This window comes from Elephas maximus, chromosome 4, assembly GCF_024166365.1.
Source record: "Elephas maximus indicus isolate mEleMax1 chromosome 4, mEleMax1 primary haplotype, whole genome shotgun sequence".
Lineage (NCBI taxonomy): Eukaryota > Metazoa > Chordata > Mammalia > Proboscidea > Elephantidae > Elephas > Elephas maximus.
The window spans coordinates 102,879,728-102,987,312 of NC_064822.1; the positions used below are offsets into that span (position 1 = coordinate 102,879,728).

Sequence of the window (107,585 nt, forward strand, 5' to 3'; positions counted from 1 at the left end):
CCACTTAATTGGTGTGCAACCAGATGTGTTTACATGTTACCTGACATGTAAAACCGGCAGAACACCAGTTGTTGTCATTGTTGTTAGGTGCCATTAAGTTGCCTCCAACTCATGGCGGCCTTGTGTATAACAGAACAAAATGTTGTCTTGTCCTGTGTCATCTTCATGACCATTGATATGTTAAAGTCCACTGCTATGGTTATTGTGTCAGTCCGTAGCATTGAGGGTTTCCCTCATTTTCGCTGATCCCTTACTTTACCAACCATGATGTCCTATTCTAGCGACTGGTCTTTCCTGATGACGTGCCCAAACTAAGCAAGCCAAAGTCCCGAAGTTTTCACTTCTAAGGAACATTCTGGTTGTATTTCTTCTAAGACTGATTTGTTCACTCTTCTGGCAGTCCACAGTATATTCAATACTCTTTGTCAACACCACAGTTCGAATGCATCAGTTCTTCTTCTGCCTTCCTTTTTCACTGTCCAGCTTTTGCGTGTATAACACTAGTACTACTTCATAAAGTTATTGTGAGGATTAAATAAGACAACATGTAGCAAGAGCTTACTTCACAGTCAGCACTCTGGAAATGGAAGCTGTTCCCATCACAGCATATCAAAAAGAAAGGGCAAGGAGGACAAAAGCGGGTGGGGAAAGGAGTCGCACCCTTAGGAAGAGGTTCAGAAGTCTGGACCTGCAGACAGACAGCAGTGCTCACCCAGCCCCATCTCTAGGTGCCTTGGACAATACACCTCCCAGCCCAGACAGTGTGCTCAAATGTTTATTAAGAAACTATCCATAAAATGTGCTGGAAATGTTACATGCACGGCATGGCCTCACACTCTGCCTGGCTGCTGTGGCTCCCAACAAGGCCTCATTCATTTCCCCAGGTGGCTCCCTCACTGCCCCCAGCCTCTCGCCTCACGCCTACCAGTCGTGCTCGCTGGGCCTTGTTTACAGAGGCCCCAGTGCCTTGCCTAATTCCCTCCTTGGTACTGAGTGATTTTCTGACATGCTTTTTCCAAATGTGAACTCTTTGAATGAGGTCACTTTGACTTGGGGAGCAAGTGGGAGTCACCCAGTAACATTTCTTGAGTGCAGTGGTCTCTGGAGTGAGATTAGGTGGAACATGGATGAACTTTTTTTAAAATTACTATGTGTTTATTTTTTTAAGATGTACTTATTTTAGTGTGTGTTGGAGGAAATCTATATCAGTCCTATGATAGAGTTTTCATTTTAATTAAATTTGAGTAAAATAAAAAGAGAGAGTTGATTTAAGGAAACTATTAAATCAATGGAGTTCCTGGTTGGTGCAAAGGGTTAACACACTTGGCTGCTAACCCAAAAGGTGGTTTAAATCTACCCAGGCGTGCCTCAGAAGAAAGGCCTGGTGATTTACTTCTGAAAAATCAGCCATTAAAAACTCTGTGGAGCATAGTTCTACTCTGACACACATGGGGTCATGATGAGTCAGCGTCAACTCAATGGCAACTTTTTTTTTTTTAATTAAATCAATAATAGTATTGGTTGTCCTTAGGCCTAACAAATAGACTCGGAACCCTGCACATTTGAACTCAATCCTCACCTAATGCTGCCTGAGACTCAATCTGACAGACATAGTTTTACTCTAAACAGGAAAGCCCTTCCTAGGCTGGCTGGAGAGAGGGTTTGCTCCACTCACAGAGAGCTCTTGTGACCTATCACAACCTCCTCAGGCTCCGCTGGCCTGTCCCTTGCCGGTCTGCACCTGGCCAGACTTGCTGTCCTAAAATACTTCTCTCATCCTGCCTCAGAAGACAGTCCTGATGATCTGCTTGAAAACCCCATGGAGCAGTTCTACTCTGCGCACGTGGGGTTGCTATGAATCCAACTCGACAGCAACTTTTATATTTTAGGTATTTGATACATATTTGTGAATTGGTTGTAGATGTCCTAGAGTGTATTTCTATTCATATTCTCACAGGCTCCATGGAGCATGAGAACAAAGGAACAAACATTCCCTTTCCTGGATCTAATACCCTTAGGAACTTTGAAGAGCATCTCTTCCTGGGCCACATCTAGCCTTCTCTTCTCTGGGCCAAGATAACTTTGGTCTTCAGTCTCTTGGTGGAGCTGCCTCTTCTTGCTTCATGTTTGGATTGACAGCTAGAGACTTGCAGGGGCAGACAGGGTTGGTGGACGCAGCACAAGAGACCTGCCCAGCTCAGACAGGTGAAAAAAGGGAAGACGGTGCCTCAGGACACCCAGACTGGAGAGTAGCTGTCAGCACACACTTGCCCAGCTTCTCACTGTGCCAGGCGCAGTGCTTGGCACTCTCTACAAGGCCCAGCCCTGCACCTTGGTCCCAGTTCCTTCAGCCCTTGCTCAGGTGGCTACAAAGACAACTCCAGAGCCTGGGGATTAGGGCGAATTCTCCAGCGACCAGCCTGTGGTCACCCTGGAGCAGGCCCAGAGTGAGCAAGCCTAGACCGCATTGCCTCCCCGTCCGGCCCTCAGCCTTTTCTGAAAGCAAATTGTGTTGCCTCGCCCTGCCCCTTGCCAACATTCCCCTTCCTCCTTCACAGCCCCTGGGTCCTCGGGCTGCTGTCCAGCAGCACCTCTGGGAGCAGACACATGGCTTTGTTAGAAATCTCGTTAGCAGAGACAGAAAGATGAGAGGCAGCTTAGAGAGGCATCCCACATGTCCGCCAGGAGGGGCTGCAGGAGAAAAAGGCCATTAAACCATAACTAAGGTCAGCTCAAGTAGAATGGAAACTAGTACATTGGGACCTGCGGGAAGAGTGGGAAGTGAACCAGGAGCTAAGAGGGTGCCCTGTACTCCGACTGTTCAAGGGAAGGCCCGGGGTCCTGGAGGGGCCTCTAGCTTCTCCTGCTTGATTCTTTCCCACATTCCTCCCCTAATTATCAGAGACTAGGTCTCACCAGCCTCCATTAGGTAAACTCGGGGCCTCCTGAGGCTTTGACCCCCCAGTGTCCGGCATAGACTCAGCAAATGGAAGGCCCTCACCAGCCATTTGCTGACAGAATATTTAGCCTGTTCCTCAGGGAGGAGGGCTTAAACAGCTCAAACTCCCTGAGTGATCTCTATGCATCAGGCGCTGCCTAAGCACTGCCTATCTACAAGCTCTCAGTAACTCAACAAGACAAGTATTATTAGCTCCGTTTTGAAGATAAGAAGTAGATACCACAATGTGTTATTTTGGGGCTGCTCTGAGTCTACACCACCACCCGCCTGTCAGCTTGTTGTGTTTTGGTATCTTGTGTGTTGCTGTGATGCTGGAAACTTTGCCACCGCTATTTCCAATATCAGCAGGGTCACCCACAGTGGACAGGTTTCAGTGGAGCTTCCAGACTAGGACAGACTAGGAAGAAAAGCCTAGTGATGTACTTCCAAAAATTAACCAGTGAAAACCTTATGTATCATAACGGAATATTGCCCAATATAGTGCTGGAAGATGAGCCCCCTAGGTTGGAAGGCATTCAAAGTGCACAGTGGCTGCAACAATGGACTGGAGCACACCAACAATTGTGAAGATGGCACAGCACTGGGCAAAGTTTTGTTCTGTTGTACATGGGTCACCATGAGTTGGAGCCAACTTGACGGCAGCTAACAACAACAACTGGCTCTCCAAGAACTGACTAGAACTCTACCTACTAATGGAACTTCTGGGCCAGGACACATGCCTTCATTCCACAATTAGTCACGGAAAGGCTGAATCACAAGTGAGTGTTGGGGTGTGGGTCATTGGTGTGAAGGTCTGGTATCTGGAGTCCCCTGTCCTGCAGGGAAGAGGGGCTGCCCCAAAGTGGGGACCATCTTCAAGTGGGAGGCTGAGGACAGCAGGCAGCTGTGTGGATCCCAGCTTTCCTTCAGGGAGCCCTGTTTGCCCTCGCTAGGCTGGGACCGGCAGAGGCCGCATATTTTTGTCATGCCCAACAGGGAATGCACACGATTTATGAAGTTTTTTTTAACCCAAGGCTTCCTCATAAAGGAGCTTTGAGGAGCCTACAGGGAAACTGGCTATGAAAGGCCTTCCTTTCTGGGATCTGTTAGACAAGGCATTGCTGACAGCCTGCCCTCAAGGAATAGGAACTGTGTGTGTGTGTGTGTGTGTGTGTGTGTGCGTGCCCCACCCCAGGCCCAGAGTGGAGGGGAAGCCCAGACCCGGGGAAAACTGCACTTGGACCGGTGCCTTGCTCTTCCGCCCCTCTCAGGCTTTTTGCCCTTCATACCCTCTTTGCTGAAATTTCCGCTTCCAAGAAATCTACCCCAAGAGATCCGGAAGTCCCTGGTGCCTTTGACGGCAAAGTCCCCAGCTTTCGGGGACAAGTCTCTTGACCTCATCGAGTCTGTTTTCTCATCTGCAATATAAGCGTAGAAATTCCTACGTGGAGACCTTGTACCAATCACCGGCCTTCTCCACCAGTTGGAAGGTTCTCTGAAGGACTGTCTTCCGGGGGTCTTGTTCATTCTTGTATGTCCAGCACCTAGCACTGTGCCTGGCACACTAAGTGGCAATTTGAGGAACTGAACTGAATGATAAAGAATCAATGCAAAGTATTTGTAAGCTTCAGGCCCAGTGCCTGACACTTGGAGGCATTTAGAAAATCTGGGTTAGATCTGAATTTGAATCCACCTCTCTCTCTCTCTCTAGGTACAGAACCGAAGACCCTGGCCCAGATTTCAGGTTGGGCCCAGGCTTCCAACCCGCGCCTCCCTGGTCTGCTTGGAGCCCGGATGATCACGCTCTGTCTGTCTCCCTCCTGGGTGCTCCCTCCCCCAACTTGGACCTCCTAGGGGGCCTCTTCCCAGTCGGCAACAGCCCCTGCGGCCCCTCTGGGGTCGTGGGCGTCCCTGTGTCGGCTGGCCAGGCTAGGTCCCTCTCCAGGGAGGGGCTGAGGGGTGTGAAGGACTAGTGTGTGTGACTTTGTTTATTTTCTCTGAAGGATCCTGCCTGGGCACTGCTATAAAAATAACCTGCCTGGAAACCTCATCTCCAAGGGGGAGAAAGAGGCTTTTGTATCCAGGGAAGTGGCTTTAACTGCTTCCCAGTACCTTCGCCTCAGCCCCACACATAAGGAGGAGCCAGCTAAGGTGATGAAGGGCCAGGGCCCCAGCAGGAGAGGCGGGGTGCAGACTGCAGTGGGAGAGGGGAGAAACAGGCAGTTTGCTGGCCCCCTCTTCACCTGCCTCTGAGCATGGCTGAAACTTCCCACCTGCCGACCTGGCTCTTGGGAAGATCTGACAGAGGAACTGAGAAAGAGAAATCAGCAAGAGATAAAACTGAGATACACTGGCTATCCAGAGGGAGAGAAAGAGGCCAGGGGACAGAGGAGAACCAAGCCCGGCAGAAAGAAGGGGGCAGGGGAGGAGACTGAAGTCAAAGGAGCAAGGCAACACCGAGGTGTTTACCCAGACAGGCGGAGAGAACAAGAGGTCAGAAAAGAGGCTGCGGACACTTTTACAGATGTAGCTTAGGATTTGGTCCCATTTCTGGGATCCCCACTGTGTCCCTCACAGAACGGAAGGCAGGGAGGTGAGGCTAGCCTAGCCCCCAGAGAGTGCTGGGATCCATCCCTGCTCAGAAGACAAAGGTCCCCAAGTACCCACCCTGGCCAGGCCCTAGGCTAGACACAAGCACAGAGCTAACTTGGGTTTCTCAAGGTCTTCCTCCCCAAGAACCAAAGGCAAGAAGGGAATCTGCAGGAGTGAACAAGCCCCAGAGCTGGATTCCAAAGGCCAAGATCCAAGTCCCACTTCTCTCACTTTTTAGCTGGGTGATCTTGTGTAGAATGCCTCCAGCCTGGCTCCCTTATCTATCAACTGGAAATTATAAAACCCTCCCGCTAATCTCACAGGAGCACTGAGCAGGTCCACGGGAGGGTATCTGAATGGGCTCTCTAAGCTGTACTGTGCCAGTGAGACAGCAAGAGGGAATGGGTCATTCGGACACAGTTCACTAGGCGCTGGCAGTGGGCTAGGGCTGAGCTAGAAGTCTTAATAGCCACCTGCAAGCTGCAAGACAGGTTCTCTCCACTGTAGCAAGAAGAGCAAAGAGAAGCCCACAGCATGGACCATTTGGAGAAGAGCAGTTTTCACTGTTGAGGGCAGTGGTGGTTCAGAGGTAGAATTCTCACCTTCGATGCAGGCCCCAGGTTCGATTCCTGGCCAATGCACCTCATGTGCAGCCACCACTCGTCTGTCAGTGGAGGCTTGTGTGTTGCCATGATGCTGAACGGGTTTCAGCAGAACTTCCAGGTTAAGGCAGATTAGGAAGAAATGCCAAGGGAGCTACTTCTGAAAATCAACCAAAGAAAACGCTACGGGTCACAAGGGTCCAGTCTCCACTGATCATGGGGATGGTGCATTACCAGGCGGCGTTTTGGTCTATTGTGCATTGCGTCCCTGTAAGTTGAGGCCTGTCCCCATGGTATCTAACAACAACAATAACAGGTTCCACCATTAGCCACGTAGATGAGGTTCTTGGCTTAGAGAAATCCCCCGTCGTTTTTCACCACCAAAATTTGGGGGTGATCCATGTAGAACTGAGGTTGGTAGGACATAGGCCTTTGAGGACAACCCTGGAATTTTTGTCTAGGAAGGAAAGTTCATCTTCCCTGGGATCCTGGGGCCAGCAGAGGGCAACTTGTTGTCTGTCCTGGGACTCTGCAACTGATGTTGTTTGAGTGGGACGGATCAAAAGGGAGAGTAGAACTGGGGTCCACAATGACCTAAAGCAACTTCTGGGGGGGCAGAAATGGAAATGCTGAGAGATTATAGATGAAACCTGCTTTGGGGTTGAAAAGCCAGGCAGCACAGCTTCCTACTGAAGTTGGGAGAGGGCTGGGGTGCCGCAGAAGCTGTGATCAAAAGCAGGTCGATGGCCCATCAGGACGCAAAGTGTTCTCAATCAATGCCTGAGTCTGTGCAGAGGCCCAGGAAAGGAAGAAATAGGGGGTTGGGCTGCAGCACGGTGGCTGCTGTGAAACAGAAACTAGTAGGCTTGGTGACGCTGCTGGAATTATACCCCAAACTGGCCCTCAGCCACACATTTGAAAATGGATTCACAGCATGTGCTCAGGACAATAGTAACAATAATCCTTAATAAACATGGTTAGCACTTACTCTGCACCAGGTCCAGCTCTAAACTCTTTGTGCTCATTATTTCATTTACTGGTTGCCATTAAATTGATTCCAACTTATGGCAACCCCATGTGTGTCAGAGTAGAACTCCACAGGGTTTTCAATGGCTAATTTTTCAGAAGTAGATTTCCAGGGCTTTCTTCCGAGGTGCCTCTGGGTGAACTCGAACCTCCAACCTCTCAGTTAGCAGCCGTTAAACCTTTGCACTACCCTCTCATTTAGTCCTTCCAAATGTCCCGTGCACATGAGTGCATTGTGGTTGCCTCTCCTACTGAGCAGCAAAATTGCAGTTTGGGTGGGGTCTACCCTGTCAGCCCCAGCTCCAAAGGTAGGCCCGGTTGATCTGGGTAATCAAGGTAATCCCATCATGCATGCCAGAGAAACCCCTTAGAGTTGGTCCAAACAAAATATAAGGCAGAACTTGGTTTAATGATGAGGGAGAATAAAAGACTCCTTTTTCTTTTTTGTGCTGGACAGGGAGATGCACAGGTGTGAAGCCTGGAAATTCTGGCAGCCATCTTAGATCACAGGTGAGTCATACTGAGGAGGAACCAACATATCAGGAAAGCAAAGCCAAGAGAATCACAGAGAATAAATTGAAGCCCTGATCAAACTCTTCCTGAAACCTCCATAACCATAGAATTTCCAGTTATGCAAATAAATAAAGCCCATTATGGTTTAAGCTAGGTGAGTTGGATTTTTTTTTTTCACAATTTTTATTGTCCTTTAAGTGAAAGTTTACAAATCAAGTCAGTCTCTCACATAAAAACTTATATACACCTTGCTAAATACTCCCAATTACTCTCCCTCTAATGAAACAGCCTGCTCTCTCCCTCCACTCTCTCTTTTCTAGTCTATTTCGCCAGGTTCTAACCCCCTTTACCCTCTCATCTCCCCTCCAGGCAGGAGATGCCAACATAGCCTCAAGTGTCCACCTGATCTAAGAAGCTCACTCCTCACCACATCCCTCTCCAACCCATCGTCCAGTCCAATCCCTGTCTGAAGAGTTCGCTTTGGGAATGGTTCCTGTCCTGGGCCAGCAGAAGGTCTGGGGGCCATGACCACTGGGGTCCTTCCAGTCTCAGTCAGACCATTAAGTCTGGTCTCTTTATGAGAATTTGGGGTCTGCATCCCACTGCTCTCCTGCTCCCTCAGGGTTCTGTTGTGTTCCCTGTCAGGGCAGTCATCGGTTGTAGCCGGGCACCATCTAGTTCTTCTGGTCTCAGGATGATGTAGTCTCTGGCTCATGTGGCCCTTTCTGTCTCTTGGGCTCGTAACTACCTTGTGTCCTTGGTGTTCTTCATTCTCCTTTGATCCAGGTGGGTTGAGACCAATTGATGCATCTTAGATGGCTGCTTGCTAGCGTTTTAAGACCCCAGATGCCACTGTTCAAGGTGGGATGCAGAATGTTTTCTCAATAGATTTTATTATGCCAATTGACTTAGATGTCCCCTGAAACCATGGTCCCCAAACCCCTGCCCCTGCTACACTGGCCTTCGAAGCATTCAGTTTACTCAGGAAACTTCTTTGCTTTTGATTTAGTCCAGTTGTGCTGACCTCCCCTGTATTGTGTGTTGACTTTCCCATCACCTAAAGTAGTTCTTATCTAACATCTAATTAGTGAATACCCCCTCCCACCCTCCCACCCTCCTCTCGTAACCACAAAAGAATGTTTTCTTCTAGTTTAAACTATTTCTCAAGTTCATATACTAGTGGTCTTATACAATATCTGTTCTTTTGTAACTAATTTCACTCAGCATAATGCCTTCCAGGTTCCTCCATGTTATGAAATGTTTCACAGATTCCTCACTGTTCTTTATCGATGCGTAGTATTCCATTGTGTGAATATACCATAATTTATTTATCCATTCATCCGTTGATGGGCACCTTGGTTGCTTCCATCTTTTTGCTATTGTAAACAGTGCTGCAATAAACACGGGTGTGCATGTATCTGTTCATGTAAAGGCTCTTATTTCTCTAGGATATATTCCAAGGAGTGGGATTTCTGGATTGTATGGTAGTTCTATTTCTAGCTTTTGAAGGAAGCGCCAAATCAATTTCCAAAGTGGTTGTACCATTTGACATTCCCACCAGCAATGTGTAAGTGTTCCAATCTTTCCACAGCCTCTCCAACATTTATTATTTTGTGCTTTTTGGGTGAGTCGGATTTTTAATAACCTGCAAATGAAAGTATCCAAACTGATGCAGAATGTAAGGTCCAAGATAGCTAAGTAATTTGTCCAAGGTCAAGTAAATTATATAAGTGATGGAGCTAGGATTTGAACTGTGACACTATGAACCCGGAGCAACCACATCAACAAACCACATCAACAAAACCAACATTGGCTAAATACTGACTATACACCAGCTCTGTGTTTAATCACTTTTCATATGTTATCTCACTGCATGCTTACAACAGCCTTGGGGTAGGGCCTACTAGTATCCTCATTTTAACAGATGAGGAAACTGAGGCTCAAACAGGTTAAGTAACATGCCCACCATCACATAGCTCTTAAAAATAGAGCCGTAATTTTAACCCAGGTCTCTGTGATCAGAGTCTGTGTAAGACCCAGTGCATTGGGTCCTGTCTCCATCTGGGGGGCAGAGGCTGCTGAAGGGTGACCTCAGACAGTCTGCTCCACTCCTTGAGGATGGATTAATTTCTAACTGTTCCACGCAGGTCAGGCATATCTCTCCAAGGAGACTACACAAATAAGTGAGCCTTAAAGGGAGGCAGGAGGCCAATTTCAGCACAGTGTTCTGAAGAATGTTATTATTCCGCCAGTGGAGTGGGCCGCCTGGGAGGGTCTGAGGCACAGGTTTGTGGAGATGATGGCTTACATGCTCAAGGCAGATGCCGGACTTAACAAAGGAAAGCCTCATATCCTGTACTCCTCAGAGCCTTCCCTGCTCTGGGCCTCAGTTTCCCCATCTGTAAGGCTGGTGGGGCAGGACTGAGTGAGGGTTGAGGTCTCTTCCAGCTCTAACCTTCTAGAATTCTGGAATCCCTGGAGGCAGGACTCCAGCCCTGGGGTCTGGCCGAGAGAACAGAGAGCAGCTGTTCAGCCAGCTTGGTAGAACAGTGGAGCTTATTGAGCTCATACTTCCCTGAAACAGAAACTGCCGAATGGCGCATGCCCAGAAGGTAAATTCATCTGGGGGTCTGGTGAGAGGAGCTGAAAAAAATGCAGCACTTGAGGGTCAGGCAAGGAGAGCCAATTTTCAACTGTGTAGGCTGTGACAATGTTCTCAAACAATAGCAACAACAAACGCTGCATTCTGCCCCGGCCAGAGGGAAGACAGTGATCCTATGGATGGCAGTCACCATCAACACCACTGTGACCAAGCAGCCCTATGCGGGGGGGCTCTACGGAGATTCCATTCCCCTGGAGGCTGGGTTGTGTTGTGTTTGTAATTAGCAAATTTGCCTTGAATTCAACTTAAGCCACTGTTATTCATGTTACCAAAAAGTGTTCACTTCAGCAACATAAAGACCACCATTATAATGTTGTGAGACCAGAATTAGACTGAGGAAGCCTGGGATCTTCTTCCCTGGGTATCATTGGGTTGAACTGGAGGCCAGGAGGTGGACAAGAGGCCATCATAACACTTCCGGTGGTCATTCCAGGGCTTTCCTTCCACTTTGCACTATAATGATGACTAATATTGATGCAGTTAGTGTTTGGTGGTGCAGTGGTTAGGCACTCAGCTGGTAATTGAAAGGTTCAAACCCATGAGACACCCCACGGCAGAAATGACTTGACGATCTGCTCCCATAAAAATTACAGCCTAGGCTGTGTAAAGATTACAACCTAGGAAACCCCATGGGGCAGCTCTACTCTTGTCACGTGGGGTTGCTATGAGTCGGAATCAGCTCGAAGGCACACAACAATATTGAGGCAGTGACTATTTTCAGTGGGCTTTGACATCTGCAATCCCATTTGACCCTCCCAACAATCTCTGAAATAAGTAATCATAATATTACCCTTGTTGTACAGAGGAGAAAATGGAGGTTCCGAGTGGGTAAGACTAAGGGCCCTCAGTTAGCAAATCTAACAACTTTGGTCCCAAATTCTGTGTCCTTTTGCTAAGTACACTGCCATCCCTCCACCCCCACCTTTTGGGGCCATGGAGGGCTGACGTTTTCAGACTGCTTTTCCTCTCGCTTGGGGACAAGGCCAGATTAAGGCATGTGAGGGCCCTAATCCATGATGTAACTTCTTTTTAAATGTGGCTGTAATATCAGCAATTGAATGCAAAAGTAGCATATGTCATTTTAGCCGAATGAGATGAACTGGGTTATAAAATTTTTAGTGGATGTGGGATACTAAGATTTTTACTATGTACCACATTTTCTACAAAAAAAATATTCCACATATTCTACAACAAAGGAAGTGAGTCAGTGAACTTAGTTGATTCAACAATCAATGCGAAATTCTGTTGCTCTCCCACGATGCAAAATTGACTTTCAACAATTTTGCTTTAAATGGCTCATACTTCAATTTTGATGCTTGTTTTGTAATAAATGCTATAATTATAAATGAACAAATGAAAAGATGTCATAAAAGAAAATTCAATGCTCAGAAAACAAATATTATGACAAATTACTATATTTTATTTTTAGATCTTCTCTAACATGTTATAATTTATTTTTTTCTATTCTTTGCTCTTACAAATTCTTCAGTGATTTCATCACAATTAAACTGCCAAACAATATCTTCCTCCATACATGACAGGGATAATGAATTGAGTCTTTCTTGAATCACTGCTGTACACTGAGGGTTTCTGAGCCTCTTCGAGGTCGAAAATTAGCGATCTGTTGTACAGTCTGTGATCTTTAAAGTTAGGAATATGTGTAAAGCAATTTCAACATCGGGAAATGTACATTGTACTTTATCTTCTATTATGTAATCATACATGCCGATGTGAGTAAAATCTGTCTTTCCTGAATCTGTAAACTTAGTTCTCATGTGAGAATGAAATTGTCATACTTCTCCATAAAGGTTTGTATTTAAGTCATCAGGACAAGCCTGTACTAATTTCTGGGATGCCTGCATGCACTCTTCATCAGGTATATCCACACCCTTTTTTGCTTTCTTGGGCGACCAATTTAAAAACACATTTCATTGCTGCAAAACAGAAACATGTTCTGCACAATAAACAAATATTGAATTTTGCATCCTCTCAATGTGCTTACTACCTCATTTATTAGCATACATAGAGTAACACCAAGCACTACGTCCCGCACAACAGACAATAAAAAATGAAACTCACCTGAAACATAAATTTTAAAACTTTTCGTGTTAAAACCAAAAACCCAGTGCCGTCAAGTCGATTCTGACTCATAGCGACCCTATACAACAGAGTAGAACTGCCCAATAGAGTTTCCAAGGAGCGCCTGTTGGATTCAAACTGCCGACCCTTTGTTAGCAGCCTTAGCACTTAACCACTATGCCACCAGGGTTTCCCTTTTTGTGTTAGATAAATATAAATATTTCTGGTATTTTTGGGGCTTTTGCTACATTGGTATTATATTAGTACTCATGTTATTATATTAAGTGTATGCTAGATTGTGTCCACCTGTATGGCAAACATATTTTAAAGTTAAAGTTATAAATATTACTGTTTACAAAACTTAGGAAGGCTATACAGTTAGAAAAAGACGTGATTGAATTCATTGCAGTGGTCGACTTATTTGAGTTCCCTTGCTTTTGTGCATTATCTGGGACTGGAGTTCCCACTGGTAGCATACCCTCATGTTTGTATCATGGCAAAGAGTGTTACTAGTCCTCCTGCCTGGAGTTGTTGGATCAGCAGACGTGGATGTATAAGATGGTTCTCTCAAAACGGATCAGGGACCTGTTATCTATTAATATAACCCTTCCTTGCCCAGTAACCACTCATGCTGGATCCAACTGCATATTGGGTGAATATACCAAGAATTAGACTTGATAACCCATCCCCACTCTTGTTTATTAGAAAAAAATACATCTGCTCCTCACTTATGGACATGGTTAGGTTCCAAAGATCAGGTCATTATGCGAAAATTGACATTATGTGAAAACAGAGGATGACCACATCAGATCACAAAATAAAGGTAAAGTAAGTGTAAAAAAGTCCAGCGAAGTTGTGATTTTTACCATGATGATTGCATTGATGCTTTAAAGAAAAATAAAATATCAGAAATTAAATTATTAATTTTTTATTCAGAGGTAGAATTCTTGCCTTCCATGTGGGAGACCTGGGTTTGATTCCCTGCTGGTTTACCTCTTGTGTAGCCACCACCCCTCTGTTAGTGGAGGCTTAAGTGCTGCTGTGATGCTGAACAGGTTTTAATAGAGCTTCCAGACTAAAGCAGACTAGGAAGAGAGGCCTGGCAATCTACTTTCAAAAAGTCAGCCCATGAAAACCATATGGATCACAATGGTCCGATCTTGTGCATGGGATCACCATGAGTCAGGGCCTACTCTACGGTAGTTAACAATAACAAACACCACCCAGTCTTCCTATTAGCCCTGAGAACTTCCCACCATCACAGCCCCGTGAGCCATTAGGATACACTGATCTGCACAGCCAGGAAATCTCTGGAATTTCCCTATGAAATTGGGCAGGGCTGTCAAGGTAGGGAAATAGCCTATGCTGGGGCAGGAAGTGGCTGTTAAGTAGAGACCAGAGGCGCCTGAGAGAAGGATTCCATTGGTGAGAAACAGGCAAGAAGAAGGGCTCTCCCTGTCTGGCAAAAGCCTCTCGTGCTCTCCCTTGGACAAGGAAATGAGGTTCCTGCAGAACTGTAGTCCTTCCTGAGTTTGGGAAATGCAACAATGACCACCATCTCTGTGTTTAGGAAGGAGACAGACTCCAAATCCAGCAGGGCCAAGGCAAAAGTGTAAGACACTTGAGGTCTTAGAAGAGCTCAGCAAGAGAACTAGGAGGGGAGTTGGGGAAGAAGCTGGGCGAGAAAGGGTCCTGATTCCCAACTCCTTAGTAGAGCTGACCTCAACCTCCAGAACTCCTCAGGGCTAGGGTCTCCTTCCTGCTTACTCTGGTTCCTTCTAGACTCCAGACTGGGGGTGAAAGGGGCTGGAATTAAGTTTAGGGGCACCCATCAATATGAATAGCATATCTTCCAGTCTCTTCCACTGCTTCAGATACCACAGAGACTGGAGGGGGCCATGGGAGAGATAACAAGAGGAAGAGAACAGGAAAACAGCAACAGCAAGTGGTTGGGGGTATTCTAAGCCATTTAACAGCAAATTAACGAAAATTTGCAAAACGCTTTTAAGTAATATAAAAAGAAACAACTAGTTAGTCTTTGACTGTCTGCCTCCGAAAGAAGTAAAGCATATTTGCTTGTTGGGCAGCAGCCCACTTGCAGCCCTTCTGTTTTGATTCTCCCTGACACAGTCCCTCCTTCCCACCACACCTCCCTAGCAGTCCCGGCCATAGTCTGTGGCATGATGGGGGATGACGTTTCTTGGGTGAGGATAGAAGGAACTGGAGACCCTCATATGCTTGTGCAGCAGTCCAAGGTCTCTGAGGACCCAGGGGATGGAAAGCGTTCCTTGGAGAAGAAGTCAGACCAGTGAACAAAGAGGGCTTTGAGAGAGGTCTTTGGTGAAAGGTCTGAAGAGCCAGTGCCTTGGGCCCAGCCTCCTGGATGCCCTCACCCCCAGGCAGTGACTGGCTCAGGCGGACTGCTGGCTCTGGCCCCTTCTCCCCCAAAAGGGGTTCCTCATGCAGCTTTATGCTCTAAATGTTGCAGCGTGGTGCACAATTCATCTGAAGTGTCACAAGGAATGGGGCCATTCCCAGACTGGCCCCAATGTCCTGTCATCCCTTCTCTCTTAAAAGTAAAGACTTTGCACCAAGACATATTATAATCAAATTTGCCAAACCAAAGACAAAGAGAGAATTTTAAGACCGGCAGGGATAAACGAAAAGTCACCTACAAAGGAGAGTTAATAAGAATAAGCCCTGACTACTTGGCAGAAACCATGCAGGCAAGAAGACAATGGATGACATATATAAAGCCTTGAAGGAAAAAAAATTGCCAGCCAAGAACCATATAGCCAGCAAAACTGTCTCTCAAATATGAAGATGAAGTTAGGACTTTGCCAGATAAACAGAAGTTTAGGGAATTTGCAAAAACCAAATCAAAACTACAAGAAATACTAAAAGGGAGTCCTCCGGTTAGAAAATCAATAACATCAAATAACAACCCAAGGCTAGAACACAGGACAGAGCAATCGGATATCAACCCAGGTAGGGAAATCACGAAACTAAATCAAGATTAAAAAAGGATTTTGGAGTCAGACAGATCTGCTTTCAGTGGCAGGTTCTACCACTTGCTGGCCAAATGATTCTGAGCAAATGACATTCTCTCTGAGCCTCAGTCTCCTCATCTGTAAAATGGGAATATTGATATACTACCTTCATTGGTTGGTTACACAATGCCCAGCACATAGTAAGCACTCAATAGACATCACTATCATGGCTATTATTCCTAATATCCACCCTATCCTTAGTTCTTGCTGAGCTTGACCCTTGTCCAGTGTGGCCTCATCCCAGCAAATGGGCCTATAAGAGAGCTTTACTCTGAGGCTGAGCTGGGCTCTTCATGGAGGTGATTAGGGGATGTGTTTCCCCAACCTCGTGGTATAAGTGTAGGGAAAACCTCAGGCATTAGTTTAGGGTGAGGTCGACGCTGACTTTAAATGACTGAGTGCACTTACAGTGGCCACACATATGTCACTTACAAAACACTTGAGTCATATATGGTCCTGGAATTTTCAATAACTTCACTGGTTCCTAAGTTTCAAGGGGGTTCAATGAATCTATGAGAAGCTGTTATGGGTTAACTTGTGTCCTTCAAAATATCTGTGTAAATTCTAACCTCTATGCCTGTGGTTATAGTCCCACATGGGAATGAATTGTCTTTGCTGTGTTAATGAGGCAGGATTAGTGTAGGGTATGTCTTGAGTCAATCTCTTTGAAAGCATAAAAGAAGCAGATTAAGGAAGCAGAGATGGGGGAAGATAGATGCAAAGCCACAAGGAGATCTCCAAGGAACCGGGAAACAGAAGTCAAAGAGAAAAGGACCTTCCCTCAGAGCCAGCAGAGAAAGAAAGCCTTGCCCCAGAGCCCGCGCTCTGAATTTGGACTTCTAGGCTCCTAAACTACGAGAAAATAAATTCCTGTTTGTTAAAGCCACCCACTTATGGTATTTCTGTTATAGCAACATTAAGAAACTAAGACAAAAGCTGACTAAACTTATGAAACCTCTTACCAGCAAAATGTAGAACTCTACAGTAATTTTACAGATAATTTCAGTGGTTTGTCTGTGGACCCCAGGTTCATCCTTGCTCAAATTCTTCCCTCTCATCTCACAGCTCAGAGATTGAAGCCCAGAAGAGTTAAATAACTTGCATGAGGTCCCATAACTTGCTAGTGGCCTAGCTGTGACTTGAGCTCAGATCTTTGGTAGTCCTCTCTCTTCCTCCACTGGAAGGTAATAACTCCATGCTGTGCTTTGGTTGAGATTGTGTATTTCCCGACCTGGGCACTGGGAAGCTTTGCAACCTGGCTGCCTGGGATCCAGAGGAGGTTGTTTAAGTGTTAACTCAGGTGGGTCCAGGGTTGGGTAGACAGGATTGAAAAAGGCAAAGCCAGAGCCCAAGCTACGAGCCAAGAACCACCCTGCGCATGGTGGTGAGGGGTTAAAGGAGCTTGTGTGTAGCTTTTTGTGTGTGTGTTGAGAGTAACTTTGCATGTGCAAGGGCGCACGTTGCTTATTTGTGTGAGCTGGTGGTTCAGGACCAGGACTGCAGTCCAGCCCCGGAGAGGTGCCGCGGTGTTCCTGGGATGAATGGGCCTCTGTATTCAAGGCTGTGTGAGCCTCTGTGTGCGCAGGTTCCATTAACTCGCCATCGGCCACATGTGGAAAGGGGGCGGACGCCCAGAGAAGCCCAAACCACCAATAGTTCTTCTGATTTTAGAATGAAGTAGAAGATGCACAGGAAAGAAATTATATAGACCCAAACTCATACAGACGTGAGCACACCCTCGCATGCACACACACACACACACACACACACACACTCACCTATAATACCCAGTCATAACCTCCTCTTATCTCAACCCCATTGTTAAACCCCTGGTACTCAGCTGGGCACTTTTTGGGGAAAATCTTTAGCTAGTGTCCTGAAATAGATCCTAGAGAACTGACCATTTTTGTTTTTGTGACTGTCTCAGTTTTATAATGTGCATGTCTGTCTTTCTCCTGTGTCTGAGTCTGAGTGCAGTTTCTCTTTCCTCTGCCTCACCTGCAGCCCCTGATATGCACACTCCTACCTCTGTCCCAGACAGCCAACCTCACTTACACCATTGTGCCTGTGATAGACAGGCTTGGCTCCAGTCTTGTCCTGAGCCCAATGTGCTCATTCCTCCTCCTAGTCCTCCCAGGCCTAGGCCCCTATTGCCCTTGGCTGTGGTTTGTTTAATGGAGTGACTCCTGTCTGGGAGCAGCCCAGAGCTCGGGACACAGGGAAACACTTGTCCAAACTTGCTATTTTTTCATTAAAGAAGCCAAACCACGGTGATGGGCTCAGTGGCCTGGCTAGGCACCATCCTTGTCCTTCCAACCACTAGCCTGGCCTCCCCTCCCCTGGCTGGCCCTGATTAACAGAGGTCTCTGGCCCAGGACTGCTGGTCACCCACTGGGAGACCTCCTGGACTGCTGTCTGATCCCCTAAGTATGGGGATAGGGAGATCTGGGTTCTGAGGAAGTAGCTGAGGCTGAGAGAGCTAGCCTGGACCAAAGGAGAGGCCCACAAGAGACCAATGACCACACCATGTTCATCCCTCTATCCCCAGTGCCTGGCACAGAGTAGGTACTAAAAGAATAAGTGAATGAATGGTTGAGTGGATGGGAGGGTAGATAGGTAGATGAATGAATAAATCAATGAAGACCTTTAGATCCAATCAGACATTCTGATTTCCTGGTGTCTTAGTTTCTGTAACAGAAATACCACAAGTGGATGGTTAGAACAAACAGAAATGTATTCTCTCACAGTTTAGGAGGCTACAAGTCTGAATTCAGGGCACCAGTTCTAGGGGAAAGCTCTCTCTCTGCTCTGGGGGAAAACCCTTGTCTCACCTGCTCTAGCCAGCAATACTTGGAGTTCTGGGTTTGTAGTCTGGTCTGCCTCGGAATTGACTCCACAGCAAGGAGTTTGGTTTTTTTGGTTTATGTTCCTCTTCCCTCTGGTTGATGTCCCAAAATCCTTTTCCTGGGGGTGATAGGTTTCTACAGGATACTAGGGACCTTCCTCCATGGGTAGAATGAATCTGAATCAGCAGCCCTTCTTTTCTTGGGTAAGAGGGGATAACATGAGCACACCAGCTCACCCAAGCTCTCCCCAACACCACCACCACCCACCCTCCTCCTCCCCCACCCTCACTCCTACTTCCTCAACCTTATTACCTTTTACAGTGGTGCTGTTCCAGAGGCTGGGGCACCAGGAGGGAGGTTGCCCTGTGTGTGCATGTGGCTTGTCAGGGGGAGGAGGATATGTGAGATTGTGAGATTGCTATGGTTGCAAGCACTGGTTGGGGGTGGGGCACAGGTGAATGGGGTTTGGGGGCGGGTGTGGCAGTGGTCCTCTGGTGTGGAGGGAGGTGTCTGATGAGAGATGGGTAGCTCAATACAAGGCCAGAGTTGTGGGGCTCAGGGACTATATTCAGAGGTTCTGTCGGTGAATGCTTTTGTCTGTTAACTGAAAGGGAGGAAGTTCAAGTCTAACCAGAGGTGCCTTGAAAGAAAGCCCTAGCGATCTACTTACAAAATGTCAGCCATTGAAAACCCTTGGGAGCACATTGCTACTCGAACACACATGGGGTCGCCATGAGTCGGAGTTCACTCCACAGCAACTGGTCTTGGTTTTGGTCCCTCAGGCCAGACCCAGCGGAATTTTATCTAGTGTGAGCTGTTCAGAGAAGGAAGTGCTTGGAGCTCCGCAGGGGAACTTGCTGCTGGGAAGGGCTCCTGAAGTTTGACCTCTATTGTCCACTACAATTTGCCTTGGGAGAGTGCACTTAGAGGCCTTCCCTTAAAGCCCGTCTGTGGCAAAGCTGCCCTCTGAATGAGCTCTAGAAAGAACCAGGCCTTTGGGGCCCAGAGAAGCTTGCCATTGGTCTGAGCTGAGCCCATTTTCTGAGCAGACACAGGGGAACTGTTGGCTCAAGTCTTCCTGAGCCAAAGGAAAACAATTAGGAGTAATTACCATCAAGAGGCCCCCACTGAGGGGTGAGGGTGGGAAAGGCCATTTGTTTAAGAGGAAGCTGAAAGTGGCAGATTGATGTGGGGGGAGAAATAGGAGGGAGAGGGTAGGAGGAGGGGTTGAGAGAGAGTATGTGTGCTTTGTCCTTTTCTCAGGTATGAGGGGCAGGACCCCTCCCCCTAGCTTGAGCCAAGCCTGGCCTCTGTGAGGACTGAGGGGCTGTGGCGGGGGGGGGGGGGTATGCGGGGCGGGGGAGTAGTGGAGGAGAGCAGGAGGGCACAGGACTCTGCATTCCTGAGATTCTCAAACCAGTCGGAAGGGCAGAGGAAACTCCATACTGAGGAGACAGAGTATGAGTTGCAGACAGAGGTGGGAAGATAAAATGGAGTACTATGGAGGTCTAAGAGGAGCCCTCCTGGCTCAGGGGTCAAAGCGCTTAGCTGCTAACCGAAAGATCAGCAGTTTGAACGCACCAGCAGCTCTGTGGAAGAAAGATGTGGCAGTCTGCTTCCTTAAACATTTACAGCCTTGGAAACCCTATGGGGCAGTTCTACTCGGCCCTACAGGGTGGTTATCAGTCAGAATCAATTTGATGGCAACTGGTTTTAATGAACTCTGGGCTCCCTGGTGGTGCAAAGTTTAAGTACTTGGCTGCTAACAGGAAGGCTGGGGGGATCAAACCCACCCAGTGGCTCTGAGGGAAAAAGGCCTGATGATCTGCTTCTGTAAACGATTACAGACAAGATAAACCCTATGGGGCAGTTCTGCTCTGTTGCATAGGCTCACTATGAGTCGAGTATCTACTCAATGGCACCTAACCACAGCAGTGGAGCCCAAGGAATGCCTTGGCAGACACACACTTGGACACTTGATTCCTGAGCCCCTCCCTGGGGATCAGCTACATCTGCTTGGCATCGCCCCACCTTGCCATCCTCCAATCCTTAGCTTCCCCTTCTAGGTTAGGACAGAGGCCTGAAGGAAACAGTTTTGCTAATGTGGCTGTCCAGAGTTGGAGGTGAGGGTGAGAGGGTAAAAAACCAGTTGGGGAAAGTGCTGTCATGGGAGGGACGAAGGGAATTCCTCTACCTCCTACCTGGAGGAGCCTACTGTTCTGGAGAAACCCAGGGGTCCTGCCATTCCCCTTCCCCCTCCAAACTAAGGGTGAAGGGACAAATAAGGGACTTAAATACACTCATGAGAGAAAAGAGGTAGGACTGGGCTTTGTGTACGTAGTCAAAGGTTCTCTTCTTTGGCTTCACATAAGTCAGGTGTTTCCCCTGTTGACATTAAGTAGCACATTAAGTGATCTTGTGGAAACAGCTGATCACAGCACTTTTAAGGACTTTGGAGTCATACGCTGTTGGCTTGGAGTCCCTGTTTCCCATCACTGATAATCTGAGAGACTTAAGGTATTCAATCTCTATGTTCCTCGTTTTCTCATCCATAAAGTGGGGATAATAATAGCACCTCTGCCATAGGGTTGTAAGGATTAAATGAAGTGTTTGGCACATAAGGCTGGGACCAGGGCCTCAATAAATGTTTAGCATTATAACTAATATTTTCAGGAGAATAGAGCTCTAACTGCTAAATGGATGATGGATTTGAAGCCACTGTAAACCAGGCACGAGGAGGTAAGGGCTGAAATAGGGTGGAACCTGTCACAATGAAGGGATAAGCACAGTTCAGAGATGCTGAATAATAACAGTGGTTCATTCACTCCTTCAACATTCACCCCTTCAGCTGGGCACCTGGGACACGTTATAAAGTCCCTCATGGGGTACTGTCATGGGGTCTGTCATGGAGCTTACATTTTAGTGAGAGACAGACAAAACAAACAAGTGAATAATACAGTCAGATGTTGAGAGGTGTTCTGGAGAAGAAATGAAGGTAAGGAAGCTAAAAAAGGAAGCTAGGTAGTGATAATTGGGGTCTGGGAATGACATTTCACCAGAGCCCAGAGGAAGTAAGGGAGTGAGTCAGGAGGTTATCTAGGGGAAAAGCCCTCCAGTCATAGGAAACAGCAAGTAGGCCTGAGCTAAAAGCATGCTTCGTGTGTTAGACAAATACCAAGGAAGCCTGTGTGGCTGAGGCAGGAGGAGCCAGGGGAGGGTTAGTAGATGACGTTGGGGAGGTGGTGGGAAGACCATGCAGGGCCTTGTAGACTACTGTAGGCAATCAATAGGTAATTGACCAGTAACGGCCTGATGCGAAACGGGGCCTGATGCGAAACGGGGCACAGGTAGGCAACGAAGAAGAGGTTCAAGAAGTGTCTGGAGAGAGCTCCTTAAGGGAACAAACACCACCCTCCCCCACCTCCCCTTCTTTCTTTTGTAACTTTCCACAGGCCCAAGACCAGACAAGGCACTCAGGGGGGTATTTGGGAGCAGAGGCTGAGTTATGATTGGGTCCAGGTCACCACCCTGAGGGACCACCTTCTCCCCCATTTGGTGACAAGATGGGGGCAAACTCAGGTAATTGGCAGTTATCTTTGACCACATTCAGGAATCAGAAGGAAAGGCCTTCCTCCTCATTCCAACCTCAAATGGCTGAAAAATCCTAATGATGCCTAGAAAAAATATTAGAATTCAAGGATGTCCGAGAGACTACAGGGGGCTTTTCTAACCCAACACTGTAGTGTTTTACCAATACTGTGAAAGATTTTTGAGAAACTGGTGTTTTCTTGTGTTTTGTTTTATCGAGCAGGAGCTTTACGGGTAGAGCAATGGGAAGAGCTTCTTTGAGGTTGTATTTTCAGGAGAAGAGTGGTGGGGAGAGGGGCAAGAAGACAGGGGAGGCTGTTACCAGGGTGGGTTAGAAGTCCCGACTGGTGTGTTTGGCCTCAGGAGGGCTCTCTGGCAGGCTCCACAAACAGGTCTGGTTTTTAAAAGTGCCAGATAGCCACACATTTGCATGTTATTTGCGGTCCAGGCTTCAATTCCAGGTATGTGGAATGAAACGAATGAATGAACAGTATTCAGACTCTTGGTGAAGGGGTGGACTCAGGAATCCAGACCACACTGAGGAGCCAATCACTGGTCCAGCTCAGATCAGGAGACACAGACAGAAACAGAACAAACAGTCAGATCAGGAGACACAGAGACAGAACAAACAGTCAGAGAGACAGTCAGAGAGACAAACACCATCAGATCTTTTTATCAGGGTGTTTCCAGCCAAAGCGAGGAAGAAAAATTCACAGTATTTTTAATAAATTCACTTCAAAATCTAGGGAGAGTCACAGATCGATGGGCAGATATCTGACTGATCTCCACCTCTGCCCCTCCATCCTCCACATCTAGCTTCGAACTGAGCATGTCCCTAGCAATCTGCTTTCCTGATAATGCGCCTTGCTTGGTGTCTGCTTGACGGTTTCCAACTTAGACTGTAAGGTCCTTGAGGACAGGGTGACTTTTATTTCCTTGGTCAAACTATCTCTTCACCTTTCAAGACCCCCAAGGCCAGTGCCCAAACACATGCCTATTAAACATCTGGTAGAAGTGGCTCTTCTGGAAGTACAAGGCAAGACAAATGCCCTGAGGGAGCTTCTTATTGTAGCCCAGCCCTGCACCATCAGACTGTTGTGATCCATAGGGTTTCCATTGGCTGGTTTTGGTAAGTAGATTGCCAGGCTTTTCTTCCTGGTCTTAGTCTGGAAGCTCTGCTGAAACCTGTTGAGCATCACAGCAACATGCAAGCCTCCACTGACAGAAGGGCAGTGGCTGCACATGAGGTGCATTGGCTGGGAATAGAACCTAGGAGTCTTGCATGGAAGGCAAGAATTCTGAACCACCACTGCCCTCTCAGGGAGCTCAGTTCTGGTTAATAGGCAAGACCCAGAAAGCAGACAAAATAGACCATCTAAAGGACAAACCAGACAGCTAGGAACCCATAGTCTCAATCTATAAGAGAAGTAAAATATCACTGGAAAAAAATTTTTTTTTGATGGAGAAAACTGTTAACAGCCAGATGTGGTTAGAAAAAAATACTTTGAGAAGCCCCTTGGACTAGAGGGTGAGCTCCTTGGAGGACATGCTAAGGGCAGGGTAGCACATAAGATTTGGGGGCAGAAATGAACTGTTCAGGACCACAAAGGAGGCTGCAGGTTGCCATGGCAGTCCTTCTCTTTCCTCACTCTGCGATGCTTTCTAAAAAATCCTTAGAGTTACCCTTACATCAATTCTGACAGGCCAGAGGGAAGCAGCTTGCACTACTGGTGTGGAAAAAAAAAAAAAGCACCAAGTCATTGGCCTGCCTTCTGTGGCCGTGTCTCAGTCTATACTTGATGTGAAAGATGGATTACAGTACAAATACCATGTGGAGTTGTATTCTTTTCTGATTATAAGAGCTGTACTGCAGATGGCCAGATAAGAGATTATAAAATAATGTGGTCATGGAAGGTTTCAAGATGGGACATGGCTGTGTGTTCAGTAGCTTATTTGTGAAAGGAATAAAATTGTAACCTGAAAGAGAGACCTCCAGCAGACTGAAGATGCTGTGCTCCTTGGGTGCCTCTGCCCCATACTTGCCTTTCCCAGCACCTGTGTTCTGTGAAGCGTGGAAGGACAACTTCCAGAAGTTAAGTAGTTGACGGCTACTCCTCAGCTTAGAATGGAGGTCTGTACCTGTGATCTGTCCCATTAGAAAAGAGTAAAACCAAACCAGCTGTTAACACCGGCCTTAAACTATGAATCTCTACCTCAATTCCTATCCACAGCAGCATCGTGGGCTTCAACATCGTTTCAGAATCTTAGAGTTTGACAAGGCCTTACACATCTGATGCAACCACTCACACAACTGGAACTATCCCTACCTGGCAGGGTAGAGGGGCAGCTTACACTAACATTTCAAGGTTCATATTCCAGCTCAGTCTCCTCGCTTCTCCTCTCTCCCCCAGAGAATACACACGCCAGTTCTCCCTTATCTTAATGGTGACCAGCATGATCTCCTACCCCAGCGGTCCCTCCCTTCTCCACCTTCACAGCTGGGAATGAGAGCTATATGATCCGTGATAGAAAGATGTTAGGATTCAACACAGTGAAGTAAGACACTGGACTTACAAGGATGCAGGGCTGAGCCTTACTTGTCCCTCCCAAAATTACAGAATGAATTTGAAGCTGTGGCTTAGATTGCTCCTGAGCAGGGAAATACGGCATGTTTCCCAGTGACTGCACACACAGTCCAAGTCAACAACGGGGCCTGATAGCCTTGTCTCCTCGTCTCTCTTGGGCATTGTGAACCCTCAGAGAGAAAGCATCATATTCCACTTCACCTTGACCCATCCACGTGGAGGGAGGGAGAAGACAAACCCCAAGTGCTAGGCTCTATGATGAAAAGTCATCTCTCTTATTCCTGGAAAGACAGATTTAAGAGCTGGAGCAATTGCACAGGACTAGTGGTTGAAACATGAAAAACACAGGGGCTCTTAAGTCAATCCCCCTTCTCTCTACCCAGAAGAGCCTTTTATGGGCCATGTAAAACCAGGAGATGGAAAGACTATGTGATGGGATTGGTGGAAGTACTTTTCCAGGTTATCTGTTTTTCGGCTCCAGGAAAACTCTAACTTGAGGCTAACCTTGCTGGGAGCAGTGGGTAAAAGATGCTAGCATGATTACAGTGGCTAAAGAGGAGCTGAAGTAGGAAGCACCTCATGTAGAAGAGTCAATTTACCCAAAGTCTCCAGGAGGGATGAGGAAGTACTCTCACATTCAACCCTAGTCAGGATTCCTGGAAGCAACAGTGGGTCTCAGGCGACAAATGGGATGTAACTAGCCTCTGTTCCTAAGACCATGTGTTCTAAAATGGGCAGGAGCAGCCTGTCGGATTTTCTCTATACAGGACCCAGTATGAATGTGGCTTCTGTTGAAGGCTCTGTATCTGGCACTTAGTACTTACCATCTCTCAAGTGTATTCCTTTTTTAAGGAGAGGTAGGTGATTATGTTATGCCAGAGCACTGAGCACAGCGGGGAAGAGAAGATATAAGAACAGTGATGGACTTACTTAGTTTAAGGCAGGTCAAACAAGATATTGATAACATGCCCTTTTTGCCAGTGATGAAGGTCCACTCCTAAATGAAGAAGGTACATCTCCATATGCCAGTCCTGCTCTCGTTGGCCAGCTCTCTAGAAAGAATAGCCCACTATATAAGCCCACTGTATTTTGTCCCCACTGGGCCACTGTGGGCCACATCCTAGGTCTCAGCTTGGCTTACTCCTACTACGTAGTCTTAGGATCAGTAATTCCTATCTTGTGTAAAACTGCACTGGTCAGAAAGGGGACCGAGTTCAGAGAGGATCAATAATTTCTTATATATTTTTCAATATTTTGTTGCATTGTTTCATTTTCTGCTGTACATGGCAATAAATACTTGTTGCTTTGGTCTGTACAAAGTCTGTGAGAAAGGTATGACAGGTGTCATCTAAATGGATAAACAATAAAATAAATACACAAAACAATCTTGTTCTGAGTCCCCCAGACAATGGTGGGAGAGCCTGAAAAAAAAAAAAAAAAAGACTCAGGCCTTCTAACTCATAGTCCAAATCTATACCATATTACCACCTTTCAAGCTGTCACTTAAACAGTGAGTATCAAGCATCAGACAATGTCCAGGAGCCTACAATCAGTCTGCATGACTAGAGCTTTCTAAAGCAGAATGTGAAGGTCCCAGCAACTCATATATAGAAAGCTATTTATTTCCTATAGAAAACACACACACACTAAAAAAAAAAAAAAAAAAAAAGAGTGAGAAAGAAAATAAATAAAAAGATGGTCTTCCCCCCAAAAGGCAGACAGTTACGAAAAAAGGTAGGACATTTAGTTGCTGGAGTGGAAACATTAACATTCAGTTAACAATGGAATATTTAAAAAAAATAGTTTTCTTTTCAAACTGTAACCTGTGGTAAAACATAGAAAAATGTACTAAACGAGCTTGGTATAAAACAGAGTAAAATTTCCAAATAAGCCCAAGGAGAATGCACAATGCTGGGAACGATGGGGTACGAGGGAAGAGGAGAAAATATTTCATACAAAACTACCTATTACAATACAGAAAAAAGTATAAAACGTTCCTGTTCTGGAACTTAGGTACAAAATGACACTGGCATTGGATCATTTTCACTATCTAAGCCTGAGGAACTCTCAGAGGGTGGGAGCAGATGCTGGAAGGAACAAAAGAAATAGCAGTTTTTAATCTCAAGTTCATTAGTCCAAACTCCACCCATTTTCCAGTTGAAAATCTCGCGTCACTCTGTAACCTTACCCCTAAGCCACAGTTCATCCAGGCCTTCAAAGATTCTGTTAGGAAGTCCACAAACGCCCTCCACATAGGGGCTGGGATCTGTGTGTGCTGGAGCTAAATTTGGAAAATGGAAATAAGTCTACAGTCTAAAATGATGAACACACTCAGCCTTTAGGAAAAAAAAAATAGCATATCCTTGTAAAATATATATATTAAATTCTCTGTGGTTAGAAACATATTTAAACTAACTAGCCACAGACCAAACTAGACCTGCATTCATCCAATGTTGAATTTTATGCTAAAGACTGAGGTCCTTTTTCTTCTTGGTCAGAAGTAGGCAGCAGTCAAAGTGGTGCTTTGTTGCTCCACCAAACCACTCCCTGGGTGGGTCTTTCCCGTATCATGTGTTGCTAGCACATGCAAACCCCTGTTTTAAAGCAGAGGACTGCCTGAGACTTTGGGGCCCAACCAGGACCCAAGTGCTATGTCTCGGGATGGGAGAGGGCTAAGGATGATAAAACAGCCTTGTACAGAAGCGGATGGACTTCACATAGGGGCATATAAAAAGTCCTGGAGGAGGAGACTTAGGCATGTGCCCCAAAGTCCAGTTTACAGTCACATTCCTGACTACACATCTTGAAAATCACATGTGTATGTATGTGTGCGTGTATATGCTGGTGGTGGTTTTTATCCCTACCTTTCTGCCCATGCCCTTTCCTAGCTCTCAGTAAGGCCTAACAAGCGTTTATATGAAACCAAGATTCTTTCCAAGCTTCTCTCAGTCCCCTTATTAGGGAGGGACTGAGTGAGGTTGGAGCCCTTTGAAAACAAGATGGCAGAACTGAAGAAGTGAAAAACAGTCTTTCTCTTCAGCTTAGGGATGTCCCTCACCCCTTTCACAGCACCAAAGTTGCTTTGCAAAAATAGTATCTGAGATACAAAAGGAAAGGCAGATGTGCTTGTGAATGCGTCTCGCCAAGGCCTGGTCCAGCATCAAGGGCTTTACAAGAACAGAGGGTTGGGAGCAGCTGTTTCCAAGGTCTCTAGCTGTAGATAACAAAGAGCTGGTCCCCGTCGAGGTCAATGTCTGTGGCTGACACAGTCTTCACAAGAGCTTTCGGTGGAGGATCTCCCAGACCATTCGCTTCCGGAAGTACGGCATGTGTTGCTGTGGGGACACAAAGACTCCAATGATTTTTATTTCTTTTATCCAGACCAAGTCACAAAGAACAGACCCATCCCCATACTCTTTCCCTCTCAGAGGTTTTCAACTAAAATAGTCTCCATTGCATTTCTGGTCTTTCAAATGGTTCATTCTTGATTACATATGGCTTTTTTCTTTCCGCTGTTTTTTCCTACTCAACTCCTTAAAATACTGTTGCAGCCTTAGAAGTTTTATTGGGCATGGCCAGGAGTCCCCAGACTATAACCAGATGTCTCCAAGAATTTTGAGAATAGCATTTATCAAGAACTCCATGTTAACTTTTAAGGGGTTATCTAAGGCCCGAAATAAAAACTCACTTTTTATGAGAACTGCAAAATTCAACCCACCTGGTCTAGATAGATAACGGTTATGGTGGGAAAACTTGGTAAAGCCATTGATTCAAAGAGCAGAGTTAAGTGAAGAACACAGCAAAATAAGTCATGAGCTCTTAGTTTCACAACCTGCTTTGGTGTCTGAGGGACCACATGGATGGAAATGACCAATCACACACTAAGAGAAGACAGATCAGCTGTATCAAAAAATGGGGGAGGAAGGAGGAGGGTGTAACAAATTATACTGGGAGATCAAGAGGTGTCCTCTGTTCCAACCTGACTGCTAACCAAACAGGGAAACTAAAAAACATTTGTTTTGGTCTGTTTTCCGTTTTTTAGAGAATTTGAGGTAGGTTACAGATGGACAGTTCCTAGAAGAAGTTTCGGCTGTTGACCAGAATTCCTTGACTATAGGATTATGTGATATATGGTAATCCAAGATGTGGTCTATCACTATCCTTTTTTTTTCTTGTGATATGTCACAAGCAGTAACCACCAGTGTTATGATTTGTAGGCCGAATCACGCTAAAGGTCAGGGCAGAGCTCTCTAAGCAGAGCAAGTAGAAAGAAAACACCCACTGAGCGGCCTGGAGACAAGGCGGTCACCAAGTTCCTTGCTCAAGGCCCAGCTCACCTGTGTGAAGTTGATTGGTCTGTCTTTGGTAATGCAGTCAGCATATTTGCAAGCGAACATCCCACAGTCACTACCATTCATCTGCTGTGGAATTTCCTGAAAGACCAATAACAACAAAGAGGTCACATCTTTCCAAGTGCTTTCCTTCTTATTAGATTATAAATAAGAACTAAGGGATATAAACTTTACAAGTTTCCCTAAACTTTGAACAGATGGCCCTGGTGCCACTCAGGACAATGGAGTCTCAGAGAAAAAATACAGCATCTCAGTTAGGCCTGTGTACTTCATATTAATCACACAGGATAATATCTTAGGCTACCATGGCATCTAAGGGTGTAAAAACTTGTCCCTTGCTGAAAGGCCAATCAACAAACTTTTCTCACTGGAGTGAAATGCTTAGCAAAATACCTGGGCATTTGAAAACCAAGCTCTACGTAAGAAACATCACCAGCTTTCCCACAAATAGCTTAATATATCTTCCTCGAGGAACCAACAACCAAACTGAGGAGGGCTAGACACTAAGATAGAAGGTTCTTACCAAAAGAGTAAAAAGAGAACCTACAGACTGGGAAAAAAATCTTTGGCAATGACATACCTGACAAGGGTCCAATCTCTAAAGTATACAGAAAACTTCAACAACTCAACAACAAAAAGACAAACAATCCAATCAAAAGATGGGCAAAGGACATGAACAGACACTTCACCAAAGAGAACACTCAGGTGGCCAACAAATACATGAAAAGATGCTTGCCATTAGAGAGATGCAAATCAAAACTATAAATGAGATACCACCTCACTCCTACAAAAATGACACTGATCAGAAAAACAAAACAAATGCTGGTGAGGTTGTGTGTGGAGAGACTGGAACTTTTATACATTGCTGGTGGGACTGGAAAATGGTACAACCACTATGGAAAATGGTATGGTGCTTCCTCAAAAAGTTAGCAATAGAAATACCTTATGATCCAGCAATTTCACTCGTATGTATATATCCAAGAGATAAAGAATCAATGACACGAACAGACACATACACACCTATGTTCACTGAGGCATTACTCACAATAGCAAAAAGATGGAAACAACTTAAGTGGCCATCAACGGATGAATGGATAAACTGGTACACACATGCAATGGAATACTATGCAACATTAAAGAATAATGAGGAGTCCACAAAACATCTTATAACATGGATGAATCTGGAAGATATTATGCTGAGTAAAATAAGTCTGTCACAAAAGGAGAAATATCATTTGGTCCCATTATTACAAAAAGTCAAGAACAGATACACATATAGAAAGCAACATTCTTTGGAGGGAAAATCACTTTCTAGACAGTAGACACTTGTTATTTTTGGAGATGGGTAAGGCAATACCAAATATAGGTGAAGTCTACACAATCTGACCAAGGTAAATGAAGACACTAAGAAGTACACAAGAAAAAGGTATAATTTTGATAAACGTTACAACATACACAATTCTGTAGCAAAAGTAATAACAACCAAAACATATGTGTGGTTACACAGACAGATAGGCATGCACACATGTGTACAGGAAGGCACATGCAAGTACGTGCATGTGCATGTATAGATGTATCTGTAGGCGTATGTATACGCGTTTGTGTGTGCTGCATATATAGCCATATATGTAATAAAGCACATACAGGACACAGTTACAGAGATTTCTTAGACATATCCAAACAACTTTTGGGAGTGGTTTACTGAGTTCAAAAACTTAGGACCATAGTCTCCTGGGACAACTTAGTCACTTGGCATAACATAGTTCATAAAGATAATGTTCTACATCCTAGTTTGATGAGTAGTGTCTGAGATCTTAAAAGCCTGCAAGTGGCCATCTAAGATACAAATATGGGTCTCTAATCGTCTGGAGTAAAAGAGGATGAAAGAAACCAAAGGCTTAAAGAAGAAACTAGTCCACAGGTCTAACAGCCCACATGAACCACGGCCTCCTCTAACCTGAGACTAGAAAAACTAGATGGTGCCTGGCTACCACTACCTACTGTTCTAACCAGGGACACAACAAAGTCCCAGATGGAATAAGAGAAAAATGTAGAATAAAAATCAAATTCCTAAAGAAGGCCAGACCTACTAGATTGATAGAGATTAGAAGAAGACCCAAGAATAATGTCCTGAGATACCCTTTGAACTTGGAACTGAAGCTATTTCTGGAGGTCACCTTTTAACCAAATAATAGACTAGTTATAAAATAAACAGTATCACCCATGAATAATGTGCTCCCTCAAACAATCAGCTGTATGAAACCAAACAGTCAACATTTACCCAAAAGCAAAGATGAGAAGAAAAGGAGGGAATGGAAGGTAGATCAGAGGAAACAGAACAAACAGAATGGAAATGAGAATGCTGACACATCGTGAAAATTGTAACCAATGTCATGGAACAACTTGTATAAAAATTGTTAAATGGGAATCTAATTTGCCATGTAAAAACTTTCATCTAAAACACTAAAAAAAAAAAAAAAGTTCTGGGAATCAAGCAGTAAAACCCTTTACTTCTCAAATACCCGAATCTCAGGATTTCCACCTCATCAAGATGAAACGTACCTGGCTTTTCTTGCTGAAGAGCTGCCAGCCATTGGTGTCAAACACTTCCCTTTTCTTGTCAAAGCTTTCTTGCTTCAGGTACTGTCTAAAGGTATTGAGAGAGAACAAGATGAGCTATGGGGAAATTTGATGACAGCTGCCACCCTAAGAATGGGACTGACAATCCCCAATTAGGAAGAGTTTCATCTGCTCCTCTGAAGAAAACAGTCTATTACACTGGGTGGAGAATCCTGGGTCTGCTAAGCTCCCTCAGGAGCTGAGCTTGCTTTACTGCCCCTACAATTAATGCCCACTCTATTGACCTTTTTTTTCTATTGACCCAAGAGGAACAGGATAGCTGTGTCTGATACTCAGGCTCCCTCTACCTACTGTTCCTCCTCAGGAATAAGTTTTTAGTTTTTCCTTGGTTTATATGGTCCTTTAGAACTCAACCTAATGGAAGAATGTTTTTCCAGCAATATCAAGGTATTTATTTACCATTGTTGGGCATGATTCTCCCGTGTGAAAATTCAATCCAAATCAACAACTTATGGAGTGTACACCTCATCTTGGAGTCCTGATGGCGTAGTGGGTTAAGAGCTACAGCTGCTAATCAAAAGGTCGGCAGTTCAAATCCACTTGCTGCTCCTTGGAAACCCTATGGGGCAGTTCTACTCTGTCCTATAGGGTCACTGAGTAGGAATTGACTCAGTGGCCACAGGTTTGGTTTTTTGGCTTACACCTCATATTGGAGCTCTAGTGGCACAGTGGTTAAGAGCTCAGCTGCTAACCAAAAGGTCGGCAGTTCAAATTCACCAGCTGCTCCTTGGAAACCCTATAGGACAGTTCTACTCTGTCCTATAGGGTCGCTATGAGTCGCAATCAACTCAACACCAACGAGTTTGGTTTGGTTTTGGTTATACCTCATATAGAACACTCTTCGTAGGTGCAAACCGCTCACCATCCTGGAACCTACCTCCTCTTGGCTACCAGAGTGGTACAGTGAGGAACAGGTGTTTTGGAAAGAGAAAGATTGGGCACAAAGAGATTTGCATTCTGGCTCCCTGCTGAGCCACTAACTAGTAGGATCTGGGGAATAAAGTCACCTCTGTGGGCCTTGGTTTCTTCATCTGAAAAATTAGGAGGCTGAATTAGATGATGATTTATAGTTTCTTTTTTTTTTATATATATACTTTAGTGTACTATGATAGTAATTGCTCCCAAATGAACATATTTTTGGCATTATTATACTGTCAAATTTTATCTAAACCAAAAAACCAAACCTGTTGTCATTGAGTCGATTCTTACTCATAGTGGCCCTATAGGACAGAGCAGAACTGCCCCGTAAGGTTTCCAAGAAGTGGCTGGTGGACTCAAACTGCTGACCTTATGTTTAACAGCCAAGCTCTTAATCACTGGGCACCAGGGCTCCAGATTTTATTTACTTAGACTTAAAATATCCATTCTTTCTTAATATGAAGATTTCCTTCATTAATCACTTCACAGCAGCTGAGTTCAAAAGCTGGAAAAACACAACATATATCTGACATTAAACTCATCTGTCTCAGCTTCCTACTTACAAGAGGATCTTGCAGGCTTCATTGTTTATCCCACCCATTGAATCATAATAGGTAATATTCTTCTTTCTAAAGTCCACAACCTGGGAATAAGAAAAAAATCTGTGTGTTTATGAAGTGAAAAAAACTGGTTTCTCAGCTGGTCCCTTCCCTGGCACTGGATTATTCTGCCAGATTTCCTGGGAAATCATGCCAAGTTTGATTGCTACTTTGCATTATACCATTTTTTTTTTTTAAATCTGCAGAGAAAATAAGAACACAGGGATTATTTACATGGAACTAAGGATGAGGCTGACCAATCGGAGGCCTCAGTAATTGCCCTGAAACCTTTCCCGAGTGCGTTCTCCATCTGCAAGGTGGGCAACAGTGACAACATGCTCTGCAGAGAACCTAAGCTGAATGAGATCATCTCTATACAGTTCAGAAAGATAGGGAAAAGATTCCAGGTTTTGTTTCTTTACCTTGAGAATTCCCTTTTGGCTTTGTGCTTTTCAAATGTAATTCAAAACAGACTGTAAAATAACTTTTACACTTTTACAGCTGCATTAAGCTAAGGTATCATGTTCTCAGAGCCATAAAAAGTATTAAAACACTAAGTATACAACACAACTCATAATTAGGCAGAAAATAATAATCACAGAATCGGAGTTGACAACATCATTAAGAAGTCATTTTTTTCTCCCCATGCCTTGCCTTGACACTGCTTCGCCAACCTGTAACTCTCTTTCAAATTTTTTCCAGAAAAGAAAATTGCACAGCTTTCTTCAAAGTCTAAGTATCTCCCATTCTTGACAGAGGGTTCATTGATCTATCTGATTTTTATTCAACTTACCACAGCACACTATTACTTTCTCTCAATCCTCAAGTGAAAATGTAGAACTACTACTCACTACCCTCTGTGTATTCTGTAATTATACATTTCTTTTAACTTTTATCAGATATAAAAGAGGTACTCACAGCTAAACACCAGTGTACACCCAGGTGAATGGGCACCAAGAGAATGTCAACTGAAAATACATCCACTTTCTTGGTCCAGCGTTTCACTGCCTGATATCCAGCCGTTTTTAACTTAGTGAAGAAAAAGGTATTAAATGCATGCACACTTGGCAATCCCTTCTCTTTACTTCGCTCCATCAGCATGTTCATGTAGAAATTGATTATCTGTGGGAAGAGATTTTATGTATTAGAATACCCTGGCCTTTCTGTGTAGTTGTACTATACGGGGGGGGGGGGGGGGGGGGAAGCAACTGCTGTAGCGAATAGTGTATGTCATCGTTTCCTGTTCAACTCAAGACTTAAACATCCAACAGGTTCATGCCCTGTAACAAATTCTGATTAGAAGGGAGGAGGGTTGAGGTGGTTATAAACAGCAAAAAGAGGAAAAGCTGGTATGTATGTGTATATATACGTATATGTGTATCTAAAATGGGGTTTGGGATACAAATGGGCAGATGCTGGCCAGACGAGGGTTAGGTCAAAAGATGAGAGAATGGAGAGGAAGGGGTGTTAGAAGGTGAGGCTTAGGAAAAAGGAACCAAGGAATGCAAGGAGTTTAATAAGGCACATTAGCAGTCCCTTTAATCTGTTGGGACTGTGTGAGCAAATTAAATAGATCTTGAGCCCACTTTGTTAGAGCCTACTGTTAATGAAGCAAAGGTTGAGAGTTCAATCCTTGTATGTAGGTCACCTAGCTTTGTACAAAGAAAGAAAATCCTGCTCCATGACTAAAGACTGTCTTTTTAGCCTAAGAAGCCATCCTGCAGAGGCAAATTGTTTGGTCTCAAGCAGAATTAAGTGATAGTGCCTATGGCCTAGGATAAACCCATCAATGGTACTAGAAAAATACCTCTAAACTGACAGCAGCTCAGTAATGTTACCTCTATAGAGGCAGGCATGAATGCAGCATAAAAACCTACATTACATGAGACCTGAAAGTCAAGTCACAAACATGAAGAGTAAAGTTCTCCCCCAGAATCTACATGTTTAGCTTTCTCATCTTTGTGGATTCCATTTATGCCTTCAATATCAAGTATGAGTGAGAGACATGAAAATGTCTGACAGGCGAGATGTGTGATTCTTTCTGTTAATGAAACAACATCCCCTCTAATAGTAACTATGTTGTCCATGGTTCCTTTAGGTCCAGGACTCCTTGGTACTAAAGCTTGAAAGTTATTGTGCTGGAAGTTGCTGCATACTTACTTTATGTGGCCAGCTGAGGCCAGGCCAGTGTCTGTCAACTACAAGGAATGAATGGGCTAACTGATCCACAACTTGGAAATATGACTAAGAAAACAGGCACATTTTTCAGAATGCTTTTTGGGGAATGGGAAAACGCCCCTGTCCTTTGACAAATATTTACACACCAGGATGCCAGAGCAGTGAGCTACTGCTCAACAGTAGGCAACTACATACTGGGTAGGCAGCAGGGAACACTGCCACGAACACATCGGAACATGGTCTAGACCAGAGAAAGGGCCTATAGATGAGGATGCTTAGGCAGTGGCAGGGAAACCACACTCACCATGAGGCAGAACTCTGAGGTGGGGGTGGCAGAGGCTGAAGAAAGACACCGTTCTGCCTGTAGCTCTGTGGACTGAGCAACAGCAGGCCCAGCAAACCCAGAGGACTCAGGTTGTAGCTAATTCTCTGCCTAGTGTGATGCCCAGTACATTGCTAGAGCTCAGTAGCTTTAAACAATAACAAATCAAGGCACAATTAGAACTGTGTAGAGCCTAGGTGTCTCAAATCTAGGTTTCCAATCTAACTCTGCCCCTGAGGATAATGGTGATGTAGGATGCCTCTAGACTTGAGAAGGTAGCCACAGTGCACGCGGATCTACTCAGAAATACAAATTTCCAGATTGCAAACTACATTCTCCAGTGAGAGAAAATCAGCAAGGGGGGATTGATTCATCTAGCATTCTACCCACAATATCAGCCATGTTATGAGGACAAACCCTTCAATCCAAGGGATGAAGTGAATAGGCGGATGACCTACCAGTCACTGCAAGCCAGATCTTCCACAGGGACAATTTACACATTATAACAGGTAACATGGAATCAGGAAGGAGGTAAGAGGAATCAGAGAGCTAAAGACAGTCAAACACATAAAAGCCATGGAGATAGGTGCCCATCAGGAAGGTATCACCTCTGGGCTCATTAGCCTAAGATTAAAAAAAAAAAAAGACGACACAAACCAGCAACATGCTACACTACCATATTTTCAGGAGAAAAAAGTTCCAGAAACCAAAGAAGTTTAGCTGGACTTAAACAGCCTGAGTTTCCCACCCCCGCCCCCACTTTGAGAGGGAGGATTATAAAACTAAAGACTAACACAGCTGAACAGGAACAGAGACCCAGCAATCAGGACACCACATTATCTATTTCCTTTGAGAATCCTCTCTTCTATTGATTTAGTCCTGTCTCCTACCAAGGTTTCGTCACTAAGAGGGGAATTTAAAAAAACTCACCACCATCAAGTTGATTCTGACTCATAGCAACCCTACAGGACAGAGTAGAACTGCCCCATAGGTTTTCCAAGTCTGTAAATCTTCATAGAAGCAGACTGCCACATCTCTCTCCTGCAGAGCAGCTGGTGGGTTTGAACTGCAGACCTTCTGGTTTGCAGCTAAGCGCTTTAACCACTGTACTACCAGGGCTCCTGATTCAAAACGAAATCGGTCTCTTCCAAAGTCAGCTCTTTAATTAGCTCTATCTAGTGATCTGGATTTCCCCTATATCCAGGTAAGAGGGAGCTTGGTGGCCTCAATATTCCCTCCTATTAGCTAAGGATGACATCTGAGGCAGAATTTAGATCCAAGTTTCTCTACTCAGTTTTTCAGCTATTACTCTGACAAGATCTGGATTTCCCCTATATCCAGGTAAGAGGGAGCTTGGTGGCCTCAATATTCCCTCCTATTAGCTAAGGATGACATCTGAGGCAGAATTTAGATCCAAGTTTCTCTACTCAGTTTTTCAGCTATTACTCTGACAAATGAGGAAAATATACATAGTTCAGCCAAGATGTGATCATACCAAAAAAAAAAAAAAAAAAAACCAAGCTAAGAAATACAGTTAGAGAACAACAAGAATCCTACATGTCACCTCACAGAGGAGAGCTGAAGATGAAGGACAAAAGAAATGAGAGAAGAGATCACAGTGTTCAAGATCAAAGAGAAGCAGTGATGGTCTGAGCATCCGCTTATATTTTATAAAGAAAAGGGTCCTTCCCCGCACAGTGAGAGCCCTTTCTGCACACAAGGCTCTCTTAGCTCCAGCAGATTCTGAACTCCCTTTGAAATAGGGGCTAAAAGTAGTAGACCAGCCCTGTGCCTACTGTTTATCTTGCCAATGTACCAGCATTTGAGGGTTATTGCCAGTGCTGGTCTACTTGTCACCCTTCTCGGGGTCTACACTGCCTCCGTGGGCTTGCTGTGGCTCCTGGTGCCTATGGAGCTGCCCCTCCTGCTGCCTCACAGCCTTGGCCACGAGCGCCTGCTTGTCTATGCAGTCCTGTCTGGGGAAGGGGAGGTTTGTTTACAGTGTCATGTTTCTTTGTGATTTTATTTGAAGAGCTGCCAGGTTGAAGCTGAAAAAAGTCACTCTAAAAGAAAAGTCTACAATGCTTTCCAAGTAAGGACTTAATCATTTTCCTGTATGTTACCACAATGACACAAATGACCATTGCTATTTGTATCTTCCTTCTTGCCCAGTAAGCCGGCCACGCTATCATTCTGTCATGCGTTTAGAAGTAAAACATTTAACTAACAGCCAAGTCTTCCATGTTTATACTCAACCCTTTCAATTTGCTTAAAAAATATTCTAAAAGTCCCGGGCTTGACAGTGCTCCTGAGCAGAAACCAAGACAACTATTAAAAAGTAGTTTTTCCAGTTTTACCTTTCTAAATTTTTACCTTACCTCCCCATTCTGATTTTTAAATTAAATTTACCCTTGTCAACCACAAAGCCCCAAAGACTAACCAAACAGCAGCACTTGAGTATTACGGACCAGAAGGTCATTCACTCATAAGATCTGATCTAGTAATATTACAGAAACTAAGAAGACAGGCTTCAGGAAAGCTCTATGTATTGCGCCCATCACTCTGAACATATACATAGGCTTTTTCTCAAATACAAATTCAAGTAACAAATTATTAGAATCACTGCTACAGTTTTAGAGAAAGATAGGTAGGTAACATCTATTATTACGGAGTCATAAAATGACAACTGAAATTACTACTCTCCATGTTACCCTGCACAACTCCCAGGTTTTTCAGGGCTAAGAGGTAAGCTAAAATAATGTGGAAGCCAATGAGTCAGTAAGAAACACTACACCTTCCATTGTGATCATTTTAATCCACATGTAATAGTGCAGGGCATATGGTAAATTGTATTCATGTGACTAATTTATCTCACTTTTTATTATCTTTTGCAATCAGTTTTTATTCTCTAAGGAAAATCTATTTCCTGTTCTAGGTTTGTCTAGCTGTACTTAATGTCTTGCAGGCTGGGTCCTCCTTTTACCGAGCATCACTCAGTTTTAACTACTCCTCGAAAACAGAATTAACATATTAAGCTATGATCACTACATTCCCCCATTTTCATGGATGATTTATGTTCTAAAAGTTACAATGCCAGACAAAGAGTTATGTGCTCTGGTTCCAGACCCTGAATATGCAATGAAAACCACGTGACCTTGTTACATCCCTTATGAAGTTTTACTTTTTACTTCACCACTACCAATCAAGTAAGAATACTTTCTCTGTCTCTGTACACAAGGCTATTATGATGTTAAATAGCTGAAAGACATCTTTCCTTTCAGAGAAGAGGCTTACAAAATAGGTAATTAGTCTGCCTGGTTAGCTATGGTGTCAGTATTGTTATAGCCTGCTATGTAGGTTTTATGTCAATTCCATCCGCCACCACCCCCAATATTTGCAATGAGTCTTATCCTCATGGCCTTTCTCCAGCTGGTAAAGTTAGAAATGCAATATTCAAGCAGTCCAATGTTTTCCCATTTTGGAAACAACTGGGAATTATTAATATGGGCTTGCAAAGGAGCCAACAAGAAGACATGCCTGTTTGCTACCCTTCCAGTTCAACCATGTAAATTGATATTAAGGGATGATGAGAGAACAGAGCTCTGGAAAGAAAATAGAGACAGGAGATGCTGTAATTGTCCTGTTTCTCCATGTGGGACAGGGCATATAGGGCTGTGTGGAGAAGAAAGTGTTTCCTTTTCCTGGTCACAGACATTGGAGAAGATGGGATCCATCTACCAGTCCAAGCCTTCTATACCCTTACTGATTTTCTATTGACTTATTCTATCAATTGCAGTCCCTGGGGGGTGCAAAAGGTTAATGCACTCAGCTGCTAACCAAAAGGCTGGAGACTTCCGTCCACCCAGAGAGGCTCCTCAGAAGAAATGCCTGGCAACCTATTTCTGATAAGTTACTAAAAACCGTATGAGCACAGTTCTACTCTGACACACACTGGGTCACGATGAGTCAGAGTCAACTCAATGGCAACCGGTTTTTTAATATGAAAAAAATGTGATATATCTTATTTATAATATTTTAATATTGATTACATGCTGAAATGACATACTTTGGATATATTGGGTTAAATAAAATACATTATGAAAATTAATTTCAACATATATTTTAATTTCAGATACATTTTTCGCCTCTAGAAGTTCAAGTTGGATCTTTTTTTAAAAAAAATCTTCCATTTCTCTCTTAATAATCTCCATTTTTCCTTTACCATCTTGAATATATAAAGTATATTTATAATTGCTGTTTTAACATTCTTGTCTGCTAATTCTACCATCTTTATCATTTCTGGGTCCGTTTCTAGTGATTTAATTTTTTTCCCTCTGAGTTGTATTTTCCTTCCTGTTTGCATGTCTGTTCATTTTTGATTGGATGCTGGACATTGTGAATTTTACATTGTTGGGTGCTGGAATTTATCATATTCCTTTAAATATTGTTGAGCTTCATTCTGTGATACAGTTGTTACTTCGACCCAGTTTCAAGCTTTCTAGTCTTGTTTTTAAGCTTTGTTACAATGGGTTCAGAGCAGCCTTTATTACAGGGCCAAACTGGCCCTAGCTCGTGAGGCAACACCCTTCTGAGGGATCTATCAATGCCCTGTGACTTAAGGTCTCTCCACTCTGGCTGGTCGGAACATAAACTATTCTCAGTCCTGTGTAAGCTCTGAGGATTGTTGATTCCTTCTTTCTGGTGGTTCCTTCCCCAGCCTCTGGTAGTTTCTTCCCATACCTGCACAGATCAGTACACATCCAAAGACTGGACAGGATCCTCTGTAGAAATCTGGAGCTTTCTTTTTGTGCAGCAATCTCCCCTCCAGTACTTTGCCTCACAAACCTTAGTTGCTTTGGTCTCCCTGAATTCACTCTGAACTGTCTCCTCAACTCAGCAAGACTGCCAGGTGCTGCCAGTTCCCCTGCCCCCCCACCCTCAATATACACATTACCCCAGTATGTTGGGGAAATAGTTGGGCTCACCTTTTATATCTCTTCTCTCAGGGATCACTGTCCTGCACTGCTTGTTATCCAATGTCTGAAAACTGTTGATTCATATATTTTGTCTAGTTTTCTAGTTGTTTAAGTTGAAAAGGTATATCTGGCTCCTTTTACTTCACTCATGACCAGAAGTGGAACTCAAATCCATTTACTTATATGCCTAAATTATTTCTATGTATTTCTAAATGTATCTGATGCCTTGCACCCACTAAGAAGCAGAACCATATGGCCACAAACAGACATACAAAGCCCAGAACAGTCTTCTCCTCAGGATCTAAATTAACTCATCTTAAAATCTGAAGGGATTTCAGAAGCCATCTATTCCAATCTCCAGGAAACTAATAAGTGATTTCTAGTACTAACACCCATTTTAAAATATTTCATTTTGTTTCTTGACTGGCTTTCAATCTACTTTTGCAATTAACCGTTCCTCTTCTTAACCATGTGTATCTTCCTTCCCTTGACCAGATATTTTTATTGATAGCTACTCTCTTGACTCAGTATAGAAGGCCCAATCTACAATATCCCTGATGTTACCAATCTTGCAGCCTCCTTTTGTATTCTTCACAAGGCAGCCTGTTCCCCCATTCCATTTTTGAGAGGTTCTATTTTTTTACGTTGGGATAAAATGCCAATCCTGTCACTCATTAGTCCTTTGAAACTATACAGAATTTTACTACTCACTGATACATAAACACATTCATAAAAATTTTTTTTGAAAGGTTATTATTGTATAAAAATACAGTGTGGCCTACTCTTCTTTTAGGAAAGAGAACAGATAAAGGGTAGTCTGTTCAGACAACTACAGGACAACTTCCAGATTTTATTTTCCTTGCAAACTAAGTATTATCCCTGTTACTTCCTAAATCTTATTCCTTGTCTGCAAAATGTTAAGAATAATGCGTCAGTCACCTACCTTGGATAAAGATTTTTTTTAAATCCTGTAATACTGACAAGAGATTTAAAAAGAAGAGAATTGGTTATTAACAAGAACTTCTATTTGAGGGAAGGGAATAGGATTTAAAAGATGAGAAATTACTTGGAAAAGAGATTGAGAGCTCACAACCAAGAAACAGAGTGAAGTATCTTTAAATGGGTATCAATACCTAAGGATACATACTAACACCCCATCAGAATGTTATCTTCTCAAGGGCAATAAGTGTGAAAGCTTGAGAAGTGTGGTACTTTGAAAAGGGTGCTTTTAAAAATAGTTCTCATCATCATCATGAACATGTAAATTGGCACCTGCTTTCAAGGTTAACATTATTCTGAACTCAGAAGACAAGCACTCCCTATAAAAGTTATGGGCAGGTGTGGCAAGGATTAAGTAGACAAGGAATCTTTCCTTCTCCTCATCTCCTCTAAATAATGTAATTTCCATTAACTTTGCTTGCTAAAAATCCAGCCTCTGATGGGCCCAGGGAATGGAAAATATGTCCTGATGAATACTGCCTCTGTAAGGGAATCTCACTGAGGTAACTGCCACAAGAAACAGCAAGAACTCAGCTCGTATCCTGCTCATTGCTGCCCCCTAGCAGGTTTCACATAATTTACAACAAAGGCTGCCATCCTGCTGGAATAACTGAACCCTCCCCTCCAGCAGTGACAGGCAGAAAAATGGCAAAAAACAGCAGATGAATATCTCCAAATCAAAAATACCCGGTAATTGTATATTTTTGCCTGTCCTTCATTTTCATTTTTCTCTTTGATTTGGTGAGCTCTTTTTTCCTATTTTTGATCCAATGTTCTAATGTCACATTTCTGAGCCTAAAGAAACACAGGTGGTTTCCTCTAAAGCAAGGCTACCAAACTGTGCCCTCCCTATCATTCTTGCTCAAAGATATTATTCAGAGAGTGATGAGCTTCTGAAACTTTTATAAACAGACCAATAACATAGAGAATAGAGCTAGTCCCTCTGGCCCTGGAGAACACCAACTTAATAGGCATGACATATGGTTTCCAAAGTTCTATATACCTGATCCTAAGACAGAATCCAATATAAGATTCTGAGACAGCATGGTATAACAGATAAAATTCAATGCTTAGGTCTGAATACTGGCTCTGTTTCTTACTAGCTGTGTGACCTTGAAATTTTCTTAATCTTTCTATGCCAGGTTTCCTCATCTATAAAACTAGTTTATCCTGCCTAACATGAGGTAAATATTCCACAGATGTAAGTCAGTAATATTATTTAGAAGGTATACAAGAATAGGATATAACAAAAAAAAACCCACCGCGATTGAGTCGACTCCGACTCATAGTGACCCTATGGGACAGACTAGAACTACTGACAGGGTTTCCAAGGAGCCGATGGTGGATTTGAACTGCCGACCTTTTGGTTAGTAGCCAAGCTCTTAATCACTGTGCCTCCAGGGATCCGAATAGGATATGGGTATCTATAATATCTAGTGCTTACTGTACTGAGTATCTAAAACTCCTCCATAGATGCGAAGCTTGAGTATACCCGGATCAGGCAGGGATGCTCCTAGTGAGCCTAAGAAATGAGGTACTTAGGAAAAGACACCCAAACCAGTTTTCTTCTTTTGCCATGAAAATATTCTTTGGAAATAAAACAGGTTCCTACTGGTTTAGGACTAGGACGTATCAGTTTAAATATTGTAGTGTAATTAATATATTTAAGAAAATAAGTGGAATTGAGAGTTGAGGGCCATAACTTTTTCCCCTACTACATCAAATATTTAATAATACAACTTTTTCAATGTCAGTGTAAAGAAAATTAAGTATTAATAAAGACAATTTTAGAAAGCTTACCTCTCATAACTTAAGCGTCCTAAAAAAAGTAGAGACAGAAAGGAAGTAGAAATGGATTCCTATATAGAAATCCCCAAGAATTTCTTCATGCTACAACACAGTCAGCTGAACTGCAGGGCAGGTAACTTAAAGAAGTGAGAATACTAGAGAGAAAATGTCCTCTTTTTTAGTGTTCAAATCTTTAATGTAGGAAAAGGTAAATTCGGTGGTTCTTTAAAGTACTAAAAATCACCTGAGGTGTCTGTTAAAACGCATCTCTCCACCATACTCCCCTCATACTTATGCAAGAGAATGGGGAGGTCTGTGAGAGGTAAGGCTGATGCAGATCATCTCAGGGCCCCTTTGACAAAGAGTAAGCTAATGCCTTCATTTAATCTCCATTTAACGTTCACTTCTATATGCACACAGAAAAGGGACAAGATTACCTCATCATTGAGCCAGTTCAGATGGTTTAGAGTTTGAATATCTTTTCGTGTAATGGTTAAGCGGAATGCTTCACTGAGAACTTCATCCTGATTCCCATTACGAAATACATTCTTTATTTCTTTCTCCATTTCCTAGGAAATCAAAAAAGTGTCAAGAAATAAAAAATATATGGCTTCAGGCAAACTGATTTCTCACCGAGCCCTATACCATCCCTAGACTGTATTTACTACTAACTAACTGTTAACTTCTAACATTTTGGTTTCTATTCCTTCTCAGTAATTTTCCTGATTATATTTTCCATTCCACCTCGTCCTCTTTCTTTTTCAGCACATTTAGACCCTTGTTTCTTATCATTTCTAAAGTCTGAAATAACCTGCTGTTATCAAATTTTCTAAACTCATGAGATGAGCTAATTATATTTCATATCTCTGGTCCAAATGACTTCCTGAGAAACAGAATACTTTCTCTCTCAATAGGTAACAATGGAGTGAAGGTAGTATCTTTTAGACACTATTTTCCTAGACATTTTTTTAAAAATGTGAAATATGGAATCCAGCACAACTATAATAAATGTGTTATGCTCACCAGTTATACGACAGCTTTTCAAAGAGATGTATAGATTAAGGAATGGGTTGTTTTAAAATATACATAGGGTTTTATGTATTATCTAAATTTTCAAGAGTTGGATTTTACTACTTTAAAACTTAAAAATAATTTATTAATAGTAAGCCTGAACTTAACCATTTGATGTCGAAGTATTATACATGTGCATTAAGTCAAAACAGACATGCAATGAAACACAAATTTATTAAATACCATTTCACTGAAGTAGCTAAAAGTCATCTATAATTCTTTTATCAATTCTCAATAATCCTTTAAAAACCAAGGCCAGATTGGTATATAATACAAATGAAGGTAGAAGTATGTAATAAAATTTAAGTTCTATTGTTATTATGCTTGAAATCTGTCCAAAGCATTGTTTCTAAACATAATATTTGATAGTGTAGGAATTTATAGTAGTAAATTACCTCTGTAATTTCAGGAAATTCATCTTTACTATCAGTTAATTTATAACCCTTCTTTTCTGTTTCTGGGACGATCGTGACAGGGATCTCCTTTTCAAGAGGTACCCGAAGATGCAGTTCTACTGAATCATGTGCTGAATGTTCCTGTAATCTCTGAAAGACAGTGAGCACTAAGTAGTCCTGGCTAGCTAGACAAAGAAAATATATCACTTGTCATTCAACACTACAGTATAATACAATCTTGTAATCATAACAGCTTTGATCACAAATCCAGATAACTTTGCAAAAAAGTTTCAACTTGGATGTGCTACTTATAATTCTATCCCAATTCTTTACCTGATTTTGAAGCTGTAATGCCAGGGCTTTCTGCTCTTCAATCTGACGCAATCTCTCCCGTGCTCGAGAATCGTAAACACTAGTTCTAGGGCATGTAAAAGATAGTGACACAAATGTAGATCACCCTCTTAGTATCAAGTATAATGCTGAAACACAGTGAACATTAAAAACAAAATACACATAAACCCCTTGCTGTCAAGTCAATTCCGACTCATAGCACCCCTACAGCACAGAGTAGAACTGCCCCACAAGGCTTCAAAGGAGCACCTGGTGGATTCAAATTGCCGACCTTTTGGTTAGCAGCCATAGCTCTTAGCCACTGCACCATCAGGATTTCCAAACAGAAAGTCTAAAATCCTTACACTAACTTATTCCCATGTTTATATTTTAATACATAGAGTGAAACCATATGGTGTTAATGAAATTATCCTACCATCTTTATTGAAATTATGAAAAAACATCACTTGGCTACTAAATATGAACAGATAATTTTTGTGGATATTTATAACTCTTTAGTCCTTTTCTGGATATCCTCCTAAGATTATGGAGAAAGTGAAGGTTCATTCTAAAAATCCCAAAATGGGAAAGAACCCCAAAGGAGAAAGTAATACAAGAGAAAATAACATTGAGTTGTAATTCAAACATCATGTATTTATGATGCAAAAGAAAAAATAGGGGAAAAAAAAAATTTAACTCACTAAGAACAGGAAGTCTGGATAACTCAAAGCGACTTCTTGAAACTTAGAAACTAAAAGCTTCTGTGATTTTGCAAACTCCAAAAATATGAATTATTTAATAAGTTAATTTTACTAATTTTTCCAATTCAATTTGGCTTCAACAATTGTTACAGATTTAATAAACTTGAGCATATAAATGTCACCAGCAGAAATTTTAAAACCCAGTAACTTAAAGTATAAATAGATAATTCTTAATGACAAAAAATAAGCAGGATGATTGGCTAATTGTCTGATTTCTTCTAACTGAAAATGAAGTGACTGAGAAGGAAAAATGATACCGAAATAAATAACTTACAATTCTTTGATCCACAGCTCTGCCTGGAAAAAAGTAGGACTACGGGTGGGAAGAGAAAAATGCAAAAAATGAGCAAGAGGTTTATGAGAAGATACAAGTATCTTTACCAACAAAGCCAACCATTTAAATTATTTATAAGAATGCTTCACAAGTATGAAATAAGTAAAAGGTCCTTGAATTACATAAAATAATTGTAATTGGACCTAAAGAAACACAAATAGGAGTCATTTGCACACATATTAGTTAAGAAGATGACCCAAAGTTCAGCAGAGAGATTAAGCTGAGCAAAGCTCCCTACTTGCATGAGACAAACATTACGTGAAAGAGCCTATCATTTATCAAGATAATATATTAAACTAGAACATTACTCTTCCCAAATGGTTCAGACTGACACATTTATTAAAGAGTTCATCAAATCTTACAGGTTCTTGAACAAACTTTTTGTCAGTCTACTTGATTCAAAATGTATTGATCCAAATTACATAGATACAGAAAAACTACCCACAGAATAAAAACCTGCGGCTGTTGAGTCGATTCCAACTCACAGTGACCCTACAGGACAGTACAGGACAGAGCAGAACTGCTTCATAGGATTTCCAAGGCTGTAATCTTTACAGAAGCAGATCACCAGGTCTTTTCTCCCACAGAGCAGCTGGGGGGTTCAAACCACCAACCTTTCGGTTAGCAGCAGAGTGCTTAACCACACACCACCAAGGAAGGCCCCTTACCCACTGAACAGTCCCTATTAAATAGCTAGTGAGTCAATGAACCAAAGCAGAAGATCAGTGACAGAACTCCATTCCTCCGATGAGAGGCCAATGCCATTCCATGTGGCTCTGCTGACGACCCAAGTGAAAGATGCTTAGCAGAGTCCCAGGCATGTTAGTTGTTCTAGGGCCTCCTGTTCTTCTCAAACATCCTCATCAACCTTCAAATCCCTAACTGAGGGATCTCTCACAGAAACAAAAAGAAAAGTAAGCACTTTTCCACAGGAAACTTCTAGATACATAAAACAAGCCAATAAGGCATTAAATTGGGAGTTAAAGAGACTTGTATCTTCTGGAGCTGTCCCTGATTAGTTTTGTGGCCTTGAACAAGTCGCTTCACTTCTATGGGCTCTAGTTTCTAGATTTGTAAAATACAGTGGCTAGAGTCCCTTTCAGTTCTTAAATCTCTACAATCTGTCCTAGTGAGGTTAGGAAGAAGAGCTTAGAGAGCATCCCTTGCTCCTTAGCCTAACTTTTGAAAATTAGTGTTCTCAATCATTCTTAGGCTGGGGCTTGGCAATGAAAATGCTGTTCTATTGCCTCTTTGCTGTCAGCGAAGTTAATGAGAGGAGAAACTTGAGGCGGCCTATCCCCTTGGCACAGAGGACAACTCATGTAACAACGATTGAAAGCCACAAAGATCTAGCACAGTGAAGACTATTTGGTATATGATACTAAAAACAAATGAATACAACAACACACTTATTACACGATATAAAGGTATGACGAGAATCATCCAGAATTTCACAGTAATGGAACATGCTACTCAAATCTGCCTGCTTCCCTTATTAGAATATGAACTTGATGAGGATAGAGGTTTTTGTCTTGTTGTTTTGTTGTTTACTGCTGTGTCCTTGGCACCTAGAACGGTGCCTGGCAAGTAGCAGGTATTCAATATTTGTTGCATAAAGGAATAACGTAGGGGCAAGTACTCCTCTCCAATGACTCTGCCGGCTTAGGAAAGCAAAATGCAGGGGCAAATTGCTTTTCCAAAGAGATTGTGCAATATTTCTCATATAATTAAGGGATACAGTAAGAGTAACTACAAACGATTTACGGAGCATCTACTTAGTGTTCTCCATGTAAAATTCTGCTGTTTTACAAATTAGTTACACCTCTCTACAATCCCCATATTATTTAAACCTCAATATAATATATATATATATATTTTTAATAATATATAAAAGGAATTATTACCTAAACTATAAGGTTCAGAGGATAATTTGTCTTGGGAAAGCCAGGAGTGGACCATGTCTGTACAATTCCAAAGACTATGCTCTTTTACTACTATACAGTGTCTTTCAATAAGTGAAGGCATTAAACCAAAAGGGGTAAGATGAGTATTAAGCTACTCAACACAGCATTTCAGGCTCTCTAGGAATTCATTCATTTAACAAAGACTTATTTACTAAGCACCTCTCACATGCCACGCACTATGATCATCACTGCGTGGTACGTGTAACAGTATTAGTAACAAAGACAGAAGTACTGCTGGGCAGAAGGATTAATATTTTCTGGAGAAGTCAAAGTTTCTGAGAAAAAATAACACCTGCATTGGACTGTGAAAAGCAAAATAAGGGCTTATCAACTAGACAAGGAGGAAGATGAATTCCAGGCAGATGGATCTGAATGTACAAAGGCAAAGAGACACAAACAGCACGGCATATTCTGGGAAATAAAGGCAAGTCATCTTTGCTAGAACTTAATTGTGAGGCAGTGGTGGGAGTTTAAGACTTGAGGGCCAATCAACCAAGACCTGGGAGAGTAGGCTTCAGCTTCAACAAACAGCATTACTCAGTCAGCCACACCCAAAAGGGCATTTCTCCTTCCATCTCAATTTTCAGTCATCACTAGGAGAAACCTCCATAAAGGAAAGGAAGACTTCAAAAAGAACCATTAAGGAAATGAGAGCACTCTTTACCCGAGATGAACTTCTTATCAGAAAGCATACTTACATATGAAACATTTTCACAAGTGTTTTATCTCAGCTAATCTTCGCAACAATTCAGTGGCAAACTATTAATACTGGCACTTTATAAATAAAGAACTAAGGTTCAGAAGGGCAACTTGTCCAAAGTTACATGAATCCTGGAAAAGCCAAGACCAGAAGCCAGGCGACTCCAAAAGATATAGAAAGAATACAAACCCAAACTGTAAAGTCTCCCTGAGAACTACACAAATAGAAATTCTGGGTGAAATATCTAGAGCTTAGAACACATATGGGAGCTATGAAGAAGTAGGGGAACTGAGATAAAAAAAGAACATTATCCCTAAGCTTCTGAACAGAAAACAAGTATTATTATCATCCCAACAACTGAATTGCCAAGGCCATATATGGCAAAGATGTAACAATATAAGTAGTAACCTGCTGAATTACAAAGGAAGAAGTACTTGCTACCTAGAAGATCTCATCTGAATTGAGACTTGAAGAATAAGGAGACTACTGTCAGATGGACAAGCTAAGATGGGGAGGACATTCCACGCAGAATGAACACTGAATATGAAGGCAAGAAAGTGCGCACCATGCTTACAGACTGAATGTAGCTCAGCGTCTTCACCTCCATCATGTCCCTGCTCAAATGCCATCTTATCAGAGATGCCCCTTCACCCCAGTCTTTTTGCTTTCTTTTTCTTATCAACACTTATCACCACCTGGAATACATGTTTATTTGTTATTTGTCCCCTACCCCTTCCCTCAACTAGAATGTAAGCCCTTGAGAGCTTACATTTTGTTCACTGCTATTATTCCCAGTGTCTACTAGTACCTGGCGCACAGTAGGCTCTCAATAAATATTTGTTAAAGGAAAGAATGTGTAATAGGAAATGAGGCTTGAAGTGTTTTATATACTATACTAAGGAGTTTGGCTTGATTCTATGTTTGATAAGTTGCCCCTGAAGGAGTTTAATGAACACGCATTTTAGAAAGGTCACTCTGGCTGCTGCATGGGAGATGAATGAGAGAACAAGGCAGAAGAATGGATTGGAGAACATGGTGAAAGACTGAATGAAGGACAAAATGGAGCTAGAAGAAGGAAGACCAATTAGAAAGTCATCAAAATAATTCAGACAACACATGATAAATATCTGAATTGAGGCAGTTTTAATGTTTTATATCATGTAACTCTTAGTGGTTGTAAAGAAACTGATTAAAGAGAAAGAAAATGAAATGTTAAGAATGATCTTTTTCCAAAGTTTACCTGGAAGCTGGAGCCTGGGAATCTTTCACTTTGAGTAAAATGACAGAGTCTGATCCTAAACAAAGAAACAAGGGCATTTCATTATTAATAAAATTCCACAGTTATACTTTCTACATGTCTACAGTTCAAGCTCCTATGTTTTGTTATATTCTATTTCCACAAAAATAACATAGCATAAAGACAAAGATAAGATGGAAGAGAAAGACAGGCAGGTCCATCTTCCCCAAGACCAGAAACAGGTCTCAGTGAAGAGCTCGCCTCACAAGTAAGGCAGTCACTCTGAAATACAAGCAGAGCTGTCCTGCAGCATTCACTCCTGGGTTGTGCTTACTCCCTATGTTTCCTCCTTCTGTTCCTGGGGAACAAGATCATGCCAAGGTTGCTTAAAAAGCTTTAGTTCATGAACTACCATGGAACTAAGTAAGGTCTTAGAAAGAGAGAAGGAGGGAGGAGAGAAAAAGAAAGAGGAAGAGAAACAACTATAGGAGAAGCAGTGGAGTCTAAAAAAACGTTTTTTTAAATCATCCTGTCATTTATTTTCTGCACTGAATACTCCTCAGAACCAAGAACCATGTCCTTCAAAGTGCTATGATTAGAACCTCATTTAGAGTATTTATTAAATGGTACAAGAAAGTAATTAAACAGTATAATCTAGTGTATCTATTCCAGTTTGGCTGTATCTAAGTGTCTGGCAAACGATGTATGTTTTTGGGGTTCAAAGGTTTTTTTGTTTTGGTTTTTTAAATGGCAGTTCTCAGTAAATCACCTCAAAATTTAATACCAGTTTTCATGAATCTGTGTACCTTTGTAATGACTTATAACTATTTATAACTAAAAACTTTAACTTCCAAAATGAGAGTTTTTAGAAAGTGTGGAATGGAGTAAAAAAAAAAGATCAAACAAACTGAAGAAGGAGGAAAGAGCCTCAAAGACTGGCGTTCCATCTGTCTAAAGATTCCTAAAGTCTAACCATTTAATCTAAAAGCTGTATTAAATTACATACCTAATATATACCATAAATACACTCATAATACATACTTAAAGAGGGGAAAAACTAAGGACACAAAAAACCTATTATAAAAATATTATAGAAGAACCTAATTAACTGGAATGTGTCTAAGAAATTGAATGATGGTTGGCTGAAAGTAGGGGAAAAAACTCTTTTTGTTTCCAAAACTTGCTGACGACCATTCTAAAATGTATTATATAGTTAGTATTTACACTTCAATGCTTATTTGATAGTCCAAATCTCCAAGAACTTCAGACTACCTAATTTCCATTGTAAAACACTAGAAACAGAGATAGTGCTGAAGTAACTGGGCTGAATGTAGACTCTAGACTCTGCACAGGAAGTAAATCTTTTACACGAAATGTTATGGCAAATCATTTGCATCTTCATGTAAGAAAAAAAATAAGTTACTTGTATATTTAGTTTACTCATGGCCTGGTTAGCTCAATTATATGTATCTAAATTATCTAATATGTTAATTAAATTACAAATGTATTGCAATCTTGCCTGTAATTCACATAGATCAATAAACAGGCAACTGGCTATTAGGATTAAAAAAATATTTTTATGATACCATTTTTACCTTCAGATTGTGTATTTGAAGTTGGTAAGTTATCTGGTTGACATGGAAGAGCGTGATGATGGGATTGATGGAGAGAATCTGAATCTTTGGATCCAAAAGCAACAAGTTCTGGGCTAAAAGATGACAGGGGATATACACTGTGGGACAGTTGCTCCTGGGGAGTTAGAATGCTGGCTGATCCAGATGATGAAGTATCTGAGCCAAGGGTCTGAGCTGCACAAGAATTTCCGTTTTTAAACAGTGGGTCTTTCAAAGTATTCTTACTGGAACTAAGACATCGAGACCTAGCAAGAAAAGAACACAGTTTCAATACCAAGTAACAAATTGTAGAAGTAACTTCATCTGAAATATGGTTCTGTGACTCACAGATGTAAAGGAAAATGTGTAGTGGGTTTGGCTACTGAAAACTGTTTCCCTGTGACCATCTGTAGCAGCTGTCTGTAAATCTCTCTTTCTTCTTCTTGAACTGTCTATAAAAGAAAAAAAAAAAATCTTAAATATATCCAATGAGGCAAGTATTTCTCAAAGTAGCATCTAGACTCCTAGAAGCTCTGCCAAAGCTCAGGCAGAGTCCTGAAGAAAATTAAGAATTATGGTACATTAAGGATAGTATAGAAAATTACAAAGTATATATATAAGAGGAGTTGAGTAACATAAAAAAAAAATATATATCAGGTATATTCTGAAAAATTACAGTGCGTACAGGTAAGTAATAGTGCGGAGGAGCTATAGAATATGAAACCAGAAGGCTAGTAGGCAATCATTTTTGAGTCAAATGGTAAAAAGCCGAAGAAAAAAAAACTTTGAGAATCTCTAAATTTGAATCCCAACAAATCCCTTGTTTCCTGATAACCTGTTAGAAAACCACAGGGAAGTAACCAGACTAGTCAAGATCAATTAGAGTTAGCTGTCTTGTTAATGGTTTTCTAGTCTATCCAATTGTTAAGAGAGCAGATATTTCCAGCAATGGTTTTTATCTTTAACATTTATTTACTTTTTTTGTTCTGTAAGTCCCCAAAACCTCCACAACATGCATCCATTCATTGATGTGAACACCTGCTACTCTCCTGTCACTAGAGATACTGCATTGAATAACACAAAGTTCCTGCCCTTGTGGAGCTTTCAATACAGTTAAAGGGATTAACGAACAAAATACTAGTCAGGTACTATGAAGAAAACTAAAGGACAAGAGAATAGAAAATAATGGGGGGAAGAAGGTGGCAGATACAGATTTCTCTAAAAAGGTGGTATTTCAGCAGAAACGTGAATCAAGGGAGGAAGTAAGTCATGGAAACATGTAAGTGAAGAGTATTCTAGGTAGAGGAACAGCAAATGCAAAGCCCCTGAGACAGGAATGCGCTTGATATGTACAAGGAACAGCAATATCACTATGAACGAGAAGAAGAGTGGTAAGAAATCAGATCAGTTAGCAGAGAACCAAGGAGCCCTGGTGGCACAGTAGTTTAGTGCTCAGCTGTTAACCAAAAGGTCAGCAGTTGGAACCCACCAGCCCACTCGTGGATAAAGATGTGGCAGTCTGCTTCTGTAAAGACTACATCCTTGGAAATCCTGTGAGCAGTTCTACTCTGCCCTACAGGCTCACTATGAGTAAAAATCGACTCAGTGGCAATGGGTTTGGTTTTTGGTTTTAGCCGAGAACCCAACTGTACAGATCCCCTGAAGCAATGGGCTGTATTTACCAAGTAACATGCCCAGAAATTTTATCTAATATACACTTTGAGGAAACCCTGATGGTGTAGTGGTTAAGACCTACGGCTGCTAACCTAAAGATTATCAGTTTGAGTCCACCAGGCGCTCCTTGGAAACCTTGTGGGGGCAGTTCTACTCTGTGCAATAGGGTCGCTGTCAGTCGGAATCGATGTGACGGCAAAGGGTTTTCCGGTTTACAGTTTGATACGACCACCAATCTTCACAAAATAATTTTAATACTTCGTGCCAGGGCTAGCAGCAGCCTGTACTGTGACATTTCAGTACATGCATAAGTACTTTATTCAATTACAAATGTTTGTTAAAAGCAGAATGAACAGTTGCCTTTATAAAAGGTAAATAGACACTGTTTTTTTCTTCTAGAATTCTCTTTGCTACATAGTAAATTGCAATTATATTGTCAGTTTAATGTTACTGCAACTATCTGTGAGAAAGAGCTAACCTTAAACCTGAATAGTTAAGCGCTAAGAAAAGAACTGAATATTTAGTGGAAGAATGGACCCAAGAGAAAAATAAACTTGTAATTTTCTACATGAGAACAATAAACCTCATATTTTACCTCCTACACATTAATACTGTGCCCAAGATGATGATGGTCCCCTTTTGTAATGTTTGTAAAGAGACTCTCTGCAGTATTGGACACAAAAATTACAACGGTTAGAAAAAGACAATTATCAGTATAAATTAGTATCAATAACCAAATCTGTATTTTTTTGGCTATTCTACTAGAGAGGATAAGGAGTACTTGAGAAATAAATTTTAAAACCTTAATTAAAACAAAGTCCTCTTTATTAAAACCTAACTTTACTATTGTGAAGATTCTTCAAGCAGTCCATAAAATTAAGCATCATTACAGATTATTCAACTGTCAGAGATCTTTGTGATAATGATCTATGTACAGGACAGCTGTGTTATCTGGCACTTTACTGGCTAGAATTTCCATAACACCTTAGAATGTAAATCTTGACTCCACTTTTCCACTATACCAAATAACTTCATCACAATAAAATAGAGTTAATAATATTTCATTTTAAGGAGTGGGAAGATGGGGGAGGGAAAGGGAAACCAGAAGAGGAACACTGCCTCAATCATAGGGATTAACTCTTAAGTAACAAAGCTTTTTAGTTCATTTCCACTGCTCATATCCATCACACTGGATAAAAAGTTCTGACTAAAATTTCACATCACAGAGAGGTAAGTAAGCAAAGCAGACAACTGGTGTTAAGAGATTACTTTGCACAGTACCTCTTGGTGCCAAGGGAATGTAAGGAAATTATTCTTATCAAGACCTTCCTTAAGCAAGCACTGAGACAACTGAGATGCAAAGGAGCTATTTGTGCTACCCTAAAAACATCAACCATAAACACACTTCTCTCCTCTCTCACATCACATAGCAAAATGTTTTTCTTAGAATGAATTCTAAAAAAATACGAAGAACCAAGGAGCCATAAAGTGACTTTGCTAATACAAGTTGTGAGAAATACAGATCAATTCAATATAAATACAGATCAATTCAATACCAAAAAAGCTAATTTAACACACACAAACCAAAAACCCAAACCAAACCCAATGCCATCTAGTTGATTCTGACTCATGGTGACCCTGCAAGACAAAGCAGAACTGCCCCTTAGGATTTCCAACGCTGTAAATCTTTACGGAAGCAGACTGCCATATCTTTCTCCCGAGGAGTGGCTGGTGGAGTAGAACTACTGACCTTTCGATCAGCAGCCGAGAGCTTAACCACTGTACCACTAGAGCTCCTTAACACACACAAAAGTCCCCCACAAATCATTTTCCTCAATAAGTGTATCTTCAAAGAAAAGCTTCTGTCTGAGCCTGAATAACCTGAGAGTCATTAGATACCATAAAATTAACAGGAATAAATGTTCCTTATTCCACATAATTATCAGAGAGCTCTTATAAGCCTCATACTTTCAGTTTAAATTAACTTATGGTTTAAAAAAGAAATTACAGAAAAAAAGTTAAGACCTTTTCACTGTTCTATATGTTAATTTTGGGGTCACAAGGATTTCTTTTCTTAAAAATATGATGCAAGGAGGCGGAGCCAAGATGGCGGAATAGACAGACGCTGCTGGCAAGCCCTCTTCACAACAAAGACTCAAAAAAACAAGTGAAACGAGTACATTTATGACAAGCTAGGACCCCTGAGCATCAAAGGCAAGATTAGAAAACGAACAGAGGGCGGGGAAGGAAGAGACAGTTCAGAAGAGAAGAGGAGTTACCGGATGTGAATCGTGGGGAGCCCTCAGGCACCATTCCCAAGCAGTGGCAGCGGCTGCTACTAGTGTTCGGCCGCAGTTTCCTCAGGGAGATGCAGCCAGCCACACAGCCTACTCACACCTCCGGAACCAGAGAAGAATGGCGCTCTAGGCAAAAGCTAAGTTCTTGCGTATATTTTACCATGCCTCCCAACCTCCAAGCCAGCTTCAGAGGCTGAATTCCCTGGGCCTGATATGGGTCCTGTGGAGCACCTACAGCCATCCTCCCGGCCTTGGAGAAGGAAAAAATTTGCATTTGGGGAAAAGGTAATTTGCCAGCTCCACTAGCTGGCGAAGCTCAGGACAGAAGCAGCTCCTGTCCAGGCATAAACAGTCCATGGACTTTGAGGACCTTTACCCTCTGCGTGGACCTGTGTGGGGCTATTTCAGGAGAATAGGCCCTTGTTGGCAGACTCCAACTGTTTCAGCTGGCAGTGGAGAGGTGGGTGTTTGATGTTTGACACTGATTTGCCTATTAAACAGGGTCCTCACCTACCCACATAAGGGGCCTAAGGACTGGCAGCTGCACTCAGGTCACCCAGCTACCTGCGGCAGGGGTCCAAGGATAAATGGTACCTCCCAGTCCCTACAACCAAAAACACTGGGTGCCAGTGGTCCGTCTGCAGAACCCACTCACCTGCATGCTCTAGGGAATGGGGAGTGTTTTCCTCAGAGACACTCGGGATTTGGTTCTCAAACCCCTGTCTTGTTTAGAGCGTTACCCTCTGCTGCGATCAGATACTGGTACCTACACCAATCACCCTTGCCTCTCTAAGACTGTAGCACAGAGCCTGTACCACATACTTGATGATCAGATACCTGGACACCTGAGATGAATTCACACAAGAAAACTGAACAGACTCCTAGACTGATATACCAGATAACAGCTCTAGCCATCTGGGGACAGGACGTCAGAGCTCCAAAGGTGAAAATAATCAAGCTAGCTCACTCAAGCAACCCATTTGGGCATACCAAAACAAAACAAAACGCTATGACACAGTAAGCAAGCATAAACTAATACAATAACTTATAGATGGCTCGGAGACAAAGGTCAGTATCAAGTCACATGAAGAAACAGACCATCATCACCTCTCCAAGTTCTCAAAACAAAGAATCCAGGGGTCTTCTGGATGAAAGTGCATACCTGGAATTACCACATGCAGAATACAAAAGTTTAATATACAGAACCCTTCAAGACATCAGGAAGGAAATGAGGCAATATGCAGAACAACCCAAGAAACACACAGTTAAAGCAATTGAAGAAATTAGAAAGATTATTCACGAACATAATGAAAAATTCAATAAGCTGGAAAAATCCATAGACAGCAATCAGAAATTCAGAAGAATAACAATAAAATTACAGAAGTAGACAACTCAATAGAAAGTCAGAGGAGCAGAACAGAGCAAGTAGAAGCCAGAATTTCTGAACTTGAAGATAAGTCATTTGGTACTAATATATTTGAAGAAAAATCAGATAAAAGAATTAAAAAAAATGAAGAAAACTTAAGAATCATGTGAGACTCTATCAAGAGAAATAACCTACGAGTGATTGGAGTACCAGAACAGGGAGGGATAACAGAAAATATAGAGAGAACTGTTGAAGACTCGTTGGCAGAAAACTTCCCCAATATTGTGAAAGATGCGAAGATATCTAAGTTGCTCGTGGAACTCCACATAAGGTAGATCTTAAAGTCACCAAGACATATTATAATCAAACTTGCCAAAACCAAAGATAAGAGAGAATTTTAAGAGCAGCTAGGGATAAACGAAAAGTCACCTACAAAGGAGGGCCAATAAAAATAAGCTCAGACTACTCGGCAGAAACCATGCAGGCAAGAAGGCAATGGGATGACTTATTTAAAAACTTGAACAGATAAACAGAAGTACAGGGAATTCGTAAAAACAAAACCAAAACTATAAGAAATACCGAAGGGAGTTCTTTGGTTAGAAAATCAATAATATCAGATATCAACCCAAGACTAGAACACTGGGCAGAGCAATTAGAAGTCAACCCAGACAGGGAAATCAAAAAAACAAAGCATGATTAAACAAAAAAGCTCAAAACAAGGTAACAGCTAAGCTGTTACATAAAAGAAAACAACATTAATACAGAGGGATTTTTTTTTTTAAGAAATGTAACCACAGACCTTTCATATGGAAAGGAAGATACATCGATACAAAGGAATAAAAGATGGTTTTAAATTTAGAAAAATGGGTAAATAATAAGATAACCACAAAGGAGACAAACTATCCTACTCATCAGAATAAAATACAAGGGAAAAATACAGACTCAGCAGAAACAAAATCAACAACAACAAACATGAGGAAAGGACAACATATAATCTACTCAGCACATAAAATTAAGTGTGAAAAAGAAACTCTCAACAACACACAAAAAAAGACATCAAAATGATAGCACTAAATTCATACCTATCCATCATTACGCTGAATGTAAACAGACTAAATGCACCAATAAAGAGACAGAGAGTGGTAGAATGGATTTAAAAAAATGATCCATCTATACGCTCCCTACAAGAGACACACCTTAGACTTAGAGACACAAACTAAAACTCAAAGGATGGAAATAAATACATCAAGCAAATAATAATAATAAAAGAGCAGGAGTAGCAATATTAATTTCTGACAAAATAGACTTTAAAATTAAAACCATCATAAAGGATAAGGAAAGACACTATATAATGATTATAGGGACAATATATCAAGAAGATATAACCATATTAAATATTTATGCACCCAGTCACAGGGCTACAAGATACATAAAACAAACCATCAGCACTGAAAAGTGAGATAGACAGCTTGACAATAATAGTAGGAGACTTCAACACACCACTTTCGGTGAAGGACAGGACATCCAGAAAAAAGCTCAATAAAGACACGGAAGGTCTAAGTCCCACAATCAACCAACTTGACCTCATAGACATATACAGAACACTCCACCCAACAGCAACCAAGTATGCTTTCTTTTCTAGAGCACATGCAACATTCTCTAGAATAGACCACATATTAGGTCATAAAGCAAGCCTTAGCAGAATCCAAAACACTGAAAAATTACAAAGCATCTTCTCTGACAATAAGGCCATAAAAGTGGAAATCAATAACAGAAAAAGCAGGGAAAAGAAATCAAACGCTTGGAAACTGAACAATACCCTGCTCAAAAAAGACTGGATTATAGAAGACATTACAGATGGAATAAAGAAATTCAGAGAATCCAGTGGGAATGAAAACACCTCCTATCAGAACCTTTGGGACGCAGCGAAAGCAGTGCTCAGAGGTCAATCTATATCAATAAATGCACACATACAAAAAGAAAGGCCCAAAATCGAAGAATTATCCCTACAACTTGAACAGATAGAGAGCCACAAAAGAAAACCTCAGGCACCAAAAGAAAACAAATAATAAAAATTAGAGCAGAACTAAATGAAACAGAAAACAGAAAAACAATTGAAAAAATTAACAAGACCAAAAGCTGGTTCTTTGAAAAAATCAACAAAATTCATAAGTCACTGGCCAAACTGACAAAACAAAAGCAGGAGAGGAAGCAAATAATCCGAATAAGAAATGAGATGGGCCATATTACAACAGACCCAACTGAAATTAAAATAATCATATCAGATTACTACGAAAAATTGAACTCTAATAAATTTGAAAACCTAGAAGAAATGGATGAATTGTAGAAACACACTACCTACCTAAACTAACACAAACAGAGGTAGAACAACTAAATAGACTCATAACAAAAGAAGAGATTGAAAAGGTAATCAAAAAACTCCCAACAAAATAAAATTCCTGGCCCGGATGGCTTCACTGCAGAGTTCTACCAAACCTTTCAGACAAGAGTTAACACTAGTACTACTAAAGGGATTTCAGAGCATAGAAAAGGACAGAATACCACCAAACTCAGTCTATGCAGCCACCATATCCCTGATGCCAAAACCGGGTAAAGACACCACAAAAAAAGAAAATTACAGACCTGTATCCCTCATGAGCAAAAATCCTCAGTAAAATTCTAGGCAATAGAATTCAACAACATATCAAAAAAATAATTCACCATGACTAAGTGGGATTCATACCAGCTTTGCAGGGATGGTTCAACCTTAAAAAAAAAACAATTAATGTAATCTATCACATAAATAAAATAAAAGAATCACGAGATTTTACCAAATGATGCAGAAAAGGCATCTGACAAAGTTCAACATCCATTCCTGATTAAAAACTCTCAGCAAAACAGGAATAGAAGGAAAACTCCTCAACATATTAAAGGGCATTTATACAAAGCCAACAGCCAGCATCACCCTAAATGGAGAGAGCCTGAAAGCATTCCCCTTGAGAACGGGAACCAGATAAGGATGCCCTTTATCACTGCTCTTATTCAACATTGTGCTTGAGGTCCTAGCCAGAGCAATTCAGCTAGACAAAGAAATAAAGGGCATCCAGATTGCAAGGAAGAAGTAACTTATTTCTATTTGCAGACGATATGATCTTATACAGAGAAAACTCTTAAGGAATCCTCCAGAAAACTACTGAAACTAATAGAAGGGTTCAGTAGAGTATCAGGATACAAGATAAACATACAAAAATCAGTTGGATTCCTCTACGCCAACAAAAAGAACATCAAAGAGGAAATCACCAAATCTATACTATTTACGGTAGCCCAGAAGAAAAAATACTTAGAAATAAATCTTACTAGAGATGTAAAAGACTTATACAAAGAAAACTACGAAACACTTCTGTGAGAAACCAAAAGAGACCTACATAAGTGAAAAAACACCTTGCTCATGGATGGGAGACTGAACATTATAAGAATGTCTATTCTACCAAAAACGATCTATACATTTAATGCAATTCTGATCCAAATCCCAATGACATTCTTTAATGACACAGAGAAACAAATCGCCAAATTCATATGGAAGGGAAAGAGGCCCCGGATAAGTAAAGCATTACTGAAAAAGAAGAACAAAGTGGGAGGCCTCACTCTACCTGATTTTAGAACCTGTTATACCGCCACAGTAGTCAAAACAGCCTGGTATTGGTACAACAACAGATACATAGACCATTGCAACAGAATTGAGAATCTAGACATAAATCCATCCACATATGAGCAATTGATATTCGACAAAAGCCCCCAAACAGTTAAATGAGACAGTCTTTTTAACAAATGGTGCTGGCATAACTGGATATCCATTTCAAAAAAATGAAACAAGACCCATACCTCACACCATGCACAAAAATGAACTCAAAATGGATCCAAGACCTAAATATAAAATCTAAAACGATAAAGATCATGGAAGAAAAAATAGGGACAATGTTAGGAGCCCGAATACATGGAATAAACAGTATACAAAACATTACTAACAATGCAGAAGAAAAACTAGATATCTGGGACCTCCTAAAAATCAAACACCTATGCTCATCCAAAGACTTCACCAAAAGAGAAAAAGATGACCTACAGACTGGGAAAAAGTTTTTTGCTATGACATTTCCAATCTGTGCCTGATCTCTAAAATCTACATGATATAGCAAAAACTCAACTACAAAAAGACAAATAACCCACTTAAAAAATGGGCAAAAGATATGCACAGACACTTCACTAAAGAAGACATTCAGGTAGCTAACAGATCTATGAGGAAATGTTCACAATCATTAGCCATTAGAGAAATGCAGATCAAAACTACAATGAGATTTCATCTCACTCCAACAAGGCTGGCATTAATCCAAAAAACACAAAACAATAAATGTTGGAAAGGCTGTGGAAAGACTGAAACACTTACACACTGTTGGTGGGAATGTAAAATGGTACAACCACTTTGGAAATCGATTTGGTGCTTCCTTCAAAAGCTAGAAATAGAACTACCATACGATCCACCAATGCCACTCCTTGGAATATATCCTAGAGAAATAAGAGCCTTTACATGAACAGATATATGCACACCCATGTTTATTGCAGCACTGTTTATAATAGCAAAAAGATGGAAGCAACCAAGGTGCCCATCAATGGATGAATGGATAAATAAATTATGGTATATTCACACAATGGAATACTACACATTGATAAAGAACAGTGAGGAATCTGAAACCTTTCATAACATGGAGGAACCTGGAAGGCATTACGCTGAGTAAAATTAGTCAGTTGCAAAAGGACAAATATTGTATAAGACCACTATTATAAGAACTCAATAAATAGTTTAAACAGAGAAGAAAATATTCTTTGACGGTTACGAGAAGGGGGAGGGAGGGAGGGTGGGAGAAGGGTATTTACTAATTAGATAGCAGGTAAGAACTACTTTAGGTGATGAGAAAGACAAGACACAATACAGGCGAGCTGAGCACAACTGGACTAAACAAAAAGCAAAGAAGTTTCTGGAATAAACTGAATGCTTCAAAGGCCAGCGTAGCAGTGGCAGGGGTTTGGGGACTGTGGTTTCAGGGGATATCTAAGTCAATTGGCATAATAAAATCTATTAAGAAAACATTCTGCATCCCACCTTGGAGAGAGGCGTCTAGGGTCTTAAGTGTTAGCAAGCGGCCATCTGAGAGGCATCAATTGGTCTCAACCTACCTGGATCAAAGGAAAATGAAGAATATCAAAGACACAAGGTAATTATGAGCCCAGGAGACAGAAAGGGCCACATAAACCAGAGACTACATCAGCCTGAGACCAGAAGCACTAGATGCTGCCCAGCTACAACCAATGACTGCTCTGCCAGGGAAAGCAACAGAGAACCCCTGAGGCACCAGGAGAGCAGTGGGATGCAGACCCCAAATTCTCATAAAAAGATCAGACTTAATGGTCTTACTGAGACTAGAAGGACCCCGGTGGTCATGGCCCATAGACCTTCCATTGGCCCAGGATGGGAACCATTCCCAAAGCCAACTCTTCAGACAGGGATTGGACTGGACAATGGGTTGGAAAGAGATGCTGGTGAGGAGTGAGCTTCTTGGATCAGGTGGAAACTTGAGACTATGTTGGTTTCTCCTCCCTGGAGGGGTGATGAGAGGGCAGAGGAGGTTAGAAGCTGGCGAAATGAACATGAAAAGGGAGAGTGGAGGGAGGGTGCAGGTTGTCTCATTACGGGGAGAGCAATTTGTAGTTTTTTTAGCAAGCTGTATATAAGTTTTTGTGTGAGAGACTGACTTGATTTGTAAACTTTCACTTAGAGCACAATAAAAAAAAAAAAAACGATGCAAGAAGGCATTTGTGTCTTTTTTGGGCTTCATTAAAACAAACAAACAAAACAGTGCTACCTTGGCTATGTTATATTCTATTTAGAACCATTTCAGGCAAATAAAAGACAGCCTAGGCAACTCTGATAAGAACATATACAACATCTGGCTTTACCAAAAGAAAACACAAAAAGGAAAATCACTTGAAACTTCAAACACAATTCTTTTTCAAAGCATCTGGTATTAAAAAGTAAAAGTCATCTTTCTTAGTTCATTATTTATTAAACTGTTTTTCTAATGAATTAGCAAATTAGGAAATTAAGAGGAAAGAAAGCAATAATTGGGTAATACGTTAAGGGATGTTGGCTAACGCTGTCATTTAAAGCCTAATGAAGGACTCAGGAAGTTTTTAAAGTTATAAATTACTGAGTTCTTTTTTTTTTTAATGTGGCAGATTCCTGCATTTAGTTCAGCTTTCTGTTAAGAGGCTCCATCAGAAAACTAAAGTGTAAAATTACAGAAATTTAACAAGAATACAAAATGATTTGTATCAAACAAGTAAATTCCTGTTATAAAATATGGAAATAATTTCATAAACAACCTTACATTCATTTTGTTTAAATAATAGCTTTATACCATATATAAAAATTTCCTCTATGAAAAGTACATAATTCAGTAATTTTTGTTTCTAAGTTCAAAATTCTTCATTTATAATAACACTGTAAAGTATTTTAAAAAAGAGTAGGAAAGGAAAATCATCAGTGCCATCTACTGAGGAAGTCTAACATCTTAAAATGTTGCTCATTAAGTTGCAGAGAAGCTTATCTGAAAGCAACACACAATCACAAAGAAACCTGCTGTCGTTAGGTGCCATCGAGTGGGCTCCAACTCATAGTGACCCTATGCACAACATAACAAAACATTGCCCTGCCCTGAGCGATCCTTACCGTCATTGTTATGCTTGAGCCCACTGTTACAGCCACTGTGTCAATCCACCTCGAGGGTCTTCCTCTTTTCCGCTGACCCTGTACTTTGCGCCAAGCATGATGTCCTTCTCCAGAGACTAACCCCTCCTGACAACATGCCCAAAGTATGTAAGATGCAGTCTTGCCATCCTTGCTTCTAAGGAGCATTCTGGTTTTACTTCTTCCAAGACAGATTTATTCGTTCTTCTGGCAGTCCATGGTATATTCAATATTCTTCGCCAACACCACAATTCAAAGACATCAATTCTTCTTCAATCTTCCTTATTCATTGTCCAGCTTTCACATGCATATGATGCGATTGAAAATACCATGGCTTGGGTCTGGCGCACCTTAGTCTTCAAGGTAACATCTTTGCTCTTCAACACTTTAAAGAGGTCCTTTGCAGTAGATTTACCCAATGCAACGCATCTTTTGACTTCTTGACTGCTGCTTCCATGGCTGTTGATTGTGGATCCAAGTAAAATGAAATCCTTGACAACAATCTTTTCTCCATTTATCATGATGATGCTCACTGGTCCAGGTGGGAGGATTTTTGTTTTCTTTATGTTGAGGTGTAATCCATACTGAAGGCTGCAGTCTTTGATCTTCATTAGTAAGTGCTTCAAGTCCTCTTCACTTTCAGCAAGCAAGATCGTGTCATCTGCATAAGGCAGGTTGTTAATGAGTCTTCCTCTAATCCTGATGCCCCGTTCTTCTTCATATACTCCAGCTTCTCGGATTATTTGCTCAGCATACAGATTAAATAGGTATGGTGAAAGAATACAACCCTGACACACACCTTTCCTGACTTTAAACCAATCAGTATCCCCCTGTTCTGTCCGAACAACTGCCTCCTGACCTATGTAAAGGATCCTCACGAGCACAAGTGTTTGTTCTGGAATTCCCATTCTTTGCAATGTTATCCATAATTTGTTATGACCACACAGTCGAATGCCTTTGCAGTCAATAAAACACAGGTAAACATCCTTCTGGTATTCTCTGCTTTCAGCCAGGACCCATCTGACATCAGCAATGATATCCCTGGTTCCACATCCTCTTCTGAAACTGCCCTGAATTTCCGGCAGTTCCCTGCCAATATACTGCTGCAGCCGTTTTTGAATGATCTTCAGCAAAATTTTGCTTGCATGTGATATTAATGATATTGTTCTATAATTTCCACATTCGGTTGGATCACCTTTCTCGGGAATAGGCATAAATATGGATCTCTTCCAATCAGTTGGCCAAGAAACTGTCTTCCATATTTCTTTGCATAGACAAATAAGCACCTCCAGCGCTGCATCCATTTGTTGAAACATCTCAATCGATACTCCATTAATTCCTGGAGCCTCGTTTTTCGCCAATGCCTTCAGAGCAGCTTGGACTTCTTCCTTCAATACCATCAGTTCCTGATCATATGCTACTTCTTGAAATGGCTGAACATCGACTAATTCTTTATGGTATAATGACTCTGTGTATTCCTTCCATCTTCTTTTGATGCTTCCTGCGTCGTTTAATATTTTCCCCATAGAATCCTTCGCTATTGCAACTCGAGGCTTGAATTTTTTCTTCAGTTCTTTCAGCTTGAGAAACACCGAGCGTGTTCTTCCATTTTGGTTTTTCATTACCATCTCTGCACATGGCATTATAATACTTAACTTTGTCTTCTCGAGTCACCCTTTGAAATCTTCTGTTCATCAATTCTTCCTTTTGCTTTAGCTGCCCGACGTTCGAAAGTAAGTTTCAGAGTCTCCTCCAGCATCCATCTTGGTCTTTTCTTTCTTTCCTGTCTTTTCTATGACCTCTTGCTTTCTTCATGTATGATGTCTTTGATGTCATTCCACAACTCGTCCGGTCTTTGGTCACCAGTGTTCAATGCATCAAATCTATTCTTCAGATGGTCTCTAAATTCAGGTGGGATATACTCAAGGTCATATGTTGGGTCTCGTGAACTTGCTCTGATCTTCTTCAGTTTCAGCTTGAACTTGCATATGAGCAATTGATGGTCTGTTCCACAGTCGGCCCCTGGCCTTGTTCTGACTGATGATACCGAGCTTTTCCATCATCTCTTTCCACAGATGTAGTCAATTTGATTTCTGTGTGCTCCATCTGGCGAGGTCCACATGTATAGTCGCCGTTTAAGTTGATGAAAGAAGGTATTTGCAATGAAGAAGTCCCTGGTCTTGCAAAATTCTATCATTTGATTTCTGGCACTGTTTCTATCACCAAGGCCATATTTTCCAACTACTGATCCTTCTTGTTTCCAACTTTCGCATTAAAATCACCAGTAATTATCAATGCATCTTGATTGCACATTCAATAAATTTCAGGCTGCAGCAGCTGATAAAAATCTTCTATGTCTTCATCTTTGGCCCTAGTACTTGGTGCCTATATTTGAATAATAGTCGTATTAACCGGTCTTCGTTGTAGGCATATGGATATTATCCTATCACTGACAGCATTGTACTTCAGGATAGATCTTGAAATGTTCTTTTTGATCATGAATGCGACACCATTCTTCTTCAAGTTGTCATTCCCAGCATAGTGGACTATATGGTTGTCCGATTCAAAATGGCCAATACCAGTCCATGTCAGTTCACTAATGCCTAGGATATCCATGTTTATGCATTCCATTTCATTTCTGACGATTTCCAACTTTCCTAGATTCACACTTCGTACATTCCAGGTTCCAATTATTAACAGATGTTTGGAGCCGTTTCTTCTCATTTTGAGTCGTGCCGCACCAGCAAATGAAGGTCTGGAAAGCTTTACTCCATCCACATCATTAAGGTTGACTCTACTTTGAGGGGGCAGCTCTTCCCTAGTCATCTTTTGAGTGCCTTCCAACTTGGGGGGCTCATCTCCCAGCACTATAGCAGACAATGTTCCACTGCTATTCATAAGGTTTTTCACTGGCTAATACTTTTCAGAAGTAGACTGCCGGGTACTTCTTCCTAGTCTGGAAGCTCAGCTGAAACCTGTCCTCCATGGGTGACCCTGTTGCTATCTGAATACCGGTGGCATAGCTTCCAGCATCACAGCAACATGCAAGCTGCCACCGTAAGACAAACTGACAGATACTTGGGAGGCAAAGAAACTATTTCTGTTTTAATCATTTTACATTTTTATTGTCACTAGTATTTTCTCTTTCTCAAATAGAAATCCACATCCTCTCTCACAGTGTTAACAGAACCTTCTGTGATAATGGAAATGTTCTAAATCTGCCCTGTTCAATATGGCAGCCTAGTCACATGTGGCTAATGAGTACTTGAAATGTGACTAGCGAGACTAAGAAACCAAATTTTTTATTTAATTTGAATTAACGCACACTGAAATAGCTGCACTGGCTAGTGGTTATCCTACTGGACAGCACAGCTCTTTAATGCCCTTGAATCAGCTATTCTGCACAGCTGCCACTTGCACATTTCCCAGCTCTTCCTCATGTGTTCTCTTCAAACCCCTGTGGTGCTAGAGTAAACAGGACAGTGGTGACATCATCTTAATTGTTAATTCTGTAGATGGCTCCATATTCCTGAAGCTGATGGACAAATCTAGCATTAGGATTATTTGAAAACACAGGGAGAAAACCATGGGATCTAATTTTTTTTTTTTTAAATAGGCTAACAAACATAACTACAAATGCATGAATAGCAGAAGACAAATTATATAATTTGGACCTCATAAAAATTAAACACTTATGCTCATCAAAAGACTTTATCATTCCAATGACATTTTTTAATGAGACGGAGAAACAAATCACCAAATTCATATGGAACGGAAAGAGGCCCCGGATAAGTAAAGCATTACTGACAAAGAAGAACAAAGTGGGAGGCCTCACTCCACCTGATTTTAGAACCTATTATACCGCCACAGTAGTCAAAACAGCCTGGTATTGGTACAACAACAGATACATAGACCAATGCAACAGAATTGAGAAACTAGACATAAATCCATCCACATATGAGCAGCTGATACTTGACAAAGGCCCAAAGTCAGTTAAACGGGGAAAAGACAGTCTCTTTAAAAAATGGTGCTGGCGTAAGTGTATATCCATCTGCAAAAAAATGAAACAAGACCCATACCTCACACCATGCACAAAAACGAGCTCAAAATGGATCCAAGACCTAAGTATAAAATCTAAAACGATAAAGATCATGGAAAAAAAACAGGGACAATGTTAGGAGCCCTAATACATGGCATAAACAGCATATAAAATATTACTAACAATGCAGAGGAAAAACTAGATATCTGGGAGCTCCTAAAAATCAAACACCTATGCTCATCCAAAGACTTCACCAAAAGAGTAAAAAGATGACCTACAGACTGGGAAAAAGTTTTTAGCTATGACATTTCCAATCTGTGCCTGATCTCTAAAATCTACATGATATTGCAAAAACTCAAATACAGAAAGACAAATAACCCAATTAAAAAATGGGCAAAGGATATAAGCAAGCACTGCACTAAAGAAGACATTCAGGTAGCTAACAGATACATGAAGAAATGCTCACAATCATTAGCCATTAGAGAAATGCAAATCAAACTACACTGGGATTCCATCTCACTCCAACAAGGCTGGCATTAATGCAAAAAACACAAAACGGTAAATGTTGGAGAGGTTGTGGAGAGACTAGAACACTTAATACGCTGCTGGTAGGAATGTCAAATGGTACAACCACTTTGGAAATCGATTTGGTGCTTCCTTAAAAAGCTAGAAATAGAACTACCATACGATCCACCAATCCCACTCCTTGGAATATATCTCAGAAAAATAAGAGCCTTTACATGAACAGATATATGCACACCCATGTTCATTGCAGCACTGTTTACAATAGCAAAAAGATGGAAGCAACCAAGGTGCCCATCAACAGATGAATGGATAAACAAATTATGGTATATTCACACAATGGAATACTATGCATCGATAGAGAACAATAACGAACCCGTGAAACATTTCATAACATGGAGGAACCTGGAAGGCATTATGCTGAAATCAGTCAGCTGCAAAAGGACAAATATTCTATGAGACCACTATTATAAGAATTCAAAAAACAGTTTAAACAGAGAAGAAAATATTCTTTGATGGTTACCAGAGTGGGGAGGGAGTGAGGGAAAGGGGTTTTCACTAATTAGATAGTAGATAAGAACTATTTTAGGTGAAGGGAAAGACAACACTCAATACAGGCAAGGTCAGCACAACTGGACTAAACCAAAGGCAAAGAAGTTACCTGAATAAAATGAACACTTCAAAGGCCAGCACAGCAGTGGTGGGGGTTTGGGGACCATGGTTTCAGGGGACACCTAGGTCAACTGCCATAATAAAATCTGTTCAGAAGACATTCTGCATCCCACTTTGGAAAGTGGCATCTGGGGTCTTAAATGCTAGCAAGTGGCCATCTAAGAGGCATCAATTGGTCTCAACCTACCTGGAGCAAAGGAGAATGAAGAACACCAAAGACAAAAGGTAATTATGAGCCCAAGAGACAGAAAGGACCACATAAAAGCAGAGACTACATCAGCCTGAGACCAAAGTAACTAGATGGTGCCTGGCTATAACTGATGACTAGCCTGACAGGGAACAAAACAGAGAACCCTTGAGGGAGCAGGAGAGCAGTGAGATGCAGACCCTCTATTCTCATAAAGAGACCAGACTTAATAGTTTGACTTAGACTAGAAGGGCCCCGGGGGACATGGTATCCAGACCTTTTGTTAGCCCAAGACAGGAACCATTCCCAAAGCCAACTCTTCAGACAGGGATTGGACTGGCCTATGGGACAGAAAATGATAGTGGTGAGGAGTGAGCTTCTTGGATCAAGTAGACACATGAGACTATGTGGGCAGCTCCTGTCTGGACGGGAGATGAGAAGGCAGAAGGGGTCAGAAACTGGCCAAATGGACACGAAAATGGAGAGTGGAGGGAAAGAGTGTGCTGTCTCATTAGGGGGAGAGCAACTAGGAGTATATAGCAAGGTGTATATAAATTTTTGTATGAGAGACTGACTTGATTTGTAAACCTTCGCTTAAGGCACAAATTAAAAAAAAAAAAAGACTATATCAAAAGAATAAAAAAGAACTACAGACTGGGAAAAAAAACTTCAGAAACGACATATCTGATACGGGTCTAATCTCTAAAATACATACAAAATTTCAACAACAAAAAGACAAACAACCCAATTAAAAAATGGGCAAAGGACACGAACACACAGTTCAACAAAGAGAACATTCAAGCAGCCAACAAACACATAAAAAGATGCTGAAGATCATTAGCCACTAAACCCAAAAGCCCACTGCCATCGACTAGAGAGATACAAATCAAAACTACAATGAGATACTTGTTATTTTTGGTAATGGGAAGGGTAGCACAGAATGTGAGTATAATGAGCATAGCTTGAACAAAGTAACCAATGCCACTAAGAAGTGCATAAGAGAAAAGGATGTTTGTGCTAAAGAATATGACATATATAATTTGGCAACAACACCAACAATAACCGAAAAATGAGTGCACAGTCACATATGTAGGTGTATAGGCATATACGTGTACAGGTAGGTACAGGTGAGTATGTACTATGCACAGATAGAAATATTTATACATACGTTTAAGTACAGGTATGTGCATGCACACATACATATTCACAGAGGATGTAGTTACAGATACTTCTCTGACATAATCAAACCCCTGGCGAGAATAGTTTTCTGGGTTTGAAGGCTTCCTACCTTAGTCTTATGGGACAACTCAGTCAATTGGCATCACAAAGTTCATTCATGTTCTGCACACTAGTGAGGGGAGTAGTGAGCGTCTGGGGTCTTAAAACCTTGAGAGTAGCCATCTAAGATACAACTGTTGGTCTCTACTCGTTAGAAGCAAAAGAGAAAGAAGGATATTAAAGTCTCACTTTTTTTTTAGTCTACAGGGCTAATAGCCTACACAAGCCATGGCCTCATCTATCCTACCGACCATTCTGATCAGGGTTGCAATAAATGGACCCAGACAGAATGGGAGAAAAATATAGAACAGAACTCAAATTCTTAAAAAGTCCAGACTTATTGGACCAGCTAAGACTACAGCACTCCTTGAGTCTATTGCCTTGAGACACTCTTTAAACCCTGAACTGAAACTAACCCCTTGAGGTTACCTTTTAGCAAAATAACAGACAGACACCTAAAATAAAAGATATTATCCATGAGTATGGTACTCCATTAAAAAACCATCTGTATGAAACCAAAAGGTCAACAATTACTCTAAAGCAAGGATGAGAAAGTAAGGGGGCAGAAAAACTAAAGCACTAGAAATGGTATAACTAGAACACACTTTAAGAAAATGCTGACACATTATGAAATATGCAACTAATGTCACTGAACAATTTATGTAGAAATTGTCACATGGGAACCTAATTTGCTGTGTAAACTTTAACCAAAAACTCAATATTATTTTTTTTTAAATGCAAAGAAATAGTAAATATGTAATAATGTCAAGACACATATAGTGTAGAATAAAAATGTCTAAACTACTTTGGTCAAATACACCTCTTTTGAAAATCTCAACATTTCCATGGACAAGAACTTTCCCTCCAGTTTGTAAGCTCCCATCAATAAATACTTTAGTCTCAGAGAAAAAATGTATTATACTTTCATCTGGATTATCAAGTAGTATCTAAAACTAAATATCTAAATTTGTTGAAAGTCTGATTTAACAGCTTGGTTCAAAATTTTATCGTGTTAATATTATGTGGGTTCTTCTACATTTCTATAGTACAGGTGGCTTACTTTTCATAGCAGGAAAATGTAGACCTAAAAACAATTCAGGCAAAACTCCCTGAATCTTGTTTCATAGGATAGACTCAATCCCTGGCATGCATCTTCTTTGCACTGTAGGAGGAAGAGGAACTCCAGTTTCATGTCTTCCAGTGACCCAGCCATGGGCAGGAAGGTTATATGGGAGGGTAAAATTACCTAGCCAGCCCAAGTCCAAGGCTGGGAGAGTAGGTGAAAAGAAGGAGGGTCAAGTGGTCCAAAGGAGGAACATGCATTCCAGACCTGCCATTTACTAGCTATGCGACCTCTGACCTTTACTTTCCAAAACTGCCTATTTCACAGATTAAAAAGATTGAAAACAATTATACAGAAAGCATACTGGAAACTCAAATGCTATATAAATATATGGCTATTATTATACATGCGTATCTCTACAGCAAGCAGCCCAAAGCTAATGATTAGATGCACAATATGTAACTGAACAAGTACAACCATATTTTGTACTGTGCAAATCATATGCCATATTACATTCACAGAATTGATTTTTTTTCTCCTTGGGCAAAGAAAATCTTACTCTGTATAACAAAAAGACGTAAATTGTTTAACTGGCTTCTTGGTTTTTCTTTCATATTAATTGTCCCTCTTGAGAACAGGGGCAGGTATTTTATCAAATTCAGCAAGGCTAATAGTTTTACAAAAGCAAACAAGACCCTAGAAAGGTTCAATAAAAAGAGGAGGTAGTTTGACATATGAGAAGGCATATAGGCAATTCTGAAGATTAAGTCTGCTATTCGATGGGAAGAGAAGACAGTAAGAAAAATAATGAAGTACTGCTAAAACACTTCCTTAATTTCTTTAGAACTGATGACAGCACTCAAGAATTGTAATTAAGAGTGAAAATCATTGAAAGAATTACATAAACAGAGTAGTTAACAAGCATCTAAAATCAGAGGTAACAAATGGCTCAATGCAGGAAAAGATCCTAACTTGTAGTAGCTTTTGTTGCAGGTTTTTCTTACCTCTTCTGCTGTGCTAACATGTCGCCTCTGAGTTTTCTTGGGGCTCAACAGGTTTCGACGACACGAACCACTCCAAGATGGACTTGGGACAGGCTTAATAGGAAAAGATTTTTCATATGCAGACACGTGGCAGTGATGGTTTGATTTTCCCATAAAAGTGTTTGATAATCCACTGGGAAAAAAAAAAGGTTATAAGAAAAGCACGTAAGATAAATCTGTTGATTATTTTCACTGTCAAAAAAACAAAAACAAATTAACATGTAGAATGAAACGTGTCCCATGTGAGGGAAATGTACACAAAATTAGTTCATTTGTGTTCCTGCATCAGGCTCTGTGGCTTAAGGGAACTTAGATTACCAAACAACGTAATTATTAACACTTACTATCGTATTCCTTGAGGAGCCCTGGTGGCGCAGTGGTTAAGCCCTCGGCTGCTAACTCAAAGGTCGGCTTTTTGAACCCATCAGCCAATGTGAGAAAAAGATGTGGCAGTATGTTTCCATAATGATTACAGCTTTGGAAACCCTATGAGGCAGTCCTACGATGTCCTAGAGGGCCACTGTGAGTCGGAATTCACTCAACAGCAACAGTTCCCATATTCCTTAGATCTGTGAGCCCCTTTTCTAAGGAGCCACATAGGTATGGAGTATGACAGAATGATTATCAGACTTCTTCAGAAAGCCTGGGTTTCAGGAGTTCTAAACGTACACATGCACTTTCTGTCTTCTACGCCCTACATCCGCCTACTCTCAAGTCCTTTTGGAGATAATTACTTCTAGGTTAAATATGCAAAGATGAATAAAGCTGAAGCCTCTCAAGTTGTAAACTGAATTTCAAAATTTCCTGAAAGACCAGCAGAGGGCTCCCATCATGCAATAAAAACAGACAAAAGGTTTATTAGGTTGCAGCACAGCTACTTCTCCTGACCTCCTCTGAAGGAGAATTTTGTTTTTGTTTATTTCTTTATACTATTTGTGCGCTAACTAATGGGGAAAATTCTTTTTTGTGAAATCAAAAAGCCAGCCTTGTCTCTAGGCTATATTAAGTTTTCTCTGTGTGTTCTATCTCATCTATCAATATTCAGCAATGTAAGTTTGAGGTACTTACTGAACAAATAATTTTTCTTCTTTTTTGCTGAGAACTCAGAATAGAGATACACAGCTGACCAAGTTGATTACAATGGACAATATACAAAACCAACTTTTTAAACCAGTACATGTGGTGCATATCCAAATGAAATCAGACTAAGTCTAAAGAAAATCAACAAGCACATATGCTCTCCTGCCTTGACTCTTCAAATCCTCGTGGTTTCTGTGTGGGCTGGAGTGGGGAAAGGAGCAAGGATGCAGAATTTCAGGGACAGGCTCTTCTGTTAGGATGGGTGGAAGCAGCAAGGAAAAGATGACAAGGGCAGTATAATTTGTGAGGTGAATATATAAGGGAGTCTCTGTTCATTTGAGAGCCTGTGAAAGTGGTGGTTTCTTTGTTATTTAAGTTGTGGAGGCTGACCTGGACTTTTGCCTTAAAATTCATAATAGCCTTATTAATCCTGAAAGGTCATAGCCACCAAGATGCCCCTTAAAACTCTCCCTTCTAATAAGATTTGGCTATCATCAAAATTCAGCACCAAATAATCTGTTAAAATTTAAATGGATTTGTCCATATTTCTATGGTTTAAAGTCCAAAAATTGTGTTCCTCTTTTAAAATGCTAATGTAATAACTATCTAATAGTCATTTTCTCTTATATCTGAGGAAGGGTTTATGAAGCACACAGATAACCTACCTTGAGGTCTTTCGGGTTTCGACAAAAAGACTCCGGCTATTTCTTGATTTTTGTAAAGTTGAACCTGATGCTGGAGTGGAATTCCTCCACTGGCCATTTGCACTCTGGCCAAAGGTTCTTAAGTCGCCTGAGCCAAGAAAACTATCCGAAGAAGGGTTGTCTAAAAGAATAAAAGCTTGAATAAATTAAACAAATACCTACAGCTGGTGCCTCATATGACTGCAACCACGTCCAACATTGTATTCCAAAGTTATGTGGCATATCACCATGTCTCTCATGGAAGAAAGATCCCAGTCTCAACTGCCAGTAAAGTGTGCAGTAAGGGAACTTCTACAAACTATAATTGATTCAGCCATACTAACCTGAAAATTGATGAAGGAGCTGAATCCTGCCACAGCCATGTGCCTTATCTGCATCAATGTGACTCCGTGGTGTCCACCAAAAGTCAACATTTTACCCCAACTATATCTTGCAAGCACTCCCAGGCCTGGGCCTGAAAGAAGGTAGGCCAGACCAGTAAGAAACCAGGTGGAGGGCCAAGGAGAATTTAATTCAAATGAACAACAGTTATTGCTTAATAAGCAGCTGGTGTCACTTGTTGTTGTTGTTTTTAGATACCATATTCATGACTCAGGGGCTCTCTCTAAGAGCAAAGATAACCTAATTGCTGCTTATTCTGGTCGGCTTAAGGCAGGAATGACCCATCATATGCATCTGGTTCTGGTACGATAATCTTTAGTCACTTAATGCTACAGTTATCAGATGTATCAATACTCTGATGCTTGTTATTGTAATCAGACTAAGGATTATTATTTGAATCTTCTGAAGTAATGATTTACAAACTTAGGTGACAAAAGTCCCTTGAAGTTTCAGCTAGGAGTGGTAAAAAATTTCATATATTCTCCTCTCCCCATTAGCAGTATCAGGCAATTTAAAATAGCTCCTTCAAAATAGCTTCAGACATTAGGCTATGGAACTATGAGGAGCTCCCAAGGAAAAACAGGAATAATTCTCTACTTTCTGAACCTTTAATGCTGACATCATTTTGAAAATCTTCTTTCAAAGCATATTACCATAAAAGTTTGCCCAACAGTGTGTATTTGTTATTTAAAGATTTAATGTATCTTTTGATACTCAATCCAAAAACTAAGGTGGCCTACAAAAATATGTTTTGTATTATGTTTTTCCAGTGGGTCAACATATCGGGATTTAGGGAATGTAAGTGAAAAAAATAAGGAATCAGAGACGATGTATCAGTTGATCACCAGCTGATGAACCTGTCCTAATGATTAAATCAAATTTACTTTCAAAATGAATTATAACTTTTTTTGTTTGTAATCAGTACGTACGTTGAGCATCTATTATTATTATTTTAAGGGTAGAGATAACAGGTTAATAAAAATGAGTCTCACTAAAGGACCAGAAAATTATTTTCTTTAAATGCAAGGTAATGACAGTACAAATCTTTGTCTCACAGTTTTTGGCTAAAATTTGATTAAGGAATTATGTAACTAGAGATGTCTATTTGAGGAATAAATCTGTCAAGAAATCCCATTTACCCTGGCAGGTATGAAATTTGAGACCGACATGCCAGAATAACCTCAATGGTGTATGACAAAGACTTCAGCTTTAAAATGCAAGGAAAAAGCACAAGATTAGTTAGCTTAAGCAGAATAAGCTAGTTTCATCTCCACTCAGTGAAATCACTGAATAGTCTTATATTGCTGATGTGATCAAGCTAAGCTACAGAGGAATCAACAGTGGGCTGCAGATACTCTGCTTTAGAGAAGGTTTAACCTGGAATTCTGTCATCACGAAGAAATGAGAATTATAAATGCCACAAATAAGATTACTTATTATGTGCACACACACACAAAACTAGAAGGAAATACACCAAAAATTTAATCATACTTGTGTTCCAATGATACAATGATGGGTATTTGTCCACTTTTATCTACACACTTCCTATAGGAAGCAGGCAATACTTTTATGGGCATAATAAAATAAACTTTACATTAAAAAAGAAAAGCATGTCAGGCAGTCACTTATGATGAAAGTAAACATCAGTTGCTCTTGTTAACTTTAGGATTTATTTAGTCACTATAACAGCAGGATGTTTTAAATCGTCTTACCTACTAAATGCCAAAGTGGCAGCTTAATTTAACATATTTTCCAAAGATATAGCATTGCTAATGTTCCAAGTATAAACGAAATCATTTATTTTCATCTTTATCTACTTTTCTGTTTAACATTAAGAAAAAAAATTTTTTAATTTTGTTTTCATTGTGCCCTTGACGTCTGAAAGCCTGACCATCATTAAGTTAGTAAGGTTAAAATGTTGCATTTTCTCTGCTTTTTAAAATTTTTATTGTGCTTTAAGTGAAAGTTTACAAATCAAGTCAGTCTCTCATACAAAAATTTATATACACCTTGCTATTTACTCCTGGTTGCTCTCCCCCTAATTAGACAACACAGTCCTTCCCTCCACACTCTATTTTTGTGTCCATTCGGCCTCTGCTCTATCATCTCCCCTCCAGACATCGTTGCTTTTTAAAGACTTAAAAAAAAAAAATTGCACTTTTAATAGTCTAGTCTTGGGTGGAAGGAAAAGCAGATTTTTAAAAACCTAGATCTGGAGAGGCAGATCCAGTAAAGCAGTATATAGGGAAGCTCCAGACCTTGAGCCTAAGGTTCGGGGCTTTCCTGTGCTTGTTTCCATTTTGGTGGAGGAAAGGATAGCGGGGTGAAAGGGGAAACAAATACCAATACAGTCAGGACTAGGAGACCAAAGCAGGTAAACTGGGGACCTACATTTAGCCCAATCAAGAGGTGAGGCACAAGGTGACTGCCCACAGAAATCACTGTGAGGATTAGAAAAGAACATATCCAAAGGAGATAGCAGAGACAAAATTCTGCAGGACTTGCAATGAATTGAAATGGATTCAGCAAAGGAAAAAAGGTTTTAAAAAGTACAGTGTAATGAATGTCACAAATTATACATGCAGAAATTACTGAAATGGTATATCTTCTGCTATATATGTTTTTGCCAAAAAAAAAAAAAAATTAAATTAAAAAAAAATACATGTAAAAAGAAAGATCTTTAACTGTGATTGAGGTGAGCCTTTACAGAGCAAATTAGTTTCTCATTCAACAGTTATTACACCAATTGTTTTGTGACACTGGTTAAAAAATAAGATCTTAATTAAAGAATTTATCATAAGAAAAAAATATACAGATCCTTGGCATTCGCAGATTTAAAGTTTCAACTGTTAGGGAGCAACACTGATCAGGCTTACCTGATCAGGGACTAGGGGAAATTCGGCAGAGGCACAAATCTCAAGCCTCTGCTAATAGACAGACAAGCATCCCCATTTCAATATGGCTTTATTTACTGCAGTTCCTCTCTATCATCATTGTGTATACAGTCATTATTACATGTTTTTTTCCTAAGAAATGGCCTTCAAGTAAGAGATAAAACTTTAAAGTTTTTGATATGGCAATCAACTGTGGTATGAGGATAAATACAGGAAAAATGTAACTCTCGAGATTCATGTTATTGAGTAAAATGCCAAGAATCTGGTCAAATATTGCCATATTCAAGAATATGAAGATTTGATATGATCTCATATATCCTTTGTGAATATCAAGGGTCTACTGAAATTCAAAAGAAAAAAACTATATATATAAATGCTTTTGACTCATATTATTTATAATAGCTGAAAATAGTGGCAGGGTGGGAGGGCATCTAAACCAGAGGGAGAACAGTGAAGCAAATAAAGGCACAGGCCCACTATTCCAAATCAGAGACCCCTGGGTACAGCTGTGTTTCTGAATGAAAAATAGTCAGGAATTTTAGAGAGATAACCTGGTACACTACGTAACACTTCCTAGTGTGGAGCAGCACCCCTGTAATCAAACATATTGATGTATCTGCCGTGGGATGTATAAATATTCACATTTAGAGAGATAAATAAAGATGAAAAATAAACAGCTTCATAAACAGTTCATGTAGGTTTTGCCAAGAAATGAATTCAGGTTAGATTAGGTTTTAATGCCAAATGAGATGAAAAAAAAATTTCTGTTCTCAGAGTTTTAGGAATTTTGAAATTGCATATACGAGATTGTCGGTGTACATTTAAATTCCATGGATTATTAGACATAAACAGAAAATGATAAATATAAAGGAAGACCAGGTGAACAGATTGGAAAGTAAAAACAAAAATATTGACCTAAAAAAGATATATGTACTGAATGATATCATATGTACCATGTAGGTACACACAGATGAAAAGTGGAAGAGGCCCCAGGAGTTGAGTAAAATAAGAGCTGATTTATAGTAAAGGGATTTTGAGTGTAATTTTCTATGTAATTGTTTATTATTAAGCAACCATTTTAAACTAAAAGCACAGGTTCTATCCAATGGTAAATCAGTATATGAAATTACAAGCAAATGCAGACTGAGTTCAAATGGAAATATTACTGACCTGATCCCATTAACCACTCAGGTGCCCTTCCTCTAGGACTAATAATGAGCTATCAAACCATATTTCAGGCTCCCTGGTCATCAGAAAAGTCTTTTAATAATAATGGTAGTTACTCTCTGAGAAGATTAACTTATTTTTCTATACAAATTATGCACATACTATATGGAGACCACTGCCTACCCCAGGATAGGAAATTCAGTGCCCAGGGGAGATGAAATACCACCCACTTAAATGACATTTAAATATAATATAAATCTAAAAGAGTATCATACTAACGTCTTTTTAGGGGAGGAGATCTCATCTTGCTGACAAAGAATCCTGAGGAAGCCAAATAACAACAATAATTATTATTTGCATTTCATATTTATCATCTCAATTTATCTTTGTAAACATCCCAGTGAGGAAGGTTCAATACTATTACTAGTACTCTCATTGCATGAGGAGATTGAGGCATGAGGAGGGAAAAGATACAGGAAGGCCACTGATTCTTCAAAGTACACAAATGTCTGTAATTTTCCTGAGTCACATTGCCAGGAGACTAATCGACAAAACTCTTTGTTTCCCAAGATAGAGGCAGAAGATCACTGGGGGTTCAAAGTTTAGGAGGGGGCAGATGATAAGTCAGGTAGGCCAGAGGATAATAGGAATAGCCTATAGAATGCTGACTTTCTGTCATCATGGATCACGAGTTGAATAGGCAAGCCCTTGAATACGCAAGCATGGCTGTGGCAGGTGCTAGTTAGAAACATTTGGTTAACATTTCCTGTCCTGATGGAGTGACGGGCTTTGGTAGAAATAAATTTTCAGGTTTCATAGTTTCAAGCAGAACAGAAACAGGCAAACTCTGTGCTTTAAATCAATGCAAAACAGTACACTTTACATCACAATAAAAAAAAAAAAGTATGGCTTTTTACAATGGCTTTTGACTAGTAGGAACACCGCTTGCTAAATTATTTGAAAAAATTTAATATTTAGTTGAGACGAGATCAGCAAAATTTTATAGCAACCACACACATACATACAAACAACTTATTGAAATGATGTTTTAGTGAAGAAAATACCATTTTGCTTTTGACACTGCTTTCACTTTTAGAGATGATAAAGACAAACAATTTGCTAGGAAGAGATCAGAAAGGTATAGTGCCTTGACTCCAAGCCATGTGTCGTACCTGAGTAATAATTTGGATTATAAGCTGTACTTCTCGTGGAACATGTAAAAGATCGGTCCAAATTTCCTTGTCTGGAAGGTAAAATCTAAACAAAACAGAATATCTTTTCTTAAATCATATTTTCGGCAATAAAATAGAAAAAAAAAAAGTATCACTAAACAAAATTATGATATATTTCAGAACTCAATGTAATAGTGTAAACTATGTACTACTAAACCCACCCACTACTACTAAGAAAGGAAAATACAAAACAATCTGATGAAATGATTCGGAATTCAAGGGGGAAAATATATGTTATATGATGTAATTTATGGACTGCTCCTTAGAAGGTAAATATGTATTTGGTATATCCTGTTCTGAAAGCCAGATGTGACAGATAACAGAGGCTGAGAAAATCAACCTGGTTTACTTTTGATAAATTCAGAGAGAGTTCTTAACTGCAAGTGGTGCTGTAATCCTAGTACAAATCTGGAAATGTGGCTACATATTATTATCAAAATGATTAAGGGATATTGGTACTACAGGTATTTAATGCCTAGAGGCCAAGGATACTAAATATCTTGCTATGCCTGAGGCAGAGTCACACAACAAAGAATTACTAATGACTTTCCTACCGAGAATGACTGCTTTGTAACAGGACTTCTCAAATTTTAAAGCCATATAAATCAGCTAGCGATACTGTTAATATACAGATTCTAATTCAGAAGCCTGAGATTTTACATTTCTAACAAGCTACCAGGTGATGAGAATGCTGCTGATCCTTGACCAGACTTTGAAAAACTAGGCTTTCTAGCAAAAGGAAATCTTAAAACTGCTGTATATTCATGCATTTTGCTTCCATTTGGTACCCAGCAATTTTAAGTCACTACTTTAAAAGAAAGGAGCCCTGGTGGCACAATAGTTAAACACTCAGCTGCTAACTGAAAGGTCAGCAGTTCAAACCCACCAGTGGCTCCACGGGATAAAAGACCTTGCAATCTGCTCCTGTAAAGCATTACAGCCTAGGAAACCCTATGGGGGCACTTCTACTCTATCGCTTGGAGTCGCAATGAGTCAGAATTGACTCGATGGCCCACAACAACAGCAACAACTTTAAAAGAACACTCACCTGTGTATTGGTAATTGTAGTATTCAGAGAAACAATGAAGAGTTTTCTAGAAGGTATGGTTCTCAAAGAACTCATACTTAGCCTGGCTCTTGTCTTTAATATATTCCACAGAATTCCAAACACTAAAACTCTTGATTCTAAAAAGCATATACTGTACTTTTGAGTTGGCATTTAAACTACATGAAACTTAAGATAAGTCACAGAAATCAATTAATTAAGGGAAGAAAATGAGTCCTAACCTGATGGTCAGAAAGTGAAAGCTGGTCCTCTGCTAAACCTGTCTGTGGCAGATGAGCTTTGAATATGGAGTTGTGGTTCACTAAAGTTACTTCTCCAGCATCCATCCTCATCCTATCAGCAATATCATCTGGGGAAAGAACACAGATTACTTCAAGTCACATAATTTTTCTATTAACTTTTTTACTATGAATCAATCCTTTTGCCTAATATGATTCCCAAAGAACAACTCTACAATGAAATAAAACCCCTCCTTCATAACTAACCACTGGCAAGAAGTGTCATTGTCAAAAGAGGTCCATGTGCAGTAACTGGCTCATTTGGGATTTGAGATCAGTGACCAAACACCTCAAAACTTGTACCAGTATTAAAACAGCTTAATTCGAAGTTTTAAAAATAATGGAATTTCCCTGAAAGAAGTTTTAAAATGCCTTAACTGTGGAAAAATTTTAAGTACAAAAAAAATCAGGGAAAAAAATGTCATCATTCAGAAACAAATGCTGTTAATATTGGTTTATTTCCTCCGTTTTAACTCAAAGAGGTGTTTTAAAAATTAATTCACTTGAAGATTTCTTTTATGTAAAAAGCATAATTTAGTCATATAGTTCTTAACAGACTAACTAGCTCAATCACTGTAATATTATGGCAGAGTATTACTTTATAACCATGTTTGAGACATTTGTTACAATAAAAGAGCTAGGGTAAGAAAAAATGAGAGTTACAGGAACTTGGTGACTTACACTGATAGTAGCAATGACTGAAAATGCAAACAAATAACCAGGAAAGAAGGGGAGACAGTAGACTAAACAAAAGAAAAGAAACTAGAGAGAAAGCTAATACGAATTAAAAATTTTAATTAAAAGATGAATATGGGATGTTAGGAGATCTAATTGTACAGATTTTTCCACCTTTTCCCACATTCGCTACTAATCCTGATCTTATATTGATCCCCTTTAAGACACAAAGTACTATGAATGAAACAGTGGGAAATATTCCAAGCACAAATATTCTCAATTCTGCTAGCTAAATAGAATTAATAATGTATATTAATCAAATTACTTATCATATAGAAGGCAGTAGAAGGACTCTGGAACAAGACTGCCTGGGTTGATATCCCATCTCTACCAGTTGTAGTTCTATGACCCTAGACAAGTTTTTTAACTTCTGTGTCTCGGTTTCCTTGTTAATAAAATAATGGTAGTAATAGTACCTATCTTGCAAATACTTTAGATACCCTGTGGGGTGGTTGTAAGAACTAAATGAGTTAACATATTTTAAGTGCTTAGAACAGGGCCTGACACATAGTAAGCATTTGTTAGTGTGCATCGGTAATTTCCTTTTTAAATACAATGAATGAAAAAATGCTTCTAAACAACTAAACAATGTCCCAACCAAAAGAAAATTATGTTGGCATATAAAACCACCAAAAACAAACCCATGGCCATTGAGTCAATTCCAACTCATAGCGACCCTATAGGGCAGGGTAGAACTTCCCCATAGAGTTTCCAAGAAGCGCTTGGTGGATTCAAACTGCCAACCTTTTGGTTAGCAGCTGTAGCGCTTAACCACTACACTACCACTGTTTCCATGTTGGCATATAGTTTTAGGTAATTGGAATTAAGATCTCCCTTAAAAGTATTATTAGGCACAAAGATGCAAATATTGAAAACGTCAGGAAAACTCATTCCCCCACTCCAGCGTGACTAATCAGAGTAACTAACAGAATTGAATGACTATTTCATTGTTAGCCTTACCCATGTCAGGTCTTTTCACATCACTGACTATAGAAAAATACAAAGTCCTATAAAAGAAAACAGAAAACAGATATGTTACATACTGAAACATCTATTTCATATAATTATAAAACAGGAAGCCACTCAGTTGTCATATTTGTGTTCTTACTGGAGAATGGTGGTAAGGAGGGTTGACTTGATGGGAAAAGACTGAAAACCAAAACCAGCCTGAGGTAGTTCCAAACATTTCCACAACCTGTGCTACACTAAACAAGCAATTCCAGACTATCCACAGAGTCATAGAATATTAAAGGGAGAAGAAATTTTAGCAATCCAATTCTTGAAGATTATGTGATTTGCATAAGGTCATACAGATAGTAGTGACTGTGCTCTTTCTATTCCTTCATGCTAAACTATTTCATAAACAAGGGACAGACCTTGTGGTGGTCTTATTAAGAGTTCTCTTCCATTATGTCTTACTCAGTGACCAAATATAAAGCTACTAATATTCTGAGGACAATCAAGGAATACTGTGTGGTTGTACTAAGTATTCTAACCCATCATCAAACGGCTACAAACCAAAGCCCCTGTGCCCATGTGAAATTACTTTCTCCTCTGATGCTTTCCCAGAAAACCAAAGTTAAAAGCCTAGCTGCTTAGAAATAGGTTAATGAACATATTCTTGGCAGATTTCCAAGACGAGGAAAACAGGGATGGTAATAGTCACACCTATATATATTCATAATCATATCTTCATATTTTGAAAAAGATTGAGCACCTAATCAACTACCCAGCAATACCAGGGTTTCAATCTTTTCAAGAGACTAGATGGTAACAGGCATTCTTTGTGAACAGTGCACACACAAAGGAAGGCTACTTGAGTTTTTATTGGCATAGCTACAGCCTAAGCAGAGTAATCATCTGATCATCTAGCCTTGCCAGGGAGGATTCCCAAAGAATTTAAGCCTTAGATTTAGGTCTCGAATATACTTCCAAATGCTCAGTTTCACAAAAGGCTTCTAACTGGAAAATGTCCAGGGTATTCTTTCTCTTTCTTTCTCTCTCTCTCTCTCTCTCTTTCTTTATAACAGAGTTCCCTGCGTCCCAGATCAAGGTGGAAAAAATCATATCAACAAATAAATTAACAGTGGCTTCTTCACATTTTACTCTTACAGGTCACTTCATAATTGTCATCACTGGCCTTTTTTGTTATAAGGATGCCAATGTAAAAGCCTACATTTTGCTGAAAGAGGGAAGCAAGCTAAAAATTCACAGAACTTTAGAGATTACATCCAGAGAGGTTAAGTGACTTGCCTGAAACCACACAGATGGGGTAAAGGGAGGACATGAATCCAGGTATCCTGACTCCCCGGCAAGTGTGCTTTTAACAAATATCACGCAGCTTCATACACACTGGCAAGATAAAAGTAATCCCTAAGTAACCCTGAGGAATCCATACTGATTTATATTAAAGCCCCACATGTACATTTTAATATAAGTATATCCAGCTTCTTCAGTGTACTTACGATACTCTTTTGTCAATTTGCAATTACATTGGGAGAGGGATTATTTTACCCCAAGATTCTCTATGAAAAGCTGGACCTGGAACCTTTGGTGCCACCAATGAAAATATTTTATAATCTTGTCAGTGTCTGAGAAATGAAGAATAAATAGTCCAAATTTAAAAGGTTCTACAATTTTTAGTCTACAATTTCAACTTTTCATGTTCTGTACCAAAAATGTATTTTGCAAGCATAAGAATTTTCTTTCCTTTTAAGAAAATTATTCTAATAATTCATTTTCTAGTACACAACTGTCATTTAATTTACTGAAAGAACATAAGCAGTTACAGGGATTCAAGTGAAGTCAAGTTAGGTAATAAAAAAAGGAACTCGTAAAAAAAAAAAAAAAAGATGGCAGAGTCCTGATTGTAACAGAATGTAAGAAGTATGGTAAAACATTTATAAGCTTACATACATGCAAAGAGGTGATTCTGAAAGAGAATGAAGTTACACAGTGAGGAAAATACATATTGAGGATAAGCACTGTATAATTAGCTTTATCCAGGATCAAGATGTGGCTAGGACAATTTATGACATGAGAAGGGTGTGGAAATGATTCCATGACTCACCCTACCCTGAGTGCTGGAAAATAATTATGTATATGGCCCAGCTTCTACTATACCATCAAGTTATTTGTTTTTGTTTTTCATACTTTTAAATGTAATCTCTCCCAACTAGACGCTAACATCTTAAACATAAGGGCTAAGAATTCAACTTCTTTCATGCAACAAACATTAACCGTGTGCCAACGATGTGCCAGGTGCTGAGGATATAAAGAGGTACCTGTTGCTGAGGAACTCACTGTCTTATGGGGGAAGCTACACCATAAACAGATACTTACAGCAAGACAATAGAGTTGGTGCAACTGGTAGAAAGCAAGGGAATCCGGGGGAAAGAAAGGAAGGACTTCAAAAGCAGTAGTCAAGAGCTACATCACCTAGCCTGAAGTGGCAGAGCCTGTATCTGACCACTCCCTCCAGATTTAACTCATCAAATGGGTGACATCAAGACCTTCTTTACAATCAGGATAATTAACTGGAATCAGGTAAAAACAAATGAGGTTTCTCAAGATAAAAACAAATGAGGCTTCCTGAAAAGGACTGGAGGGAAAAAAGGGGAGGCCTTCTCTAAACTGGAAACTTAAGAGATTATGGTTAAAGAGATGCTTAAAGTTGCACTGTACTTGCAATTTTGTAATTCAGTGTAACCTATATTTCAATGGAGTCCTTAACACAAATTATCTTTATGAAAAACAAAGATTGAGAAAATGATGAGATCTATTCCATCCAGAATACCCAACTGGAACAAAGACGCTAAGTCAAATAGTTGGTAGCCTATAAAATTTTTATATAAATGTTACAAGAATCACCACCCCAAATATCATAATAAAGAGTACCAAACGTTAACAAGGCTGACTTGAAAGTGATAAAGGGGCAAGTTATAGCCAACAAGATAGTGGAAATACTGCAGAGGCACCGATAAACAGAAATCACCAAGCTCAAGACAAGAGAAACTGGGCATCCATTCAGAGATCACTTTAGGGTACACCAAGAAAGAGACAGTTCGACGGAATTACCAGGAGGCGATGAGACAGGTAAGCAAACTGTGGCAGCTAAGGGGATTTTCATAAGCTGGACAGGAGAGTGGAGACGTCTCTTTCTGGTTGGTGGCACTAGCGATATCACATCTCAGGGAGATACCCTATAGTAAAGAGAGCTGAGAAATGTTTACGTGAGACGCAGAAGTAGCCGAGAAAGATCACTCAGGTCTCAAAGAAGGCGGAAGGCGAAGCAGGTGTGACAGGAAAGCTGCGCTTCCCGGCGAAAACGGCTCTTCCCTGAGAGAAACCCCTGCTCTGGCGGGAAAGCCCCGAAACCCCAGCCGGCCTTTTCCCCACCAGCAGGGTTGGGTGCCCAGATGGGGCCTGCGGCACCGGCGGCGGGTAGGGGAGGGCGGCGACTTCTCCGCGATCCAGGAGAAAAGGGCCCGAAGGAACGGCTTCAGGGAGCCTAACTAACGGCCACCCGCCGAACTGTGGCCGAGGGACAGCAGGGGGGGCGGGGGGTGGTCCTAGGGGGGCGGGGCAGAGAAAAAGGCGCCCGACCCACAGCGGTCCCCGCTTCTGCCCAACCCAACCTAGGCCAGTGGACCCGGTCCGGCACTGCCTCCTGGCCCAGGCTCCCTCCATCCTCACCCCTCCCCCAGCTTCCCGCCGCCACTCACCGAACCGGAACCGGCTGCTATGCGAAGGGGTTTCCGGTCGGGCGCGGAACGCAAAACCCGGGAACCGTCGCGAACCGGAAACGCCCCCACATCACCGGAACAGCAGCTGGGGTGGCTGCGGAGTAGGGCGCAGTGGGACGGGGCGGGTCAAAGAGCAGAGTTGAGGACCCACGGAACGCCTGGCGGTGTAGCGAGGGCCGAGAATCCCTGGGAGCACCAGAGGCTGTGGTCATACTTTCTCTCTTCCGAGGCTTTCAGTTTGAGCTTTATGCTACTTCTTGTTCTCGGAATACTGTTAGTGAGCTCCTCGTCCTTCGCATTTCTCTGTTCCCCGGGTCTCCGTACCCGCCGCCTTCTGGTTCCGCACGGAGATTTTTTGCTTACGCTTTGGTTTCCATGGCAGCTTTTCGCTGTGGCCCTAGATCTGCGAAAATCTGTGGCTTCCCCGACAGATGGGGACCTAAGAGCTAAATCGAATCTCAGACTATACTGTGCTTTGTTGAAAATCACAGAACATTAGTGCTTGTGGGGGTTACTGGAGATATTTTAACAGGCTCAGAGAAGTAAAGTCATGTCCCCAAAGTGCATGACAGATCTGAGACTAGGAAACAAGCTTCCTATCTTGCAGTTCCAACACTCCTCGCACAGCATCACGCTTAAATGACCATTTGGGGGTGGGGGTGGGGGTGAGGGATAGGGGGAGCAGCTTGGAGAGGGCTTAGGTTAGTGTCTGGGAACATGTAGAACCTTCCAGACGAGGTGTCAGGTAAGCTATAAGGCACCCACCAGAGATCTACTTTTCTGGGAAGAGATAGGAAAGAACCCAGTAGTCTATGACCTTTGAACGGCTAAAAGGCCTTGGGAAGAAATAATGTGTTTGTTCATCCAAACTGTTTACCAAATCACCTCAATTTGACAGGCCTCTGGACCCAGGACCTGTCTAGAAGTCTTGGAGATACGCTTCTGAGTAGTCACTCTAAACCCAGATGAAAGCCAGAGTTTGAGCTCAGACTTGAATAAGAGAGGCCCCTGGTGGCCCCCACACTTTTAAACACTTTCAGCAGCTAGGAAAAGAGGGTGCCTGATGAGTTCAGGGGCTCCTGCCCTGTCAAATGTATAAAAGTAGATTATTTTTATCACCATATGCTGATACTTCTCTACAGTCAGGACTTTAGGCCTAGTAGTATTGGACATACCTGGTACATATCAGTTTTGTCCATCTTAATCATTCCACAGATCTGTTCATTTAGATTAAACTCTGTCTCTATTTCTAGGAGACAGCCATGCATAAAGAGGAATTTCATCTGAAATTTTTCATGCGTATGATTCAATCTCGCCGGTTAGTCAGAACTCCTCAGAGCACAGGTACTATTGCCTCCTGATCGTACCCCAGTGATAGGGAAAGGGTCCCCTTGCAGGAAGTCTCAACACAGCACTTGAAACTTACTAGTGTAAATACAGGTTTCAAGGGTCAATTAACCTTATTTATTCTATTCCCACTATTATATAAGATATTTGTCACTGAGTCATGTCTTTTTGTTGTACAAGTATCAGGTGAGATTTTTGCCTGATATGTGGAGTCAGGCCCTTAGGAAGATAGGGAAGGCTAGGGAGTTGAGGGGGAGCAGACATTATAGCCCACGAGCAGGTAGTTGATTTCCCTGCCCTTTATGAATTATTTCAACCTGTCTGAACTCCTCTGTGGGAGTCCTTGTTGCCATTGTGATTAACGCTATAAAGTCTGTAAGATAAATCAAGCTTCAAAGAAAAATGGCCTTCTCTTTTATCCCAGTCTCAAAGTATCTTGTGTGTGTCCTGCATTTTCTCCATTTATATTGTGGAAGGAATAGTAACTTTTTTAGATAAGATAGTTTTTGAGAAGAGTCATCTTTTCTCTAATTTTTCACTGGATTTATGGAAATAAGGTCCTGGACAGCTGGGAGCCATAGGGAGAATGAACGGGAGTAACAAACATTCTTTTCCCTGGACCCCACCTTGAGGGTGACCTAGAGTTATTGCTTCCCAGCTGGGGAAGTTTCAACCTCCGGCATGCTCATACAAAAGCTACCACCAGAGACAGACATCTTGACGAGTCTACACACTGTGGATGATCCAGCTACCGTGGAAGGCATACCCATTTTCAAAAATGGTGAGGCATGTGAGTAAATAAGTGGGCAGAGTTTGGAAAGGAGTACTGGAAAGTGAAAAGCTTACGTGAAAAAAAAAGTACTATAAATTGGGGTAGACTTAATAAAGTTGAAGTAAGAGTTACGGTGCAAAGAAAAAAGTGCATGTATGTGTGTGTATGTGAGAGGTCATCTGGGAAACTGTAGAGAAAGGAACAATTCTCTCTATGAAAGATAGCTTGATTTAGTCAGTAATAAATCACTTGGCTTCCTCATAACTATAAGCTGCTAATCTGGTTTACTGTCAGCAACCTTAATATGTAAAAACGGGAGACTTAAAAAAGGGATTCACTTAATGAGTTATCGTATTACAATACTATTCTAAATATAAAAATATTCACCTTGGGAATTCATTTAATAACAATTTTTCTCGTAGTTAAGGTAATGTTCAATTCATAAGCTATTTACTTGAAGCGTCAGAAACAAATCTATGATTTTCTTCTCAATGAAATACATCTACATTGGAATCAGTTCTTTGCAGTTACAGAGTTCCCACTATGTGTCAAATACTCTACTAGAAATGATAGAGAGGCTGTAATAAAAAATATGTATATATGTATATATATGTGTGAAGTGCCATCAAGTCATTCCAACCCATAACGACCCTATGTACAATAGAACGAAACACTGCCTGGTCCTGCACCATCCTCACAATCATTGCCATGTTTAAGCCCGTTGTTGCACCATGTCAGCGCATCTAATTAAGTGCCTTCTTCTTTTTGCTGACCTTCTACTTTATTAAGTATGATGTCCTTCTCCAGGAACCGGTCCCTCCTGATAACATGTCAAAGTACATGACATGAAGTCTCACCATTCTCCCTTGTAAGGAGCATTCTGGTTGTACTTCTTCCAAGACAGATTTGTTCATTCTTCTGGCAGTCCATGGTATATTCAATATTCTTCATCAAGACCCTAATTAAAAGGCCTCGATCCTTCTTCAGTCTTCTTTATTCGTTGTCCAGCTTTCACATGCATATGAGGCAATTGAAAATACCATGGCTTTGGTCAGGTGCACCTTAGTCCTCAAAGTGACATCTTCGCTTTTGAAAGTCTTAAAGAGGTCTTTTGCGTTAGATTTGCCCAATGCCATATAAGGTTGGTTTCTTGACTGCTGCTTCCATGGGTGTTGATTGTGGATCCAAGTGAAATGAAATCTTTGGCAACTTCAATATTTTCTCCATTTATCATGACTATTACTTATTGGCCTAGTTGTGAGAATTTTTGTTTCCTTTATGTTAGGTGTAATCCAGACTGAAGGCTGTAGTCTTTGATCTTCATCAGTAAGTGCTTCAAGTCCTCTTTTCTTTCAGCAAATGAGCTTATGTTATCTGCATTTCACAGGTTGTTAATGAGTCTTCCTCCAATCTTGATGCCCCATTCTTCTTCACGTAGTCCAGCTTCTTAGATTATTTGCTCAGCATTCAGATTCAGTAAGTACACACACCTTTCCTGATTTTAAACCACCCAGTATCTGCTCGTTCTCTTTGAACAACTGCTTCTTGATCTATTTGGCATGAGCACAATTAAGGGGTCTGAAATTTGCATTCTTTGCAGTGTTACCCATAATTTGTTATGATCCACACAGTTTAACACCTTTGCATAGGCAGTAAAACACAGGTAAACATCTTTCTGGTATTCTCTGTTTTCAGCCATGATCCATCTGACATCTGCAATGATATCCCTCTTTCTACATCCTCTTGTGAATCTGGCTTGAATTTCTGGCAATTTCCTGTTGAGGTATTGCTGTAACTGCTTTTGAATGATCTTCAGCCAAATTTTACTTGCGTGTGATATTAATGATGTTATTCGATAATTTCTCCAGTCTGTTGGATCAACTTTCTTTGGAAGGACACAAATATGGATCTCTTCTAGTTGGCTGGGCAGGTAGCTGTCTTCCAAATTTCTTGGCACAGATGAGTAAGAGCTTCCAGCATTGTATCCATTTGTTGAAACACCTCAACTGGTATTCCGTCAATTCCTGGAGCCTTGTTTTTGCCAATGCCTTCAGTGCAGCTTGGACTTCTTCCTTTAATACCACTGGTTTAATGATCATATGCTACCTCCTGAAATTGTTGAACATCAACCATTTCTTTTTGGTACAGTGACTTTGTGTATTCCTTCTACCTTCCTTTGATGCTTCCTGTGTTGTTCAATATTTTGCCAATAGAATTCTTCAGTATTGCAATTTGAGGCTTAAATCTTTTCTTCAGTTCTTTCAGCTGGAGAAATGCTGAGTGTGTTTTTCTCTTTTGGTTTTCCTATTCCAGGTTATTATACATTTTAATACTTCATCTTCTCTTTGTAATCTTCTGTTCAGTTCTTTTATTTCATCATTTCTTCCTTTCACATTAGCTTTCGACGTTCAAGAGCAAGTTTCAGAATCTCTTCGGAAATCCATTTTGGTCTTTTCTTTCTTTCCTGTCTTTTTAATGACCTTTTGCTTTCTTCATGTATGTTATCCTTGATGTCATCCCACAACTCGTCTAATCTTAGGTCATTAGTGTTCAACGTGTCAAATCTATTCTTGAGGCGGTTTCTAACTTCAGATGGGATATACTCAAGGTTGTACTTTGCCTCTCGTGGACTTGTTTTAATTTTCTTCAGCTTCAATTTGAACTTGCATATTAGCGATTGATGGTTCTGCAGTTGGCCCCTGGCCTTATTCCTTGATTGATGATATTGAGCTTTTCCATTCTCTCTTTTCACAGATGTAGTCAATCTGATTTCTGTGTATTCCATCTGGCGAGCTATACGTATATGGTCATCATCTATGTTGTTTAAAAAAGGTATTTCCAATGAATAGGTTGTTGGTCTCGTAAAATTCTATCATGCAATCTCCACTGTCATTTCTATCACCAAGGCCATATTTTCCAACTACTGATCCCTCTTTGTTTCTAGCTTTCATGTTCCATTCTCCAGTAATTATCAATGCATATTGATTGCATGTTTGATCAATTTCAGACTGCAGAAGCTGATAAAAATCTTCAGTTTCTTCATTGTTGGCATTAGTAGTTGTGTAAATTTGAGTGTTAGTCATGTAAACCAGTCTTCCTTGTGTGCGTATAGACATTATCCCATCCCTGATAGCATTGTACTTCAGGACAGATCTTGAGATGTTCTTTTTGACAATAAATGTGACCCTGTTCCTCTTCAATTTTTCATTCCCGGGATAGTAGACCACATGATTGTCCAATTTGAAATGGCCAATACCAGTCCATTTCAGCTCACTAATGCCTAGGATATTGATCTTCAAGCATTCAATTTCACTTTTGATAACTTCCAAGTTTCCTAGAGTCGTACTTTAAACATTGCATAGTCCAGTTATTAATGGATGTTTGCAGCAGTTTCTTCTCATTTTGAGTCATGCCACATCAGCAAATGAAGATCCCAAAAGCTTGATTCCATCCACGTCATTAAGGTCAGCTCTGCTTTGAGGCGGCAACTCTTCCCCAGTCATATTTTGAGTGCTTTCGAATCTGAGGAGTTCATCTTCCGGCACCATATCAGACAACATTCTGCTGCTATTTGTAAGGTTTTCACTAGCCATTTTTTTCAGAAGTAGACTGTCAGGTCCTTCTTCCTAGTCTATCTTAGTCTGGAAGCTCCACTGAAACCTGTCCACCGTGCATGACCGTGCTGATATCTGAAATACCAGTGGCATAGCTTCCAGCATCACGGCAACCTGCAAGCCACCACAGTACAACAAACCGACAGACTAGTGGTGGTGGTGTTAGTGTTGTGTGTGTTTGTGTAGAGAGAGAGATAGAGCATGGAGTCCTGGCGGCGCAGTAGTCAAGAGCTCGGTTGCTTACCAAAAGTTTGGCAGTTTGAATCCACCACTTGTTCCTTGGAAACTCTACGGGGCAGTTCTACTCTATCCTGTAGGGTTGTTATGAGTCGGAATCGACTCAACAGCAACGGATTTGGTTTTATATATATTTGAATGACATATCCTTATTATTTTTCCAATAGCTTACAGTTTGGAAATAACTTAGAGATTATTTAGTCCAACCCCCTTATTTTTTCAGAAGGAACTTGGGTCTCAGAAGGTTTTGCTCAAGAAGTTCACAATGTCATTGGAGTAATCACGCCCAGTACCTAGGAAACAGTAGTATTTATTCAGTAATTTTTGAACACTTATTTTAAGTCATTGTGCTAGTCTCAATAGGAGATGAGAAAATGAGCTGGCCACTTTTCATGTCCCTTAGGAGCTGAGAATCAAGGAGAGGGGATAATATGAAACAATGTATAAGTTAAGAGCTTGATAATTTTGGTTGAAAAAGTTGAATTTAAAAAGAAGATGCCATCGTGAGGTAGGGAAAGGAAGAGTCACTTACTGCTTAGGCAGAGCTTCACTGAGCTCCAGCATGTTGGCAGGACATGGTCCAGGACCCAGGCCTAAGCTGTGAAGTTGCATAAACTCAAACTGAATTCAATCTTGCTAGTGTACCCAGAGTCAACCAGACTCAAAAGAAAATGATTTATATATAAGAATATCAATTTATTCAGATTATATGGTAATATGTATCTCTCTATATATGGCAAAAGTGCATGATCTATATCCCTCTAGTCAGATGTGCTTTGCCTATCAAAAAAGGGGGCCAGGAACAAGAAATAAATTCATCTGTTGGCTTTGTTGGCTCTGTTCTGTTTCTAGAATATGTACAGATTATTTCTCATCTTCTCTGCTTTTTCTGATCTCGTTTTGCTCAATACCTAATACTAACCCCCATTGCTTTGATGACCCGTTTGGGCCTGCTTCTGTGGTTTGAACTCAGCATTATCCCATGGACAAAATTCTGATGTTCAGCTTCTGGCTTCAAGCACCGAGGTCTCAGGTAAGAGCCACTAGAGAAGGGGAACCAAACATCTTCCCTGTTGGCCCCAGAATTGATGCGTTTGAATTGTGATGTTGGAAAAGAATATTGAATATACCATGGATTGCCAAAGGAACAAACAAATCTGTCTTGGAAGAACTCAGCCAGAATGCTCCGTAAGTGACGATGATGAGACTTCATCTCATGTACTTTGTACATGTTATCAGGAGGGACCAGTTCCTGAAGAAAGACATCATGCTGGGAGTCAGCCAAAAAGAGGAAGACTCTCAATGCAAACACAGCAATGATTGTGAGGACAGGACACGACTGGGCAGTGTTTTGTTCTGCTTTACATAGGGTTGCTATGAATCAGAACCAAAATGACAGCACCTAACAACGACAGTGCAATGAAGGAAAATTACATCATGTAATCATAATGTAAAACAGGGGACCTGATCTGTCCTGAGAAGTCAGAAAAGCCCTGAGGAATGAGTTAGCCAGGCAAAGGGGGAAGAAGAGCTTTCTGGGGCAAAAAGACAGTAGGCTGTAAATCGGGAAGAAATTTTCCTCTATGGTAGAGCAGAGTGGGCCCATATGATTTCAATGAGAAGACTAGTTGGAGGTGGAAGTATGAAGGTATGTAAGAGCCAGATCATGCAATGCCTTCTGGATTTTCTTGATGCTTTTTTTTTTTTTTTTTGAGCTATGGGAAATCACTGAAGAGTTTTAAAGCAAGAGAATGTTTATGTTTTTAAAAGATTGTTCTGGCTACTGGGTAGAAGTTGGTTTGGATGGGGACAAGAGGGGTCCCCTGCTATGATGGAATGAATAATGCCATTGCCTCACTTCATTCCCTGCACCTAGGCAGTGTAGCCGATTGTGTGAGAGACTGACTTGATTTGTAAACTGTCACTTAAAGCACAATAAAAATTATTAAAAAAAAAAAAAAAACAGTCACTGGTTACTTAGGAGGTGGGTCCATCAGTGAAGTCTAAGAGAGGCTTTAGGTCTAGCAGGCAGTTAATCTGTTGGACCAGAGCCTGGCCCGCTATTGGGTACCAGTGAAGAACTTCTGTCATCAAATAGCATGGTTGACAGCGGCAAGCACAGAGCCCCTGATACCGCACATGCAAAAACCCCAGCCTGATGTTTTTCTGCTGCTGCCAGCCTGAAAAATCCGTAGGTACTCCTTCCGGCATGATCTGCATCTTGCTCTAAGTGTAGCTATATCTGGAGATGTTGAGCTGTAGTCCTTGAGGAAAACAGACTGTATTTTGTTTCCGGCGTCACACCTGGCAGGAGAGCAGCTGTTATTTTCTCCAACTCCCTGCCCATCAGGATAAACAGCTCTGCCTGTACTATGATGAGGCAGGCTGTGCGTGTATGTCTCTCTGTGTGTGTATGTATGTTTCTGGCCCATAAAGGATCTACCCCCAGCATAAGGAAGCCATTTAGTCCTGCAATGGGGCACAGCAAGGAAGCGAGGCACCTAGGCCTCATCTTTCACCCCTAAGCTCTGGACCCCAGCATTTATAAAGAAAGGTGATTAGCATTTCCAAATAGCTAAGAGCCTTGGACAGCTATCTTCAGGACAGAGGCTTGGGGGCAGCAGGCAGCTTTGTGGGCCAGGTGCTGGTCCAACAGATCAACTGCCTACTAGACCTAAAGCCTCTCCTAGACTTCACTGATGGACAACCTCCTAGGTAACCAGTGACTCTTCTTCTTTTTTTTTTTTTTAATAATTTTTATTGTGCTTTAAGTGAAAGTTTACAAATCAAGTCAGTCTTTCACACAAAAACTTATATATACCCTGCTACATACTCCTAGTTACTCTCCCCTTAATGAGACAGCCCGCTCTCTCCCTCCACTCTTTCTTTTGTGTCCATTTAGTGAGCTTCTAACCCCCTCTACCTTCTCATCTGCCCTCCAGAGAGGAGATGCAAACATACTCTCAAGTGTTCACCTGATCCAAGAAGCTCACTCCTCACCAGCATCCCTCTCCAACCCATTGTCCAGTCCATTCCATGTCTGAAGAGTTGGGTTTGGGAATGGTTCCTGTCCTGTGCCAACAGAAGGTCTGGGAGTCCTTCCAGTCTCAGTCAGACCATTAAGTCTGGTCTTTTTATGAGAGTTTGGGGTCTGCATCCCACTGCTCTCCTGCTCCCTCAGGGATTCCCTGTTGTGTTCCCTGTCAGGGCAGTCATCGGTCATAGCCGGGCACCATCTGGTTCTTCTGGTCTCGGAACCATGCAGTCTCTGGTTCATGTGGCCCTTTCTGTCTCTTGGGCCCATAATTATCTTGTGTCCTTGATGTTCTTCATTCTCCTTTGATCTAGGCGGGTTGAGACCAATTGATGCATCTTAGATGGCTGCTTGCTAGCATTTAAGACCCCAGATGCCACTCTTCACAGTGGGATGCAGAATGTTTTCTTAACAGATTTTATTATGCCAGTTGACTTAGATGTCCCCTGAAACCATGACCTCCAAACCCCTGCCGCTGCTACACTGGCCTTCGAAGCATTCACTATATTCAGGAAACATCTTTGCTTTTAGTTTAGTCCAGTTGTGCTGACCTCGCCTGTATTGTGTATTGTCTTTCCCTTCACCTAAAGTAGTTCTTATCTACTATCTAATTAGTGAATACCCCTTTCCCACTCCCCTTCCCTCCCCACTCTTGTAACCACAAAAGAATATTATCTTCTCAGTGTAAACTATTTCTCAAGTTCTTATAATAGCGGTCTTATATACTATTTGTCCTTTTGCAACTGACTAATTTTACTCAGCATAATGCCTTCCAGGTTCCTCCATGTTATGAAAACTTTCACAGATTCTTCACTGTTCTTTATCGATGTGTAGTATTCCATTGTGTGAATACACCATAATTTATCCATTCACCTGTTCACGGGCACCTTGGTTGCTTCCATCTTTTTGCTATTATAAACAGTGCTGCAGTAAACATGGGTGTGCATGTATCTGTTTGTGTAAAGGCTATTTTTTCTCTAGGCTATATTCCAAGGAGTGGGATTGGTGGATCGTATGGTAGCTCTATTTCTAGCTTTTTAAGGAAGCGCCAAATCGATTTCCAAAGTGGTTGTACCATTTGACATTCCCACCAGCAGTGTATAAGTGTTCTAGTCTCTCCACAGCCTCTCCAACATCTATTATTTTGTGTTTTTTAGATTAATGCCAGCCTTGTTGGAGTGAGATGAAATCTCATTGTAGTTTTGATCTGCATTTCTCTAATGGCTAATGATCATGAACATTTCCTCATGTATCTGTTAGCTTCATGAATGTCTTCTTTAGTGAAGTGTCTATTCATATCTTTTGCCCACTTTTTAATTGGGTTGTGTTTTTGTAGTTGAGTTTTTGCAGTATCACGTAGATTTTAGAGATCAGGCGTTGATCGGAAGTGTCATAGCTAAAAACTTTTTCCCAGTCTGTAGGTAGTCTTTTTACTCTTTTGGTGAAGTCTTTGCATGAGTATAGGTGTTTGATTTTTAGGAGCTTCCAGTTATCTAGTTTTTCTCCTGCATTGTTAGTAATGTTTTGTGTACTGTTTATGCCATGTATTAGGGCTCCTAGCATTGTCCTATTTTTTCTTCCATGATCTTCATTGTTTTAGATTTTATATTTAGGTCTTTGATCCATTTTGAGTTTGTTTTTGTGCATGGTGTGAGGTGTGGGTCTTGTTTTATTGTTTTGCAGACAGATATCCAGTTACGCCAGCACCATTTGTTAAAAAGACTGTCTTTTCCCCATTTAACTGATTTGGGGCCTTTGTCAAATATCAATTGGTCATATGTGGATAGATTTATGTCTGGATTCTCAGTTCTGTTCCGACTACTGTGGCGGTATAATAGGTTCTAAAATCAGGTAGAGTGAGACCTCCCACTTTGGTCTTCTTTTTCGGTAATGCTTTACTTATCCGGGGCCTCTTTCCCTTCCATATGAATTTGGTGATTTGTTTCTCCATCTCATTAAAAAATGTTGGAATTTGGATTGCAATTGCATTAAATCTAAAGATGGCTTTTGGTAGAATAGACATTTTTACAATGTTAAGTCTTCCTATCCATGAGCAAAGTATGTTTCTACATTTATGTAGGTCTCTTTTGGTTTCTTGCAGAAGTGTTTTGTAGTTTTCTTTGTATAAGTCTTTTACATCTCTAGTAAGATTTATTCCTAATTATTTTATCTTCTTGGGGGTTACTGTAAATGGTATTGATTTGGTGATTTCCTCTTTGATGTTCTTTTTGTCGGTGTAGAGGAATCCAACTGATTTTTGTGTGTTTATCTTGTATCGTGATACTCTGCTGAACTCTTGGTTTCAGTAGTTTTCTTCAGGATTCCTTAGGGTTTTCTGTGTATAAGATCATGTCATGTACAAATAGAGATATTCATACTTCTTCCTTGCCAATCTGGATGCCCTTTATTTCTTTATCTAGCCTAATTGCTCTGGTTAGGACCTCCAGCACAATGTTGAATAAGAGCGGTGATAAAGGGCATCCTTGTCTGGTTCCTGATCTGAAGGGGAATGCTTTCAGGCTCTCTTCATTTAGGATGATGTTGGCTATTGGCTTTGTATAAATGCCCTTTATTATGTTGAGGAATTTTCCTTCTACTCCTGTTCTGCTGAGAGTTTTTATCATGAATGGCTGTTGAACTTTGTCAAATGCCTTTTCTGCATCAATTGATAAAATCATGTGATTCTTGTGTTTCGTTTTATTTATATGGTGGATTACATTAATTGTTTTTCTAATGTTGAGCCATCCCTGCAAAGCTGGTATGAATCCCACTTGGTCATGGTGAATTCTTTTTTGACATGTCCTTGAATTCTATTGCCTAGAATTTTCTTGAGGATTTTCGCATCTGAGTTCATGAGAGACATAGGTTTATAATTTTCTTTTTTTGTGGTATCTTTACCTGGTTTTGGTATCAGGGATATGCTGGCTTCATAGAATGAGTTTGGGAGTATTCCGTCCCTCTCTATGCTCTGAAATCCCTTTAGTAGTAGTAGTGTTAACTCTTCTCTGAAAGTTTGGTAGAACTCTGCAGTGAAGCCATCCAGGCCAGGGCTTTTTTTGTTGTTGTTGTTGTTGGGATTTTTTTGATTACCTTTGCAATCTCTTCTTTTGTTACGGGTCTATTTAGTTGTTCTACCTTTGTTTCTGTTACTTTAGGTAGGTAGTGTGTTTCTAGGAATTCATCCATTTCTTCTAGGTTTTCAAATTTGTTAGAGTACAATTTTTCATAGTAATCTGATATGATTCTTTTAGTATCAGTTGGGTCTGTTGTAATATCGCCCATCTCATTTCTTATTCGGGTTATTTGCTTCCGCTCCTGTTTTTCTTTTGTCAGTTTGGCCAATGGTTTATCGATTTTGTTGATTTTTTCAAAAAACCAGCTTTTGGTCTTGTTAATTCTTTCAATTGTTTTTCTGTTTTCTAATTCATTTAGTTCTGCTCTAATTTTTATTATTTGTTTTCCTCTGGTGCCTGAGGTTTTCTTTTGTTGCTCTCTTTCTATTTGTTCAAGTTGTAGGGATAATTCTTTGATTTTGGCCCTTTCTTCTTTTTGTATGTGTGCATTTATTGATATAAATTGGTCTCTGAGCACTGCTTTCGCTGTACCCCAGAGGTTCTGATAGGAAGTGTTTTCATTCTCATTGGATTCTATGAATTTCTTTATTCCATCCTTAATGTCTTCTATAATCCATTCTTTTTTCAGTTTCCAAGTGTTTGATTTCTTTTCCCTGCTTTTCCTGTTATCGATTTCCACTTTTATGGCCTTAGGTTCAGAGAAGATGCTTTGTAATATTTCAATGTTTTGGATTTTGCTAAGGCTTGCTTTATGACCTAATATGTGGTCTATTCTAGAGAATGTTCCATGTGCACTAGAAAAGGAAGTATTCTTGGTTGCCGTTGGGTGGAGTGTTCTACATATGTCTGTGAGGTCAAGTTGGTTGATTGTGGCATTTAGATCTTCCATGTCTTTATTGAATCTTTTGATTTCTTGACTGCTGCTTCGATCGGTGTTGATTGTGGATCCAAGTAAAATGAAATCCTTGACATCTTCAATCTTTTCTCCATGTATCACTGTTGCTTATTGGTCCAGTTGTGAGGATTTTTGTTTTCTTTATGTTGAGGTGTAATCCATACTGAAGGCTCTGGTCCTTCATATTCATCACTGAGTGCTTCAAGTCTTCTTCACTTTCAGCAAGCAAGGTTGTGTCATCTGCTTAATGCAGGTTGTTACTAAGTCTTCCTCCAAACCTGATGCCCCATTCTTTTTTATACAGTGCAGCTTCTCAGATTATTTGGTCAGTACACAGAATGAATAAATATGGTGAAAGGATACAACCCTGACACACACCCCTCCTGACTTTAAACCACGCAATATCTCCTTATTCTGTTTAAACAATTGCCTCTTTATCTATGTACAAGTTCCTCGTGAGCACAATTAACGTGTGCTGGGATTCCCTTTCTTTGCAATGTTATCCAAAATTTGTTATGATCCACACAGTAGAATGTCTTTGGATAGTCATTAAAACACAAGGAAACATCTTTCTGGTATTCTCTGCTTTCAGCCAGGATATATCTCACATCTGCAATGATATCCCTGGTTCCATATCCTCTTCTAAATCCAGCTTGAACTTCTGGCAGTTCCCTGTCTATGTACTGCTGCAACCGCTTTTGAATTATCTTCAGCAAAATTTTTCTTGCCCTGTGGTATTAATAACATTTGATAATTTTTGAATTTGGTTGGATCACTTCCTTGGGAATAGGCATAAATATGGATCTGTTCCAGTTGGTTGGGAACGTAGCTCTCTTCCAAGTTTCTTGCCATAGACGAGTGAGCATTCCAGTGCTGCATCTGTTTGTTGACAACATCTCAATTGGTATTCTGTCAATTCCTGGAGCCTTGTTTTTCTCCAATGCCTTCAGTGCAGCTTGGACTTTTCCTTCAGTACCATCTGTTCTTGATCATATGCTACCTCCTGAAGTGGCTGAATGTCCACCAATTCTTTTTGTTATAGTGACTCAGTATATTCCTTCTATCTTCTTTTGATGCTTCCTGGGTCATTTAATATTTGCCCCATAGAATCCTTCAATTCTGCAACTCGAGGACTGAATTTTTTCTTCAGTTCTTTCAGCTTGAGAAATGTTGAGCCTGTTCTTCCCTTTTGGCTTTCTAACTCCAGGTCTTTGCACATGTCATTACAATATTTTGTCCTCTCGAACCACCCTTTTAAATCTTCTGATCAGCCCTTTTACTTCATCATTTCTTCCTTTTGCTTTACCTACTGAACCTTCAAGAACAAGTTTCAGAGTCTCTTCTGACATCCATTTTGTTCTTTCCTTTCTTTTTAATGACCATTTGCTTTTTTTATATATGATGCCCTTGATGCCGTTCCACAAATTGTCTGGTCTTCGGTCATTAGTGTTCAATGTGTCAAATATATTCTTGAAATGGTCTCTAAACTCAGGTGGAATATACTAAAGGTCGTACTTTGGTTCTTGTGGACTTGTTCTAATTTTCTTCAGCTTCAAGGTGACCTTGCATATGAGCAATTGATGGTCTGTTCCACAGTTGGCCCCTGGCCTTGTTCTGACTGATGATATTGAGTTTTTCCATCATCTCTTTCCACAGATGTAGTTGATTTGATTCCTGTGTATTTCATCCGGCGAGGTCCATGTGTATAGTCACTGTTTATGTTGTTAAAAAAAAGGTATTTGCAATTAAGAAGTTGTTGGTCTTGCAAAATTCTATCATGCGATCTCTGGCATCGTTTCTATCACCAAAGCCATATTTTCCAATTACTGAGCATTCTTCTTTGTTTCCAACTTTCACATCCCAATCACCAGTAATTATCAATGCATCCTGATTGCATGTTCGATCAATTTCAGACTGCAGAATTTGGTAAAAATTTTCAATTTTTTCATCTTTGGCCTTAGTGGTTGGCATATAAATTTGAGTAATAATCATATTAACTGGTATTCCTTATAGGCATACGGATATTATTCTATCACTAACGGCATTATACTTCAGGATAGACTTTGAAATGTTCTTTTTGACAATAAATGCAAAGTCATCCCTCTTCAAGTTGTCATTCCCAGCATAGTAGACAATATGATTGTCTGATTCAAAATGGCCAATACCAGTCCATTTCAGCTCACTAACATCTAGGATATTGACGTTTATGTGTTCTATGTCCTTTTTATTTTTTTGTACTTTATGTGAAAGTTTACAGCTCAAGTTAGTTTCTCATGCAAAAATTTATACACACATTGTTATGTGACCCTAGTTGCTATCCCATAACGTGACAGCATACCCCTCCTTTCCACCCCCGATTTCCTGTGTCCATTCAACCAGCTCCTATCCCTTTCGGCCTTCTCATTGTACCTCCAGACAGGAGCTGCCCATTTAGTCTCGTGTATCTATTTGAACTAAGAAGCACACTCTTCACAAGTATCATTTTATGTCTTAAAGTCCAGTCTAATCTTTGTCTGAAGAATTGACTTCGGGAATGGATTTATTTCTGGGTTAACAGAGTCTGAGTTAACAGGGGACCATGTTTTCTGGGGTTCCTGTAGTCTCAATCAGACCATTAAGTCTGGTCTTTTTATTACAATTTCAGTTCTGCACTCCACTTTTCTCCTGATCCATCAGGGACTCTCTTTTATGTTCCCTGTCAGGACGGTCATTGCTGGTAGCCAGGCACCATCTAGTTCTTTTGGTCTCAGGCTGATGGAGTCTCTGGTTTATGTGGCCCTTTTTGTCTCTTGGGCTAGTATTTTCCTTGTGTCTTTGGTGTTCTTCATCCTCCTTTGCTTCAGGTAGGTTGGGACCAATTGATGCAAATTAGGTGGTCGCTTTCTAGCTCTTAGGACCCCAGACGCCACACACCAAAGTATGATGCAAAGCATTTTCTTAATAAACTTTGTTATGCCAATTGACCTAGATGTCCCCTGAAACCATGGTCCCCAGACCCCCGCCTGTGCTACTCTGTCCCTCAAAGTGTTTGGTTGTGTTCAGGAAACTTCTTAGCTTTTGGTTTAGTCCAGTTGTGCTGACTTCCCCTGTATTTGTGTTGTCCTTCCCTTCACCTAAGATAATTCTTGTCTACTATCTGGTTAGGTTTGTTATGAGTCAGAATCAACTCGATGGCACACAGTTTTGGGTTTTTTTGTTTGTTTGTTTCTAGTTAGTGAATTCCCTTCTCCCTCCCTCCCCACCCTCATAAGCATCAAAGAATGTTTTCTTCTGTGTTTAAACCTTTTTTTGAGTTTTTTATAATAGTGGTCTCATACAATATTTGTTCTTCTGCAACTAATTTCACTCAGCGTAATGTCTTCCAGATTCATCCATATTATGTTTCTCGGATTCATTGTTGTTCTTTATCATTGGGTAGGATCCCATTGTGTGAATATACCATAATTTGTTTATCCATTCATTTGTTGATGGGCACCTAGTTTGTTTCCATCTTTTTGCTACTGTGAGCAGTGCTGCAATGAACATGGGTGTGCATATGTCTATTTGTGTGATGGTTCTTATTTCTCTAGGATATATTCCAAGGACTGGGATTGCTGGATCCTATGGTACTTCTACTTCCAGCATGTTAAGAAAGCACCAGATCGATTTCCAAAGTGGTTGTACCATTTTACATTCCCATCAGCAGTGTATAAGTGTTCTAGTGTCCCCACAACCTCTCCAACATTTATTATTTTGTGTCTTTTGGATTAATGCTAGCCTTGTTGGGGTGAGATGCTATCACATTGTAGTTTCAATTTGCATTTCTCTAATGGCTAATGATCTTGAGCATTTCCTCATAGATCTTAGCTGCCTGAATGTCTTCCTTGGTGAAATGTCTGTTCATATCTTTGGCCCATTTTTTAATTGAGTTGTCTTTTTGCTGTTGAAGTTTTGCAGTATCTTGTAGATTTTAGAGATTAGGCCTTGGTCAGATGTATCATAGCCAAAATTTTTTTCCCCAGTCTGTAGGTTGTCTTTTTATTCTTTTGGTGAGCATAAGTGTTTGATTTTTAGGAGCTCCCAGTTATCTAGTTTCTCTTCTGGTGTTTGTGCATTGTTAGTTACGTTTTGTATTCTGTTTATGCCATGTATTAGGGCTTCTAGCATTGTCCATATTTTTTCTTCCATAATCTTTATCATTTTAGATTATATATTTAGGTCTTTGATCCATTTTGAGATAGTTTTTGTGCATGGTGTGAGGTATGGGTCTCCTTTTTTTTTTGCAGACGGATAACCAGTTACGTGGTTAAGTGCTACGGCTGCTAACCAAAAGGTGCTCCTTGGAAACTTGATGGGACAGTTCTACTCTGTCCTATAGGGTCGCTATGAGTCAGAATTGACTCTACGGCAACGGGTTTGGTTTTTTTGGATTTATCCGGTTATGCCAGGACCATTTGTTAAAGAGACTGTCTTTTCCCCGTTTAATAGACTTTGGGCCTTTGTCAAATATCAGCTGCTCACAGGTGGATGAATTTACATCTTGATTCTTAATTCTGTTCCATTGATCTATGTATCTGTTGTTGTACCAGTACCAGGCTGTTTTGACTACTGTGGTGGTATAATAGACTCTAAAATCAGGTAGTGTAAAGCCTCCCACTTTGCTCTTCTTCAGTAATGCTTTACTTACCCATGGCCTCTTCCCTTTCCATATGAAGTTTGTGATTTGTTTCTCCATCTCTTTAAAAACCATTTCATTTTTTATGATTTCCAATTTTCTTACATTCATACTTCATACATTCCATGTTCCATTAATGGGTGTTTGCAGCTGTTTCTTCTCCTTTTAAGTCATGCCACACCAGGAAATGAAGGTCTCAAAAGCTTGTCTCCATCCATGTCCTTAAGGTCAACCCTACTTTGAGGAGGCAGCTCTTTCCCAATCCTATTTTGAGTGCCTTTTAACCTGAGGGGCTCATCTTCCGGCACTATATCAGACAATGTCCCACTGCTATTCATAAGGTTTTCACTGGCTAATTCTTTTCAGAAGTAAACCACTGGGTTCTTCTTCCTACTCTTAGCCTGGAAGCTCAGCTGAAACCTGTCCACCATGGGTGACCCTGCTGGTATTTGAATACTGGTGGCGTTGCTTCCAGCATCACAGCAACATGCAAGCTCCCACAGTATGACAAACTGACAGAAGTGTGGCGGATGTAACACGCAACATGCAAACCCCTACAGTAGGACAAACTGACACATGCATGGATCTGGGATATAACTGAATAAATCGGTAACAATTCACAATTGTAATGTATCAAACTTGTGTAACATGAATGTTTTAGTAGAGAGTAAATGAAGTAACAGTAATTAAACAAACAAAAAAAAAGGGACCTGGATGGTAAGAATTTGACAGTGTTTATTCAGGACTGTTTAAGGGAAAGTTATCAGGGGATGCAAATATTCCAGCACTACAGAAATTGATGCTATGATGAGATAGGGATTAAAAAAAAATCAGTTGCCATTGAGGCAACCCCATGTGTGTCAGTACAGCTGTGCTCTACAGGGTTTTCAATGGCTAGAATCTTTTGGAAGCAGACTGCCAGGTGTTTCTTCCAAGGTGCCTTTGGGTGGGTTCACACAACCAACCATTCAGTTAGTAATTGAGCGCTTCACTGTTTGTGCCACCCAGGAGCTCCTGAAACAGGGATATCTCCTTAAAAGTGAATCCTAAACTCCAAGGCCGTAATTTCCCCTTCTCCTAATTTTCTGTCCACTAAGCAACTTTTTTATTTCAAATATAGTTTTCCAGGAACGTTAATAGTTGGAAGGTGTACTCTAGCTAGCTATGGTTGACCTATCTTATGAATCAAAAATTGGATGCATAATATGATGATAGACTGATGATGGGAGAGAACATCTGAGATCTGGGCAATTCTAGAAAATATGGTATATATCTTATCCCCATCCTTCTAACAGGAGAAGCCTGAGAAGTATCCTTCAGGGCATGTCAGGGCCTCGGTGCATGAGGCCTGCAGGTGAACACAGTATGGTGACAGAGGAAGTGTGGGTTGACAAAGGCGTCTAAATATTGTCATACGAGCTAGTGCACCTAAGGCAAGCCTGAGGAGTGAGGCGCACAGCTCATTGCTTAGAGGAGCAGGGATCATAGGCGAAGCAGCAGGATGGACAGTCAAACAAGGGACAGTGCCAACAACTTCTTGAGGCAGCCATTCTAAGCCAGCAGTTGTATTTATATTCATTCCAAGTTTATTTTCATTGCTTGTCTGGTTTAATGGGGCTGGAAAAGGACACCCTGGGCACTTGCGCCAGAGGAGAAAGCTGAAGTGTCCTGGGTTTACACTGAAGAGTTTAGGGTCCTCTGACAGGCTTCTTAAGAGAGAAGTAAGCTCTGGTTTATGTCCCTACCAATAATTCAAATAATTACCTATGGTATTGCTGGGAATCTAGAACTTTGTCCAAAATAAACTCAGATTTCTTCAGTTGTTGAGGGTGATAGTTAGAATTCAGGGTCTAGGGTAGCTGGACTTGGCAAGGAGTGAGGAAAAAAGGATTCAACGTAAGAAGAGAGTCAGTTGAATCCAGAAGGCCATAGAGTTAAAGACCACAATTTCCCTACCTTCTATTACCTGCTGGCAGTCTTCCTATTTTCAGGAAGTCAGATAAAGATGCTCTGTCCAGAGTAGATTCAAATGGTATCTCCCCTTTTATGTCATACCCTGATACCCAACACTGAAAAGCATATTTTTTATACTGGTCCTCAGTGCACAGGAAGGCATTTAGAATGTTCTCTTAAGATTCCCAGACCTCTCTAGGTACAAGTCAGCTTTTGGGGTTTTGGCATGAAGTCCAAGCAAACAGTAAGGGCAAAAATTACAATTATTATGAAAGAAGGCATTTCGGGAGAAGAAATGTAGGTGGATGTTTAACGAGCAGCTAGATAAGTAGTCCACTTGAATAGAACAGCTGAGGTATTACAAGTTCCTGGTTGATACGTTCTGTCTGACCATCAACCCTTTAAGTAGTGCACAGGTACGTGAAACACACGCAGAGCTTTGAACAATGCCCTCCAAATCAGGACAAAACTAGACATTGCTGCCAGGCAGTTGAGTAGTTCAGGAAGATAGAAGATCTCTTTGACCAATGATTACCAGAGGCTGGCCTATATAGGGGGCAACAAGGATGTTGTATGCCATGTTACTGCATCTATTTGCTACCAGTAGGATGTTGTTATGTCTATGGAATGGTTACAGATCTATATTAAAGCCACTGTAATGTTAGTGATGCCATACCAGGACATTTAGGAATAAGAATTAGGTTAGGCAGACACCCAGGTATGACTCTAACCCAGGAGAACAGGAAATAGCATACTACAGATGACATACTGATTCAACAAATACTGAACACCTATTCCATATTAGGGACTGTTCTAGGTTCAAAGGAACCCAGGATTGAAAAGAAAAACTCCCTGTCCTCATGAAGCTTACATTTGAATGAGGAAAGCAGACAATGAAAAAAGCGGTCATAAGTGTTATGAAGGGAAAAAAAGCAGGACAAAGAAATAGATTAACAAAGGTATTATCTTACATAGCGTGACCAGAAAAACCTGGCCAAGGGGATGATATGTAATAAGAGGTCTGAACTAACGAGGGAGAAAACCATGCTAAGATCTGGAAGGATAGCTTTCAGATAGGGAGAAGAGAAAATGCAAAAGTGAGGCAGGAACAAGTTAAGAATGCCA

General features: G+C 40.8%; 1 protein-coding gene across 10 annotated transcripts; it reads right to left on the reverse strand.

The window, feature by feature from the left end:
* Positions 1 to 25,508: 25,508 nt before the first annotated feature.
* Positions 25,509 to 87,170, reverse strand: SENP1 (SUMO specific peptidase 1). Of its 10 annotated transcripts, XM_049882948.1 has the most exons (19): positions 86,213 to 86,705; positions 84,389 to 84,487; positions 83,096 to 83,142; positions 81,344 to 81,471; positions 79,997 to 80,081; positions 74,344 to 74,503; positions 72,560 to 72,731; positions 52,007 to 52,110; positions 51,641 to 51,924; positions 50,049 to 50,103; positions 46,085 to 46,123; positions 45,053 to 45,137; positions 44,720 to 44,869; positions 43,691 to 43,822; positions 33,909 to 34,112; positions 32,955 to 33,034; positions 31,396 to 31,480; positions 28,819 to 28,914; positions 25,510 to 27,816 (listed from the first exon to the last, which is right to left on the reverse strand). In XM_049882948.1, exons 3-19 carry the CDS (start codon positions 83,097 to 83,099, stop codon positions 27,754 to 27,756), a joined length of 1,926 nt encoding a protein of 641 aa, XP_049738905.1. In that variant the 5' UTR covers positions 83,100 to 83,142; positions 84,389 to 84,487; positions 86,213 to 86,705; the 3' UTR covers positions 25,510 to 27,753. The 10 variants fall into 10 exon arrangements, with proteins under 10 accessions (XP_049738907.1, XP_049738909.1, XP_049738908.1 ...); XM_049882950.1 differs by lacking the exons at positions 84,389 to 84,487; positions 86,213 to 86,705 and adding an exon at positions 86,773 to 86,826 and having other exon boundaries at positions 25,509 to 27,816; XM_049882952.1 differs by lacking the exon at positions 84,389 to 84,487 and having other exon boundaries at positions 25,509 to 27,816; positions 86,534 to 86,641.
* Between the last annotated feature and the right edge of the window lie 20,415 nt (positions 87,171 to 107,585).

What these genes read in the sequence shown, in the direction of transcription:
- SENP1 (XM_049882947.1), bottom strand. Translation starts at nt 83,186, where the DNA reads ATGTTTCAGTATGTAACATATCTGTTTTCTGTTTTCTTTTATAGGACT. An exon ending in TAATCCAAATTATTACTCAG is followed by an intron (nt 74,504 to 79,996) that starts GTACGACACATG and finishes TTATTCTTTTAG; the next exon opens with ACAACCCTTCTTCGGATAGT. An exon ending in AATTTCCTGAAATTACAGAG is followed by an intron (nt 43,823 to 44,719) that starts GTAATTTACTAC and finishes TTGATTTCCTAG; the next exon opens with GAAATGGAGAAAGAAATAAA.